The sequence below is a fragment of the Lonchura striata genome, chromosome 4, assembly GCF_046129695.1.
Source record: "Lonchura striata isolate bLonStr1 chromosome 4, bLonStr1.mat, whole genome shotgun sequence".
NCBI lineage: Eukaryota > Metazoa > Chordata > Aves > Passeriformes > Estrildidae > Lonchura > Lonchura striata.
In genome coordinates this window covers 34,494,569-34,638,747 of record NC_134606.1, presented here as the reverse complement: position 1 = coordinate 34,638,747, position 144,179 = coordinate 34,494,569, and the positions used below count along the sequence as shown (strand labels likewise).

Below are 144,179 nucleotides of genomic sequence, written 5' to 3'. Positions count from 1 at the left end.
AACCCCAGAGAGCTCCTGCACTGTGCTGAGAGCAAGGAAACACCATCGTTCAATTCTGGCTCCTGGAAACTGTCAGTATTGGCACCAGTCCTGGAGCTGGGGATGTCACCTCTCATAGACACTGCCACTACCACTGCTACTGCTACTGCCACACCACTTTGCACATAAAAATTACAGTTTTAATTCTCTGAGAATATTTCAGATTTCTGGAGGGTGTTTCTACAGGGAAACAGGATAAAGAAAGATGGGAGAACACTGATATCCCACCAGCATAGTACAGAAGCAAGGTTGAGGTTCTTCAGCTGCAGAATTCAATGCTTGGAATCAACAGGAATTGACATATCAGTCTGTTATCAATTCTTAAATTCTCATCTTGGTTACACTAGCTGTAAGGTGAAGCAACTCTAAAAGAATTCACAAAAGATAGTCTGGATTTATGTGAGTGCATCCAGGGACAGTGTTTTGCACTGTTTTTGCAGGCAAGCAAATTATTTGCCTCAGCTTGACAGAAAAAAAGTTTCACTTAATGACAATGCGTCACAATTGTTTGTGGATTTTGCTGAGGTTTTTTGTTTGTTTTGTTTCCATTGCACAGTATCCTTTAAGTATTCAGAAAACAATCTATGGCTATTTATAATCTTACAAACTGTTCTTTTTCTCAGTGCTGCATTTAATGTGAGAATGATGGAGAAGCCAACATTGTTAATTTTAATAACATTGACTTTGTAACATTATTTCAATGCTTTACAATAAGTTTCTATGATGCCCTGGGGCACCTCTGTTTGTACTGAAGTGTCTTGATCACAATTTTGTTAGAGTACAGTAGAATCACTTGACCTTATTCTCTCTCTCTCTCTCTTTTTTTTTTTTTTTTCTTTTTTAATAGCCTGAACTCAGGCTGTTTTGCAGCTGCCCTGTGATACAAATAGATGTACTATTGGGGAATTGATTAAAATTTGTGTGTTTTAGAAATATGTTCCTAGAATTATGTTGCCACAGGAGTAGCTCTGAACTATCAGTATCTGTGCTATTTTCACATCAAAGTGCAAACAGGAAATATTTGGAAGCACAGATAACTTATATCCTTCTTAAAATACTATTTATGCATACTAATTAGTTGTAACCATGGGAAGTGGTATTAACAGTATACTTTTCATTTTAAACCAGGCTCTCTTGTGCTCCACTTGATTAATTGTCACAGAGTGTAATTTCATCATAGTTAAAACCAATTCAAGCCAATTTCCCTATAGTAATATATATATTTTTTTTTTGGTTTGGAGAAATTAATATTCCTCAAAAATCTAATTAATGATCTCCAAAGAATTATTTGCATGGAGGATGTTAGAGTTTTACAGCAATTATGCATTGTATGTCGCTCATTAAAAGGTCCATTTTCATTACTGGATTTAGTGATGAGGTGACAGGCGTAACCATTCCAACTGGCCAGGCAAAATACAAAGTGAGACTGGGAAATTCTTCATTCTAACACCATCAGTGTAGCCAAAATATTTCTCCATCATTACATTTTTAGAAAGAAAATGGCTCTGAAATTAACAGTAAAGACTTTTGAAGGTCACCTGTTGTCTGACAAAAATTGTGGCATATTCCTTCCATTCAAAGGAGAATGCACCTGATGGTGTTCTGAAGGGCTGGATCCTGCTGCATTTCTGCTCGCTGAGTAATATGACCATCAATCATCACTTGATTTGAATCATCCTGAACCACAAGATATGATGCAGTGTGGGAGAGGGTGAGCAGCTTTCACTGCTGGCATGTAAAGCAATGAAATATCAAGCACCTGTTCTTCTCCAAACCTGTGTCAATTGCTCCTCTGATAATGGGAGAAATTAGAAGCACCTTCCTTTTATCTTTTTTTCAAGAGATATTTTGCATAAAATTTTGACTCAGAAACTGATCTTTAGCTCTTTTACACTGGAAGTGGCTGTGCGTAACAAACTTTAATATGTTTAATTTGTCTGAGGCATCATTAAAGCCCACCAGGCTAGCTGTGCACAAGGTAGCATAATTCATGGCAGACAGGAGAACCATTCATTATTTTTACCATAATTACAGCAAGAGCATTATTGATAAATCAAACAGAAGTAATAACTCTTTTTAAAAAATGAAGTTTCTGTGGCTTTATAATGAAACAGGAAGATACTGTACGTAAAATCAGTCTTCCCAGTTTCACATTTATTGGGACTTCTGAGATGCAGAACAAAACCTCCTCACCCTTTCTCTCTTTTTCTGTATTCACGTATATATTTCATCTCAGGCTGTGTTAATATATAAAGAGTCACATGCTACAGCTCAAAATTTGCAAACTATGCATTTTGTCTCTTTCATTCTCACCTGCACATTCCCCAATAAATCAGTGATGATAGTATCCGAGGTCCTAATACAGCGAAACACTTAAGAGCATACTTAACCTTAAACACACAAGTAGTCTCATTATAATCAGCAAGATTCCTCATGCTTTAAATTTAAGTTCATATTTAAGTGCTTTGTTGAACCATAGCCAAAATGAAATTGTATAAACCAAGGTGTTTTCTGCATTGAAATACAAGTACAAATACAAGGCATTAACACTGTGGCTTACCCTGATGAAAAAAAGAAAACACTCCTGGAAGTGTGAATTACAAGAACACTATTAATTCAACCTCATGGGGCTTTATGTATAGCAATGCATGCTCTATAGATGGGATTTTCAAGGCCAAATGTATTTAGAAGTGCTAAGCACAGGCAAATAGAAGAATAGTTATCCTGGCAATCACTGGTGATTACTGTGTTCACCACGACTGCTAACGTATCCATTTTTACCTGTCTATTGTTAGCATGTCCTCAGTATTTCCTATGTTTTAAAGCCCAAAGAGGGTGATTCCAACAGGCAAGGATATCACAGCACTATTTGGACAATCAGTCTGTGGCAGTGTTTTTGTTTATCATGACAACAGAAATACTAAATAATAGCAATCTTTTATCTCATACTGGAAGGAGATGATTTGGATTTCCTAATCAGGTCTTTGATTTTTTTATTTAATACACCTTTTCCTTCAGATTCACAGAGAGGTGTGCAAATTTGTTCCAAATGCTAAGAAATTAATGCAAACTTATTTTTTTTAAATCCTCAAATACAATAAGCAATTTTTTCATTTTATATTTAAAAAGAAGCATCCAAAGTACAATCTATTTCTGAATACAAGTTAGCCCACAGCAATCTCACTAGAGTTTTAATATTTTACAAGTGTGATCTAAGGCTAATTTGTATCTGCATATAAAATGAAGGCAATTAAAGAAGGAAAGAGGAAAGAGAATCTGATATATTCTCTCTCCTATTATTCTTGATTAATTTGGATAACTTTAAAGGATTAATTATTTTCCTACTAGGATGTTTGAGGTAGCATTTCATCCTTCTGGGTATACTCGGTTGTATTTTAATTCTACTTTAACCTGACTAGTAATTTCAGACTTAGTATACTTCTTATTCATCATCATGCAAAAGGTTTTTGCTCAGTATGGTGATCTTTGAGCTATGTTATGGTTATTTTTGAGACAAGTTAGCTAGTATTGAAACAGAAGTATCAGTACTAAACTAAATAGTCAGCAGTCAAAAGCCTATCGTATGCAAATGCTATTGCTAAAATTTTAATCTGATTCATTGTTATGTAGAAAATGAACTAAGGTGCTGAGTTAATGCAAGATACATGAAACCCTCATGGGATTATTCTAGTGCTGATGGTATCCCAAAGCTCAAGAGTTCTGCAGGTTTTTTTTGGGCTTTCTTTTTTTTCCCCAGACCAGAAATGAATGAAGTGCTCTGTGTCTAAACACATGCCATTGTAGAACATGATTTTTGTATCTGTAGTTTTTAGTTGGAATTGGAATTTCATTATCTAAGGTCAGAAGATGCTTAAACTTATACACATACACACACCCCTCTCCCCATCTCTAAGCTTCTTCTTGATTGGTTTAAAGCCACCTCAAGTTCATGCTGGCCTGAGGAACAAAGAAAATCAAGACTGTAAATAATATGTCCCATAATACAGCTGTGGAGAAAGCACAGAAGATACTTTTACAGCACTCATATGAAAACACCTTTTTCCTCTTCACTGGGAGGTATAATGACTACTCACCCTCTTTTTCCATACATATAATACTAAATTAAAGTTAGGATGCATGGACTACTTGGTGCTGATGATTTAGAAAAGACAACTTGGCAAAAGTCTGGTTGCAGAGATAGATTTGCAATAGTTTAAGATGATACTCAAGATTTTTAAGCAAAAACTTTCATCCATGTTCAGAGAACGTGTCTGAAAACAGATATAAAGGAATGATAGCATTACACTTACTATCTGTGAGATACAAGGAACATCTGTTTCAGAGAACAATAGGATAAACTGTTTGCTGGCAACATTTTTTTAAGTTTCCAATAGGGAGAAATCTTTGTATGAATGAAATACAAGAGTTTACTTCTATCTTGCATATTTTTAAGTAGTTTCTGTCTTATGATTTTTCTTTGCCTGCTCCTACATATTTCTAAATTCATGATTTCAAGTGTATTTTGTAGAAATGAATATAATAGGATATATTTTTCTTTTTCCTCTGAATTTTTTCTCTTATTGTTTACCACATTTTGTAATCATTAAAAATATTCCACTCCAACTTTTGTCCAGAATTTTCTGCATATTACCCTTATTTTCCTGTTTTTTTTTTTTTTTTTTCCTTCTCAGTGAATTAGCATGTCCTGGTCTTCCTGTTCCCCTTTCAGATAAAAGTTTTACCAAGACCATAATTATTTTTGTTGGGATCACTAAAGCATCTGCTGTGTTTCCAGCAGCATTAATGTAAATTACTGGATTTAAGCAGAACTTATGTAGTCTCAGAAATTGATCTAGAGAATGTCTAAAGTCACTGAAGATGTTCCAGTTGACAGCAGTTTGTATGAGACCCTTATAAGACAATGAATATAAGAACAAGTCAAAGAGAATATATTAAAAATAATAAAACATTACTCAAGGGATATTTTTGTTTGGTGTAGCATTTGGTGTCTAGTCACGTGTTCTGAAATTTGATTAGGCATTTATTAATTCTTGTCAAGAAGCACACGTTATTAATTTCCATTCTTCAATTGTTTTAAAAATATTCAGTGTTCATTTTATGTATTGTTCAGTCACACTTTGTTGTTGGATGCATATCACACTTTCTTCTCATGGAATGAACACCTAAAAATTAGTCATTGGAACATAAATGATGGACAGAGGACAAGGAATGGAGGTCCAGTACAAATAAGAGACTCTAGGGACGTCCAGATAGGTGTTTGCCTATGAATAGTAACACCTGTATTTCTGAGTGACTAATATAATGTCACAGAGACAAGACAACTGAAGACTGAATCATGAGGGAAAAATATTTTTTGATATTTGTCACTGAGATCTAGATAAATATACATATGTATTTTTTTTAATTACTTCTGGTATATAATAGAGTCATAGAATGGGTTTTGTTCAAAGGGGCCTTAAAGTTCATCTTGTTCCAACCACATTGCCATGGGCAGGGACACCTTACAATGGTCCAGATTGCTCAGAGTTCCACCCAACCCAGCCTTGAGCACTTCTGCATCCGCAGCTTCCCTGGGCATCCTGTTCAAGTGCCTCACAGTGGTGAAATGTTACACTTGTGTATGTGTCTCTGAGTGTTGGGGAAAGGTTTTAGAAGATATTAATTATATCAGGAATTTTAAGAGTATATTTATTAGTGACATATCTGACTAAGTGTGTGTATAGATTTAGCTGAAATCAAGGGACTTACTTATATCCATTCTAGGGCAGTACTTCACCTTTTAAAATGGAAACCTGATGTGGTGTTTCCTCTCTTGTATGGTCTGCTTCATTTATCTAATTTCCTCTAGGACTCTGGATTGTATGAAATAGGCTATCAGGGTGCTTTCAGTGGAAATGATCAAGCATTTCTGTTAACTTGCCACAATCTGCTAACTTGCCCATATTGAAAGGACCATATTGAAACTTACAAATACATTTAGACCTGAATCAAAATGACCACTCTGATGTACAAAAGAATATAAGTTTGAAAATGTCACAGTGTTCCAAGTCCAAATAACATTATATATTCCCAGATATGTTAAGCTGAGCTCTTATAAAAGGATGAAAGTTAGATTTTAGATCAAGCAGAAGGAAGGCTGGAAAAAAAAGTCTTCTAAGGTCATTGAAAGAGTACAAATATAGAAATTCAAGGAAATAATATTTGTAACAATTTGAGTCTAGAGCATGAATCTGTCGTCTTGTAGACAAGGCTGAAGAGCATAGTGTTTCAATTTTATGTCAAAATAGCAGCTGGGTTTTTAAACCTGTATCAGCAGGAATATGAAGGTTTGAAATCAATTATTTGAATAATAATAGTCTCTTTTCCCTAAGGAGTAAAGATTTTTTCCATATCACTTATGAAATAGTACATCTAACTGCATTTAGACATTAACATTAATTGCTAATGGTTTCCTTTTACAGATTCTAAATGATAGATTTATTGAATCATCCTAAATTTGGTCCTTCAGGGGGATGTAGGAATAAGCTTATCTATCCTTAGGAGCAAACTACAAATCAGCAATTGTGCTACCTCAGTGCTGCCAATCAGTGCTGCCTAAGATTGTCTGTTGTGATGATTTTTTTTTGGTTTCATTGGGTTTTTAATTTTTTTTTTAATTACTAACATATATCAAGTTTATGTTAATGATATGAGAAAATAACAGAGATACTCAGTAGCATTTAAGGAACTTAAAGCAATTAACCTAGTTCTAAGTTGCAAAATGCTAGAAGACTCAGCACATTAAAGTAGGTGTAAAAATATTATGGAACACTTGGTTTTAATGGTATTCAGCTTTTCTATGAAACTAAGTTAAACTTGTTTTCCTAAATACGTTAATGAACTTTCTTCAAATATCATCTTCTTTTTCTCTTCCTTATGTCTATAGATTTCTTTTCCAGCCTTGTGCAATCATCTAAAAAGCCACTTTTACTTCACTGGAAATGTCATTTGAATTTGTTTGTGTTTCATTAGATGTACAATACAAAGCATTTATTTTCAATCTAGATGACTTTGTAAATTTTTATCCAGAACAAAAAATGAGGAGCAAATATATTTTCTACAAGAGTCAAAATGACCAGGTGGCCAGTTATCCTGAAACAATCAGTGGAAAATGATTTAACATAGCATTTACCAACATAATCCCAGGAGCATTGACTGTGTATTAGTGATGATTGAGATAATATCTTATTTTGAAATATCTTTACTGTAATACAATGCCCTAAACTTACAGAAACCTTTAATGAAATTAATGTATTTTTTAATCAAATCCACTCTAGCTGTAGAAGGAAGTGAGCTTCTTTATTTCAGAAGATATTTCAAATTTATAACCAGGGATTTGCAGTGTGTATGGACTCAATAGATCTAATGAAAAGCTACACGGTTCCACAATTTGACAATGCTGAGATATTCTTATGTTGAGTTATGGAAGAAAAGGCAAATGAATCCACAAAATTATTCTAGGTATTGCAGAAATGCATGAATCAAATAGTATTTTTCTTTTTCCGAAAATGTATGTGTGCAGTGATTTTTAATGAAAGCATTCTAAAAGAAGATGCATAACTGCCAGCTTAGAAGTCTGGTTAAAAAAAAAAAAAAAGCATAGAAAGTTATAATGCAAGCATTTTCTTTTGCCTTTTAAGAAGAGATAGAGAATAAAAAAAGATTAACAAACTAGAAACCTACCAATGAATACTTTGAATAAGAAGTGTGTCTAACTTCTGCATTGCAAAACTGCTTGAATAAGAATGTAAAAGTCATGACATATCACTTTTCCCTAAAATGTAAAAGCATTATTTTCTCCTTAATTAGTTCCTTTGAAAAAAAATCTGTGGTCTTGCTGAAAAAGATATTTTTGTTTAGTTTTAATGAGTAGGTGTGTTTCTGGATGGCCCTACATTGACAGTTCTGAAGACCTTTTATCTACAGAACCATGCACCTGGGCAGTGACATTGCTTGTATCACCAAAGTGCCATACTTACACTTTCATCTCAAATAATGACAGGTTTGTTCTTTCTCCTTGATTCATCACTTTCTTCGTTCCCTGTCATGAGAGAGACGCAGAATATTCCAATTAGTATCAGATGTGGCAGCGGTGTTTCTGAGCCAGCAATATTTGGCCTTTGGGAAATGAGCTCAGTGCTCCGTACTCCTTACTGGAGACACAATGGCACCTGTCTGATAGCAAGATGAGTTGTTCACTCTTTCCTATTTGACCTGGGTGAAGTCTGAGCCAGAAATGCAGTATTCAAAGTCCTTGTATTCCACTACATGTCTATCAAGTCTATCGATCCTTTTGGAAAGACACTGCAAGATGAATTAAGGAAAAGGTGGCATATTTTTTGTTATCTTCATGTAAGAGCATGAGGTTGAATTTTGGCAAAAAATGAAACAGGTACAAAAAACTTTCTTTTTGACAGGTAACATTCCTTTCAACAGAAATATAAAATTTATTGGAAAAGGTATGCAGCACCTCCTTCCTGACTTAAGAAACATTTTGAAACATTATTTCTATCAGCTTATTACATAACTAAACCAAGCATGGTTGCTGTAGGAATTCCAGAAAGGACACTGTAGTAAGCTCTACTGAGGCATTTCATCAAAATACAAACCTTGCAGTTTTAGCTCTCAGAAGAATTTAAAATTTAATCTTAAACATTCAAGGCATAGTGTTTGCATCATCCTGGTCACTGTTAGATGGAATGAAAAATGGTGATTCTGCAAAAATCTTGTAATTTAATTTGCATATAAGGACCTCCAAATGCATTTTAATTAACATTATACTCCTACTTACTGACAAAGTGGTTTTAGTTTGTACGTATTTTAGGAATGCTATTTAAATCTAGAGTGTGCAGTAGAGTTTTGTACCACAGCTCATAAAATTCTTTTTTTTTCAGTGGCAGAAGAGTCTCTGGGAATACCTGTGTCATGTCTTAGAACTAACTGCAATTGAGGCATGGAGAATAAAGTCTAAGTTCCCTCTGGCTGCCCTGTGAACACTCAGAGAAGAAACAATTCAAAAAGCATTCCTGTGGGCAAAGTTCCCATCCTGCTCTCATCATGTACTCACACATAAAAAGCTTGGGAGGAGTAGCCACTGATTTTACCCCATCTCTGACAGCTACTAAATGAGTGTAAGAAGGGGCAGATGGAGAGTGTCAAGAATCCTCTTCCTCTGAGGAAGAAAGATAATTCTCAGAATGGCTCAACTCATTTTCCCCATTATCAATGCCTCCAAATCTGGTCTGTCCTTAAATAAAAATGGTCATAACCTTCAGTTTTCCTAAATATGGTAGTACTAAATATTTTCACTGCAAATTTTATGCTATGATCTCAAAGTCCCCGCTCTCTTATTCTCTGAGATTTTTGAACTGGTGAAAGGGAATAAAATACTACTTTTCCTGCTTGTCTCAGAAGACAAAGGGAAAAATAAATGTCAGAACAGATGAGTGGGAAATGGGTTTTAGGACTAAATGTTTGTTCCAGGTATAATTTTAAAATTATTTTCCCCAGTAACAATGGCAGCTCAAATAGAACCTTACTTTAGCTCTAGTATTTTTATCTTTTTCTTACTCTTTTCCCTCAGCTGTGTCAAAATTTGTTAATTGGATTGCATTGAGAACAGAATGCAATAAGTGATCTAGTTACAGACCCTCTTGCAGGAGAAACAACAGAAGGTGTCTAAAATCTGTCTCCAAAAAAGGGTTTACAGATTGCACAGTTAATGTCATAGTGGGAATCAATTTCCATGAATGAGCTGGGGAGTAAAACTTATGTAAGTGGCTCAGCTACAAAGGAAAAGGTTTATGTTATTATGAAGTCTGTGTGTGTGTGTCTTATTGAAGAGGCAAAGAATTTAGCATACGTTTTCAATTTTTTGAAGCCTAAGCATTTTGTCAATCTCCTAAATTTCAGTTTTAAATTTTCCTTCATGTATTTTCTTTCTTTTCTTTCTACTTCACCATAGATTATTCATTCAGGAAGATGAGTATGCAAAAAGGAAATGAAAAAAGGTTGAATCTTATGCAGTTGTTACAAGCTGAAATTACATGCCTGTGATGCTTAACATAAGGCTAGATACCTATCCAGAGGACATGGGTATGCAAGAAAGGGTTTATAGCTTTGTCTCTTGTTTAGCAAAGTGCCTTTGAAGTAGATTGACCGCAGACTATGTAGACAAAAGAAATTAGATCTTGTTTAACTTGTGCTGAATGAAGGAAAATCTCTCTGTAAACAGTAGCTGCTAATAGTAATGGAAAATGCTTCTAATCCAAATACTGACAAGGTAAGAAATAGGAATGAGTTCTTGTTTACATTATTTATAATACTTGTGAGCAAAGTTCTTTTCCTTAACTATTGTTGAAATGGCCACCTAAAGGTAACCATAGACCTAAAAGTCAAGCAAAATTGTCAGGGTTTCTGTCTATTTTCTGTAAAAGGTCAAATATGTAAAAATGATACATATATAGAAACTCTCAAACATGAGACTTTATTAAATGTATTCTAAGGTAGATGATGTTAAATGATAGGGGGAGTACTGGCCAATTATTTTTTTTCCTCCATTCCTCTTTGCTTGCTTACAGCCTTTGATGGTCTGGATAATAAGAGGGAATGGACTCAGAGACTGCAGCTCCCATAAGATATATTATGTACATATTATTTTACATTTATTTAATAAAAAATGCAAATATTTCAAGTCACACCACAAAATGCTTAATTTCCAGTTTTCAGAGGGAAACAGTTTATTTTGAATCATTTAAATATATATATATATATATGGAGATTGTCAGTATTCTTAGGAAGGGAGAAAGAAGAACTGAGGAGGAAAAAGAGCAGCAGTTTCATTGCTTCATAGGAAAGCTTTTTGATAAAAAATTCTCCATCAGAATGGAAGATTTTAAGGCACTTGTATTCAGTCCTGTGGGGACTCAACTTTTAGGGTTCTGCAGGAATTAATCTCTACCATTCCTTGTATTTCTTAATTGATGTCTTCACATGGATTTATGCTTTTGGTACTGTTTGGTTTGGTACTGCTTACACAGTGTTGTCCTGAGCTGGAATCCAAATAGACTGATACAGAGTACTGGGACATGGGCAAGACAGTTCTCCTTATTTAAGTTATATACAAATTTAACTTGAGAAGAGTGGGTTGCATATGCTATAGTCCTGACTCTATATTACAGGATTCAGTTCTTGTATTGTAAATGTCATAAATTTCATAGGTATCCCCAAATGATTAATGCCTTCTATTATGCTGAAAGGTGACATATATTAAGAAGCAGAGAACACTGCTGGGTTAGAGCCATCCGTGCAGATTCCAATACTAGGATGTGTGAGGGCAACTTCTGTATCATTGTTGGTTACCTACTGCCATTACTGAACACACCAGCATTTTTCAGCAGCAGAGACCATGGTGATGCACTGGCTGCACATTAAGATGTTGAACCTCATTGTAGGAGTCCAGTAGATAACTATTTTAATAAGAATAATCCCCTTCCAGGAATATTTCATAGACATGTGGCCTTAATAATGGGGGTTATCTGCCCTATATCTAATTCTGACACAAACTATTTCTGTAGATCACTAAAGTCATTTCTCTTTCCTAAAGAAAAGTTTCTGCATTGTTCATCCTATTCCATGCTGTCCATGCTATCCTGTCATAAATAATCTTAAGCTCCTCATGGTAGGTCTAATATGTTTAAAGGCTTCCAAAACCCACTGTGATTATCTAATCTAACCTCTTTCATAATGAAACTGTAGGACTTGGCAGTATTCATTCCTGTTGAAACCTAGACGTCTGCATTTGAACTAGAGGACACCTTTTGAAAAAAACGGCGACCCATGTTGAATAAAAGCCTTTCCACAATTCTTAGAAATCTAATCATTAATTACTTTCAGATGTTATCCTCTTTCTAGGTTGAAATTGTCTGGTTTCAGTTTCTAGCCATTGAAGTGTGTTAACCTACATCTGCTCAAGCGAGGTGCTCTATTCTCTGTGTATCCACATACAGGTTGTGATCAACTCACCTCTTTGCTTCTCTTTGAGATAAATACACTTAGCACTTGGAGACTTTTGGTCTGTAGATATTTTTCATCCTCCAGTGATTCTCTGCTCCTTTGGTAACTCCTTTTCAACATTTTTCTTGATCTGAGGATATAAGACTAGACATGACAGCAATCATACTTGTGTTAGGTAGGTGTGCTCTTATTTGGTATTCACCTACTTTTACATCTAAAGGGTTGTGCTATTCTATTGGATGGAGCATCATATTAAAAGCTCACATGCAGCCTATTAGTCACTGTAGCTCTTTAATCTTTTAGAGTCACTTTCTGACAGAACAGACTATAGTAGCATGGAGGATTTTTGCTGTTACCATGTCTCACTTTACATTTCGCCTTGTTGAAATGAACTAAAAGTTGAAATAAAATTTTCTTTCCTCCAGAATATCATCATATCCAGGTCCCTGCCTTCCAGGAGACTGATAATGATGTTAAGTAGCAGAGAACAAAGAATATACACCAAGAAAAGATCTCTAGAAACCCAACTGAAAGTAAAGCTACTTAGCAAAAAATTTCCTGCTCTTAGTGACATTTTGAGACACGAATTCCATGATTGTTTAATAGCATTTTAGTTGTCTAATTGAGACCACCAATAGAAGCCAGTCAATTGCCTCGCTGACCCCTATACATTGCAGTCCCATTGCAGTCTTTCACACAGTTGCTACAGCGGCATTTTGCAGACTGCGTGCCTAGAAGTTTGATGCTGTATCCAAAAGTATATAATTCACTTTAACTTTAGACTTCATTCCTGCTTGCTAGAAGCAGGGTTTATTTTGCATGGAAAGGGGTACCAAAAGAAGTCATAGGAGTGTTGAAACACAAAAATTGCAAATAGCAGAGTTGAGAGGCAGAAGAGATACCAGAGTGTTGTTCCAGAAGGTTCAGTTGCAGAACTAGACTTGCTCCAAGTAAAAAAATAAACATTTTCCTCTTGAACAGCCCAGTCTTTCTCTGATTTATCTTAATGGTGATCTACAATCACCTGTGTGCTTGAAAGCAGAGTACAGAATCTGTAGCTAGCATCTGCTAGGTCTGTCTGCTGCATTCATTTTTCAGATCAAGTGTTCAAAGTAATACCTTCATTTCATAATAGATTAGGTACAAGAGACAGCAATAATTTCCCCAGTAAACAGTGACTGATGTCAAAGAAGGATCCTACTTTTAGAATTGTCAGTGTATTTTGTCCTCATATTGTGTTCTCAGTTATTATACACTGAGAGGGGGAAAATGCAGTGTGAGCCATTATCAGAAAGATGCTCCAAGGATAATGTTCAGGTTGAGTGGTGATCATCTGACAAAGGAGATGACACTGACCATTTCGCTCCTCCTGTGACAATGGTGTCAGGAACATGGTGTAATTCTTGGGGATGGTGCTAAGCAGAGACAGGAGTTGGACTTGATGATGCTTGTGGGTCCCTTCTAACTCAAAATATTCTGTGATTCTGTGTTTGATGAGAAAGAAGGATAAGGAGTGATTAAGAGCAGAAAAAGCAAATGGAGGGAACTCAAAAGCAAAAAAAACCTGCCTGCTGCAGCCTTTAGTCTGTGCAAAACAATGATGGCTTAGCTAATGTTTCTCTGGATGTAGATACTTTTTTATCCAGTCATGCTGGTCATCATGGCTAGATGACTCTTTCTGCTGCTGACTACTGATGAATGACTATATGTGCTGATAGAATCCATTCCTAACATCAACATGGACTTTTATAAAGCCACATGAAAAATAAAAATGAAAGCAGAAAGAACAGAGACAAAGAAATCCAGAAGACATTGGACACTTACTGGAAAACATGCCATTTCTGATGCTCTTTAAGAACTAGTTTTGTAGAAATGGCAGCTAAAATAGCTGTTTATCATTGCACTGTATCCAGAGAGAAATTGGAGGTTTTTTTGAGCTTTAGAAACATAAAAACAGCAGTTCTGTCAGGTAAAGCCTGTAATTGACTATATTATCATGCATAAAAAATAGCTGAAAACTTGTGTTTTTCTTCACACTCTGTGTGGAGTGTTATGTCTGTATCGCAGAATCCACCAATCTGTATGAAACCTTTGTGCTTGCAAGAAGCCTACCTGCATGGGGTGCTCTGTCCCTTTTGCAGTTAACCTCTCACTTTTGTTTCTTTGGGTGCTGGTCTGTTGAGAAGTTTGAGACAAAACTTTCATGTATTGTGTGCCTCACTGACTGCTTAATTACAAAATATTTCATGTTTTCCAAACAAACTGATCATTCTCAGCAATATTGACTGTTGGTATCTGATTCAGGACAAGTGGTAAGCAGGATGTTCAGAAAACACAAAGGGAGATATTGGGGAGGATATTAAAGTAATGATTTCTGAAGGCAAAATAGGACATTAGGAAAAGGACTGGATATAGTAGACTGAGAGTGAAAATAAAGAGAAGTGTTTCATGGTGCTACTTACTGTGTGCATGGTATATGCTGTGTACATTTCAATGTTACATGTTTAATTCTAGCCTGACCAGGATGTTTTCTGTTGGAAACAGATCTGTGATGTGTGCTCATATCCTTTAGTTGTACAACATTCATGAAGGAGAGGATCCAAGTCTAAATGTAGACTGACATAGCTGTCAGTATGCTGGCTTTGAATTTTCTGGTGGAAGAAACTGGAGTTTTGGAGAGTGGTTGTAGCCTGGGGCCTTAGCCTCAAAGGTGTCACTGCCTATGTGACTACATGAGTGTGGGTACAGTAATGCTGTTAGACCATGACTCCACAGAATCTGCAAGAATTAGGTTTCTTTTCTCCAGTTATGGCATTAAAGCACAGAGGATTTTCTGTCCTTGAACAAGTCATCATGAGGTGTCCTTACCATCTCCATGGGTAGTCCTCAGTGTGCAACGGAAATAAGAGGCATTTTGTTTGGATGTTTTCTTGCTTTCCAGAAATGCCTGAGAGATTTCAATGCTGCTTGCAGTGACCTGCTTTGTTGTATAAATTCATTAGTTTACTATAGTTTCTTTAAAGACTAACTCTTATTATTGGTCTTTAGTTTTCTATCCCAGCTGTATATTTATTTTCCAGGAGGCCAAAAGGCTTCTTTCTGGCAGAAGACAGAGCAGAGCATTTGTTGCACTTTTAAAAAATTCATAGTATGATTTGCTAGATAGGATAAATGTTTCTTCTATTTATTGTATCATTATTTAATTTTTAAGTGTTGGCTTTTTCTGAGTTGCTGTTAGTGAGACTGCTGATCTGCATGTGCTTCAGAAGGAATTTCAGAAAATTTCTCCTGTAGAAAACAGTAGAGTTTCATCACTGGAGGAATGGAGAGAATATGCTAAAACCAGAGAACTGCCACTAGCATTAGTTTAGAGGGTAACATCAGGATCAAATCCTCTGGAATTAGCCTGCAGCAGAAAACGGGTCAGATTTTGTAACCTAGGGAGGAATGTTGCCTATCCATGGAGAGAGTCTCAGACTGATGGCTGAATATACAGCTTGCTGATGTAAAGTTTAGAGAAGTAAAGCTGTAGATTGAGATGGATAGAACTTGTTCTTATCGATTGCCTTGAGTTTCTCATTTCTCCAGCATATATTTCCCCTCTGTTTACCTTATGGAAAAAAATTAGTGGGATTGACTGCTTACCAAGCTGCAGTTTCAGTTTTTTGTTTTATTTTGCTATAGTTTTCTCTCTGAGCCTACTGTTTCCTCTTTAGACTATGGCTTTAAGGATACTTTCCCAGATGCCAGATTTTTTTCCATCAAAGTAGTCTCTTTTCACAGTTAAGTGCCTTTCTGCTACACAAAGTGGGTTTTTCCCCCTTTTATTTGTTGTTGTTTTTGTTTGTTTATTTGTTTGGGTTTTTGTTTTGTTATGTTTTGTAATGTTCTTTCTCATTTATGCTGTCTGTACCTTCTGGCTATTGTGGGAAACATCTAACTAACCCTTTGAGGACTCCTCCTATGCACAACAATGAGCTGTGAGTTGAAGTCTGGGGCTAGCACATATCTGAACTCCTTACCAAAAAGGGACAAAGATGAAACATGTCAGGGATTATCATTGCACAGGTATCCTGAGGTTTTCAAGCCACCATGAGGATGTACATTTGAACTTTGCCTCTGCCAGGTTTTCCAATACACTTTCATGCTGCTGCTGAAGAGTGTGTTTCCCACTGCTGAACTCACAGCATACCAGGGCTCTGATCCTTTGCAAGGTAACACTGAGGCACATCTTTATGTACGGTGAGGCAAGGACCATCCGAATTGTGCTGACTGAATGGAATTATTATCCAGTTGTCTATGAACCCACAGATGGCCTTCAGGGCGTTGGAGCTCAGAGAATAAGCACTACAAACAGAAAATAGAAACTCGGGCAATTGTAAAATGACACTGGAGAGGAAAATAAATTTAATGTTGAGGTCTCAGCTATACTTCCACTGTAAAAGAAATGGATTAAAAACTGCCTCAAAGAAAAACTTGGCATGCTTCATACAAACCCTTGAGACATCCTGGTCTCAAAAGCCAGGTAACAGGTTTGTAAAAGTTTTGTATGAGAGTGGTTGAGAGATTTTAGAATAGAAGTTTGGTAAGAGGCTAGCTGTCAGTGGCAAACCTGTTAGGATATAGACAGAAAGTATGCAATGCCTCCTGGATCTGAAAAGTCAAAGTTCTTTTGTTAGAATAATTAATATTTTAAGAAAAAATATTTTCACATTAAAGAAAATTCAAACCCTTCTTTTAAAAATGCTCTTTGAAAAAAACTAAAAATACAAGATAATTATATAAATTATATTCTTCTAAAGGAATGTGTTTGTTTTTTTTTGTTTCAGAGAGAGAGATCAGGGAGGCCCTGTGGATCAATATAATCAATGTGAATAATTAATCTGTTTAGCATACCAACCATAGGGTCTTTGAACACAAGCTGCTTGTAATTCAGCAGCTACAATGACTTGGCTTGTGTTGGAATGCGTTTAGACACAGCGGTGTAGATTCTGTAAATTCATTTTGCACAGGAGGCACTGGCACTGTAGACATGCATGACATAAGGGAGCAAGGCTGAACCCTTTTATTCCCCAAAACAGAATTTGAAACCTAATATATTTATTCTTCAAACAAGTATTTCACTGATCCAATTGACCACCCTCCCATTCCTTTCAGGTTTTCTTGGACATAATGCTTGATAGTGAAAACTGCACAAGATATATGGGGCGTGGGGGGCCCTGGAGGGGGATCATATGTTACTGCTTGAGAATTCAGTAATACTGGTGTGGCCATGGGATCCCCCTGCTCTCCTTTACCTGCTTAAGCAATAACCACCAGTGATGGTTGTGGTGAATACACCTGGCTTACAGATAACACCATAGTTAAGGGCCTTGAATCTTGCTTGATAGCTAACGGCCATAAATCTTCTTCAACATATAAAGGCTAGCTGAACATTCACCAAATGAAATTCCAAGACACAGCTGGTATGCAAACATGTCTCTTAGTTGATTATCTCACTCCATAGACACAGTATAAATCCAAGGGCCCACTGAGCACTCCAGCATGGCAGCAGGTGCACACCAGGATCTCCCCCTGAGCAGGGATGACTCTCGAGGTTGCTTCTTAAGTCTGAGAGGTTCCTTGCTAGAATAGATTCTAAGTAAGTGGCTGATTGTGTGCTTAACTTTAAAATCATAGCTAAGTGATATAAAGCATTTATTATACGCATACAATTCTTTAAACATAAACCATTGACCAAGCCTGGCGCTAAGTCTGAATCCAGCAGCACAGGACTCCCTTCTGAGAATTTTTGGACCACAAAGAACTCCATCTGAATCTCATGACTCAACAGGAGGGTCTTCCTGGCAGTTTTGCCTGAAGCTGCTCCCTATGCAGTAACCAAGTGTACCTTACCAGCGATTTTTGTTAAACCATTGTTACATTTACTATCAAATATTGTTAAATCACTGGTTTATGTCAATAAACATAATGCTATTTCTCTAGTACAAGTGAAATGCATCACCTTACCCATGAAAACTTTGTGGGCAACTAGTGCACAATATACATAATTTTGGTGAGACTTACTGTACTTTGCATGGCATGATGTGAATAGACATGTAAAAGGATTTTAAAATAAAGAATTACAATGTAAGTGTGGAGAAGAACACATTAAATTCCTTTAAATAGTAGTAAGACATGACAGAACAAGATTTAATAATAAGTGCTACTGCATTTGTGTCTGAATAGTCTCTGACACTGAGGACTCATGTCCTGCCCATAGGACTAATGCTTTATATCTAAACCACTTGAAGCTAAAATTAAGAATACTATGTATAAATCACCTGTTATTTGGATTAAAGCAACTCTTTCCCTAACTCTATGTCTTACATTTCTATTTGTGGACTAATTTATGTCTTCTTGAATGCCCTCTTTAATGAGTTATTTGTTTTCCTTTCCTCATCATTCCTTTCCTCTCTAAAATCTCCCTCCCTGCTTTGAAGTATTATATAATTCTTCTAAGAGCTCTGAGATGACAGAACACATAATCCTACAAAAATAGGGATTGCTATTGATACAGGTGATTGATTAATAAATATATTTTTAATTTTCTTATTTGCTTTATCATGTACCTATCTAAATTATCTGTTTTTCTGAGGATGTGTTTGTATAGCTCAAATTGATACTCATAAATAAAATCCATTGTTTATGTTTAAAACTATCAGCCCTTGTAATGTCAAATGGTTGTATACATTTTAAGTTTCACTTTTAGAACTCTTGTTACTGCACAAAAAGTTGAGAACTTCAAACTTTTACAACCATATTTATGTCTTTTGTGCTGCAAAGGAAAGCCTAAGGATGGCTTAGGGGCATCTCAAAAAAATACTTCACCACTCTTATAACTTTTTAAAACTTAAACCAATATTCTCTTGATATGTTAAACCAGTGTTGTGTGATTCAGTGAGGCAAGAAAGAATTCTTAAGCTGTGGGTCTGAACCTTTGGGGCCAGGCAGAGAGGGCTTTTCAGGAAGTCTTCTTCCTCTGTTCTCTGTATCTGTAATAATCTACTTAACATTCCTCTATGAGTTTAAAAGAGAAAGCTTTGTTCTCTCCCCTTTCTATTTTCAAGTAAGTCACAGAGCTTTCAGGAATAGCATCTCTCTGCCTTGTGTCAAAGTCTCTGTGGGATGAAAGTGAAGGCTTTATAAAGAATAGTTATTACTGAAGCATCTTATAAGCATGTCAGAACAAAAGGCAGCTTCTTCATTTCCTATTATTAGTTAGGCCTACATTAAAATCTTTTCTGCTTGCTTAGTACCAGGAGTTTAGACTCACAATCATGTGTCTTCAGTGAACGTCTCTCCATCCCACCACACTCAACAAACATACCATTATCTTTTCCTCCTCAATTAAAAAATGCAACCAAAGAAACCTAAAATTTGAACTATAAAATGAACATGGGACCTATTTTCTCCATCACTGTCTCATAAGTGAAAAAAAAACAAAACCAAAACAAAAGAATCATGCCCTATGACAAAATTTCTTTAAAGCAGGGCAGGCAGATCTGATATTTCTGCTGTTTTCATTTGCTTCTGTCACCTGTCTTCCTGGGGCTCCATCAGTCTTTTAAAAAGCAAACAGTTCTACCTGTCAGCTTTCATCAGAGAACACCACCACATCAGAAACTAAGCTTTAAAAAAAATGCTTGCCTGTGATTTGTTCATTTTCACACTAGACTTGAGATACACCTTATTACTTTCTCTACATGCTGTTTTTCCATTCAGCTTGGGATTAAAAAATACGTATTTGTTTTGGGTTTGAGTGTCACTACATACCCCACAGTGCTGTAAATGTGAAACTTAAGTAAGAGAAACTCAGGTTTCTGCACAAAAATAATGATAGCTGAGCCTCCAAAGTCCCAATTTCTGTGTTTAATATGAACCCCTGCCACCCTGGTCTCATGGAGGCAGTGAAGTAGTTTTAAAAGCATCAGTTTACATACTTCTAAGCATGGAATTGTTTGTTTACTTTGCTATAATTATGTCAGCACTTCCACTGCCCACTTTTTATTTTCATAGATATAACATTTGACTCTAGAAGCCATTCTGACTGAACCTTTTAATTTAATGCTGATCCATACACTGCTGTGCTGCGAGCTGAAGTTATTACACAGGAGCAAAGAAAGAAGGAAAAGAAGCAGTACTTAATACTGTATGCTATCAATTGAAGTTCCTATGATTAAAAGAAACAGAACCCCAAAATCCAGTTGCACAAAGGCAGCTCCTTCTCTGTAGCTGTAGAAGTGCTGGGTGGTGGCACACATGCTTAATCTTTGGGAAGCAGAGCCTAAACATGTCCCAGTGCAGGTGATTCACAGCATATGGTTTGTGCATCACAACTAAGTTTAATAATTCTTCATGCAAAGGAAGGTGCTTCAAGTTTTAACCCCAATAATTTGTATATTTCCTCTGGACCCTCTCTCTGCACTCTCTGACCCTCACTGCTCTGGGCAGCCTTCTTTGCCAGCCTGCCTTCCCCCAGATGAAAGCAGATGGAGGGGAAAGTTCAGTAAATAGTGGCAACAATTTCTCTGTGTGAGAAGCCTGAATCTGGCTCTGCACTTCTCCCTGAGACCTGAGAAGGAACACATTAGTTCAGGATACTGAGTATTTATTTGGCATTTCATGAACATGGGAGGATGCATCTCCTACTGAGATGGAAACACCATGTGTGTCTGGTGCAGTGTAGTAAATCACCTGTGCTGGTTGTAGTCCATTTAATGGGGAAGGAAAGAAGAGAAAAGAAGATAAATGAAGAGAAGAGAAGAGAAGAGAAGAGAAGAGAAGAGAAGAGAAGAGAAGAGAAGAGAAGAGAAGAGAAGAGAAGAGAAAAGAAAAGAAAAGAAAAGAAAAGAAAAGAAAAGAAAAGAAAAGAAAAGAAAAGAAAAGAAAAGAAAAGAAAAGAAAGAAAAGAAAGATTAAAAAAAGCAAGTAACTCCAACCCTTAACCTGTATTATCATTAGGATATGAACTTACTCCCGACACAGTTTTCACTCTGAATTCCAGCCAAGCCTTAGCTGCCAAAAAATACAATATTAAATAACAAATACAAATAGACTAATTAGTCCATGAAAAGGCGATCAAGAGAGATATTGAATGGGTGTCACAAAGTTTATGTGCCTCCTGTGTGGTGGAAATAAGTGGTTTCCAGCTACAGCGAGTATAATTTAGGGCAGGGAACTAAGTGATCACAGCTCACAGCTTCTCTCCGTGCCAAAGAACATCTCAGGTGTTTCATGCAAAGGCACATTGTGGGAAAGGTGAGCAGAATGGTTTGCTGGGATATGTTTTCCCAGGCTTACAAGTGAAAAAGCAGAATGTTTTGTAAAAAAAAAAAAACAAAAAAAACCCCAAACAAACAAAAAAACCCAAAAATAACAGGACTAATAGAGACAAACAGTACCTATCCTTGAGATAATTAACAAAATAGCTATTTAGATTGAAAGAAAAGGCAGAGAAGAAAGTGCTTTATATTCAAATTTATCCTTCTATTGATTAGACAGATCCCCCAGTAAGCTAGGGGTCAGGAAAACAGGCTTTAAAACCTGGGGATTTGTCTTAAGGTAAAAGATGAAGAAGACAAAGAGAATTTCTTGAAATGCTGAAAACTTCAGTAGAAGTGAAGTATTTGCTTGTTCATCCAGACAAAGTGCAAGGTGTATTTCTAAATTCACATGTTAAAAAAAACCCCCAAAGAACTCTTTCATCTGGCTTAACAATGACTCTTGTCAACTTTTTTACTCAAAATGCCCTTTTTATAAGACTGTAATTACACTGAATTCTGACACTTTGCTTACCAACAGCACCAAAGGAAGTGCTTTTTGTTATTCATCTTTATTTAAAAAGGATATTTAAGCAATTACTTCCCTTCCCCTGAAAATAAGGCAGGTAACTTTCTTACATACTAGAAATTTCTAATATAATATATTTATAATATAACACAAAATAAAACCATTATAACTTAATCTGAGTTTATAATATATATCACTAGGTCTTTACACTGATGAAATACAAACTAATCAGAAATTTACAAAGGAATTATCAATGCATTTATAAAGAAATATCATAATTTAACAATATGAGCCTGGAAATACAAACCAATCATAGTATCAATAATGTTAATCATGTTATATAGTTTAAATTAAAAGAAAATCTGTACATTTTGAATTTGTTTATAATTCTGAATGGATCCAGTGTTTATGTTAATGTAGGTGATAAAAAAAAGCAGGAATAAAATCAAACTGATACAGGCTTTCATACATAAATTAGAATTTTTAACTATCTTGCTCTCATAACCTCAATATTAAATTTCTATAAATATGTGCAATATCAATTCAGTGGCTGCATACATTAAATGACAAATTTAGTCACAATATTTACAATAAGACTGAACAGCAAACAGTTCAGGAACTCAGTGAATTTGAGTTGTTCTATGTTCCTTTTCCATATGTAAACAGAGTATTCCTCACTAAAATATTATTCAAGACCCACATATCCACTAGTATAGCATGCAGTATATAATGATTAGCAAAGGAAATTTGACAAGGGAAGCATTTCTTGTACTCTCTGTGAAAATGTGAGATAATTTCATTCCACTAGAGTTTTGACAGAAAAGATACAAAACATTTGCAAATCCTTTTTTATAAATACTGTAGGAGTCATATTTGCAAGAAATTGTCAAATATTTATTAAAGAATAGGTGGTTTTCTGTTCATGAAGGATACCTTATTATGACAGCCTGTCATAGAGCTAGTGTAACAACGATTGCAGTAAGATTGTGTAGGTTTTGGTTAACACTGGTATTGTCTCAAAAAAGGAGAGAAGAGATATCTGGTCACATAGTTTCAGATGGTAGGCTAATATCTGTACTAACTGAAAAAAAATATAAAATGTTGAGATGTGCTAATAGGCTGAAAATCTATGTTTTAGATATATTTTCATTTTAAACCCAATTAACTTTGTGCACTTCAACTGGGTATTGGTGTTCCATTGATTTAAGTCATGGACCAATACTTTTTCACTATATAAGAACTCAGGGATCTGAACTGGGTGCAATTTTTATATATTCTTATATATATGCTAAAATTGCTCACAGATTTCTGCTTTTCTGAATGTGTAGGAGAAAAAAAAGATTAATCGTAGCTGTTGTTTCGTTATTTTAAACTTCCACCTATGCAGAAGATGATATTTCTTGGGTGATTTTTTAGTCTTGCTGCAATTGCCTTTATCTGTTTTGTTTAAGCAGAAAACTTCGGTCTTATTCGGACCTATTTTTTTTTTCACCACCGCTTTAGGCAACTAAAGGTCATTATTTTTTTATCAAAAACCCAAAAGCATTTTAGATTTTTTTAGCTCCTTCTGAGAAAATTTTGGCATATCCCTTGGTTTTAATGAATTGACTGATTGGTCCCAAGCTTCAGTTACTACTTCTGCGTTTAACAATGCACTTTTATTGGAATGCAAAATGTTTTCTATGACATTTCATTTTCCTGTGCTGGTACCAATTATTTGTATTGCACCTATTGGCTGCTAAGAGAATACTCAGTGTGATTCTGGCTGTGATTCATTGACAAAGATCAGACAGGCATTTAGGGAAAATAACAGAAAGCTTTAGTTACTACCAGTTATTCCTCGGGGATGCCATTAAAATGATTGATGACAAAGCACAGCCAGACTTCAGCAAAGGTTTTGGGTAGATTCTACAAGAGGTCTGTGGTGTATTGAACACACATACACCAGAGCTACCTTCTAAAGTGTCCTGTGGACTGTACATGGCCATACTTGCTGCTCCACAAAGAGCCTCCACCTTCCACGGTGTGCAGCTGAATCTACTCCCAGCACAGGGCAGCTTGCTGGGATTTCTTGTCCTTCTTTTGCAAAAGTGTGGTGGGGCACAGGCAAGAAAATAGAAGAGATGGAGAATTAGAAAATTTCTGAGGTTTGGTTTAGAGATAGGTAGGTTGGCTGGATGTCTAGAGTCTGTGCACCCTAGTGTAGGGTGGCTGAAGATACTATATATCAGGAAAGCAGAATTAACTGCACTATAAAATAAAGAAGTAAAAGGGAATCATATATTTTGGAATCACTATGACAGAAGTGGAATTCATATGAATATGTGCTCAATCAAATAGCTAATTATGTATTTTTATTATACTAATAGCTGTTATATAAACAGCACTCAATCATCATGCATCTAATTCAAAGATATAAGCAGAAACAAAATCTCCTGATCACTACATTGAGGTGAAAAATCCTAACAACCACGAAAAATCCAGAGGCTGGATGATGAATTATGAAATGACAATGAATAAAAATATTTCCAGTATCAATTAAAAAAAAAAAAATAAAAAGAAAAAGTAAAAAACTTGCAATTGCTTTTGTTTATGTGTTTATGTGTTTATCTTTAATTAACAATTCATTTGTTGTTCAGGCTGACTATTGTCAACATTGTGTACTTGAGGATATAATGGGATATTTCTACACACAGCAGTTATTTCATTCTTTTTTATTTTGAAGTTGAGATAAAAGCAATGAATTAACAAAGGTGAAAGCAATGACTTATAAAATGCTTGAGTTTTTACAACAGTAAGTGAGATTGATTACATATAATTTTTTAAAAAGATGTACTTTGAAGGTGGTAGTGTCTTTCAAAATAACAGTTTGTAACTAAAAATCTGTGGAGAATCTAGTTGAGAAATTGGTGTCTTTTATTATTAGTTGTATGACATGGAGATTATAATAAAAATCTGCAGTAAAAAGGGAAGTAGGGTTCTTTTCTATGGATTTCAAATAAATTGTTCTGATTTTGCTTTGTGAGTGCAATGAATATAATATCTTCATTACTTAATAGAGTATGAGAAGGTAGACAGGATTCCAGATAGATCTTAGAAAAGAAAATAATTCCTATTATGTATTTCATATAACATCAGTGAACCTTACACATGGTTTATGACAGTAACGTTTTCACTCAGATTCATTTAAGGATTTGTAGCATAGTATTTATTTTCTGAATTTACTCTTCTCGGTCTTGGGTTCTTCATGTTTCATAAATAGTTATAAGGAGACAAAGTATTGTTCCATCATTTATTGTGCCTTTATCATAAGTCCCTTCTATTGAAATGCTTTAAAAGACCAGCAAGTACAGCATAGGACAGAGGAGCTTGTTAAAAGCAAATTAAAGATTATGATGCTGGCTCATGATTTCTAGGAGAAACATTATTTAGAGATTGAAAGACACATAATCTCTCAGTAGGACAGGACTCTCAGAAGTCCTGTTAATTTAGTTAGTTTAACATGAAGGTTCATTTCAGAAGATAGCCTTTGTAAAAATCACCATCTTTACTTCCCTGTGTATTATTCTATGCATCAGCATTCAGTATTAAGACCCTTGACACCAAAAATTTCCTAATGTTTTGATGTCAAGATTTCTCCAGGGCATATAAATATATGCTTCTGGGCATACCTGCAAGCACATACATTTTGTCAGCTTTGAGCTGAAGCCTAAACCCTGTTGGGAATCAGTGTAGAAATTTTTGTGTCCATTTTGTTTTTATGTTTCAGTTATGTAGGCACATGGAGCATGTTTACTGCAGTGGAAAATGAAAAAGTGCAGGTAAAGGAAGTGATTTTTTTTTTTATTCCTGTCTTTTGATAAAGCATCCTTCCCCATCCTGTGCTATCCCAATTAGCATTCTGGTCAAAGATGGGAGAGACTTGATTTTGCTTCCATTATGAGTCTAAAGAAATAACACTGTGAATTCACCAGAAAACAATATTTTAATATGGAGAAATGTTTCAATTTTTTTTTTTTCAGGACACATTCTGTGTAAAAATGGTTGAACATTCATTGGGCCAATACAGGAGACAGACATAGGAAACAAAAAAGCAAATGAAGTTATGGCTTAGCATTTCTAGCTTTGGCTCTAATTAATGCATGATGTAAGCTACACAAGCACTGTCTTGGTCTTTATCCCTAAGCTATACAGAGCAGTAAGCCTGGATTCTAGGCAGTTGAATAAAATAATTTCTGGTTGAATTCTTGGAGAAAGAGATTGGATGCATAGCTCCAGGAGGAGACCTTATGTATTCTTGTCCTTTTCCTTCTACAGCCTGGGACAGGCTGAAGTTTATCTTTGGCAATCCATCTTGGTTACTATGGGGTCTTCCCTTGTTCTTGAGCTTTCTCTTTTTTGATGAAGATTCCCCATACACAGGATGATTTCAAAGTCCTAGCTGATCCTGTCTTCATGTTAGCATTGCCATGAAGTGCTCTTTTGGATGGGCTTATTAATTGCTGCTTGCTTTTCCACCCTTTTTCTTTCTTCCCTTGTGCTAACACATCATATTCCTAATACCTTGTTACTAAGTAATACCTTCTCTGTTAGGTAACAGAGAAGCAATGTTGGTCATATGATCTAAGAGTTCAGCAGCATATGTCCCAGGTCAGTGATGAATTTACATCCAGTCTTGTTGGACACTTTCTTACCCTTGATTGTAAAGAGAGTATTTAGATGTGTTCAAATTGGAATGAATGTTTCTCTGTTGATCAGTTGTTCATGGGATTTTCCATGATGCAATAGATCTATGTCTGAACTCCTTGGAGAACAAGGACTGAAGTACTTTTTTCATGTTTGTGGGGGCATACACAAGCTTTGGAAGGCTATTAATTCCCAATTTTCTTCAAAATGCAGCTCTAATTGGTTAGCCATATCTCTGCTATTAAAAATAGCATGCCAGAGTCTCATCTGGTGAAAACCAGTAATACAGCTTTAATAAACTTGGCAAGCTGGATGAATAAGTAGTTGATAAAAGGGCAGATTTACACTGACTGCAACCAGATTATGTTTTTTTACTAGGAGATAATTTGTAAAAAAGATGAAAGATGACAAGGCAGATATGCAGTGTTTTTTGAGTAATCATTTGTCAGAATTGACCTTTCCTTGGAAATACCTACTATTATTAGTTGATTTAGGAAAGAATCACATCCGGAAAGAAAGATCGTTCCTGTCAGTGAGTGTGGTTTTGCTGTAGTGAAGACTTCAGACCTGTGAAGTTCCTTATATTGTCACATTGTAGTTGGAAATGCACACAGGACTAAGAACTCCAAGCAACTTATTCTGAGTCAGTGTTGTAGTGACATAAGTGGAAGATTTCTCTCATGTATGCTCCAAGTAAGACACTCAAATGTGCAATGTCTTGGACACAGTACTGGAAGGGATATGAAGCATTCACAGATGATACAAAACTGGGAGGAGCTGTTGACTCCCTCAAAGGCAGGGAGATCCTGCAGAGAGACCTCAACAAATTAGAGGCCTGGATAATCTCCAGTCACATGAAGTTTAACAAGGGAGAGTGCTGGATTCTGTACCTGGGATGGGGCAACCCTGAAGGTACATACAAACTGGGGAATGAGATGCTGGAAAGAAGTGTCAAGGAAAAGGATCTGGGGATCCTGGTTGTTGGCAATTTGATCATAAGTCAGCAGTGCCCTGGCAGCCAGGAGGGCCAGCTCTGTCCTGGGATGCATCAGGCACAGCATGGCCAGCCAGGCAAGGGAGGGGATTGTCCTGCTCTGCTCTGTACTGGGGTGACCTCACCAAATGCTGGGTGATAAATCAGGTTTTCCACTATAGCACAGGACCTGCATTTTGCAAATCTGTAGTCTGTGACTTTGATCATATGATTTTGGTTCACAGCCATCTCTATAAGAAATAATTGGCTATTCAGAGGAGATGAACTTGAAATGGTGGTAATCATATTTCAACAACACAAAGCGAGAGCAAATTTATTAATATGTATAAATAACTGAAAGGGCGTTTACATTAAATAAGATTCTCTCCAATTGCAAAGTTAACTAAATTCAATTATCAACAAGGATGTAGAAATAATTAAAAAAGGATCAAGAATGCAAATTATAAAGCTAAGTGAGCACTGACAAAACAGACAAAAAAAAGGAGGAATGATTTATCTAATGACAAAATATATAAACTGAGAGAAGGGAAAAAATACAGATGAAATTAAATCATCTAACGAGCAAATGTATATGTGCACATTTAAACCTTTATGCTTTATATATAATTGTTCTGAATTGATTCATTATTATGAACATTATTAAAAACTTTGATATGCAGAAGGTATTGTACTCAACATGAGATAATTCTGAAGGTAAATAAATCACCTGGATTTTAGTGATTGCCTAGAGACTATTTTTTATTACCTGATTTCTTACAGTGCAAATGAGCAAGGGAAAGTGCCAATCAGAGTACATATGTATATACATAAATATGTATATCTAAATAGCAAATTGATTCGACACCAGAAAAGCGTTACTGGCTATGACTAGCAAAAAAAAAAAAAAAAAAAGGAGATAGAGAGAACAGGAATTAAAAAGGGAAATTCTTTTAAAAAGTTTATGTATATGAACATCTATACAGCTACAGTGAAAAAGAGGACAGCTTTTGTTATATGTCTATGCTTGTTTCAGGGACCAATAGTTACAGCAATTAGAAATGAAGAAAACTCTACAGGTTTTTAACCTAAAATTAAATAAGACAACAACTTTTGTGAATGGAAAGATTCATAATAAAAAAAAGGCAACAAACAAACAAAAGATGTCAGAATAAAATTGATAGCTATTATTTCTGATATTAATATGAATCAAGTTTTATAGTGCATTAGATACCAAATGAATCTTAAGTTTGATGTGAGCAGTTTAATAGGTGAAGATGTTAAAATTGTTAGCTGTGATGTAGAAAATGCAGAAGTGAAGAATGAATATTCCTTTATTTACTTGGAAGAATAGGGATAATACATTCATATAAAATGCTTTCCGGTCCATTATTAACTGGAAAGAATAAAATGAACTACAGGTCATTTTTTTACAATCTCCAAAACCCAGTAGCACAAAGTCCAGGTACATCTGTGGCCTATTGGTGAAAATTAATAATATAAATTGAAAACTGGCTATAGTGTAGGATGCAAAAGTTTTAGAACTGTGCTGCTTTTCAAAGAAGGAAAGTGAAAAACTGGACTGCCTAATCTAACTGGCAACATGCAAAATGTTATAAAATATTTGATTTTTAAATGTGAGAATGAAAGAATGTTTATACGGTAATCAAGGAGGGACACGATTTTATGGAAATTAGTAACTATCAAACACATCTGAGTCTGAGTTGATATTGAGATTTCTGTTGCACAGAAAAAGCTGCAGGAGAAAGCAATGAAACACATAACACAAACAAGGCTGGAAGATGAGTAAAATATAGGTAAAATTAGAAAAAATATTTTTAGTGGTGATTACAATTTACCCCTTGAACAAGATCGATGGATTATTTATTTTGGTGTGCAGCAGAACCAGATGGTTTTATGTCTTTTCTGAAAAGATACCTCACCCAAGCAAGACTCAGTCTGAGTGGCAATTTAACTAGATGGATTGAATGGCCTCCAGCTCTAAGAAGTCAGAACACCAGACTATTGTAGTTGCCAACTGTTGAATGTGCCAATACATTACTTATTTTTTCATTTTCCAGCATTTCTCTTGTGGCAAAAATGAACCTCTAGCTTCAAAAACTGAATCTCAACCCCAAAAATTTTGTGAATTTTTTAAACAGCAGAAAGAGTACTGGAAAAGATAGTAGGAAGAGAATTCAAAGTAGTAATGGAATAAAAATCAAAGAAAATGCCCTAAAAAGTCAGTACCAGATCAGTTATTTGAAGTACCAAAAAAAAAAAAAAAAAGGATGTACTATAAGAATAAAATCATGCAGTGTGGTAGGCCTGGAACCTACTTTATTGCTAAGAACATCCCTGCAAAATCTAATGTGCTGTATAATGGCCATAACTGTATTAACAGCTACAAGGAGAGCTAAAAATATCTCCTATCTTTGAATTGCTTTGCAACATAGGAGATGTCACCTTGAGGATAGAAAGAAAACATTTATTTATTCCAGAAGAGCAGGAAATGTCTTGGCTGCAGCTCTGCCAAGTGGGCATTTCCCAATTAAGCACGGTACAGTTAAGGTAGAAGGGCTTTGAATAGTTTTGCTGCCAAGAACTCCTAATGGCCTTGTTCACTTCTATATTTAATGGTTTGCCAAACTGAATATCTGCTCTCAAGTGGTTGGTGCAGGTGACTAATGATGATTATAGGGTCAGGTTCAAGAGCAGCAGTGGATAACCAGTACATAACTATACAAAGCAATCCTTTCTTGCCCTGCATGAAGTGCCAACAGCTCTCAGAAGGATTTTTCTCCCTTCAAGCATATGTATTCATGTCTCTTAAAGAATCACTGCTGCTACCAGTTGTGCACTACTTGGATTCAAATGGAGATGACTGAGAGGGAACTGCCATTGCTGCTGAAAATGGCACTGGAAATGGTTAGAAAGAAATAACAGAGAATCCCTGTGCAAGCTTCCTCACCCCTGGAGCACAGAACTGTCTAAGTATTAGAGAAAATAGAAAAAAGTTTCCCTCATATATTGGCCAGTTCACTTTGATCTCTATTAGCTAATTTATTTTTCTTTACAGTCACAGTAGTTTGTCTTTGCCTATTTTCTGGTATTTTAGAATAACAGGACTGTCTCCTCATTGAAGTGACAGGTAATGAGTCAGACAATGGCACTGATACTAAAATACTTTTGCAGTACATATATATTTGGCTGTGCTTGAATTAAGTTTTAATAAAAAGTAAATTTAGAAATAGTTTTCCTTTGGATATTATCACCAATTGGAATGAGATAATTAAATTAAATTACCATGGACTCCCTTAAGGAAACTGCACTTTCCTTTCAATCAGTCTCTTAGATATCATGTCTTTACTTTATAACAAAGCAATTATTACAGCATCTAAAAATGGATTTATTTCTAGATAGCATTTTAAATAAAATATATCAAGTCACATTTAAATTAATAGCAAGAAAATATATCTGAAAAACTTGAATTTGAGAAAGCATATTTCTGCTGTGGCTGTATCTGCTTTGGCAATCTAAGGTTTTACTTAGAAAAATCTTTATGTAAGAAGAAATTTGCTCAAGGTGACATTTTCTTGGTCAGATACATAGGGACTTTACTCATTTTCTGAAGGCTTATATTACTTACTGCAATGGTCTAATAGGCTAATGACCTTGCCATAATCTTCCTCATTGAAAACTGACATTTATATTTGTATCGTTAAATAAAACATGTAATGAGGGAAAACTCAAAATAGGACTGATTATAAATCAAAGAAACATTTCATAGATTTTATCATTTTTACTGACAATGAGAACCCATGTGTAATGATCATGTCAACTATAATCTCAGTTAATTTGATCTCTTTTCATATTAGGCTTGATCATTCAGAACTATTGTAACAAAATGAAATAACAGTGCTACATATTTCAGAGTGGTAGATCAGAAATGTGGCTGCACTTTGTTATGTTATCAAACCATCATGCTGACTGTTATAATGATTAGGGAATTTCTCAGTAGTATATAAATTCCTGAAATAGAATTTAGGCAATAATAACATACATAATACTGAAATGATATGGCACCCTTAGGCATCAATGTAAGCATCTAGTCCTTTCAGCTAACTTGAGTTTTTAGCATCCTATATTTTGTAATGTTAAAATGCATTTTTTAAAAAAGCATTGATAGGTTTCCAAGCAAGTCTTATTAAAAGTACTGGATAAGTGTTGGAAAGGATGGATAAATATAATTATTCATAAATAATATAGCCAGGATGAGAACAGTCCTCCCAGCTAGCTGGACAATGCCCCTGCCTATGGATGGGTCCAGGGGTCAAATGGATGGTTCCATCTCAACCCCTAAAATGTATGGTTCATTCCGCATCTGTATCCCTCCCCTAAAACATCAAGTACCTGTAACCCCATTGGCCCAAGCCTTGTTCCAGCCCACCTTGAAGCCCCCTGATAAGGGGTCTCCGAGGGGCCAGACCCTCTCTTGGATCTTCCCCTTCATAAGACCTCCACCCCTTTCCTAGAGCATCCTCCTGTCTCTCCTCTCCCCCATCTCCTTAAGCCTCGCCACATGCTGTGTCTGGCAGCTCGAGGCAGGACCTTTCTTCATCCCTAATAAACCTTATACCCCAAGAGCAGCCTTCAGGGATCTTTCATCTCCATTCACCCAAACCGTCCTGGAGCGACAGTGCTCCCTACAGATAAGGTCCTTGAAGCCTGTTCCATTCAGCTGTTTGTTTTTAAGTGAGGTGTGCTGTGCTGGTGAGAGGGTACATGGCACAAAGAGGGAATTAGGTAAGCAGAGGGTACTGAACCTGAGAAACTGATCAATCTCTACAAAGAGACAGTGGATAACAAGAGAAAGTGTTTTGGCCTTGTCCCACACTTTGAATCATGCTCAACACATTTTGAAAGCTTGTGACAAGTTTTCAGGAAATTTTTGCTTTCTCTTAGGATTTTAGTGTGTAGGGTATGGTACCATGTAAGTATAATTTTGCTATTATTGGTAACAGGTCTTTGTAATGACTTTGCAAGCCTTTACAGATGGGTTTGTCAGATTTTGTCAAAAATTTCTGTGCCTTGCTTGGAGTTTTGGGGCTTGGTTGTTTTAACTGGAGCAGCAATTTTTCTAATGGTCTAGTGTCTAGGCTTGGTTTGTTTTATTTCAAGTTATTTTAAAAAATTATTTTGGTAGCAGTCTTGATTTTTTATATTCTGGAGACTGAATTATTTAGGGATTCAACCTAATGATAGAGTGTAGGGTAACAGGAGAATGGGATAACAGCAGAAGTTGTGAAAGTAAGGTGCCTTGCAGGGTGCAGTGTGCAGGAAGGAGATTGTAAGAGAGTAAGGTAGACACAAACACAGAATATTCTGTGTTGGAAGGGACCCACAATGAGCCATCAAGTCCAACTCTTAAGTAAATGGCCCATCAAACCCATAACCTTGGTTTTATTAGCACTCTAAATAACTGAGATAGTCTCAGACTTTATAATGCCAAGATTCTGTAAACATATCACCAGGTGATAAAGAATTGTGGGTCTGGAAATTGAGGAAAATTAGTTTTAGGGTAACAAAGATAAACCAAAAGTATCTAAGTGTGTGGAGTATTCTTCACTGAAATATTAAAGAACCGTCTCAACACAATCCTGTGCCACGTGCTCTAGGATGACTCTGATCAAGCAGGGAGGTTGGACCAGACCATGGTGGTCCCTTCCAACCAGGGCCCACTTTGTGACTGTGATTCTGTGACTGATATACAGTAACTGTGGAAGCAGTCAGAAGGCTAAGCTTCCATACTTACCATGGGTAGAGTAGCTATAGTTTCAGAGTGAAAGTATTATTGATTATTAAGACAACTTCTACAACAGCAATTTTTTTTGGTGCTTTGATTTGACTTAATTATTTTTATTAGTTAAGATGTCTACAATTTTTACCATTACACTTAAGGTGTATATCCTTTTTGCTCATTTCAAGAGTTTGAGAATAACCATATGTGTACATGGTATGGTGTAGAGATTTTTGAGTAGCAATGGGAATTTTTTATATATTTAAATAAATGTTCTGAAGTGTAATACCACATTACTTTCTAGTGGCCTTAGGTACAACACTGATGCTAGAATTAAGGTCTTGCACAGAAACATACATGTACTCTAGCACATGGGTCAGCTAAGTCTATTATTTTTTACCTTAGAGGAAAATGTTAAAGTAGTTTTAAAATTAGTCTATTTTTCTTTTTAAATCTCCTTGAACTCATACACTATTCATGACATATAATGTCAGGAACCATGGAAGTATAAATGAGTGATAAGTGGTGTAGAAAAGCTGGAAGAATCTTACCTGTCTGTAGGTGTTTTTGTGGAAAGAATCTATTAATAAACCAGATCCTCAGTAAGGCATACCACAGACTTTTTTCCACAAAAGGCACTTACTAAAAAAAAAAAATTAACAGATCTTGTTATATGTAAGTTAATGATCATATATTTCTCTCCTCTTCCTATGCTTGCCTGAAATCAGCCAGTGAAGTTACTGCGCTGCAACAAAAAGGCGTGTGCCCACACACACACAGTGTAAATGTGTAAGTAACATCTTCAAACAAGCCTTGTTTCTCTAAGAAACTCATTCTTCCTAAGGAGTAAAATTAGTCTACTTGCCATAAGAGACACTAGTATAAAAGTTTTAGTAAGTCTCTGATATTTGGTTTTTCAATAAAAAGGTTTTGGTCTTTTTTTTTGTGCAACCAAATATGGCATATATTTAGGGAAGAATAGTTGCACCCCAAGTGCATCAAGCGTTGAGAGCAATTTATATTTTCATGCAGTGATATTCTGTCTCTCCTTTGCAGTAGAACTCATTGAGCCAGTAGGTGATGTAGGACTCATATGATTAGTCATGCAGGAGCACTGTAGGAGTTCATGCACGTAACCACATCAAAAAGGTAACACAGAGAATACAACATGATTTTCTGTGTTTGGACACCCTTTTCCAAGTATCTCTTTTTATTGATAAATGGTTTACAACTCCTGCATCTTTACTAAGATTTTCTCTCAACGTTTCATATCTTGACCATTACAATTCCTACTTTATTTTTATTGGTATATATCATTCTGTCTAGTATCTGTACCCAGATTCTTTACTTCCAAGTTACAGGTCTTCTATTTGTATTGCTTCCCTCAGGGGAAGAATAACCTGATTCTCTTATTGCGGTTTCTGTAGCCATAATATTTTCCTTTTTCCACAAATTTGCTCAAACTCAGAAGCCTCCTACTAAGTTCAAGAATGTTCTGATACATGTCCACAGCTTAGATGTTCCTGTGTATATTGGAGCAATATGCAATTTTAAAATGTAATTTCTGTTTCAAAATTAAAATTTTCATTAACAAAAAAGATCTTTTGGTTACATGGACAACCTTTATGGGTGGACTGAACTAACTGTGGCTGTGCCTAAGCCTGAAAAGAGATTGTAAAAGAGACATATACATGTTTATAGGACTACTTCCAGTGCCCTTACTTTATGAGTATTGAGGGTCAGGGTAAAATGTGAGCACCAGAAATCTCCTAAATTCTGGTGACTCAAATGTCTTAAATCCTCATAGATTTAAAAATTTCCAAAAGGAGACTGAAGTCTGCCTGCTCTATTCAGCCTTTTCTAAGTGTGAAGTGAAAAAAAACCCTCTCATTATCCCAAAGAGAGAATTGAACCTGGTGTGTAGTAAGGCATGCAAACAAATGCACACCTCCTCAGGTGGAGGAGGAGCAGACAGCCACAGCTGCTTGCACAAAACACCACACAGAGAAAAAGCCTGAGATGCCACCTCAGGGGTTGTTAAAGGCTAGAAACTCCCGATGAAGCTTTCTGCACACTTAATCCAATAGAGACCTCTATTTTGCCTTCCCAAGGCAATATAATCTCTTCTGAAGAGCTAGAAGAGGAACGGTATTCTTAAAGAGCTTTTATAATTTTCTTTCTCCTGAAACTCAGGAGATATATTTTCTCTGGTGAAGCTGTGGAAGGAAAGCATGGCTTCTTTTTCTAACTATGTATCTGCATTCTTGATAATTGAACAGGCTTGTAAAAACTCATGTGATAAATATACTATGACAGTAGATGACTGTCACTGACAGCTCTACAATAAGTTCTTTTTAACTGGACTATAATCAGTTAACTCTTGAAAAAAATGCTATCAGCTGTAGTTAATTTTTAAAAGCTGCTTTTAAAAATTAAATTTGAAAAAGCTACACAGGTATATTTATTGCATAAATTGGTCTGTCCACCAGTAACTTGTAATTTATGCATAGCCATATGCTATATTATATAGCTATATAAATTTAAAAAAAGTGGTGTGTAATTCTAAATAGGCACTTTCAATCTTTTAAAGACTACCCATAATTACCTTAAAACTTTTTTGTTGGTGTATATTCTGTTTTGTGACTGCTTTCAGTTGCGTCTCTGTGATAATGTTCTGTTTCCAGTCTCATCTTTACCATATACTTTGTGTAATAAACTGAAACAATTTATCAGTCCATAAACTAAAACTATTAAAAATTAATTATTTTTTTCAGCTCCTTAGTATTTTTTTAATAGTATTTTCATTAATTTTACACAGCTTTTAAATCACACAAGAGCCCATGCTTAAATTTACAATGCATGTGAAAGCAATGAGTGAGTAGTGAGTGTCACATTTCTTCAATCTCTGTTATGTAGTTTAATCAGACTAGGAAGCAGGCTTGTTTCAGGGTCCTGTACCTTCTCCTTCAAACAAATTGTACTTTTTGGCAGCATCATTTGATTTCAGTGCCCTGATTCCTGTTTCCCCTGATAGTCAAGCTGATGATTTCCATTCAGTCTGTGGCTGTGCAATCTTATATGCATATCTGTAAAGTTTAAGAACTCCTGCTGACACTGTGGTAGAATCAACAGGCCCTGAGTTAGAGGAGGGGCCCATGACCCAGGTACACCCAATGGCTTTTTGTAGAAATCAGCAATCAAAAGCCAAGGGCTCAGCCCATGGCCTTACCCACTGCACTTATGCTTCAAACAAAAGCAGTAAGGAAAAAAAATGAATTACTATTTTGGTTTACGATGACAGAAATAAAAACAGAAAACTTCACTCTGTTTTAATAAAGTGCCAAGTTAGACAGACATTTAAATAATCACTTTATCTAATTCCTATTCAGTAAACTTATATAAGTGTATTCTTGGCATCTAAATGAAGTCATTCACAAGCTCTAAGGTTTTTAGAATTCTGCTCTTTTCCAGTAAATACTTCTATTTATAAATAAAGAAATATAAGTGGGCTTAGTGTATACTTACACTAAACCACTAAACTTGGCCTCAAATGGTTTATGATCCATACTTGAGACATGAAATGAATTCATTTTATGTGATTGCTAATCTAGATTTACCATTAAAAAAATCTAATGATGAATTTACATATGGGAAAGCTCATAATTTAGTGAAATTAATCTGTATAAATTCTGTTTTTTGTATTGAAAAGTAATATTGTGAGAAGAAAGGGTCCTGTAGAGACTGAAATCACAGAATAAAGTACGTCTGTAATTTAATCTCTTCTGAAGCACAGAAACATTTTTAAATTTAATATGGGGACATCATATTTACTATTTTATCTTTGTTTGTGAATCCAGCTATGATTTTTGGTATATAAAACTATTTTGGCTGCCATTGACTGACCTACACATTATTGGTTTTACAAGTACAACTCCTTTGGGTTTTCAGGTGCCCTCACATCTATGGTGCCCTCACATCTCTTCTATTGTTACATGTCCTCTTCATTCCATTCCTCAGCACTGGGGTGGCATTATGTGCCCTCCAGTACTCCTTGCCCTTAGTGTGCTATTGAATTTACTATACTTTTCCCCTGTTTCTGTCTACCTTCTGCAAAATTCTAAAAAACATAATTCCCCCGAGCCTGGATTTCTCAACTGCTTTGTATAGTTCTAATTGTCTAATTACCTGTTCAGTGCACAATGGGGAAGGATTTTAATATTTTCCTTTCTCCACTTGGTTTCTATCCCCTTTTCACCTATTTTTTTTTTTTTTCCTTTATACTTTTTTCCCCCTAGGCACATTAACCATCTCAGTTTCCAACTGTAGAATGTCCCACTAATTCTCCTTTTTTTTTTTTGTTTGCTTTCCATAACTGAGTAAGTAGAAAAACTTTTTATGATATGTATTTTACTTATATTGTTTTCTTTACATTATTAACTGATTTTTCACAACCATGCTTATTAATTTTCTGCAGTCTTTAATGCTTTCTTATACACTAATAATTATTTTCTTTCCCTGGGATTTTAAGTGTTCAATAAAACTATCTTTTTCTCTGAATACTCTTTGCTTTGTGTTATTTATGCCCACACTCTGCCTTTTACCTGATGTACTTTTACCAGTAGCACTATTATGTGTGGATCATTTTTCTTTACCAAATGTGTTTTGTAGATATCAGGTTGTCTCAAGGAGGTTTTATTTTTATTTTATTTTTATTTTGATTACAAGCACAGCAATATTGCCTCCTTTGGCAGATTATCTTTTACCTTTATGTCTTCAAACATATCCTCTGTGCCATATCAAAAGAACCACTGTGTTATTTATATGCAGAGTTGAATGTGAGCACTGGTTTTACATGTGTGCATCTACCTGTTCTTCCAATCTCATTATCACACTTAATGCACTCCAGGTCTTCCCTAGGAAATAAAACTCACCCTTTTCTTTCTTACTAGCATTTTGTCTTTTATATACTTTTATTTGCTCAGTCCTTTGTTGTAGTCCTTTCTTTTTAGATAAATTATAATTAGTTTCTGTAATTACAATACTTTGCAATTTGAAGCATCTACAATCCTAGTCCATAAAAAAGCTAAACTAATGTAGGTTTCATATGATACCAACTACCAATAGTGGTAAGTAGAACTAATAAAAATACATACAGTTAGCAAAATATATGGCTTCTACTGTTTTCATTACACATTTATGCCGGATAATATTTAGTGAGATAAGTGGTGTGGTAACTTTAGATTAAGCAGCTTCACAATCAGCTGAAACTTGACAACTCCCATATTGCAAAACACCCTGATGCCAAGGAGAAAGGTACTGACCCACCTTTTTTTGGGAAATGTCATTCTAATGTCTGCAACCTGTTCAAGGTGAACCTTAGCAGGGATGCTGGATTAGGTGATCTGTAGAGGACCCTTCCAACCCCAAACATTCCATGATTTTGTATGAATCTGTGAAAAGACAATTTATATTGTGTTTGATATGAAGACCCATCTAATAAGAAAAGAGAAAAGCTTTCTAAAAAAGCAGGAGTTCTGTGTTCAAAAGGTGGTGGTATTTCAAAGAGCATTAAATAGATATATAGATTAAGAGCATTAGATAGATATATAGATCTATCTATATGTAGATATCTACATATGTAGATATGTAGATACATAAAGACATATGTAGATATCATTCTTTGGTATTCTGTAGCTGAAGATCACTATATGAGCCTCTCATGTGAGCACTGTTATTAATTCCAGTACATGTACAGTATTGCTCCTTCATATTTCTGATGAATTTTTTTTTTATTTTATCTCTAGGATATTTATTCCATTGATTTTTTTGTGTTAACTTGCCTGCAGAAAATGTGCTGCTATGAGATATACTGATTTCTAGATTTTAAGATTTTCTGCAGTATTATTTCAAAATAACTTTTGCTGAAAATTCAGAATGCTATTTCAACAGTATTTTCTATTTTTTTTGCAGATGCAGTTGCACAAAATATGAAACAAATGCAATAAAAATATTTAATAAAAGCACACATAATTTTACATTTTCTGAAAAGAAAATAAAAAATATTAATATAAGGAATCACCAGGCCTATTTTTCTCAAAATGCAGGAGATACAGAGGGTTTTTCCTTCTCTCTGTAAGGATGTACCTTAGGCAATGGTTAATTGCTTATTTTCTCTCTTCATCATTACTTCTTAGACTAAGCGGTAGTGGCAATCATTACATGTTGTTCCCAAATGAGGCATAAATCTCTGTCACTTTAGAGACATAGATTCACCCTGAAACTGTATTGTTTCCATTTCACCCTTTGCAAAGCATAGATACCTTCATTGCTGATGCTGTCTTTGGTGTGCAACACTGTTCACACATCATTTTTTTATGTCCCTAATACATTCCTAGCAGTAATATTTTCCTCCCCTTCCCCTACCCCTGCCTCTCTCTCCCTTTTTCAAAAAAGGGATAATCTTAATATGCTGACAATCCTGGTTCTAACACCCTGTGTAAAATAAAATTTCTCTTAAGGATGTTAGTTTTGTGCCATATTTTGTCATCTCACTGTCTGATTAAAAGCTAGCTGAAGATTTTAATCCCTTTTCTGTAAGCCTTCCATGTTATTTATTTTATGAGGTTTTTTTCCCTTTTGGATATATTTGCTAGTCTTTAAACAATAGGATCACTAGTTCTATTACTTTTTAGGTTTTAGGTACCCCTAGTTGCAGTAAACTAAAAATAACTAAGGAACTTTTAAGATGTTAACTGCTATTTCAAAGATGTTCTTTTTGGTGTCTATTTGAACTGATAATAGTAGGACTCACCTTGCTTGCTGAAATGTTCCCTGATGTAGCAGTCCATGCACAATGCAGATGGTGGAATGAGGGGAACAGAAAGTAATCTCAAGAGACACTAGAGATGTCCATAAAGTGCAATGCACTGCTGTGAAAAAATCCCAAAGCTCTGAATTAGATGGTTTTGGATCTGGAAACATAATGTCATATGTAAGCTAATTGAGAACCCAGGCTTGGCAATATTGGATATCCTGTGGATATATTAGTTCTCTTGGCACTAATTCAGTCATCATTAGCACAGCACTACTATGAAACATCTGTTGTTAATTTCCTATCCCTTTCTAATCTGTGGGATTAATGCTGTATGCTTGAAGAACTGCTGTGCAGGCTGTATTCCATATTAATGGGAAGGGTAATCCAGATTTGTGCAAGTGGGTGAGTTTTTTAAAAGAGTTCAAAGGAAACTTATGGGAAACTCATTTTCCTGCATGAAAAACTTGCAGCTATAGCTGACATGCCACTGTCCCACTGCAGCACCTTCTTGAAGGTGCTGGATAAACCAAAAAGCCAAACCTTCACCTGCAGGAGTCATTCATTGAGTTGTTGGAACTTGGCACAGTGTCCAAGGCTGCGGTCCAAAATTTCCTTCTAGATGCCAGTCATTCTAACTCGACCACACTTGTTCAAACAAACAAACAAAAAAACAAACAAACAATTTTTTGTTTGCTTTTACACAGTCACCATTACTACAGTCCTGGTGCTGGAGAGGAGCTGGCAACACTGCTGTATAGCAGTCAATGGAGTAATTGCAAATGCATTGCCCAAGTAATTCTCTACTTCTTCTTTCCACAAACTGAGGAATCAATCACAGTGTCTCTGAGTGTAAATGATTATTAGTTAAACATTTGCCAGATGATTTGTGTAAGTAACTATGTGTTAGCCTGTGGCTCTGCAGAAAACACACTAAGCCCTTTTCTCATACAGTGTGTAATCAATTAAGTAAGCCAATAATGTGGATTTGTGTTCAAATATTTTCAAAACAATGGGATAATAATTTGTATGAGCATGTAATGACATTTTGATTATATTTGATAATATTTTTACTATAATTTATTTTCAGTGAACATGGACGAGTTACCAGAAATAAAGTGAAGTAAGCATTCTTTTCACTATACTTACAGTTAATGATTTCTGTATCTATATTTTCTGAAATAATTTTCAGTATTGAAAAGTGAAGTGTCTTCATTGTGTGCCAGAGAAGGGCCTATCCTATAAAGTGTCTTTGGTTGCTTTGTTTGAGATCATCCATCTGCTTCAGACAGAAGGCATCAGAAACAGTTACTATGCTGCAGCAAAATGTTTTCTTTACTGCTCCAGGTTTATATTTGTTACAGCTAATCATAAAAAGAAATGTGCAGGAGGTAAATCAAATAAAGAGGGATTCAGAGGAAATAAGTAGTTTAAATTGTGGGATAATATTGTGAAGATGACATTTAAGTCGTATGTGTTTGTGGGTGCCCAAGTACTGTAAACCATTACAATTTATAAACACACGAACTGGACGGATTATAAAACCATAACAGTATTTTTCTTTCATGGTTGTACTGACATGAGAAAAACACTTCATATTCACTATCAAAGTCTATAGTGTCATTCACCATTATTTTTATAAAACATGTTTCTGTGCAGAGTGAAGGAATGTAATTTAGTTTATGCTTTTACACTGGTGTTTTTTTCAGTATATGAAGAAATAGAGGTCCTTAAGTCATAGGAAAGCAAAAGAAATTACATGTCTTAAGAGATCTTTGGCTTCAGATTCAGTGGCACAAATGCTGCTATTTTTAGCAACTGAACTTGGGCTAAGTTACTGACTGAAGGGACAAAAACTGGCATTTTCTGGATGCTGTTATACCATAGATATAGAACAAACCAAAGGGAAATTTTGCTTTACATACTTTTATCCCCCTCATGTGTTTACATTTGAAAACACAAACCAGATGAAAATGTACTATGAATATTAGTCTCTGAAATTTTGGCTGTTTTTACTACTCAAAGTAGCAGATTATAATGATACTTTTAAAAATGAGTGTATCTAATTGTCTGCTTTGATTAAATAAGATATCTGTTGCTGACCAATAATTTAGTAACAAGGACCATGAAGCCTTCCATATTATTTATTTTATATTTTTGCTCTAGGTAACAATAACCTCCCATATTGCTTTAACTATATTTATTTATTTATTTATAATTTTAGCAGTTTGGCATTGCCTAAAATTATATTGAATACAGGAAACTGTAAAGTTGAGTTGGTTTATATGATTCATAGGAAAAATGATGCAGTTTTCTAACAATGTTCAGTTCTTCAAACTGGTTGGGTACAATTTTATATGTCATCAGAGTTCTGTTTCTCAGAATATTACTTTTCTGAGTGAGTTGTTTACTTGTCTGTCTTCCTCCTTCTCTTTCCATCCTTGTTGAGTGGATATCTAAAACTAATTTTAGTTCCTGATAGGATAAATTATAGAATTTTTAAAGGTAGTCCCTCTCTCAGGATGATTCCTTTAGAAGTAGTCATATTTTAAACTTTTTTTTTGTTCATGTAACCTCAAGCAAATCATCAAGGTCTAATAGAAGTAGATGACTAGCTGACAGGTGGAAAAGATCAATCTGATCAGCAGTCAGTGGTTCTCAAATATTATAAGTATGGCTTCTGCATCTGTTCAAGTTCCAGATCTGCTTCTGTAAATTCAGAAGTCAGCTGTATCCTTACTTATCTGTCTCAGAAATATTTTGGAGCTCTCTGCTGAAGTAGTACACACTGAACTTTAAGGTTGTTTATTTCTCAGTGTCTTTATTCACCTCTTCAATCATTTGGTCTTCCTAAGATGTCTAGAGATCTATTCTGAGTCTCCATTTTCAAGATGGATGTTGTTATCTGGGAAATACATCATTTGTACATTTAGGAGACAGCTAAATAGCATCCACAGTTCAGTCTATATGCACAAAAGTCCAGGGATTCCTAGCATCGTTGGAATTCAGGTGTAGTATCCTTTCTATTTCCCCTGATGCCTATATTAATTCCTGAACAACTTCTATCATGACAATGTGAGCATTTCAAGATGCTCTTAGGTTTCCATTATTGCCATCTCTAAGGAAAGTAAGGCACTCTTTGAGTCTATGTGGGTTTCACGAAAATGAGTAATTATAAAAGACTGCATCAAAATTGCCTTGTCAGATGTCAACACCAGCATTGTTGATACATTAAAAAGCCTTTTCTAAGTGGGATGCAATTATCCAGTAGTCAAGGAAGACATTTGTTTTTTTTTTTTTTCATATTAGGTAAATGATTTAGGACTTGAAGAGCTTGTCTTTGTGGTTACCAGGATATCTTGCCATTACTTCTCAGACAGATCTCTGATGCAAAATTCTGCATGAGTTTTTTTCGTTGTTGTTGTTGTTTTGTTTTGTTTTGTTTTGTTTTTTTTTGCAAAAGTTCATTATGGAATTTTTATATAATATTAAAGTAAAGGTGAAGGATAGGCATTCTGTCACCCTGTCAATAATATTTAGAAATACAATGGATGAATATATAGAAGGAACAGAACTTTACAACATGAGCATTTAATTTGATGAAACATGAAATAAAGACAATTTTGGAAGATGATTCAGAATTCTTCTGTCCTGTTTGGTACCTCCCATTTATCTCAAGAAAGAAAATCCCTTTTTTGTTTCCCAGTTAGAGATGCATTAACTTAAAATACTTTGAAGTTGAGCTTCATAGGACAAAGTATGAAAAATGGTGCATTCATCCTAATACATCCAGGCTGATTTAGTCCATAAATCATGATTAGAATTCTTACAGGCCTTGAGGTTTGCTTAGGTTTACAATATATCTTGATTCCCCTATGATGAGGTTATTTTATGACTTTTCACACCCTTGACTGGCACCCTACCTATGTAAAATATCAAAGCCAGAAATCTGATTTTTTTAAAACCTAAGCTTTAAGAACCAGAGCTCAAACTTTTTAAAATATGTGTATGATTTATTTAAATCATGCATGTAGTCTATTATTAACATTACCACAGGGGTATCATGTCAGACTTGTCTGACATTGTTCATTCTTCTTATAAACAGTACAGTCAGTGAGTGTAATCTGCTCTTAGCCTATTTTGGGTCACAGTAATGTAAGATGAGCACTGTAGCTGCATAATTTCAGCTACCAGAGGTATCTCTTGCACAGATCAGCACACAGTTTGTCACAGATCTAATGGTGCCAAGACAGGAACAGACATGTGTCATGAGCCAGGTGAATTGGCAAGCCCATGTGGAATCCCACTCAGCGTGTGTCTGCAGTACAGTAGCTTCCTCTCATGAACAGGAACATCAATTAATTAGATACACTATCAGAAATTCACCCCCCAAATGTTATTTCTGGATGTCTTAATATCCCAATGTCATCATGTCAGAAGTCATGGCAACAACATCACTAGACATATGGGAGGCTTATCAGTGGTGTTCAGTGGAATTTAGGAGCTTTTAAGGAGCTGACTAAAAATAATTGCTTGTAGTCTAAACACTTACTTAAAATGCTGTGCTTGATGTCTGCCACGATAAAGGGACAGACTGCATATGTTGTTTCTGGCCAGTATATGTATGAACGAGATATGGACTAGAGATAAGGGACAAGTACAACAACTGCTATTCTTTCATTTCAGAGGTGAGGGTTCTTTTTGAAAAGAGAATGCTGATAACTTTTCTGTGCTTGTCTTTCAAAGCATTTGTATCTTATGGACCAAAACATTTTTTTACACTCAAATTTGGCTGTTATGGTTATGTGGCTACATAATAGTTATGCTTAGAAAATAAAATGTGAATTACTTAGTGCTACTTTAGTCAGTAGTTTTCAAAAGACAATTTTAAGAATATAAAATGAAAAAATCACACAGATCAGATTAGACCGATCTTCTCATTTTAGATTCAATCAACTGCAGTCAGAGATAGAGGTGAACAAATGTCTTTGACATCTAAAGTAAGATTAAATTGATGTGCACACATTTTATTCAGCATTGAAAAGTCCCTGAAAAACTCAAAGAAAATTATCAGAATCAATTAAACAAAGTACAAAGTTAGTGGAACAAATTTACTAGACATGTATGTACAATCACATAGATCAATATAACCTACCCAAATGAGTCAATGTGAAGGAGAAATTTGCTTATTGCAGGTTTTGAAGGTGTTGACAAATGCCTATAAAAGTCTTGCTGATAAAGCATTCTGGACTTCTCCTATGCTTCTAGAAATATCCCTCACCAAAAACTTTTAAGGAACTTAGGCAGTGATTTTGGGAGTTTCCCCACTAGGTTATTCATCATTTAAACTGACCAGTCAAATAGTTTTAAAAATTGACCAGGTGATAAGAATATACATTTCTGGCAAGGAAGAAGATCACAGTAAAATTTTGCAAGGGGTCAGTACTGGAACCTATGCTGTTCAAAACAGTCACAGTGACCTGGAAAGGAAGAGGAGCAGTGATATGGGAATATTTGCTCATAATAAAAATTATGCATAGCAGTGATAGTGAGAGAACACAATAATTAAGGAGAGCACTATGAAGATGAGTGACTGGATAACAAAAAGGCATATAAAAATCCATTGCAGGTAAATAGAAAGTGATGTTCTAAGAAAAAAAGCCACCTAGATTTCACATACGTAATTATGAACTTTGAGGTGACTATTATCACTCAACATTGACATCTTGCGGTAATACTACAAAGTCTCATGGTAATATCAGTTCTATATTCATCAGGAGTTAAAAATGCATATCAAACTAATTACTGAAAAAGAAATATAAAAATAAATGAAAGATCCTTATTGTCCTCTTGCCCATACGATGAATATTGCAGTTTATAACAATCAAGCATCATGAAACACAGATTGTAAAAAATCATATATGTGGAGTAAAAATGCTGAGGTGCATTCCACCAGAGTCACAAGCAATGGGTCTTCTGCCTTATTCCATTGATCAAATTCCTCCCAACTCTTCTAATACTGTAAAGGATAATGTAGCATAAACTGTGACTTATTTCTACATGGCGGTATGCTAATTTTTCATATATTAATTCAATTTCTTCCTTGCAGTTATGAAGAGCTTTGCCATAGCTCCTGAATGAGAGAATTTGATTCTGCATTTAAATCAGATATTGAACATATTTGCTTCCTTTGGACAAGGCTCCATATTCTTCATAAAATTGCAACATTTATTTTTGGGGCAAAGAGAAGTTTTCATTAATTAACTTATATTAATTATAAACTGGCTCCTTTAGGAAATTTATCAATTGTGCTCATCCTTTCTGTGTCACTATAGATAAGAGTAAAGCAAAAGTGTCTTTCTCTGTGTCCATAGAGTTGAAATGCATTGAAACCTCATCAAAATTCTGCCTACATGGTAATCACATTAGCTTATTAAATATTATTGTGTTTGCAGTAATTGTACAGACAACAGATATTCTGCACAACATCTCAGCACACAGTTGAGCTCTCAGAAGCAGAAGCAGGGTGAAAATCACCTGAGAGCTTCACAGGAAGCAGAGCGGCCCCGAGGTGAGGGATGGGTGAAGCACACCTGCCCTGAGTGAAGCAAACCTGCCCTGTGTGAAGCACACCTGCCCTATGTGAAGCACACCTGCCCTATGTGAAGCACACCTACATTGAGTGAAGCACACCTACACTGAATGAAGCACACCTGCCCTGAGTGAAGCACACCTGGCCTGAGTGAAGCACACCTGCCCTGTGTGAAGCACACCTGCCCTGAGTGAAGCACACCTGTACTGAGTGAAGCACACCTGCCCTGTGTGAAGCACACCTGCCCTGTGTGAAGCACACCCGCCCTGTGTGAAGCACACCCCCCCTTGTGTGAAACACACCTGCCCTGAGTGAAGCACACCTGGCCTGAGTGAAGCACACCTGTACTGAGTGAAGCACACCTGCCCTGAGTGAAGCACACCCACCCTTGTGTGAAGCACACCTGCCCTGTGTGAAGCACACCTGTACTGAGTGAAGCACACCCGCCCTGTGTGAAGCACACCTGTACTGAGTGCAGCACACCTGTCCTGTGTGAAGCACACCCGCCCTGTGTGAAGCACACCCGCCCTGTGTGAAGCACACCTGCCCTGAGTGAAGCACACCTGTACTGAGTGAAGCACACCTGTACTGAGTGAAGCACACCTGCCCTGAGTGAAGCACACCTGCCCTGAGTGAAGCACACCTGTACTGAGTGAAGCACACCCACCCTTGTGTGAAGCACACCCGGCCTGAGTGAAGCACACCTGCCCTGAGTGAAGCACACCTGTACTGAGTGAAGCACACCCACCCTTGTGTGAAGCACACCCGGCCTGAGTGAAGCACACCTGCCCTGAGTGAAGCACACCTGTACTATGTGAAGCACACCCACCCTTGTGTGAAGCAAACCTGCCCTGAGTGAAGCACACCTGTCCTGTGTGAAGCACACCTGCCCTGTGTGAAGCACACCTGTACTGAGTGAAGCACACCTGTACTGAGTGAAGCACACCTGTGCTGTGTGAAGCACACCTGCCCTGAGTGCAGCACACCTGTACTGTGTGAAGCACACCCGCCCTGTGTGAAGCACACCCGCCCTGCGTGGGCTCCGTGTGGCTCCGATGCCCGTAGCCTCCCTGGTTACAGCACTGCGGGGACGGGTGTGTGGAAACGGAGCCCAGGGAAAGCAGGTCCAGGGCTTGAGCTGTTCATGCTTTCAGCTTTAGACAGGGAAACAGCCTGGCAGGTTAGGAATCACACTGTTCCTGCTCTGGTTCTGCAGCACAGCTCGTGGGTCAGAGCACCCTACTTGCTTTCCACTGGCCTCTGTAAATCTGCTCTTCAAGCAAACAGTAATAATAATAAAAATACTTATTTCTAATAACTTGCATTTTCACCCAGCTAGGGGTAGCATATACTAGAATGCATTCTTAACTAGCTTTTAATTCTGCAGAAAAAGAATAAAAGTCCTAAAGAAGGAAATATATCAATAATATATAGAAGAAAAATTTTATAGGAATTTTGCAATTACTTCTATTGTAAGGATCCAAGGCTTCCAAATGAAATTTAATTTACCCTTACAAGAATTCTAATAATTTTAAAATCAGAAGTGTGCTATTAAAGTCACAATACAGTCTTAATTTGGTCTAAAAGTAATGCTTAGTGAGAAAAAATTTATCTATATAATAAAAAAATATGCCATTAAAAACCAGCTAAATCTAATCCAGCGTTTCAAACTTTAAAATGTATTTTTCATAACCATATAGTTATTGCCTTGTGTCACTATGAAGCTGAGATAAGGTTATTGCATGTAGCATCTTAATATATATTTTATCTGGGAGATATATGCATAATTCATATTTATTAAAATAGTTTATTAATATTACCAAGGTGAGTCAGTTGACCCTGAAAATCACCATTTTAGGCTTTCTAACTGAAGCTAATAGAACAGTTCATCTAGTGCCCTTAATGCAGGCAGTGTTACATAGATCAGAGTTAGTACATCAAGTATGCATTGGGATTTTCTCTCTCTCTCTTCCTCTTACAGTCTGTCTTTCTCTAGAATTGCAGACCTGGTGCAGATACTAAGGCTGAGACAGGAAAATTAAGCTTTCCATGGCAAGACATAACTTACTGTTGAGGAATATAATTGGCTTCTGAAATTTTCAATATTTATGTTTTTTTACTTGGAAATAACTTTAGAAAACTGATTTTTCATTGAAAGTCTGTTGATGTGTATAAGCCACATTTTACATTATATTAAAATAACAAGATTACATATTACTTGGTGTATATCTGTGACCAGATTCTTTGTCCACTGTTAAAAGACAAGCTATGGAGCAAAACATTAAGCCAGGAAGTCACAAGATAGATACTTCTTTAATGACTATTGGGTGTTCCTCCCATATGAACCAGTTCAGTTTATTCAGTGTGAGAGCACATTTTGAGACAGAGGAAGCTGTGAAAAACCTATCATCATCCACCTTAGGCCTACTCACAGAGAAGATTCTCCTTTCCATTAAAACTTCTTGTTTCTTACTTGCTCTTTTTTGTTTCTGAACTTTGGAGGGCATCCTAGAGTTCAGAGTTGATATTAATCTAATCTTGGCATTATTATGAGGATAGAATATTTGACTGCTCTCATTCATAATTAATGACAAAGGTGTCCAAGAGGGCACTATGCTTAATTAATGATTCCTGTACTTTGAAGGCAAAGAAACTGCCTTAGAAAGGAAATGAGGCATCAAAACTTCTAAAACCTACTGTTGATAAGCCAGGAAGATTAGTTAGAAAATTGTTAAACACTGGATAGGGAGCCAAGAGGGGAATGCTATGGCTAGGTTCTGGCTTGTGGCATCCAGTGACTGACCAGATCTGATACTGGCAATACCCCTGACTCCATGCTGTAGATGGCTTTGTGAGGCTGCTCAGCTACCCTTTTCCCACTAAAATCCAGACTTGTAGACTCTGGAATCTCAATAATAAATACTATTAGAAGAGTGGAAAATTTAACTGACATTATGAAAAATAAGAAGGATGTTGACATGTTGGAGTCCAGAGGAGGGACATGAAGATAAGGACTGGAGCACATCTCCAGTGCAAACAGGCTAAGAAAGGTGGTCTTGTTTATCTTGGAGAAGAGAAAGTGCTGCAAAGACCTTACAGTGACCTCCAGTAGCTGAAGGAAGCCAACAAGAGAGTTGGAGTGGGACTTTAGACAAGGGTGGGCAGGGATAGGATGAGGGGGGATGGCTTTTAAAGTGGAAGAGAGTAGGTTTAGAATAGATATTAGACAGAAATTCTTTACTGTAGGCTTGTGATGCACTGGAACATATGGCCTGGAGGACTTGTAGATGCCCCGGTCTTGCAAGTGTTCAAGGCCAGGCTGGATGGGGCTTTGAGCAAGCTGGTCTAGTGGATGGCATTCCTAGGAATGTCTGATCTAGTTGGAAATTGCTGATATTTAAGGTCCCTTCTTACCTATAACCCATTATATGGTTCTACGATTCCATGAAAATGTGCAACAAGATCTCATTGTTTTCCCAACTGGTGAAGGATGCACCTGCCCATAAAAGATGAAAATCCAGAAAAGATAATGGAGAAGGTGATTAGGATTAGTTACTAGTAGCTGTATAAAGTAAAAAGAAGACATATTTGATCCACCCTAATAGCTTTTGCTTTATCATCTACTTTGGTTATTTTCCAGCTACTTTATGATGCAGTGAGGCCAATAAAGCCCTAGCAGAGTTGTACATATACCAAGTCTTGACATGTTAGCATATATTGCTCACTGAAATAAGAGATACTGGCAAAAGCACTTTTTTGCAAATATAGTAAAAATCTGTAAGAGAGTTTTAGTGGCAGAGCTCTGGCAGTAAAATTAAATCAACCAAACACTTTAATGTTGACAAGTTTAGGTGCAGACAATCCACCAGAAAAAACATGTAGACAAGAAGTTAGGGTTTGGGGAAGATGCAAGAGAATCAGGAAAGTAGTATAGATTGTTGCAAATGGTCTTTATTTTGGGTTTGTTGCTTTGTTTTGTTTTTTTCTTCATGGTGGCTTTTTCTTCTACTTAGAAGAGTATGTAGCATTGGAACTACAGATAAAAAACCTATATGTTTAAAAACTAGAACATAAAAAAGTGTCTACCATATGTGAAGTGATAAAGTAAACTTCACTTTAGAAGCTAAAAGACCTAGGGAATTATCTTTTGAGCAGAACAGGAAACTTTTGTGCTGTGAATATAATAAAGGCTGAGAGCAAGAGGTCGTGAGGTTATAGCTATAGCAGTCTTTTCTGTATGTTTGTTCTTTGTAGATCTACCTTCTGAGTTGACATGGTGTAGCCAATTCAAAATTCTTACCTGAAAAAGATGCTACTATTTAATGCTAAGCAGTCAATGACATTTGTGTCAAAATAAGCATTTTCACTTAAAAAAATCTTGAAAAGAAAACAAATGTAAATAGGGTGACCCTTAGTCATAAAATAATGTCCTCCCTAATTTCTCCCATGAATTAAATATGTCCTAATTTTTTAATGTGAAGTAATGTTGTCTGGGACCCGCTTAACAAGAATCTCATGAATTTGCATGAGCAGCCATCATGCTCACAAACCAGAAACAGGGAAACAAGGCTGGGGGGCTGTCAGAAAGGCAGCCATATGGCTCTGGAAAAAACCGAGTGATGAAAGAAGATTGTGAAACAAGTCTGAGATAGTATGTGAAGAGTATATGCATCCTGTACACTTCAGCTGTTCCAGGTCTAAAGAGTGATGAAAGGCATGTAAAGGGTCAGTGTTGCATCATTGTGTAAGGTGGGTATTAGCTGATGCAACTTGGCAACTCTTGACCTTTCTGCCCCACAGATTCCTTTTCAGTCCTTCTGTCCATGAGGGATACAGCTGTTGCTCACTGCTCTCTTTAATAAGGATAGGGTAGACAGGATTTGCAGGTTGAAAACTCATTTGTTTTTCTCTCAAAAAGATACTTTTATCTCTCCCAATCCAGAAAACCTCTACACAACATTCATTACAGTGGTTTTGTCTTTCATATCTCTCCAGGAAGAGCAAATAAGATAACATGAGCACTTGCCACTTGGAAAAAAATGAATCTTTGTAGGAGAAACCTAGCAAAAATTCTCTTTATAGAGCCACTCCATACAAAACATGTCATATGAATTGAACAAGAATTCCCTGCAGGTAAGATAGCTCTGGATAATTGAGATCTGACACATACTGCGTATCTCTAAAAATAATTTAATCACTGTCTGATCAAAGTTTCATAAATCAGATAGTGCTTAAGGCTTATGACAGTTAATTATAATTTTGATTATACCTCCATGCTTTAGGCTTCTTTATATGTCAGAAGGATTGCTCCTCTTATTAGATAGAAGTATACTGTAGTTTACTTTTATTTTGCTTTGATGAATTGCCCCTAGAAGACAGGTACCTGGTGCCTACTCATTTGGGGGCATATGTTCAGTAATGACATGCTGTGAGTATTTTTCTTTTTATTTTAACTTTGCCACATCATTTATAGACTGATTATATGTGCTTAGTTGAAATATACACAAATAAGACAGCTGTGCTCTACTTTTGTTTTAATAAACCTAGCAAGTATTTTATTTGCAATAAAGAAACTGAAGGGCCATCAAAGTTGTATACAACCATCTGCTTCTGGAATTAGTTTCATATAAGGGATTTAAGTCTTGGTGATGTTCTTCTGTGCAGGAAATTGAAAATATTCTCTGCCTTTTTAAGTATGCAGTTGAGTATTAAATGTATTGTTAACAAGACATAGCTTACTCCCTTTTGTCCTCATCTCAATTTGTGACACTGCTCTTCTATATGACAATGGCATACTAACAAGTTGAAAGTTTTGCATGAGAGATAAGTTGTTGTACTAGTGCTTAGAAAAGTCTTGACTTCCTGATTACATAATAAGCTCTCTGCTGAATGTGATATGTAACATGTGATAACAATAACACAAAACATGATGTTAGAGGCTGGTAGATGAGAGATCAGGTCTTAGTAAAAGCAAATGGAGCCAACTGTTTTCTGCTATATCGAAATATTAGTGCTATTATACCAGCTCCAACTTGTTAGACTATCAGGAAAACCCATTAAAGCCCCATATATTAAAAAATTTAAAACAGTCTTATGGGGAATAGTAAAATGGGAGTCACCACAGGGCTGTTGATTTTATTGTGAAAAACATGGTTTTAGGTGAAGGCTCACTACAGGGACTTAGATTCTTAAAGAGGCAATTAGGTTACTAACTCCAAATTAAGGATCACTGGCATGTAAGGAAAGGAAAGGAAATTCAGCTGCTGAATTTCCTTTGTGATGTCTAAAGTCCCTCAAGACTGAATTTTCTGCCAGGACATTTATAAAGCTGCCTAAATCTTTAATTACCTGGCTTTTGCTGTATCCTTAGTCTGCAGGGGATGTAAAAATAAACCATTTTCTCATTTTATCTCTTTTGGACTGCCTGAGTCAGGAGTGTGATAAGGGTACACTGTGTGTGCACTTGTGATTTCATGTCTTAGAAATCAATGACTAAGAAATAGAAAAAAAGCTGGGAAATTCTGTGAGGGAAAAGGAAGAACTGGATGAGGACAGATATGCTTCTCTTCAAAGGCCACAATTAGATGAATTGTCTGGACCACAGGAGAGCCAAATCCCTGCTTTGAAGAAAAGGTTTGAGCTTTATTGTACTACCTTCTAGAATACCCTAAAAATAGTCAAACGGGTATCCTGTCAAAAACATCTCTTTCAACATCTTTATCAATGTTGCTTTATATTGTATAAAGTGTGTACAAAAATTTTGGCTGGACTTTGAAAATCACTTATAATTCATTAGCCAGAGAAATGAGACAATGCTGCAAAACAAGCTAATCAGTTGTTAGCTGAGGTATTGAATGAGTTATTCTAAATTCAAGTCCTTTTTCCAGTGACTGCAGAAAATAAGCAGAAATTCCTTCAACAGAAAAGACTCAATAGGACACTGCTATTTTGGGATGACACACCCAGGGAAGATCAGGCCTTTGGAAGGGGAAAGAAAAGACTTTGTCCTGCCTCAGTGAATGATCCTCCTTTCTAAAATAGTATTTCACATAATTTTGGAAATATTCTTGTTGGTCAAGACATTTTCATTTTTTAGTATGGTTGCAGCCCTTTTTGACATCTCAGGTTTGGGATTGTTCTGGGTATTTCAACCCAACTGGATAGAAACATCTATTTGTCTCTCCAGCTGCTCTGCTTTAGCTCATTGGAACCTATTTGTGAATCTCACTGTTGCAGTGTTTGTGAAACTCCCAATTATTGGCTTAGATGACTTTTATTTTAATGAAATGACAGTTTATGCTGTATAGCATGTTTCTTTGTCAGTAAATCCAATTACAATAAGATTAATTGTCCCCGGGGCTTGGCCCATATCCTGCACTCTGGACTGACAACTTTCCTACCATCTGTAGCAATATGTTCTCTGAGAGTATCTTTTTTCTGCACTGTCATAAAACTTAGTTCCTCTTCTTATTTCTCTGCTGACAGTCCTCTTATAATTAGACACAATATCTTTGTAATTTTTTCCATAAGCCTATGCAGGTCTTTTATCAATTTATGTCTGTCTACATCTTCTTGCTATGTGTCTAATGAGTGCTTGCAGTAGTACTAAATTCCTCATTTAGTTTTGGAACCAGGTCCAAGATCTATCTCATATGCTTTTCTGCAATTATAGACTTCTGTTTCAGAGTACCCTTATTAGCTATCAGGCCTCTTTATTAGACAACACTGGCTCCTGGCCTGCTTTGTAACTTACTGTAAACAATGCAATTGGATGGGATAGTGGGAAACTGGGTTCAAACATACTTTGATTGACTGAAATCAGACTCTATAACTCCTCAAGCAGCCTTTCTGTAGTCTTTACTTTTTATGGTAATCTGGAAGCCTTTTCCTTCTCAGGAACTCCTACAAGCTTTCAGTTCCCAAATTGATGCTCTAATACACCTTTTTGTACTTCTTCTATATTAATTTTCTCTGACCATGACAAGATAAGCACATGGCCCAACCTGAATTCTACTCTTTTCTGTTTCAAAAAATGGTTAAAAGATTGATTATTTAATTGACATACATTTCATTTTGGCATCATAATTTCTGTCCATCTATGAAAAAAAAAAGTGGCATAATCTTCCCACTTAGAAGTCATTAGGGTAGCTTTCTTTTAGATGCCTCAAAACACCTGAGAGGAAAGAAAGAACTAGAATGACAGGAAACATCTTGTGAAATTCACATCTTTGTCTTCCTTTACCTAGCATTTTACAGTTATCCTTAAAACAAAACTGTATCTTAACTCATACATATAAATACCACAAACACTCCATAAATCTCCAGCTACTCTTAAAATTTAATCATGACACACTAATATATAGCTTCATATAATCTAGCCAACATACATGAAAGCTTTTCCATATTCTTCAATACATTCTTTGTCACCATAAATAGTTCTTCACTGTTTCCCACTCTGACAACCGTCAACCATTCTTCTCATAATTTCTAGCACTAAATAAACGCCATTATGTTAAATAAACCTGACTGATGAACATCAGAAGTTTCTGTCACATCATACATAAATAGTTTATGAGTTTTAAGCCGTTAGCTTTCATGTACTTTTTTGTGTCCCTTCAAATGTGCATTCCTTCTTTCTTGTTCACTTCCTGAAGAAGATAAAGCTGTGATTTTACTTCAGTACTACATATTAAAAAAAAAAAATATTCATCACATTTCCAGTCTTCTTTATCAAATGAGCAGAAAAATACCCAAAGATAATTTCCAAATATTGCTGATTCTCTGTCTTTAGTTTTGCTGATTATCTCAGTCTCTCAGTATCCTAACTATCACAGTAGGAAGTTTCAAGTCCTTTCTTGTTCAGATATATTATTACTGACTTATCACTTTCTCCTTAATTCTTTGTTTTTTTACTTCAGCCACTGGATCTTCCTGCTGATGTCTTTTTGATGGATGATTGATTTATTTCCCACAACATCCTCTAATACTGCTTTATAGTTATGACTACACCATAGGGTGAATCTTGCTAAATTATTACTTCTTAGCAGTCATCCTTTCAGGTAATAGATTAACAGTCTAACAGCCTAAGTACTTCACAACACAGAAAATATCCCTCTGTTATTTTGCTTAGCATAGAAATATTTAAAAAAATAAATTTGAAATATTTCTCTAACAGATTTCCTGTTATAGAAGCTTTTCATATTGTGCCTCTTCAAAACAACACCAGATAATTCTTAATGTGTTTGCTTTAGCACCATCATTTTTTTTCCTTCAGTTATAAAAACATTCCTCTTGCCTTTATTTCTTCTGTGAGTCATCATAGTCTATGTCTGACACTTTTAATGATAGGACTCATTGTAAAAGGATGAAGTTGTAACAACATAGAGCAGCTGTGGGTGCATTTGTTGAAAAAGGTGACATGCAGCCAGATATTTATAGAAATAAGACGGTTACAATGTGGTTTTATCTCAATATATCTGAAATGCCATTACTAATTCTTGTCAGTCGATACAGTCAAGAATGAGATAGCAAGATCAGATATTTTCAGAGCTAGATTTTATAACATTTATTGTTTCACCACAGTAGATTAAAATTGAAAATTTATAAACATTAGAAAATGCAATAGAAAAAAATGAATGTCCATTCCATTTCCCTAGGGTTATGAGAATAATGTTTATTTCAAAACTAGAATCTTATTCTGATGTTTTTTTTCTGTGAATAGTTGTTGGAAAGTGAGTTTTTAAAATGTATGTCATAATCCTCTTTTTGACCTGTATATTTTAAGAAGAAACGGTGTTATTTCTGGGACACATTGTGGCTCAGAATGGTCTGTGATCATGTTAAGGAAAAGAGGAATAGATTTTTTTAAATACAAGAACCTTTACTGTTAGAATCCTCTTATAAGATATTGTCTTCCTTATGCAGTCTTTCAGATATCAAAATATTGAAGCAATTCTTCCTCCTCCACTTGTTGAACACTAGCTATAATCCACATCCAGAAAAATATCCAAACCATAACCTTAGTTGAACAGTAATTAATTTTTATTTGAATTATTGTACTGTTGGTGAGTCTCTAAATGAGCTTTAGCACAAGGTTAATAGTTAATTAGGTGAATTGATTGTTCCACAAAAGAAACAGCATTTTCTTGAAGGAAAATTATGATAAACGAATAGGTAAATGTAGACAATTTGAACAAATTGTAATTATCTACTGCTATGTACCTCTGTGTATAAGGGATTGATTATTTTTAATGACTTTTCTACTTTTCAATGATTATTTAGATATTATTTAGTCCTATTTCCTCATTGCATACTGCAAATTATATCCTTCCACAATGATGGCATTATAATTAAGAAAATAAGTCACATTCATATTATCCTTTGTATATTTTGACAAAGCACAATTAAAAAACTTTCTGTGGGGAGCAATAAAATAAAGGAAAGAAAATGTCCTAGCAAATATTTCCCTTTTGGTATCCCCTGTTAATATTTTTATGAGTCTCTTAAGCTTATCTAAGAGATTTTTAATGCAGCAGGGTATGTTATTAGGTTTGTATTTTTTTCCACACTATCATACATTTCAGTCTTTATCACAGTGGGAACAATAAAATAACAGACCGCAATGCATTAGCATCATAAAGAAAATGTAATAAATGGCTTTATAACTGTAGTAAAAGTTGCATGAGCACCAGCAGCTGTAACAGGGATGTTGCTACAGCAGCATTTTATGACCTAATAGCACTCAGTGGGCTGATAATATTATGTGTGTGTGTGTGTAATGCCAGCAGTTTCCCAGGCCTAAATTTCAATTCAGATAAATAATTGAAAGCACTTTTAGACTTTTCCATAAAATGTTTAATAAGAGATCAAATCCTCCCTCCCTGTAGTGGAAAATTAAATAGTTTTTACAGGGATGTTTTATGATGAAACTCTATTATTAGGAAGACATGGTGCTTGTTTTATTATTTTTTTTAAATGTGGTTGTTAGAACTAAAATATGTTTGAAGGAGCTCTTGTTTGCTTTGTTTCATATTACTGGTAGTAGAGAATGGTGCTTGTTTTTACACTTGTTTACCATTTCCTGATATTTGGAGACAAGGACCATGATAATAACATTTACTAAATTAATTTGAATGATAATAATAATGACATGTGTCTGCATTTCTAGAATGTGAAAAAAACCCAGAAGTTCTGCAGAAGAGTCAGTTTTAGAAAATGAGACTGGTAATCATATGGTACAAACGTGGAATTCATTTAAGGTTCTCTAACAAAAAAAAAGTGATAATTTTTTCTCTATCTCCTCAGTAGAGATTAAATGCAAAATGTACTCTGCATGAATGAATGAAAAGATCATCAATGTACAGTCTGCAATATCAGGTTACCACTTAAAGCACACAAAACAATATTCTGTGAGGGTTTGTTTTTTGGTTTTTTTTTTGTTTTAAGAGAATTTTGGAGTTGCTTAATTTTCTCTGTTTCATATGGGAATTTCTTGTTTTATAAAAGGTGAAAGAAAGTGTGTGAAGTATGTATATTAAATTAACTACTGTCTTGAATACTTTTGTTTGGCACAACAACCTGCTCTTTCCATGTTACTGTTCTGAATATTTATGTAACAGATAATATAAGATTACTCGTTTGCTAAAGTTCTCCTTCTTGGGCTTACTTGCTTCATTTACATGATCTTAAATCATCTTTCAAAATTATGAAACTGGAGAAATTTGGAAATTTTGGATATTCTGAGGTCTCACTTTATCCTCTGTATTTTTCAAAAGTTAAAGCGGGTGGTAAAACATAAATCCTCCAAATATTATTGCTTTTCCTTGTGTTTCATCTTCCCCCAAAGGAAAAAAAATCTTATGGTTTATAACAATGAACTTTATCAGTATAAAATTAAATCACTTTAAAATAAATTTATATTTGGACTCTAGGAAGGCTGAAAATACTCAGATAGAGGATAATGCCTTATGAAGCGGAGAGAAAGAAGGACAAGAGGACATTTAGAGGTAAGAGAAGGGAGTTGAAACATACACATTGAATTATTTTTGAAAGTATTGCTCTAATGCGTTTCAGAATTTTTATATTATGAATGTTATAATAGATCATCTAGATCCTCTGAAAGGACTTCTTTATTATTTTAAATCTAAATGAATTAATGCAGTAATAAAAAAGAATGGAAATATAAGTCTTAAAAATTTATCTCTCTAATGAAAAATCCACAGAATTATTTTTGGAGGGGTCTAATACAGAGTTTGGGTGGACAAGGTAATTCCCTTGTCTTAATCAGATATAAATAGGTAGGAACTTATATCATCACAGACAAATCAGCTGAAATTTTTTAATGAGATATTTAACCTTTAAATTGAGACATAATTTAAGCTACATATTTACCTTTAACTGTTTTCTTTAATCTCATTTGGTGAGAAAAAATGGATGCTCTGGCAACTTGGTATTGTGTTTAATAGCAAATTAAATGAAAAGTCAAGCTGTGATTTAGTTGACTTACTTTTAATAGAAAAGCATCTTCTGTTGCTGACAGACTCTATGAAGCACACTTGAGAAGGAAGAGCCTTATCCCAGTGAAATTTTGTTTCTCTTGCAAAGAGCTTATTTCAGCTACATCTCTGCAACAGTTCAAGTTACAACTTTTTTAGGATTGCCTTAAGAGTGAGAGATATCTCTACACTTACAGGCCTTCCAGCACTTTGTCCAAGATCACTTGTTATTTACATAAAATGGAAACTAAGACAAATGACCAGCTTGTTCTGACCTTGTCACCCTCTCCCGAGACAGAAAAACCCCTTATGCAATTGTTGCTTTTAAAAATAATCTATATGCTAATTTATAGGTAAATTCAATAAAAAATATTCATTTTTTCTATCAAAAAGTGGGAGGTCCTGCTACATAACAGAGGTAATAAAATGTATAAAACTGGAACATGCAAAAGATTTCTAACGATAAGGTAACACAAACCTGCAATTTCTGTTGATTGAACTGTAAAAACTGAACACTAAATATTGCTATTTCTCCAGCTAATTAAATTGGATGAACATAGGTTTCACAATTGAAGCCAGGTATTTAAATTAAATTTTAGAATATTTCAAATATTATGGTTGAAAGGATTTACAAAGGACGTTGTAAGTGGTCTGTTATCCAGATTAGGGCTCTCAAGTTTTGTAATAAAGGCTATTTCCTCAAAAGAAGTTTATCTTATTTTAATGGCTACATATGTAAATATTACAAATTCAGTTTACTTACAGATCATTAAATAAATATTCTTGTGTCTTCTCAGAGAGCTAACAGATCTAATCTAGCTAAAGGCATAAACTGAAAAACATATAATGACCTTAGGAAAACCCCACATAGTTAGTAGCTTACTTGCACCCATTTTTTTTCCTCACTTCCTGGCTTATTTTCAATCTGACCCTAAACACAATATTTGAAGGCAATTCTGTCAGGCTTTTTCTTTTTTTGTTATAAAGTTGCTGTTAAGGTTAAATTTTCCTGGGCTGTGCACAGCATTTCATATTGTTAACCACTGCTAGCTTTATATAGGTAATTTTCTTGTAAGCATAATCTTAAAGAAGCAGAAATGAATGGTCTTATTTGAAATTCCTTTGTAAGCTATCAGACAAGCAATCTTTCTGTCCTTTGGGAGCTTCTGCACCATGAGCATTAAACTGATACTTGCCTTCACCAGTTTTCCTTCTGAAACTTGGTTCCCTTCTCCTTTTTCAGAGCTTGACTGTAAACCAAGGTGTTCCTGCAGCAGTTCGTACCTTGTGGGTTTGGAGACAGAGAAAGTGATTGGGAAGTCTCAGAAGAGATTCTTTTAAAGATGGTTGACTGTACAAGAGAGAATAAACAGATCCTGAGAAGAGAATGAAGTGTCCACAGAAAATATTTTACATCCCCAAAAAGTACTTAATATACCTGTCTCTTTCTCAGCCTTAGTCTCTACTAACAGAGACAAATCAAACTATGACTATCAACAAGATATGAAGGAATACATACACTCATTATCTCACTCAGTTATGCTCCAAACCCTAATTTTCATACCAGCTGCAGATTTTGATTTACAAAATCTCTTATGATTACTATCTTGGTTTCCTTAGAAACCACCTTAGACTCACACTCCATGTTTTGTGAGAAAAAGGCCAAATCACCTGAGGTTTTTTTGGATCCTGGATGTTGTCTCTGAAGGTACTGATGGCAGAGCTGTTTTGATGGACAGCCCTTACAGCAGGTAATTTTTTTTTCTGGATGGATTCATTTCAATGATGGTTTAAGCATGCTTTGCCATAAATCTATCTCTATAATTGTGTTTTACCTAACCAGGCTGTTCATAGAACTGATGAAGTTCAATTTGTTTGACAATGGCTGGTACTTTGTATATATTTATATTGGTCCATTTGCACCAGAGTAAGTAAACAATTTAGCAATGAAGATATTTTCATTTATATATTGATGAGTCTCTGTATTTTATTTCAGTGTTGTTGATTCTTTTTATTAAAAGAAAAGGATATTTGATATGGCAGGGTTCAAATGTCAAGGCCTACAATATTTGGTATATTTGGGGTATTTGGTATATTTAGCATATTTGGGGTAAATAATCTGGAAAAAAAGAAAAGTGACCAACTGTGTCAATGCTAATAAACTGCAGTATAAGACTCTGTGGAACTGCTGGTGTATTCATGATACTGAGACAATAAAATGACAGACAACATTCAGTGTCCAGACACAAAAATGAAATCAGTGGAAATGCTGTTTTAGGAAAGGTCTGTGCGCTTAGAAAAGACATTTTTTCGGTTTCATTTTTCTAGTCTGTAACAAGATCAATTTGTAGCTGGGTGATATTTAACAAAGCAAAAGGTAGCATTTGCAAGGAGTGGGATAGAAAATGTTATTATGGTCAAAATACTGTGCATCACTTTGCAATTACTGCCCATCTTGGACCTATAAGCATAATGTTCCTGGAATGATGGAACTGGAAAAGATATGGAGGGAGATGATGAAGGTGAATGAAAGATGCAGAGAGATTACATACTGTGGAGAAATATTCAGGGATCTTCAGTCTGGAAAATAAGTTACTAAATTAGATATGATAGAAATCTATACATCATGAGCAATATAGATATTAGAAACTATTGTAGTTTTTATTTTTTTTTTATTTGAGAAAGAGGGGTATAAATTGAAATTATCAGACAGCAGAATCAAAGCAACATAAGGAAGCACTCCACACTGTGCACAGATAATCTGCAGCAATAGTCAACTGCAAAGTGTTGCAACTCTGACATGAGACACTGCAGATGTCAAACAAATGTGTGTTCAAAACTCCAGTAAGGCCAAGTTGTTTAAGGAAGATCATCTAAGACTCCAAAAACACAACACAGACACATTCACATTCAAAGCTGGAAGGACATAGTGGGAAGTATCTCTGGATGTGTTTCTTGTTTGTATATTTTCTTTTGGTGTCTGTAGGATGTAGAATCTCCTGAACCTTTCATCTTAACACAGTGTCCAATCTGATTGTCATATGCTCATATTAATGTTACCCTCTGTTGTGTGTGACTTCAAGGCTATTTATTGTTCTTTCTTTCCCTCTTTAAAAAGCAAACAATCTGTGTGAAATTCCACAGCACATTTTTAAAGAAAATGGGGTAGCTTCAATTTGTTTTGTCTTGTGTGTTTTTCTTTCTTACAACAAAGCTTTTTATTTTTTAAATTACATTTCTCTCTATGATTACTATTCAGACTGATGCTCGTTTACTCTGGCAGGAAAAAAAAGGACACATTAATGTGTCATCTATTTTGTCTAAAACCTGCTAAATTAATTGAGAACTACCACCACTGAAGCAGAAAATAAGGTTGAATTTGAGTAATGAATGATGCCTGGCTAATGATACTAAACACCATTAGAGCAAGATACTTTTTTTCAACATAGGCTGGCTGGGGAGGGGGCTGGAGTTGGCAGGAGGATGTAAGACTAAGTGAGAAGAATGTGTTATTCACAGCAGAGAGCAAACACTGAAATTTGAGAAAGAAGTTAGAAAGCAAGAAAATCAAAGGAGGTCAGAGGTAGAAAATAAAGAAGAATAAAACTAGGTGAAAATTGGGAATTTTACATAAATATTTGGCATTGTAAAAAACTTCATTATGCCAGCTATATTTTCTCTCTCAATTTTCACATGTTTAAGATGTATATTGACCACAAGATCCTGGTCAAAATCCCACTCTACAGACTGGGACAACATCAGAAAGTCAATGCTAAGCATCATTTTTTTTTTTTCCTTATCATTCACAGGATGGTGGTAAAATCTTGCATATAGTTGTTGCTGAAATTTTTAGAATAAATGTAAAATAACAGGACTGACTTTTCAAGTGTCATGTTTACCTACAGTAGGTGTTTCAGTTGGACAAAATTATTCTTTGCTGGGATGAGATACAATGTTTTTCAGATGTTATGTGACTGACATGACAAAAATGAAGTATTCTAGTTTGCTTAACTTCTGCACATCACCTTTTCAACTTTTAAACTTTTAAGTCACTAATTTCAATGCTTTTCTGACTCCAAAAGGCTGATGAAGAGATGAATTGCATGTTTGACAAATTAACTCCCTTTATGACATTATTTTTCTTCTTATTTTCCCTGAAGAGTCTTATGTCTTTAAAAGCAGACTTATCCAGAATGAAGTGACCTAGAAGCTGATGTGAAATAAAAGAGTTTTCTTCCTAATTAGTGTTAGAAAAATGACTCAAACTTTAAAAAGTAGTCTCTGCTACTGTATTCCTCCTGACCTCTTCCCCCAAGGAGGCAGTGAAAACTCTGTGGGCTTTTATCATGTAGGACCAGTATTGTTTCCAGTACCTTGTGCATATAATGAGTTAGCACCACAGATGTCTTTCATTTCAAACCTGATGCAGTCACAGAACAGAAATATTTGAATATCTGCTCCCTCTTCGGATTAAAATTAGGTAGTTAATTTTCAGTCTCATTAGTTAGCTTAGCTCTACAGAGACTGACAAGACTGCAAAATGCTACTTGGGTGACTGTAACTGAGCTGACCTTACTCTCACTCGTGTGTAGCACTGCATGTTCTGCAGACAGAATGGTCTTTCGCACTGCAGCAGAGAGAGCCTCACAGGACTCTTTCCCTCTGATCTCTTGATTAACTTGTCTGTACACTTGGGTGCAAGATGGAGATTGTGAAACGGGATAGGTAGGCTGCAGATTTACTAAGACAACAGTCCATGACTTGTGTTGATTTGATTGAACTCCTGCTCACACTAATGGGCTAGGTAGCTGCAGCACTGTTACATTAAATTTATAACTCATATTATATTGTGCATAGGACTTGATTAAATGTTCTAATTCTTCTTAGCTTCTGATTGTTCTTGCTTTCAGTTAGCTAAATATTTTAAATATTGAAAACATCCAAAACCATAAATTATTGTTTTAATATTAGAGATGTTTCTTCTCCCTTCCATGGATTTTACTCTAGAGTTATTAATGAAACCACTATAGAAATTATTTCTATTTTATATCTGAGCAAGGAGATTAAGACAACTGCCACAACTTTGGCTTACATAAGGTCTAAGTGCTTGACCTGCACTTCACATAATTTTCCTCCCCCATCTATAGGACAAGAATAGACCACGTAAGTGCCTAATAACTAATATACTGCTTTATAAACCTCCTACAAAACAAATAAAAGGAATACACACTTGTCATTTTGTTGAAGCAAACAGCACCAATGTGAAAATTATGTAAACTTTGGGAACTATTTGGTTCATACATAAGGATTGATAGGAATTTAACTACCCAAAAAAAGTGAAACATAGGTTTCATATATAACCTACCTTGAGTTTCCAGGGTAACGAATCTAATTATTTTTTCCTGTGGATGTTTTCACTTTAGGACAACCTTGCAGCTTTTTTCCTTTCTCTAGCTAGACACTATCATAAAAATTTTAGGCATGCTTTTGTCTCATAATACCCTACTAATTTCATTCAGCACAAAAGAATGGAAAAAAGGAAAGCATCCTTTTGTGTATTTCTCACTTTAGTTGTTCATATTTTATTGTGAACAGGAAAGGAGGTGTTGAAAAACACTGTTATGACACTCAGTTATCGTTCAAAACAGGAGTGTATTATTGGCTTGGGAAAGCAGTCTTGGATGACAGGATGTCTGTTCTCTTTAAGTCCAAAATTAAGCTGTTGTCAAAAACTTAATAAAGCCCATGAGAATTTTTGAAGCAGAATTGTTTATGCTTTGTAAAGTCCTTTATATAACAAATGCTCATAAAGATAAAATGATAGCACCTGCAACTCACTGAACATAATTTACATTTTGACTTCATATATTTCTTGTTTAGTTTCAGTTTTATCCTAATTAAAATGTGGGTCAATATCCATGAGTATGGGGTAGAAGGGCAGTGATGCAGAGCAATGAGCCCAAGGCCACTGATGCATGGCATGGAGCTGGGGACACTAATGTGAGACATAAGTGAGACAGCCTTATGGAGCAGCCTAGAGAGGCTCCAGGGAGAAATGATGTACTAGAAAATGTTACTGAAGTCTTGTAGTCTGAAAATTACTAGAGGAAGACAGATGGATGGGATGACCTATAAAGGACAGAAATCTGTAAAATGGCTGATTTGAGAGAACTGGTAGGCTGAGTATATCAGGAAAAAAAAAATCAAAACATGGAAGCCCAGTGGAACAAAAGGCAAGTGCTAGGAATCACTGAAGTACAGAACAGGCAAGCTTTCCAAAAGCTTGATTAGCAGAGCACAGTTATTGCTTTGACTGTGAGGGTCAGCCAAAGCAAACTTTGAAACTTAAACATCACTCATGGTAGCCAAGAGGTTAAAATACGCATCCTGTGTCAGGTCAGAAATTATAGACCTGACCTGATAGATGGAGAAAGAATTGCACCCTTATTTCCATAAGCAGCTGTAATGTGCTCAGCCATGGTTCTCCTGGCAGATCTCACTCTGTTGCACACAAGTGGAGGTGAACCATGTGGCCTCAGAAAGCACTTGGTGGCTACAGAGGGAGGCTCACAGTCCAAGCAGGCCTGTGTGTGGTGCCCTACCCTTTTGGAGGTCGCTGTGCTGCAGAGCCCACTGTGCCAAGTGCCCTTTGCATTCAGCTCAGTGCCCGTGCCAAGAAGCTGAATCAATTAGCCTGTAAGGAGCTGCATGCTGCTGCAGCTATTCTGCAGTGAGAGCCTGAACTAGTTCATTTGCATATAGCTTCACTTCCACGTAGATCAGGTTACCTTGCACTGAAAGCTATTGCATATATTTACTTATAAAAGAATAATAATGGCATTTTGGTTACATCCTGTATCTTTTTTTTTTTTTTTCTTGTATCAGCCAAAACTGTATTCAGAATTCAGAAAACCAATAAGAAGTTAATATTCATTCCAGCATATTTATACAGGCAGATTCTTAACTGAGTAACTGCATGAGCTTTTTCTATTATCCTGCCAATTTTCCTGTGCTTGTCACGCTATTAGAGTTAATGCATGAAATTAGATTGTTGTGCCTGAGGAAAATAGTCCTCTATATATTTAAAGTATTTATCAGTTTTGAGGTTGTTTCCCTGATGCTAATTTTTTAAATCTTGTAATGTCATAAAATAATCATGGAAAAACCCCCACAAAACCCAGACTAAATAATGGTGAAAATAATTTGGAAAATATACCATAAATTAGTATTTGTCTCTCATTTCCTGATCTGTTCTCATAACCATATCAATTAAAATATTTTATAAAATTTACTTCATGCCAAATTTTCAATTTTGGCTTTGGATTATTGTATATATTAAAAATTTATAGTTAGGCACATAAAATTTCTAAAAGCCAAAGGTTCCTTGTCTGTAAAAGAATGAATCAAAATTAGTGAGGAGTTTATTATTTTATATTATATGCGATTTCTCTTTCCCTCTAATGTCGGTATACATGTTTTCTTTAATACTTGTATTTATGGTATGCTGGGAAATACACCACAGACCAGAGCTTTTCCTTGATTAACAGTGTTCTGGAAAGGGCTTTGAGAGACGCTGAAATTGAATTAGGATCCAAACTTATAATTCAATGCTATGATAATCTATAAAATAAGAAACACTATTAAATCAACAGGAAATGAAAAAGGCTGCAGTTAGTCAAGCAACCATCACTCAGAACAGGAGCTAAGTGATCCTTGAACCGGATGAATCAATCCAGACTGCCAAGGTCAATGGTTGCCATACTCGAGGAAATATGAACACATGTAGTAGGAGCCTTGCAATAGAATGAGCCATACTGCCATTTTTGTTAATAGCAGCTTTATCTGATTAAAGGGCTGAAGACAGCCCTTGTATCAGCAAATTTGCACTAGCATTTGGAGCAAATTGACTGACAAGAGATGATCCAAGGAAGAGTTATGAAGTAGCAACGCTGCAGTACAGTCATACACTATTAAGCTGAGCAGAGGTACTGCAGACAGTAGATTTTAGTATCTCCCTACAGCTGAAAGGGTTTTAAATAGCTGTGTTTAGTATAAAAGGGTTTTGTATGCTACTTTATTTTCTGATGAGTAAGGCACAAAGCTGAGAAACAAAAACATGAACTTGGACTTTTAAAGACTTTTCCAGCAGCACCTGAATGGAAATATTCTTCTTTTCACTCTAGTGCATTATCTCTCATAACTTATAGCCTCTTTTGCCTTTCAGCCTCAATCAGCTCTGTCACTCTCACATCTATTTCACAAAATAGGATTTGCATAATGAACAATTTTGCAGAGATTCAAAACATAAATTAGGTTTTTCTGACACTGCAGTGAAAGAAATTTGAAAAGATTTGATCTTTGTGACTGTCAGAGTCAGCAGGGGTGAAAGTTAAGCTGTGTAGAAAGCATAGCAATCATACTTTTCATTAGGACCTGCATATTTTCTCATTGATCATTCTCAGTACATCATGCAGATGGAAGACCTATCTCAAACATGACCCTTTATAATAATTCTCTTACATGAGCATAATAATTCACTGTCTTTTCAGTTACAGTATGAGATCTTAACGCTGACTTCACTCATTTCTATAATCAAAGAAACTTAGTTACTGAAACACCTAGAAGTGATAATAAGCACTGACAGGAATTACGTTAGTGCCTTTAGCCATTAAGAACTCTCCTTCTTGATTGAAATTTTGGATTCTGGCATGGTTATATGAAAGAGGATGGAAGAGAGACTGCTTTAAGGATAGTGATAAGAAATTACAAGGTTTGCTGTAATGCAGAGAAGCAGATGAAATGGAAATTGTTCCATCCTGAATGCCAGCCCCTACTGCTGGTAAAAAAAAAAAAGCACTTGCAGCACACTTCTGAGTGCTTTTTCAGAAGTGTACTCAGATGTGAATGTGTACATCTGTGAAGGCTAGGACAAGGAGACAAGACTTGCAAGAGGTTCCAGGGACTTAGTGAAGTTTGTGGTGTGGTTCTGAGAAGACAGACAACTTTTGATTTTAATGCTGGATAAAAGGGAGTTGAAGTTTCTGAAGAAAAATTCCTTTCCTATTAGATTCCTTTTACAATTAGGAAACTGTTTTAGGTTCTCTACAAGTAAATAAGAATGTGAAACAAATATATTGTATATTATTTTTTGCTTTGCAAAGATACAGCTTGCAAGACTTAGGACTTCAGATAACATGTGAAAAAGGTTCATTCTAATTGAGGAACTTTGCATCAATGAGCACTGTTGAGCAAGTTCTCCTAAGAAAACCAAGAGAATATGAAACAGTAATAAATTTTTTTAAGGATTTATAGTGATCCTGAACATCATGAGACCTGTGGTTCAGACAAGCTTGTACAACCTCTAAAATACTGCTTTATGCAGTAGGGTAATAGTGCTTGTAGGCAGGATAAACACCCCCATGGGACTCGGTTACCAGTAGTGGGTAGGTAGCAGGTTAGCCTTGCTGTAGTAAGCTAGGTGATTTCCCTGTCCAGCTAGTAGGCATATTGGGCAGCCTTTCAAATGGAAACTCTTGGCTGCATGTGCAAAAAATGGGCCAACTTGGTGGTTTTTTAAGTTTCTTTTGAGATTATTAAAAACATTCAAGTTTAGATGGCTTGAGAGATTAAACACTACCTGTTTAGCAATGACTGAGAGAATCTGGGAAACCACTTATTCCAGGAGAAAAGTTTGTCACAACCAGATTTTTTACCAGCCCTAAATAAGACAAGAAGCAAATCTGTACTTCAACCAAAGGTGAAACTATGTTATAATTAGAGCCAAGCATTAATCTACTTTGCATGAGCAGTAATATAAATGAAGACAGGATAAATGGAAAACTCTGCATTAGGCTGCTGCAGAATGAAAGTTTGTCAGCCTGTCAGGTTGGTGGTGACTGTCAATGCCAGGGTACAGATGCTATGTGTCACCTGAGTAAGCCAAGTGACTGCAGTGAAGGCATGCACAGAATGCATTTTCCAAGTGCTTTAGACTATGTTGAGATTAGGAGGCCTTGGTGAAAAAAGCTGTGTCTCCTCACCCCTTATGAAAACAGAAAAGTGGTTCCTAAGGTAACATTTTAGCTGCATTAGTAGCTTTGACAGAGGGTGTTGTTGGACTGAAATCTTTCTAGCTGTTCACTGATTTCTGGGCAAAATAAATTACTGTGTATCCTTTAACTACCCTGTCTCTTTTTGTTTTAAGATCTTTCTCTAACCTATGGTCTTCAGTGAAGCATTTTAAAATATTTCTTCAGACTAATAGTGGTGTAGCTGCTCAGGATCTACAGGACTTCTTAACAAGATGCAGATGGTTCTCAGAATAATTATCATATCTATGTTGCTTCTGTAGCCAAGTAGTAGGCAGCAACATTTGCTGAGAATATTTCCTCCAAAGATTGGTGGTGGCCTTTTTCTGGGACACTTTTCTTTGTAATGAGAATGCAAAAATGAACAAAATCAACCTCCTCTCTTTACATTTATCATTGAATACACATTTGATAGTGGTGGCTTTCATTATTATTGTCAAAGAATTGTCTTTATCTTTTATCTGAAAATGTTTAGCTAAACTACCATGATTCTACTTCAGTGAAAACCTTCACATTTAATCTATTTCACCACAAACATAAAGAGATCACCTTTCAAAGATATTGTGTAACAAGAAACTAACTCAGTCAGTTAGTTACCTTCATGTCTCTGATAGTCCTGGAGTGTCTGTCACCCCACCTGTCAAACTCCTGGTAGCCAACAAACAGCACAAGTTTTAGACACAGCTTTTCTACAATGAGTTACTTGAGAAAAAATAATCTTAATATGTTGCCTAAAAGAACTAAGAAACTCAGCAAAAGAGAGAAAGGTGTGTCATTAACCACAGCAAATCCCCAAAACAGGCTATGTACAACTTGCAAGGAATATTGTTTATGACAGTAGACACTAAACAAGATGTGGATAGGTAAACTGAAATATATTTATCAAGAAATTAATTCTATTGTGCACAGTTCATATTTTTCTCTTAACAATTTCAGAACTGAAATCTTCATTGTATGTGCAACAAAGTGGTATATTTGTGATGCTAGTCAAGCTCTTCTCCCATCTTTCTGTCAGTATCTTGAGTTTTTTGCACATCCTTAGTTCTTAAAACCAATGTGAAATAGAAAGAAAAAATATTTATATATTAAATGTATGAATTGTGCTTAAAATTGTAGTTTGTTTAAAATAGTCTTATCATAAAATTCTTTGAAAGTGATCAATCAGCATTGAGAGATTTTAGGGACAATGACTGAAAGTTTAATCAAAGGAGAAAATATAATGTTGGAAAAACAATTGTGGAGAGGACAGAAGTCACTATGACTTTGATTGAAAAGTGAAATTTGTAGATGTTTCCTGTGAAAGAAGACCCAGGTACCACTTTAAAATGTACAAGTCTTCACTATCCCTGGAAAGAATTGAGCCAGCCTACTGACTATTTTCTGTTATTTAAATAAATGTTAGATATATTATATACAAATATAAAGGTCTATCTGCAGGCAGAAGAAATTGCCTTTTCATCATGAAAAGATGAATATGTTTGATTATGGATGGATATAGTTAATTAATGTAGCCATAAAGTCAAAAGTAGTAGTATTTTAAGTACTTTATTAAGCTCTGAAATTTGAAATACTGCACAAAAGTGTTTGGAATGAAAATAGCTACATCATTTTTAACAGCTGATGTTTAGGATAAATTTATTAAAATGACATGTAAGTGCTAATTAATCATAACAGACCAACATAACACATTGGAATTCTTTATGCTCTCCTCCAAGATATATATGTTCATCATTGTTCTTTTTAATAATAGAAACAGGAACAAAAATAGGAAGTTACACCAACAATTTTTTTGAGCACAGGCCAAGAAAATTTAAAATTACCCTAGAGATAACAAGGCTGAAAACAAATAAAATAGTTAAGCATGCTCATTACTGATGTAGGGCCCATAATTACACTTATTTAGATCAGACTTAAGGCTTGTAGTTAAGCATACCCATAGCTGGCTTTTATGCCAGGGGAAATTGGATAAAGCTCTTAGAAAATATTAATAGCTCTGTCCCACCAGGGTGCTTAAGGGCTGACTCCTACTTTGAAATTGGCTGTTTTTTTAAGAGAGGTGGAGCCCTACTCACCTTCATGGCTGGGGCTGTGAGAAAGCTCCCTGTGCATGGCTGGGGACTGCTGGGCTGCGACAGACCAGGGGCAGGAGCTGCCACCCTGACTTCTCTCTGCATCCTTCCTCCCACCAGCCTCAGCTTTTTCATGCCCCTTTGGACAAAACCTGGGGAGCTGGAGTAAGTGACAGATTCAGGCATGAATCTGACCCTAAAAATAAACCACAAAGACCAAAACCTTCCAAAGAAACTGGCCAAGAGAGCTACACAAATGGCCTAATTCCTCAAAAGACTGAAACGTTCAATCTTCAGGTATTTGTCTAAATACCCAAACTGCTTGCAAATGGGCTATATACTATTTGAATTTCAGCATTACTGACTGTCATCTCAGTTTCATAAAGATTGTTTTTCAAATATCTGGCACTCAGATGCCCATAGCTATCACAGCAGTAGGTGTTCTGTAAGCATGGTTACAAAAAAAACCCTATCAATTGTATATCTGATTATACCTCCTGTGTTCTCAGTTCTTCTACTTTTCCTCTAGAGGATGATTTATAATTACATTTTTACATTAATTTTTATAGCTATTTTAATGAATATAGAAAAAAACCCTCCAATAACTGTCACTACTTTTGTCTTATACATAGAATAACAGTTATCCATCTAGTAAAAAAGCACTACCATATTTGAAAGAACCCTCCTGAGCATATTTGGGCCAAATATTCATTTCTTAAAAATGTAAATGTGTCATCCATGCTGTATGCTCTTGTAACTTTACAACTTGTTTCAATTTGTATATATCCCCCCACTGATCACTCCTACTACATCAGCTTTAGTGAGCTAATATAATAAAAAATATTATCCAAATTATTCATCTGGTTTTCTTTTCTTTGCTACTTCCCTCTTCAGCAGGACTGATAGCTTTAACCAGTACATTCAAATGTACATTTTATGGCTTATTGCTGTGAGAACAGGGATTCTATTGAAAATACTCCAAAGTGTTTCAAATGTATTTCGGAATTAAGATTGCAATCACTGAAGGAGTGTACAAGGAGAAAGGATTTATAAAATGTTAGAGGCCTAATTAGATGGAGCAGTATTGTGAAACTTCTCCTTTTCAGATGCATTAAATCATTAAGTGATTTTCCCTGATATTTGACAGAGTGACTTCTATATTGCATCTTTTGTGAAATGCCAAATCCCATTCTCCATGGCTATGAACAATAATTTCAAATATTCCTGGGGGTAAGACATTCCTTGGTGTGAGAAACAAGTGTAAATTCTGCAGTGCAAGTGTTAACAGCTAAGATCACCCAGGATTGCATTGGGGAAGGCCTTTTCATCACCACACACCAAACTTGACTTTCTGCTTTATATCCTCAGGGTAAATGTGAAATACTGCTTTTTTCCCCCTCCACCCTTTTCCAGGAGGATACTATTTTGAAATCTCTGTATGAACAGTAGAGCAAACTAGGCCTTCTCTTAGAGGGGAAATATATTTATTGACTTTGAAAATAGAGAGGAGCATAGTCCAGAGGAGCAAACAGCAGACTTGAGAAAATTGCAAATGCTTTCTCCCCTAATGCATATACAGATACAAAGCAATCAAACAAAAATGAGATTGTGCAGCTAATAAAATCAATCAGGCCAGGCTGGCTAGAGCCATTTCCAGATGGCCGTGGAGAGTTCCTTATCACTTCTGAATGGTTATTGACGAATATGTACCAACACTTGATGTCTCTTGGGAAGCTATTTAATTTATCTCCAAATCATGTCGAACTCCCGGGTGGCTGTTTAACTTGTATCAGTATGTTTTTCCAATCGTTAAAGGATTCCTTCCTTGTTTGCCTAGATTTTCCTATGTTTCCTCTTTGCAGATTGTTTATCTCCAGTTTTCTCACTCTAGGGGAGCATGTGCAAAATTTGTTTGTCAATAATAAATAATGAACACATTTTATTATGTGTTACTAATGTTTTGGTGTAGAACAGAAGTAAAAACCTTATAAAACTGCAAATCCACTGAATGTGTATAAATATCAGTGGGCACCTGGCATGTTTATTTCCATTTGCCTTTTTTTTTCATTTTGTACATCGGTAGTTATATTTTTCTCTTCCTTTAGTTATAAGTAAATAGCATAGATTGTGTGTGTGTATATATAAATTGATATATACATAGTTCAGTACATAAATTACACATTGGATATGTCTGAGCTTTTTCTGGGTAGAGACAAGACATATCTGGTTATTTCACAAAATCAACAAATGGCTAAAACTTTTGCCTTTAGCATCAGATGACAGTCATTTGATACACTCTAACATTTTACTGTGTCTCTGACAGTTCTCTATTCACAGGTGCACTGAATACCTTCTGATTTCTTCCTTTTAAAGTCTGTCTTCAGTGTTGGCTTGAACTTACCTATCTGTCTCTATTAAGTGTCTTATAGGATCAACCCCTTTTGTTCATTCACTTTTGTTCACTTATGATAGTGCCTTGCTTTCACCTATGATTTCCTTGAAGTGGTTGTATGGAGTATACTGTAATCCTGTGAGTAAGTTGCAGTTCTCTTTCTGCCCAGGTCCTGTGACACAAACAGATCAAACAAGAATATTTGGGGGCTTCTTCAGGTCAGACAGGGAATGGTACAGCAAAATTTCTAACAGAAACAAGACTGATCAATTGTCAAACACAAGCAAAGATATCTGAAACTGTCCCATTGGGTTTAGCGTGAAGGCTGGAATGGTGCGAAATACCAGCATCATCAATTATGTGATTCTGTATTAGGGACAGGAGAATCCTTCTGAAAACATGCCAAGCACTTTCTTTTGATGTCTTTCTCTTTGATCCCGCAGTTGCTTTGTAGGTTAAAAACTTTCTTCTGAGTTATGATATATGTATGCACAGGATTTTTATCTCCATTTGTCCTTGTTTCAGCACTGTCCTTGTCTTTAATGTTAGTGCTTGACGTTCTCTTCTTGATGCACAAAGAAAAATCAGCCTTCCCCCTTTTGTTGTACATTTTGGGCTGCTGGACAAACCCAGTCTCCTAGTGTGCCTTAGTAAGACAGGCAATACAGTCCCTTAATCATTCTTATGTGTCTGTACCAATTCCAATCCGAATCCCTCTTTTGTGGTAATGGCTCTGCACAGTGTTCACTGAACTCTTACTGGCTTTCTGCACAATAGGCTGAAGATTTCCTAAGCTTACTTGAAAACAGCTTGATGGCTGCATTTTAAACTTTCACTTTTCAGAGGCACTGCATTGATGAATTATACACATAATGAGATCAAAACAAGGACCAATTTATTTTATTCAGTCATCACAGTCCATTATCTCCAGCTCATTGCAGAAATCAACATTATTTTATTCTCCCAATGTGAGGCTTTGCATTCTGACTCTTTCTGTACTAGTCTATTCTCAAATTCTGTACCTTTCACCCCATTTTTATTTCAGCTTTAAGGTGATGCTTATGTTCTTTCTGTACAGTCTATCCTCTGTTCATAATACCTCTCTACTTCATTCTGTCAACAGATTTTGTTAGGACACATCTATATTTTGCAGGGAAAATGTCTCCCAACCCTGTAATTTCAGTAGGGTCTTCAAGATTACTTCCTTACATATTTTGCCTCACCTCTGAATAGAAATTAGTTTCTTGTCAATAACCTGTCTGGCAGAAAACGGTAGCTCTACTCAAAGGGATCACTGCATTGAAGGGCTGCCTTAATGACACACCACAGGCAATTATAACTCAAGTCTTCCATATCAGGTTTGGTTAGGAACCTCTCAGGACCAAGTTAGGTGGCAGGTGTTTGCTTCATCCAGCACCTACCTTCCAAGCCATTCTTTACATGAGTCAGTGCTAATATAGCAGCTTGGTCTGGCTGGTTTTTAAGCACCTCTCAAAGGGACAGCTCTATATGATATGCCAACAGCGATTCCTTCATGTGAGCTTAGCATTTAAACCAGCAGCAAGGGTTCATTTGTGTGGGTGGAGAACTAAGATCAGATTCAGCCATTTCCTTCTATCACATAGGAAGTTCTGGCTGGGACATTGTCTCTCCAGGTATCACATTTATCTGAGATCCTAGTTGCATTTCTCTGTAGCAGTGTTAGAGAGTGGAAAAAAGTTATTTCGGATCAACTCTTTTTATTTTGTATCACAACTCTTTGATGATCTTAGGCAGACTTTCAACTGAAGTAAAATTATTTTACTTTATGCATCAGAGACAGTGTAATAACCACACTCCTGTGCTTGTGTGGAAGTAGGAGAACACACTGTCACATATTCTGTAATTTTTAATATTCAGTCTGTGCAGTCATAGAGTGTAGAAGTGTATTTTTATTGATTGTTCCAAGTCCAAATTCTCTAAGGCTCCAAGAGTTCTGGGCTGGGCAGAAGCCTGGAATAGTTGTGTATGGATGTTGTCAGGACTCATAACCAAAGAATGACATAGAGAGGCTGCAGTAAAACATTTTTTAAAGTAGAAGAGTATGTCCAAATTCTGTTCTTCTGTTTTCTTTAGAGAAGGTCTATATTCAATGAAATATACCTTGGGCAGGTGCTGACACCTGCCTCCTCATGACATTTGATACAAAAAAGCGAATCTCATTAATTTCATTCCTTTGAAATCTTACTAAATCAGGGCTGCTTGTGGCTCTAAGAAGAATGTATAGTGGGGTTGTCTGCCTTTAATGGCATTGGTATTTGGAAAGCAAATTCTATTTCTGGAATTCTCTGTTTCTGTTTGCATCTTTATCATATTTTTTACTAACAACAACAAAAAGAAATTAATCCTCAAAATCAATCCACATATTGGCCCAAAAGCAGTAACAAAAGTCAAACTAAGAGCTTAAATATGGATACCAGAGAGCCTTAACAAGGTGCTTAACAAGGTGTGACAGCTAATAAGATTTGTAACAAGCAACAGATATGCAATGGAAGTAAAAGGAATTTGACAGTCTTTCACAAAATTAAAGTATGGCTCCTCCTCAGGTGTTTTTGAAGGCCTACATTAGATATTCCTGTTTTTTGGTACACTAAGTTAACCCAAGCTAATTTACAAGTATTAGTACCCAATCTATCAGATTGTTTTCACTGATTAGAGACCAGAAAAGAATTGCAATATCACTTGACATCATGCACCATAGCAGCTACATCACAGCCACAAACTTCTACATTTGTTAAACATTGCATATCCAGCTGCAGGACTGAAAATGCATCTTCAGGCATGAATTGTTCTTTGCTCAAAATCCAGCACATTACAGTTTCTCAGTGGTGGTTTGTTTTCCTGCTCTGACAGCACAAGCTCTATTAATAATCTGTGTTCATACGGCTACTGGCAAACCAGGAAAGTAAGTGATGTTGTGGCACAGTAGAAACAAGAGCTTTTAATCACACCAGCAGTGTTGTCTGGAGGGAAAAAGAGAAAGCCAGTGCTAGATGTGCAGAGGAAGTGGAGAGAGACTGAAACAAGCTCACAGAGAGTTTTATAATCAAGAAGTTCCTTTTGCACTGGGTTCTGAAATTAATGAGCAGCCACTGGAGTTGCCTGACAATGGGGGTGATATGACTTAGTGTCCAGGGATCACAGAAGTTATTCCGAGCCAGACACACTGAATTGTTCATTGTTTTCTCCCACTGAACAGTCTTATAATTCAAGTACTTAATCATAAAGAACAATCAAGTTCTTTCTCACTGGCTTTTCTACCTTTCTCAGCAGGCTGATCATGTCTTGGATAATCAGACCCATCTCATCTCAGACGTATGCACCTGATGGCTCCCCTTTCCCTCTGTGCCTGCCTTCTCCTTTGTACTACAGCTCTATCTTCTCCTTCAGATTCCATAGCTGTTATTTACTGATTTATTTCACAGTTTTCTTGCAGTGATGGCATTGCTTACAGAAATAAAAGCAGGAAAACCTTAATTTTGACCCCTCCCATGTTATTGCTGCCTTTCTTACACTATTCTGTCCTTGTTCCTTTTTTGCACCTTGGCATGCTTTTTCATTTGTGGCTCATTAGCTAGAGATGACCATTTGAAGCTCAAATATCAGGACATTACAGACTTCCCTAATCACATTTCTGTTCATGGTCTTGGGTGTTTTCAGATTGCATTTCCCAGCCACATTCCTCGTCATGGCAGCACCATTGATTTGACTGAAATTCTGCCTTATGCACTCAAATGAAATTTCCTTGAAGGATAATAATGAGAGTTTTGGTCTCAAATTAGTATGATTTGCAACATTAACTACTGAGTATGTAACAATTACATACATACTCGAATTGTACTTATCAGCTGGTAGTGCTGCCTGATTGCTAGACTCAGATATGTAGAATCATTTAAAACAGAGTGATGTAAAGCAAAGTGATAGTCATGATGGAGAACTAAAAGTATCTTGGAAAAAGAAACTTCAAATTTTACTTTTTCAGGGCTAATTATTTCTAACAGTAACCAATCAAATGCAAGACATTGTGATATTAAATTACTTTTTTGTTTTCTTAAAGATGAAAGAAAAATGAGATTTAAGAAATTCAGAAGGTTTAGTAACATAGAAGTCACCTCAACTTCTGTTTTGGTTGATAAGCAAAAACAGAAGAGCATCTCTTTAGGGTTAAGGGAAAAAAAACTGTTCTGGCCCCACTGGGCATTAAAAATGATAAATCTTTGGCACAAGGAAAGATTTTTTAAATTAAATTAAATTTTCTTTACAACTTAAGGCTTTTTTGATTTATACTATCTAGCCCCAAGCAAGGGTCTTAATTATTTTTGATTTATTTCCTTCATTCCTAAGAAAGGTCTTTCAGCTTTTCTTTATTATTTCAGTTCTTCTTCTGAAGGCATATCTATGTTTTCTAACTCTTATTTTTACTGCTAAGTTTTCATGTTTTATTTCGCTCTTAGGTGAAATGCTCCAGTGAAAGCCTTCAGGTCTTAAACAAAACTCAGCTTTCTTTCACAAACATAATGTAAGGTTGGAGCCTTTTGATTTTAATTTTAAAGTGTTGATTTGTTTCCCCATAATTTCTGTTATGTTATTATAACTCAGATATCCTGTCCCATCCTAAAAATCTATAAGTTTCTTGAGCATCAATATGGCCTCTTTTTCCTCTCAGATGATATTTTTAGGTAAAACATCCTATACAAGCTTATGGACTTTTTACCTTAGTGATAAAATGGAGTTTAGTCATATGTTTTCTCTTCTTTATGAGAAATAGTTTTGTTTTCCACTTACTATGTGTATAAATGGACTTAATATTTGTATAAATGGAAAAAAAGTGTCCTGGCACACTTTTAGGATAATGATAGGAAAATGTCCATGCCCAGCACAGCTCAGTAATTAGAGCATTCCCCAAGACTGCAAAATTGTCAGTCAGATAAAGCAGCTGAACCTTTCTCTATTCAGATTCATTAAGCTGTGGCTGTTGCTGTAGAACAGGGAAAACCTGCTTTTCTTGCAAGAAGGTCTGTAGGTGCTTTATGAGCCCTGCCAGGGTGCAGAGCCTCTGCCTGCAGGAGGATCCTCCTGGGCTGAGGTGTGAGCAGCACCTGGGGCTGTTCTAGCCAAGCCTGACCAGGCAGTCCTGCCAAAATGGAGAATTGTGATGCTGAGTGCCTTACTAGGAAAAAGAAATCACTTAACAGTACACATTTCATATTAAAAAAAAAACAAAACAACAAAAACAACAACAACAAAAAAAAAACCACCAAAAAAACATTCACTGTATTTACAGAAACCTGTGGCTATAGCCAGCTGAGTATTTTGTGTGCATCAAACACTATAAGTGATTTTCTTTCCATGTGGAATTTAATGGTGACATTTTTTGATTTAAATAAATGCAAAATGGGAAATAATGGTATTGCTATATGCCTTTGCAGGATCAAGAGGAGGTTTTTCTCTGATGCAACAGAATATTTGGTTTCTATTATAATTCCTTAAATGCTTTTAGATGTGTTTAAGATAAAATATCAATTTAATCTGGAAAATTTTTTCAGAAAGGAAAATACAGTTTCTTTAATATATTTCAACATTATAAAATGTTAACAGTAAAAACTATATCTTTTCCCTAAAGAAGTTTATCTTTGTTTGTTTTAAAGTCAAAATATAAATTTAACATCTAAAATTATTCAAATCTGTGTGATCACTGTATAGTTAATGATTAGGAGAAAAATTTTTGAAGCAGAATCTTGGTAAAGCATTGCTTTACATTTTGATTCCTATTGCATATCCAAGACCTCAATTAAGGTAAAACATCCATTGCCTTTACTGAAAACAGTTGTAATCTAGAAGGGTTATGCAGAAGATTAATCTACTTGCAGACCTAACATGGGAAAGTATCCAGTTACTGGTCTTCGCAGAAAATTAGACAGCATTTTGCAGCACTGTAAGTGCCTAGAAACAGCAAAAGAAGCAAAGTTAAATGCATGAGAACAGCCTTTTGCATGTTTTCAAAATTCCTGAAAATAGATTGCAACATTTCATAACCAAGCCCTGAAGTTAACTTCAAGTCTTACAAACTTGTTTGAGAATGTTTTGATGAAATGTTGTTTAAGACAAAAGTTCATAGATATATATTCTGTTATATTATCACAGCAACACTAGTGAGTAATAAAACAGCAAAAGTAAAATGTGAACACACATGAGACTGCTAGAAAAATTGAATCAATGTTGTAACGTGACAGATTTGCATCAAGGTGGAATTAGTAATTTCCGTTTTTGTACATTTTTTTTTGTTTGTGGTTTTTTGTTTGCTTGTTTAATTCTTTCTCAGAAAAAAAAGTTTAAAAAATTAGCTTTGTACTACAAGAATTACAGGGACAATACAGGGAAAATATAGATGTTCTACAAGCTAAGGCAAAGCCAGTGTGACGGTTCCTTTGTGTGAAGACAGGGGCAATTCAGGAAATAATTTTGACAGTTGTATAGAAACTTTTCTTTATTCTGAAAAATTATTTTTTAGTGACCCAGGGAGAAAGCAGAGAAATGCATTTGCCAGGATGATGCTTTCTTCCCTCCTGTTCACCCTTCTGCATTTTTCAGTGTAGCCCTTTCTTTAGGAAGGACTAAATTCAGAATGCAGGGCTTCCAGGCCAAGAACTCTCATGCCCCTGCCTGGAAATAAAAAAGGTGTGGATAGGCAAGGGTTGCAATATCTGTGCATGAAAATAAAGTTGCACAAAGCACTGAAGTTTAGCTGGGAAAGACTCTGCTTTTACAGAAGTAGAACCCTTTATGTTAATATGACACATATCTAGAGCCATTCTAAATTCCCTACCCATCCAACCACCAGCGCAGAGTTGGTTCAGTTTGCTCTTAGGATCCAGTTATAAAAAATATATAAAAATATATATTTGTATATATAAATATATACAAATATATAAAAATATAAAAATATTTTTATATATATAATATATAAAAAATATTGCAATTTGTCAAAACCAGACATATAAATGGAAGGTAATAAATCAGAGATTTATTTCTTGAGTGGTCAAAATGTTGTTGTCCCCGTTTCATCTCAGAACACCCTGGTGTAAACACAGCACCCAAAACTGTTTCATAAAAGGCAACAAATAACATAGTGAAATTGCTTTAATAATAATGAGATTGAAAGAGAAAGGGAATTATACACAGAAACTAAACCTTACATCCTTGCAGATGCTGGAACAAGACTTTTGTGCAGCACTGGGTGGAATCCAAGTGGACAGCTAGAACATGGCTGTGGAAAGGTTCACCCTCCTTCCCAGAGCTCTGTTCTTTAACGTAGCAAGCACAAACACAAATATATATCTTGTCTGGGGACTTTATCTCTTTATGCACACCAGAGCATATCTATCTATGTGCATCTAGCAACTGTATCCAGGAATGGCATGTATCCAGGGTATTCCAGCTCATTCCACCATATTTTTTATATTTATATACTTATGGGATTTTACTGTTGTCACTTATGCTAACATATGGGCTTATCAAGTGCTAAATACAGGGCCCAATAAAGCAGACTTGGCTTGCTCAAGCTCACAGAGTCCTTGAATGTATTGTCTTCTGCCATTACAGAGGATCATATCTATGAAATAGAAAAATTCATAGGCAAATCAAATACAGCTGACAGGTGGGTAAGCTCTTGTTATGACAGCTGGGTATTGATCAACATGGCATGGGAAAAGCTGGTCAGAAGTCAGAAAAATATCAGGGTAATCAAAAGGTAGATACTGAGAGGATTTTTAGCTCGTGCTTAGGTTATGCAGCCAAGAATACATAATTCATCCCATGTTCCTAAAGTAAGAATTTAGCTGAGTGAGACATTAAGGCTGGTGGCTAAAGAAGATAAAAACTAGCTACTTCTGAGCAAACTCGTGTTTTATAATCAAGTGCATAAAGAGAACCCTTTATACATCTCAGTATTTTTACTACAACCAAATACACAGTTCAATTGAACATGGTGAGCTGTGTTGAATTGCCTTTGGCCTCATTTGATTACAATTCAAAATGCCAAATCTTGCCTTAATATAACTGGCAGTTGGAATATGAAAATAATTTTTAATCAAACCAAAAGTGTAGTATTGGTTCCTGAGGATGATTTGTAAGTCTTGAACTTGGCAAGGTTGGCAAGGTGACACTTTCTTAATTCAGGAAAACTAAATGAATCCAGAAAGCTCAAAACAACACAACTTTTAACACAACTTTTTCACTATGTAACATTAAGCAATTAAACCTAGTTCAAGATTTTAGTCTGGGGCTTCTTTACTTACTTTTAAGGAAAACATAAGCAAAAGAAGCCCAAACCCAAAACTGAGAAAAGTAATGTGCAGCACAAAAAGAAATACAGGAATTATGCAAAGCAATGATAATTCAAACCTGTTTTCTGCAGAGAGGTTACATTATAAAGTTCTATCTTTCCTAAGCAACCCATATGAGCAAGAAAGAAGAGGTTAATTTTAACCCTAAAACAACCATGAGCACAGTTACTTTTCTAATTTTGACAAAACACACAGCCAGAAAGAGAAGTGCAGATAGTATAGTTTAGAAAAAATTATCTCTAAATATCAGATTTTTAGATGGATTATCAGTCACAGGTAGATACTTTGAACTGACAAGTTGCCTCTCATATCTATTCCCCTAGGACCTGGTGCACTTATTTTGTCTAAGGCATTTTTTGGCTGGTCTGGTTGGCCCTTCTTCAGCTTATCCTTCTCAGGCATTACAGAGGTAGACAGTTTAACTGCTCATATGCAGGAATAATTTTGAAGATAAGAGTAAAAAAATGGCAGAAGAAGGGAAATATATACAGAGTAAAGTCACAGAAAAGGGGATCAAGGTGGAGGGAATCCTTGCTAGTTTGGTAACAAAGGTAAAATGCATTATTTTGCTCTGTACATCCTAAAGATCACCAATATAGGGCAGTCTTTGCAAACAAAGAGTAAACTAACTTACTCCATGAGATTGTCCAGGAATGATTTCATTTGGTTTGGCCTCAAAAGGTTAGATGGGTAGAATGGACAGTTTTCTCACTCTCTGCTCACTAAGCTAACATTTTAAAACAGGGTTCTGATCTATCCCTTTCTACTGGACCTGAGATGATCTCAGTCAACATGGTAACAATAAGTCACTCAGTCTGAATCCTACTTTTTATATTTTTGGTGGCATTCATTTCTTTGCGAACAACAATGGCACTTAGAAAAGTTTCAGCTGCTTCCTACAGGCAAGTTCAGCATCTTCAGTAATTTTCTAAGAAAAGTACTTGAATAGGTATGTTTAACTGGACAGGCTGGGATCTGACTGTACCAAAGCTTAATGAATGAAATGAGGTCACACTTGCCCTGATGACTATCATTCAGAACTCTGAATGAAATGTCTTCAGGTAGAGAAAGAGAAAAAGGTAGAAAACAATTCTACTGATTGATTTTTTTGCCATCTAGTCATCTTTCCTTATAACCACATTGGAAATCAAGCTATGACTCCCTAGAGAGCCAAGAAAAATGTTATTCACCCTCTTGCTCAAGCACAGAAATTGCTTGACCTGGTGACTGACATATTATCCAAGTTAAAATTAGCATAATGTATAAATGAATAGATTTTTCTCCCTTAATTACTGCATTTTTCTGAACAGAAAAAAAAATATATATCTGCTTCAGGTGTTACAGTGTCTCTTTGCCCTTTCAGAAGCCTTTTTGGTGGCCTAGCAGAATTTTTTCCCCTGAAGACATAATTTTTTTTCCTAAATTAGAGTTTAGTGTGATCTTTGTGTGAAAAGTAATGTGAAATGTATTGAATACTTTATGTATTAAAGCAAGAGAATATATTTCATCTTATCAAAAGTATTAAAAAATAGTTCTAGAGTAATTACTTAATTTTAACTTTGGAGATGCTCATTCTGCCTCTATGAAACAAAGGAAGGAATGCAAATGTTTTATATTTTGTTCTTTCTTTTAACCTTTAAATATTGCATGGGTTTTTTTTCTGTCTTTCTGAGTCTTTTTTCTCATCCTCTAGCTGTGAGAATTACTCAGCTATCAAGTTGTGGTAGCACAATTTCTTCTATTAATGTTACAATTAGCTCTGTAATTATTAGCCTGATTTTTGACCTATTTATTCTGTTTGAAATCTGCAGGGCAAAACGCTTCTGGCCATGGCTCTTACCAAAAAAAATCCTCCAGGAGGCAAAAGTTAATTGGGCTAAACTTTTTAGATGAAGAAAAGAAAGGGAAAAGAAGAATAAAAAAGCAACAAGCTTATTCTGAAAAGTGTATTTTTTCATTGTATTGTATTCTTTGACATTTGTATGAAAGTGTCAGGGCAGACTTCAGAAAGTCTGAAAGTATGAGCACAGACTTCTGAAACTGCTGAAAAATCCCAGGACCTGAAATTCAAAGCAGGCATAGTTTTGGAGGCCATCTCCTCAAGTACCAGACAGGGAGCTATGAAGACATTTGGAACATGGTAGATTATAAAATAACAGAAATGTTTACCTGAGAATAAATATCTATATGTAAAAGGAGCAAAATATTTTCTCAGTAATAACAATAAATTTTAGCAATGTTAAAGGCAGAATAAACTCTGAGGTTGCAAACACTGGTAATTTTATGTATTACTTAAAAATCTTACAAGAATCCATCTGTGTTTTACAGAAAACAATAAACAATTCATTTGAAAAAAAAAAAAAAAAGATGGTTGAAAAACTGAGGATTCTTCATTCCCGAAATAACTTATTGCTAACCTCAGCTCAATATGTTTCTTTTAATTATTGATCAACTAGCCTTTTACACTTTCTACAAAATCCCAATTCTCCAAAAATCCATATATATTATCTGCTAGGCACTAATTTGATGTGCAATTGCAAGAGAAGATCTCTCTTAACAACTCCACATCAATCCACCAAATATTAATCACTAGAAAATGACTGACACTTCTTTTGATTTTCTTTCTTTCCCATTCCACGCCCAGCACTGTCTCTGTTCTACCATTTAGCCCATTTTTCATTAATTCTTCAGTGCAAACAATGTTTACAATGCCCAGCAATCCTAACTTGATTCCTCTGAACCATTTGACACAGCTCAGGCAGCTTACCAAAGAATTCAGCCTATGGCTGCGTGAACTCTTGAAGGAATCAGAAACTATACTACATAGATAAGCATTATACACAAGTACTTGTTGTCATGGTTACACAGATAGACTCACTTCTGATTTTTCCCTGTTCCTTCTGAATAGGAAATAGAGATCCAGGGAGACTCTCAAGCCCCACTCAGCAGACATTCGTGCAATTTTAAATGTGTACGTGTCTGAGAAAAAGAAAAAAATAGAGTGGGTGGGCTGTAATCCATCTACTTCGTCTTTTAAAATATTTATAGATAGCACAGTGTAAGTCAACAAAAATAAAAGGAGCCTGTACAGGTTTCACTGCATTTTTCAGAGCCAAAAGAGTGTATTGCTGTCAGGGAAATCAAAATAAAGTAGTTAAACAAAGTATTGTAAAGAGCAAATAGACCTGAGTACCTGTCAATGCATTATTTCAGTAGACATTTTAAGTAACCAGACCTTCTTTGAGAAATCCATGAGAAAAAAATTGCATATATGGCTCTAAGCAGAAAATAATGAAGGATAAACAAAATATATATGTTATTGTCTTTGACAAATATGTGCCCTGCACAAGTCCATAACTCAACATAACTACTAAGTACTTTAAGCCTTAAGCTTAAGGTGCGTGATAGCAGTTCCAAAACAGATAATGCGACTTCTGAGTAAGAAATTATACTCTATTGATTGAGATGTGAAACAGGTATTTAATGCATGGTTATTGCCTTATCAGACCATCAAGCTGTGATTAAATTGTTTGCTTGACTTTTTAGCTGCTGACATAAATATTTAAATGATTTCACTGTTTGCATACTTGCAAGTTATTGACATTTAACCTCCAACCACATCTAAGTGTCTGGGCCAAGAATCTTTATAAAATCTGGTATCTAGTCAGCAGATAACTATGACTCACTATTTATGGGATGGATTCAGGTATTCTCTTACAATAAGCAAGTTATTGTATCCCCTCTGTTGACCAGATGTTCTCACCAGGGACTCACTGGTTCACACATGCACTGCTTTTTTCTTAAGGATGAGTAGCTGAAGGTGAAGATAATAAATGAGAAACTGAGATCTGTTCCAGAAAAATACCTAAGAATGCAATGAAGTGTAAGAAAATAAGGAGTCCACTTTAATCATAAAGGTCTCTATTACACAGAAATATACAATCAAAATTTAAATTATATGGTGACTTGTTGCATTAATTGACATATATAACACTTTCATGTTTTATCAAGTGTTATGGTAATATGCGTTCCTATTGTTTAGTGAAATGATACATTTTTTAAAATGCTTTTCAATGAAACCAATATGTAAATTACTTTTTTGTATTAATATTAATATAATCTGAATTTGCTGATTTAATTTTGTTTCCAAGGAAACTGCCTGGGAATTTTTCCCATGGTTTTACATTTTTTAAAATTAATTTTCTTGTCCTTTATTTGGGGCAAAGTTTTATATATATTTTTCAACAGAATAGTTTTTTTCCCCAAATAATGTTTATATAAAGTTTCAGCTGCTTGGTTATCCCTCCACAACATTATTTCTTTGGGTTTGTTTCTCTACTGCTCATACTAGTTTGATATTTATTTTTTTACTTCTTTTTTTAACTTTCTTGCCTTGTGATAATTTAGCCAACTCTTTCTGGTCTCATTCTATTTAGCTGTGAGTAAGGTAGGTCTGCAAATACTGGGGTAACTTTTGTTGTTACAGAAAAGTCTGTTAAAAATATAAAGCCAAGGGAAAACACCAAGCATGTCAACTCCAAAAAAAACCCAGCCAAATAGATTTTTTGAGAATAAGGCAACGAGAAATCACTTAGCAATCCATGCCAGCACAGATCAAGTATTGGCATTAAGTAATTTGAACTCTACTCAGGTTCACTGTGTGGATGCTCTGGGTTAAAACATTAGTAGGAATGTGATGCTGTCTTGTGAACTGGAGTGGGAGTGTTTTGCTTTTACTCACATCCTCCAGCCTTTGGGCAGCAGATTATTATGGGGATGACAGCTGAGAAAAAGTTGAACATTGGATAATAGAAAGTCACAGTGGTACAGGGAACTCCAGAGCCTGTGCTTTCAAACTCAACTTCTTTTTGTGAAATATGCCTTTTAGTTTGTTTTGAATGCTTAAAGTGCCTTTTATGCACTGTCTGCAGGCTATTTTAAAATATATTATTGTGACCTTGGTGACCCTCTAGATGATTATTCTGCTTTGCTTTGCACATTTTTTCTGCTGTCTTTTTTAACTCTTCCCTTGTCTATTCTTTTATATTTTTTATCTATTTCCTGAAAGAATTCTCTCATTTTATAAATAAAAGGTTTCTATCTGATGCCTCCTGCTTCACCATGCACTCAAGCAACTCTTCAATTTTCATTTCTTGCCTATAGTCTGGAAGATGGGAGTAATTCTAAAATTTCTTAGATATTTGTAATAGATTTTTCTTCTTTTACTGAAGATATGCTTCCTTCATAATGAAAAATAAAATACAGACTAATTCCTCAGCTAAACACATTCCAAAATTATACTTACTTATGTAATTTGTGGGATTTATCTTATTTTATTGACTGGAGCTAGAATAACCAAAAAGGCTTGAAGAATCAGGAATCAGAGTTGGGTTGCTTTTTTCCTTCAAAATAAAAAAAAACAGGAGGAAAATATGAGAAAGTTCTCTTTGTTGCTCTTCAAGAATGATATCCTGTTGGTAAAGCAGTGTGGTAGGTTGACCATGGCTGGATGCCAGGTGCCCACCAAGCTGTTCTGTCTCTCCCTATCCCTGCTGGACAGGGGAGAGAAAATAAGATGGGAAAGAGACTTTTAGGTAGAGATAATGCTGTTAACTACAGCAGAAGCAAAAGTTTGGATGTAAACACAAAACCAAATAGGTTTATTCTCTGCTTCTAATCCGCAATAAATATTCAGTTTTTACCTGGGAAGCAGAGTTACAGCACACATAGACATTGCCCTGGAATGTCTTAGATTCTCATTCAATGTGTGGAATTGCCTTTCTGCTTCATTCAAGTCTGGCCTACCTGTTTATCTCCATACCTCTAGGACATGTCAGTTCTGTGCTCCACTCAGAGACCACTTCAAAGAACTGTGGTTTTTTAGCACTGTGCTTCTCACGCACTAATACAGACCACTTCTGAGCAAGATTAGGAAATAGAAAAGGGGTATTTATGAGAGGTCTTAGAGTCAGCTCCCATACCACTCTCTTGAAATGCAGTTGGTGTAGGCATATCACTATGTTATATCTACAACATTGAGTTCATTTGTGGATATCATTTTATGAGACAGATGTTGACAAATTAGGGGAAAGGACAAAATTAGAGGAAAGGACAGTTGCATTAATTGAGGTTGCTCGAATTGAAAGAAAGTGATTATTTATAGTAGTAAATGGTGTAATAATTATGAAAAATTGAACGAAATTAAGATAAAAAATATTTAAACAGAATATTAGAAAGTGTTCTCTGACAGCGAGATATATGAAGCTGCAGTTTCGAAGAGAGGTGGTGGGATTCTCATTGCCCGAAGCACTTGAAACTATACAGGAAGAGAAATGTTGAAAATCCTGGGAAGTGTCTGTGCCTGAACTGGCATGAGAACTGAGTGACCTTTTCCTTCTTTTATTCTGTGAATATTTAAAATGGGACTATTAAAAGACTTAAATAGCCATGTCAAAAATGATACCTACCTTTTCTGGTATTTTCAGATATTTTCTTTCTTTTTTGCCCTTAATTAGTATGGAAATGTCACTGAATACATTAAGTGACACACTCTTTATCTCACTAAATTCCTTCTTCTCCTTGTTAATATTACATCTAGCTTATAGTGACCATTAATTGATTTTTCTTTATCTTTCATAATTTTCCTTTCACATGCATTGCCAATAGCTCTTTCATCTCAGAATAATATCAGTTTAGATGGTTATTTAATTTTCCATCTAAGGAGAATTACTCTGAGAATTTCACTACTATGCATAACACTGTTGAGGTATCTGGTCTGGTAAATAAGTTATATCACAAGGATTTAATTGTTTAGCTCTAGACCTCCACCTGATTCTCTAAAATTTTTCAAAGTTTTTGTTCATTCCCTTGTTTTGGTTTGTTTCCCTAAGACCAAAATGTAGCCTATGTAGACCTTTGTATTCTGCAATATACATAATATGAAAACAATTTTTTTTATCAACTATATCTTTCATGCTGCTCAAAATTGAAATTGCCTGTAAAAACAGCATTTCCAATGCAGACTTAGAACAATACTTGCAGATGTGTTATTGCTTATTAGAGCCTTACCGAAAGATCCAGCACAACAAATTTATTGGACTTAAACCCTTTATTAGAAAGATATCCATGTTATAAATGCTCAGTTCAATGCCTTGGATCTGCAGGTACACTTTTCCTGTTCTAAATCACTCCATCTCAGTTCTGTGCTTTTAACTGAGCAGTAAGCATCCCTCCTCTTTCCTCTGATGATTCTGCCAAGGCACATGCACTTTCAGCTCCTCCTCAGCTGTCTCCAGGTTGGATTTTTTTTCTGGGAACTGTCTGAAGCAGTTTTCCTGTGCTTGTAAATTCAATGTCAGGTTTTCCATAATTTTTCATGGTTTCTGTCCTTCAACAAGTTCAGCGACTTTTTAACTAAAAAAAATGGATTTAATTTTTTTTTCCTTTCACTGCTACAAACTTTATCTTTTGCAAAACTAATTTTTTTCTACACCCTTGTATTTATATTTAACTGACATACTCAGTGAAATGGGCTAAACTCATCTCTGCAAAACATCAGTTTCACCTTAGTCACCCACCTGCTGCTGACTTACCTAGTAGTGACAACATCCTCAGGACTCTCCTGCCTTTAAAAGGTGTGTGAGATGTTAAAAAGAAAAGCCATCCCATTTGCAGCCTGATAGTCTTGTATTGCCAAATATTGCTTTTTGAATATTCTCCCTGTGCTTGCAGCACTGGACACTTTGTGCTTTCTAAACACCCTTCTTTGTCTCTTGCCATGGATGCAGTTCAGTGTAGTGCTTTCTGTCTCAGACTCCCTCCCAAATTCTGGCTTTTATCACAAAGTATACAGATTTTTTTTTAATAAATACTGAGGTCATTGTCTTTTTTAACACAAATGTCCTTTTTTGAATTAGTTTGGTTTCTTTTTTGTTGGCCATGGTGAGTATTTTTCATATTTTTCAGTCTTTGTGATAGTTAATGCAGGACTTCTAAGGATTTGTCCTGAGTCTTTCATGGCACGATTCCTCTAGGTTTTTTCTTTAAAAAAAAAAAAAAATCTGATTTCCTAATGAAGCATCTATAACTCCTTCATTCCTCCTTTGTGCCACTTCATCATTATCATTAATGTTCTTCTGTGGTCATCTTTTTCCAAAATAACACTGAAATAGAAATCAAATCACCTTTATATTTCATTTTCACAGGAAGCACAGCACTTTCCAGACCATTAACACAGAAGTCCATTGTTAATTTCCTCTGCCTGATTTAACTGAAAACTACTAAAAGATTAAGTTGCTTCAGAAGCAGCTTCTTTCAGAAATATATTGCTTATTTTTGTCACTCTATTCATTGCAATTCCAGGCTAAAGCAAAATTAAATGCTTTTTTCTAGTTGCACTCAACATTCCCCTGCTGCTCAGAGTAAAACACAAATGATCAGCCCTTTCTTCTGTATTGTCTCCTTAACTCCTCTGTGTGGTAGTTCTCCCTAATCTGCATTCCTTCTCCTTGGGCCCTGTATTATTTAATACAGTTTGGATTGACATGCTATGGATGAGAGGAGACAGTTTTTCTGACATTACTGCCACACTGATAATGATGCAATGAATTATTTTCACCTCCTTAGACAAGCAGTTCATAAAAATATTTATGTTGCTACTTCAGACTGCTATCTAGTGAGATAGAAGAGCAAAGAATCTGTTTGCAGGAAAAAATATGGTCATGAATTTGTCTGGAATTGCTTAAGTCAATGAGAGAAGGAAGGTTCTGAAATTAAGATATTTATTAGGCAGATCCAAGAGTAGGAAAGGAACAAGGTAGTGTTGTTTAAGGAATGTGACAGAACCCTACGGATGGGAAGACAAAGTGAAGCCCATCCCATCCTATCACTTAATGTCTACTGCTCCTAAAATGAATCACAGAATCATAGAATGACTTGGGATGGAAGGCACCTTTAAAGGTAAAGTCCAATCCCCAAGGACCAGCCTGACCTTGAACATTTCCAGGAACAGGTCATCAACAACCTCTGGATTCCTTGTTCCAGTGTTTCAACAACACTTACAGAGTAGCAGTTTTCCGATTGAACCTGATTATTTCTATTTCTTTTCATCATTTTGGAAATGAAATTTATACTAAAGCTTAAGCAGAAATAATTTGAGTTATAACATAATATTTCAGGTGTGATTTCTGCAAAATATTGAGTATTACCAGCAACAATTATATAGTCCCATTGATCTTGTAAGAAAATCCTTACAGACTTTCTGGGCAATGGGAGTTTTGTGTCTTGTGAAATTATATAAAATTTCAGTTGACTGCATTTTGTTGACAAATATATCTTTGCAGTATATGGAAATGCTTCTTAAATTCACCTAATTTTTAACTTACCTTTCCAGAACAAATGTTTAACCCAACCCCTGTTTAGTCAACCATATATAAATATATCTTGGCTGGGGACTTCTTATGTGCCTCATACACCCTTTGGTATATAAGGAAAATCTACATTATACTTTTGGTGGCAGTACTCATTACACCTTTTATCAGATACACAAGATTAAACAAAGAAAGGATGTCAGTGTTTTTCTAGCTGTTTTTCATATTAGCTGCAGTCACTTCCTAAGAAATTAAATGTATGTAGATTCTAAAATCCTTCTAGACAGCTACAGTCATAGTAGGTATTGTCAAGCTGCAATCCAGAAAAAATATTGTGGTACTTAAAGTCGTGACACTGTTCCAGCTGACCAGTTTAACCTGAAATTCATGCTATTGCACAGAGCAAAGTAAAATATCTGCACTGTCTCTGGAGTAAAATAATCTGACTTCATCAGTTTGGGTTCACACCTGATAAATCCACTACCTTAACCAAATATTTTTCAAGATTCTTTGAAACATTGAAATCTAATTTGACAAAAAGAGTTTTATCCTTCTGAGGAGCTAAATATGAACTATTTTTTTTCCTTTGCTCTGACTGCAATAAAAGAAACTTGCTATGTATGCTACAAGACATTTACCTTGTATGTAATCCAAACCCCATAGGAATCAGTACAGGAAAAAATTTTCCTCCTTTTCAGAAATTAATGATTTTGTTTTCCGGCTTTTGGATTCCCAGAAGAAGTTTTTTTCAGAGACACAATTCTGTAAGGCCCAGGAAAATAATCTGGGAACTCTCAGAGTATAGCAGGGATAAGGGGAGAGTTATTTTTCAGTGAAAAGTCGAGAAAAGCACAGGTTGAAAAAAAACAACCAGATCCGAAGCAGGCACCACTTGTCCAATTCTGTAGTGCAGTAAATACTACTCTGTCCCCTTTATCTTTCCTGCTCTTTGTTGTGACATTATACTTCCTAGAATAGCATTAGGTAATTTTTTAAAACATAGCAACATTTTCATCAGGCAGCTACATGATTCTTAGGTGACCTAAGATATAGTACTACTTTCAACCTGAAGAGGCAGAGCTATTTTCCTCTGTTGAGGGAAAAACTGGTACAAACTGGTACATAATGGGTGAGAAGTATGAGTAGGAATGGTCACTTATAAAAGGTACAGTAAGAAATCTGTATTAATAATGGTGCAAAAAATGAACAAGTATTGAAAAAAATACAGAATGAATACTGTTTCCCATAAATTTGCTGATTCTATATATTGACTATTCAGTATTGCTTTTTTAAATTAAGCAGAAATTTGTTGTTGCTATTGTTTGACATCTTCTGTATTTCATCCTGAACTAATTATTGCAAAAGTTTCATCAGAGCGAAAAAAAGTCCACCATCTCTCTCTTTGACACAGCATTACCAGAAGTCAGTCAGGTATACAAGAAACTAGGCTCAAATATATTGTTACCTAAGCTGCCTATGGAAAAAATGACAAGAAAATGACACTAGTACACAACCACATTATAAATGTTTTGATTTACAAGCATCTGCTATTCTTGTTTGTGAGTGCTTTACCATGCATCTGGATCTTGACATCTAGGAGCTTATTGAATAACCTGAATTTTCATCTCTTATAATCTTTATTGTGGAGAACTACATAGGGTAACTCTTCTAATTCTTAAAATGAAACCCTCCCAACAGAAGAAATGCCTGGTGTTTTGGAAGCCAGAAATCATCAGCCTAGAAAAGAGTCCTTTAAAATGTTCAGCATAGGAGAATGTTCTACTTAAAGTGTGCTGCTGATAAAAGAACTCTCTGTCTCTAGAGATACAAAGCAGAAAAAATGATGTTGTACATCAGAGAGATAAAAGACCACTGTGCTGAAAGTAATCATCAAACTATGACTTTTTAAAGCTTGAAACAGCATTTTTCTAAAGTTTCCACTGTTTCTTCATTCTTTCCACATTTTCACAAAATAATACTGTTTCTTTAGAAACTCTTGCAAATATCTGGTGAATATAAAAATATAAGTTTTTAAGAGACACTTAAGAAACTCCATTTGAATTGTTTGTTCACTTAAAGTGAAATTCTCTAAACAATCAGTCCATTAAACTAGCAATATTTTCCACTTTCCAGAGATAAAAAGAGATTGGTTTTAATATGCTGACTGTATGAAAAGACAAGCTTAAAGACGACAGAACAGTCTCCCAAGGCATACAATTAATTTGAATGGAAATTCTAGTTGGTATCTTCATATAAATAAAAGATACCGTTAATTTGTTGTTCAAATTACTGAAAATGTCCCTGCCAGGAGCAGTCTGAATAAATCCAGGTTTGACTGATAGGGCATTAATGGCAAGCATTCAGACATTTAAATCAAAGGCTTAATATTTTTTGTAATACTTTTCCTGTACCCAGCTTGCTTTCACATTCAAGTCCTGACCGAGATTTTCCTTTTATTAACCAACTTTATATTGATATAATATATTTAACATAATAATATCTTTTTGGCTTAAATGATTTATATAATAGTCTCTTTCAAAGCAGAACAGTAGACAAAGATGCTACTCCTAAAAAATGCTGATAACTGTGTCAGCATTTATTAAAATACTAGCACTCATTCTGTAAAGAGAATTAGCGGTCAGTGTGGCTCTGTTTTCACTGAAGAATCTGGTCACAAACATTTCAAGTTATTGGATAACTCTGATAGTTCTACTGTTCTAGCAGGATATGCTCAAAAAGACTTCACTGTGAAACATCCTCCTCCTCTTCCTATGGTGTGCATTGATTGCAAGGAAACACAACTTACACCTCTTTTCTGCTGAGTGGAACATTTCAGGGCCACACAGCCCCCTGCAAGATTTCACAAGGTAGGTGATTGCACTAGCAAGCCCCTAGATAAAACTTATCAGTATTGGTTGTGCTAAGTCCACATGCATAGAGGCTGGGTAGTCACATATTCTGTGCAAAAGTGTCTTGGTTTGTAATTAATTCATCAATGGAAAATCTTAGTCTTGGAATCTGAAACCCCTTAAAAAAAAGCCTTGAGTTATTTCCCCAGGTTTCACAACAAATCCTATTTTGTTTTCAATGGGGGTGAATAATACAAACAGTGAAATCAGACTGTAAGGTACTCAATATGAATTTACTGTATAGTACAGAAGTAATATTAAAAACCATTAGCTTGAGAAATACAGTAACTGCCTTCTGCAAATTGGGCTGCAGAATTAGAAATTTCTGCGCCGAGGACTGAAGTGTGAAGGCAGCAGTAGAATTCAGAAGGTATATGATTTATTTTTCAAGAGTTTATGATGGCATTATATTATACGTGTTATTTTTGGCACAGACAGCAATGTACTGCTGTTTGTCTGGGATTGAGTTGCATCCCTTTCTGTCTGTTTAGCTCAGCATCTTAGTAATATGAGTAATAAGTGCAAAAGATTTTCTGAAGAAACTGCATCTCTGTTTCCTATCTATACTTGGTAGAACACTTTGTTTCTCACAAACTCATTCCAAGCGCATCAGTGAAGCATAGCAGCAGCACTTTAGTTTACAAGAAACCATTTACCTGGTAGGAGGGAACAAAATTTACATCCAAGATTTACTGCTTATCCCAGAATACTGAACTGGTTCTTAATATAAAGTCAAACTAGGCATGTCCTTAGCATCGATGGTGCATTAACAAGAATTTCTTTATCCCTGCAACCAAGCCTGGAAAAAACAACTAAAAATAGTATGTAGGCATTGAATTTTCAGTACAATTAACACTTTGAAAAATGCTGAGACTGCTAAGGAGATAAAGAGGACTCTCAATGTTAGAACTATTTCAATAATATGTTGAGAAATGTTAAATTTCAGCTTTCTTCTTGTTTACAAATAATCAGTACATAGATGCAAATTTTAGAGAGTTTGTCTTGCTGAGTGTTTTAAGAGAACATTTTTTACCCTACAGCTTCTTTTGATCAAGAATTGAGATACTACATAGTTAGATGTATTATGGAATCATGGAGAAAGTAGGTATCTGCTTCCCTGACTATTTTTTATAGCCAGTAGTTTCTAGAATTCATTGTGTGTTTTGTGCAATTAGTCACACAATATTGGTTCTGCACCTAAACATTATGCAAATACATGTGAGGACTGCAGGAAAGAGTCTTTGATACCTGTACACCCTAATAGCTAGGAGCAGTTTAGTGTTTCAGAAAGAGAATTCCACTGTACACTTTCTAACCTTTATTTTATTTATTTTTGTTTGTTTGCTTGTTTATTTTTCTCCCTAAGGAAAATATCATATATGTTGATATATGATGACGTGGGATGTAAAAACTTAATTCCCTTTCCATTCTAGTAATAAAAATATATAAACTATCTTGTCTGAGCTGGCTGTTTACAAAATATACACTCCTTTTGCTCTTTTAACAATCACATCGAATAATTGTATTTATATGAACACAGTACTAATTGCCAAGGATTTGCTCACTGGTCTTTGCCTCTCTTATCAGATTAATTGCCTGAATGCTAGGGTTCCTGTTGGAGTGTTTAGAGTGCTGCTGTGTCTATATGCTGAACATTGTTTCATCTGCTTTCCTAACATACAAACTGGAGCTGTTGCTGTCTTTCATCTAATTCTGATTTTACCATTCATTCCCTTGATAGGCATGGTGGAGTGAATACTCTGATATATTGCAATACAGAATTCAGAATTATTTTTGCTCATGTGACATTTGCCTTATTGGATTTTTCAGTGTAAGTGGTAAGATAAGTATTTTTACAAACAGATAATCAACAGGTGATAAATGTGGGGAGAGCCTAAGTTCTTGATGAAGGATTTTGATATCTGATAAAAAAAAACACCTGAAGTTGTCTCTGAAGGAGATAGAATTCTAGAAAATAGGAGTCTGTAAACTCAAAAGAAGCTTTAACTAGAACTGCAAATCAATGAAGGTAGACAGGTATTCCTAGTGTGCTCTGTAGCTCCTCCTACTAGAACAAAACTCCAAATTCACATGGCTTCACTTTACATTCAATGAGCATTGCAAGAGCATTTTCTCAGCCTGTATTAGTAATGATTATTTCAAGTGTAGCTGAAACAGGAAATGCTGGACATGATTTTTCTTCTTTAAGTGACCATGATAGATCAGCACCAAGTTGTTCACGTAACAGAAATTTAGTCATGGATTCTTTGGCTTTGAAACTATATTTTAGATCAGAGCATTCCCCAAACTTGAGCAGTCTGGATGACTTGTATGTTTTCTGTGCTTCTCACATTGCAGAAATTGCCTGGAACTGAAGTCCATAGGTAGTTTCTGACAGGGGAAAACCTGATTATGAAATAGAATATGCCCAACATGATCTCTGGCTCAACCAGGATGGTTGCTGCCCAACATGATACATCCTGGTATTTAGAACACAGAAGACATTCAACAGCCTGGAATAGTTAACCTATATACAGTTCCAGACCTTGTCTTCCTCAGTGCTCCAGCCAAAACACTTTTCTTAAGTCTCTCTGTTAATACTGTTATTATATCAATACAGCTATTCTGTAAATTGATACATATGTCATTCTAAACTCAGGTATTTTTATATATCTTAGCGTGATTTAAAAAAAAAAAAGCCACTGGGTATCTATCTTCTCTTTATTTAATGACAATTTATGTCTGAAAACCTTGAAAAACTGGGCTTTTAAAACTTCACATAGGTGAAGACTTTCTAAAGTCGTTATCATGTCCCACTAAGTCAGTTCTTAGAAGTACTATCAATCATTTCTATGAATGCTGTTATGGACATTTATGATAAACATTCCTTTCCACTGACTGGGACTGAATCATACACTCACCAAAGATACTGTGGTCCTGACATCTGTCTCTGTATGATATGGAGTGCACTATTCTTTTTAATTTTATTACTTTGAACATTTTCCATTGGTCAACATTCTCTTAGAAGTACAAAATTACAAAGAAATGGTCATAGTGTTCCAGTGGTCACAACCCACTGAAGCAAGAGGAATTCTACTGAGGATTAATCCTAATGAAGATGCTCCTTTTTGATCTAAAATTTATGTAAAGCTGGCAGTTCAGTAGCATCCTTGAGTCTTTGGCAAAATCAGCTGTCTGAACATGGAAATCCCTTCTATTTTCAGTCTTTGTTCATTCATGAACAACTCTGTTGTTGGTCATATCAAAACGTAAATTATTTTTTTGGCTTTTGAGTAATAGGTATTTCATAATGATAATATGATATATAAGCATTTTATATACTATCTTTCCCAAATGCACAATAAGTATTTAAGGAAAATTTATTTTCTTCTCCGTTACCAATAAAATCAATAACATTTTTATCTAGCTGCTGGGCAATTTCATTCCTAGGATCCTTTTTGATCCATATTTTCCTTGAAGAAAAGCCTTTATTTTTGGTCTGATAATGATAGATTTTTTCACATGTAGTATTTTCCTTTCCACATTCCTTGTGAATTTTCCATTATTTCTAACATCATGTGTGTATTTATTGTTAATAGCTTAGTTATTGACTAAAAGCTTACCTTTTTTCTATCTTCTAGTTAATAGCTACTTTTTAAAAGCAGACGTCATCCTTCTTTATGATTTCAGTGCTACTTTTTATGAATATTCTTTGTTTTTTTTCTTAAAATTTGTCTTAGACAAGTTTTCAGTGTTGTATTTTTACAAATTTCACATTTTTGTGTTTAAAGTTTTCTCATCCCCGATGAATGTAGGTATTCGGGAGGATTGTATAGTATGCATGTAGTAGTTTATAGTAATGCATTCATTTAGTCCTGTTTATAGAATAGACACAATCAAATCATCATCATGTATCCCTGTAGGGGTCATAACCAGGTAGCATTTAGTTTAGTAAATGAAATATATTTATCTTTGCGTGATAATGTACCTGATATGTGTTAAATCTCATTTCTGCATTTTGGTGTTTTCCTCCCCTTCTACTTATGCTTCCTCTATAAGCACTAATATATACAGGCAGAAGCCAATCTTTTGGGTTTACAGGACTTACATCTTTGAGTCAGTAAATGATGCAAGTTATTGATCTAAGTAGAAGCAAAAGGTGGAGAAATAATCTATGCAGATTCAAAATCAATGGCACTAACCTATCAACGATTTAAAAATTCAAAAAAGGACAATTTTGGACAAGGAATGTCTCTTATGTCTTTCCTATACTATTTTTGTAGTGGCATATAACCACTGATTTTAATATTTCTGTCATTAATCCTCCAGGTTTCTCTAATTCTGATGGAGACAAATGTATACTGACAAATGGGCAATTCCAAATCTTCTTATTTACTATTTATTCTCAGCAGTGGCATATAAATAGTTAATAAGTATCATTCCCTTGTGATCCCTTAGTGCCTTTGCTAATTTTGTAATCAATATCTTGCTTTGGAGCTAATTGCTTGATTTGTATTCCTCTGTGCCCATCCAGCCTGTTAGTGCTCTGCAGACTGCTGCCCCACCACAATGCTCCTTTTTTTTTAATCACATAAAAGCAACTCAAACAATTGGTCTCTCACCTCAACAGAGATTCCACAAGTTTCCAAATTCCTACACCACTTATTAATTGGTTATTAATTTCCACATTTTTACCATGTTTCCTTATTTTTAGACAATCCTGCTTAATCGTTTTATGGAAACTATTGCACATCAAACTCAGAGTAATGGCATAAGTATAAAATATGATAAACATGTTCTTAATATATGCCACCCTTTGTAGAAACATGTCTTGAGCTCTGGTTAAAGAAAATTATTTGCAGTTGCAGAGGAAAGAATAGATACTCAATGTTTGTGTTAGTTAAGCTAGGGAAACGTAATTTTTAATTCTTTTCTCTTAAAGTTCTTTCATGGTCTAATATTTATTCTTGTTCTGTTCATAAATACGATGAAATCTGGGGCCAGGTTCTGTGCATCTGTCCTTCAGGGCTTCATATATATAAGAGTCACCTTTCTGAACCTTGGATGGTAGCCAAAATTCATGAAAAATGAAAAGAGAAAGAGCAAGGTGCAAGGAAAAAACTCAAAGCATTTAGAAGAATGCTTTTTCTTTTCTCTACAAGTGATGTCCCAGTCCAGCTTTCAGTACCTTGTGGTTGTATAATTTTAATGTATTGCTTTCAATATTTTATATAACATGATTGTTGTATTTTCTCTCATAAAGAACGGTGAACATGGCATTCAGGATAAAGCAATTCTGTTTACAAATAAATGTGGGTTTGTTTACAAAGATTTACTTAGACTTAGTCATAACCAGATAAAGAACTGGAGCTGCTAGATCATTTCTTATGAGCCATTACAATTAATCATTTCTGCTAAGCCGTGGAGTGAATGAAGAGATCTATAAAATTAATTGCATCTCATCAGGTACCAATGACTTTATTTCAGTGCAGTCTTCATGAAAACAGGAATATTCTCATTTCACAGGTGGCTTGATGCTTTACCTCATTCAGGAGGGAAGCCAGACTATCTTCATGGTTTATTAATTTACAGCCTAACAGGTAGCACCATCCAACAGTTCTGCAGTCCAACAGCAGAGCCAGGCTCTGCTGTACTCTCTTTGATGACAGCGTGCTAATCCTGCAGAGCCTCATATTTGACTGACACTTTGAATGGCTGCTGTGGCCTCCTGTCAAATTACGGTAGGTTATAGACCCAAAAATTGCCTTCCCATCAAGGGTTAAACTATATCATGTAATTGAGACTTATTCTAAAAAATCTGCTTGCCCTGAGGTCAGGCAGAGCACTGAGCTGCAATCATTAATAAGCCATTTTGTGTTTGCCTCTGTGATCAAAGAGTTCTTGTCCAGAGCGCAGTAGCTTGTTTCCTTTGCATTTCAGCTTCAAATTTAGTTTCCAGAGAGAAGAGAGAATAAATCCTGACAATAACAATGGTGAATCTTTAATGGCACTTATTAAAGTCAATGTTTGATTTTTCAACTGTGCTACCTGAAATTCAATTTTTAGACCAAAAATGCATTTAAAAGATTTGGGGCCTTTTGTAACAAACACCCTTTCACAAGTTATACTGATCTGCTATGTTCGATGGAAGACTATTTTATGTTATTTGTTCCATTAGTTCGTTTAATTTCCTTTATAACAGCTAACCTTTATAGCAGTTTAAAAAAATCTAATAGCAGCTTTGATCTTCAGATATCAGCTAGAGAGTACTTCACACTTAGATTTTAAATAATGTACTGTAGAAAGCTACCATCCAAGAAAAAATCCTCAATTACTTTAAAAGCTATCCTTCTCCATGCTTTTACATTTACAGACCTTTCTCCTTTTTTTTTAATTTCAACTTCCATATTACCGAGATGCTTTAAGAAATTATTTATGATAGCATTACCTCATACTAATTTGCTGCTCAGTGCATATCCTAGAGTTGCATCTGCTCTTTTAGAACAGGGAACATGATCTAGCTGATACATATTCTTCCTCTTCTCTGGCATAATCGATGGAAAACTCTCCCCAGAGACAGCAGTGCCTTTCTCTTCTTGGACAGAATGCAGTGTTGATTTAACTATTGCTTGGTAAATACATTAAAACAAATTTTAAAAAATCCCAAAGCAGAACCCTATGTTGCAATACATTTATTTTGCACCTCTAGGACCAAAAAATCTGACAGATAAAGCTCTGAGCTTCATATGCTGTATGAGTTAATGGACCTTGCTGTCTGTAACTAAACTGGCGCTATTCGATGTGCATGTGTTTGACTATGGATATGCGTGCCTGGCTTCATCTACATTTGCTGTGGGCATGACTGAACACAGACTGCTCTACATAATACACTGCATATAAGCAAAGATGCTTTTTCCCTCTAGAGGGGAACTGGTTGGGAAACATCCATGTTTCTAGAGTAAATTTCAGTTTTTCAGGAGAAAAAAAGTGATTTGCTTGCAGGCAAATCAGATGGAAGTCTCTCAAGCTGCAAAGTCTGCCAGTTTCACCTGATTACAGATTATTAAAGGTAGGAGGTCCTAAAATGGGCACCTACACATGATGCAAGTGCAGCCACCAGTTGTGCATAAAGTGCATGGGAAATTGGATTACATTCAGAATGAGAGCCTCAATTCTGCTTGGCACCAGTGAAATGCAAAGGAGAGGTCTCAATGATGACTAAATGAATGCTATTCCTTTCTATTATAAAATTCCTTCTGTTATTCAGTATCTACACTTACTTACAAACAGAGAAATAGCTTTTAGAATAAATATTTGCATTGAGGTCCTGGTATAGGAGGTACAGATTTAAATTTGTGTCCTGTGTGATGAAAAATGAGGCTTGCATATTGAAACCACCAAACTGCTGGGTGGTTTCTCACTCCTGCTGAAACCTTTCTGCCTTCTATTAATAATTGAATAGGCTTGAAACTGTCTTGCCACAGCCTTGCTATTAACAATGTCAACTAATCCAGTTCTTAATTTGTCCATCCCTCAAAATATTTGATTCCTGGCATATGATGCTACAGTCAGTCTCCCCCACCTGAGGTGACTGCTGAACCCCCTTGACTGCTGGATACATGCACGCGTAACTTGTGATGTCCTCAAAGTACCACCTCCCTGTACATTTCAACTCTGCTACCAGTGTGCTAGGGTGCTTCTTGTCTTGATTCCTGAGATCAGAGTGCTTCTGAACCTGCCAGTCCTGCTGATCTCTGTTAGGCAATTAAGTTAGAGGCATGTCATCGCTGAGAGATATATTAAAAGGCATTTGCTGACATTACTGATCACATTCTGAAGGCTGTTTCCAAGAAATGGGAGACAGATGATCTCAGCCAGATCTTAAGTTGCCCTTCCCCACTCAATTGCTTAGGTGGAATTCAGGTTCAGTTGAAAGGTGAGCCAGGTGAATGGTGACAGGACTGTCACTCTTGTTTTAATTCTGAATGACATTGTTTTTAACTTTCATGAAATAAAAGGATTTTTTTATATACTCGATATTAAAAAGCATAACAGAAATTAGGTAGTTAAAGCAGTTATAAGAAGAAAAATATTAACTCTACTTTTTCTGCTAGTTATAACAATGAGGGCAAAGTTTTTAAGTCTGCACTGCCAATCTTCAAAATATTTTAAGAAATTGTTTCTAAGAACTGGATAAATGCAACTAAAGCAAGAGACAGAGGTAACTTTAATCTTATAATTGTAATTTAGTGATCATAGATTTATCCTTTAAGATTGTCTGGAAGACAGAACTGGTGCAGACACAGCTGTTATCTGTCTTAAACTGAAATATCTGTAAAGAAATATCTTGGAACATTTAAATGTGAAATTGTGTGTACAACTTATATATCTTGAGCTGGGGAGGAGCAGAAATCAGATAAGTTACTCTTTCTTCATGGAAATATTACAAAACTCTTAAGGATCTCCTAACTCAAAAACTCAAACTCACAAGAAATCTAATGAAACATATAACAAATATAAAATGTACCCATAAAGTACTTCTCTCAGGTCATTAAAGTACTTTCTGCAAATTGTTCCTAAAATCCTCGGACTGAAGAAAACAGAGATTTGTACAATGAGACTTACAATGTGGTCATGTGAGATTTGCAATTCTTTCATCAAGCTTTGTAGAACAGATTTGTGCCTTTTTCCCCCCATTTCTTCAATTTCACCTAAACAGTAAACAAAATTACAAAAGTAGATTTATACAATAAGTTTCAATTTCTTCTCTAGAGAATCATCATGCTTTGTGTTTGGCAATTCCATCCAGAGACCCTCTGACACATAGTGAGTAATGGATGCCCAACACTGAAAAAAGGATGGGGAAAAAACGCATTTGCTCTTGGCACTGTAATTGTTTACAGTGATATTTTAGGCCACCTTTGGGATCAAGGTCCCTTTTACTAGTTTAAAATTATATAGTATGAAAAATTCCTCACTTCAGAACAGTTATAATCTTACTGGAAATGAATGACAAATGGAAGGTAGAGGGCAGATACATGACTTGTAGGTGCTACCTCTTGTAACTCAAGGTCATTTAGGTATGTCCTATATAAAAGGGTGTGAGTATTTTAGTATTGGTACTGTATGAAGATTAGCAGTTGAGAGAATAAACTTAAAAGACAGAAAACAAGTCCAAACTAGTAGTGGACAGGGAGAGATTTGCTTCCTTTCATAGTTAACCTGTGCACACGGAATATGTGAACAGGATTTTTCTCCCTGTTCACACATATGGTACCAACCCTTGGAGCCCTTCTCCAGGAAGTGAGTTGAGGAGGGGGGACTGAACATGAGTCTCAAGGAGCAGGAAGTAGGCTCAGACAGCTCTGCCCCCCCCTCCAGAGGACCTTACTTTCCAATCACATCTTTCCTGTCATAACAGTCAGAATATTTGAGACAAAAAATGCTTAGTCCTGGTCCTCCACCCTTGACCTATACATTTACAAGGTAGAACTCCTTAGGAAGTAAGAAGTGCATCATTTCAAAAGGTCACATTTCATCTATTTACCCTTTATTATTGGTGTCTCCTTCGAGTATTAGTATTACCATTTTGGATGTCTTGATAGCTGGTGTAGCAGCCTGACATTAATTAATGTTAATTCATGGGTTTTGTATCACACTCCTTGACTGACATGATATTTTAGCAGTGCTCACCAGTCCTGCTATGAAGAATTCCATTGGGCTGATGATGTTCCATTTTTATGCAATATGTGAATAATCTCTTGGTTTCAGCTGCACAATCCATTATAGTTCTCTCCCCATTTCTGCAAATTAGGCACAGTCTGAATTGCCTAGTTTGTCACAAGTCTCTAATTCACATTAACCAAGAAAGCAGCTGTGGTACTCAAGTCGCAAAATTTTCAATTTTCGTAGAAGATTTAAGAGAAATTATTGTGTTGCTGGATATTATGTGCTCATTTTTTAAGTCTGATTTATTATACAGGGGTTTGAAGAGTTTGGTTCTCTTTCTGACAGTAGCATCTACTTAATTCTATGCTTCATGGTTCGAGACTTCTGGCAAAGTATGAGATCAGCCTCTGCTCAGTAGTTCATCTGCTGGCTTTGAGACCTTTCACTGCCTGCAGCTTTTCTGTCCGCCAATTTTGGAGGAACTCTGCCTGCAGAAAGCTCACTACTCCTTTCTGTAGAGGACTTAAACACATGTCTCTCTGCTGGGGATATTTTGAGTTCTCCAGTATATCTCCAGGTATGAAACTAACCACTCTGTTCAGCTTCATCTAGTGACTTCTATGTTTGGCTAAAGGTATATATATAATAGCACTGTATGGAAAATCACGTAATGCAAAGCCAGTTTCCAAAAAGGAGTCCTGCAAATTTATTTGCATAAAGGACAGTCCACTGGTGCACACACCCATGGGGTTTTCTTGAGATTTCGGAGGGCGCAGCCTCCTTTGGTCCTAAACTCCTGGCCACACATTGCCCTCTTCCTTTCCCCACTTGCTGAGGTTCTGGGAAGGTTCAACCTTCCTGAACTACCTACCATGTATTTCCCCTTGAGCCTGCCGTTTTGCCTCAAAGTTCAGAAATTCAGGATTTTAAAGACCCACTGTTCTGTTTCAGAAGACAAGCTGCCTGTGCTCTGTAACAAACCTGCTGCTTGAAGTTAGTAGAGACATTAAGACCCATTCCAAAAATATTAATGTCCATACCTTCACCTATAGAATTGTTTGTAAAGACTTTAGCATTTTCCCTATCAGCACAATAATTATGGCAACAGTTTCATGCTCTTTTTAAATTGTTTTACTGAAGCTTAGATAGACTTGCAAATACACAAGTTCTTGTTTGCCCTTCAAAGCCTCTAATTAAAAAAAAAAAAAAAGAGGAAGAAGAGAAAGAAGACAAAGAAAGAAAGAAAGAAAGAAAGAAAGAAAGAAAGAAAGAAAGAGAGAAAGAAAGAAAGAAAGAAAGAAAGAAAAAGAAGAAAGAAAGATAGAAAGAAAGGAAAAATAAAAAGGAAAATTAAAAGAGAAAAAGAAAGAAAGAGAGAAAGAGGGAAAGAAAATAACTAAAGTTTACTTTTTATTTGGAATAGGACTCCTAAAATTTCAGTGATAGAATTTCATAGTTAACCTCCTCAGACCTGAATTAACTGAAAATTGTTGAAATATCAAAGCTTCAAAGCCAGACACCTATTGTTCTGAAAAGCTCCCTGTCTTCCTTTTCTCTAGCACCTATTGCTAAATTGCTTTCTTTTTATTACCTTTTCAGCTGTTGTGAGGCTTCTAATGGCTTCAATTTTTCAAGGTCTTTGCTTAATTTGCTGCAGTTCTGACTCAATTATAACTCAGAGCCAAGAGGTCTTCATCTCAGAGTACACAAATTTTGGCTGGCGGATCAGCAGCCTGGGTCTCTGCCCAACCACCAAATCCCACTGCTTCTGGAGTCAGATATGGATCAGAGGAATACTTCTTGATAAAGTCATTGTACTGCTAGGCAGATGTGGAGTTGCGTTATTTGTATGTTTTATTATCCCTGTATTATGTATTGGTTTATTCCTTTGTACCCCCATATACAACTTGGTTTATCCCCAGTTTTCCCGCCTTGTCCTCCCTTCCCGCCTTCCCAGTACCTATCCATCACCCTGGAAGGGGCACTTTACCCTCCCCCCCGGTGCCTTGTCTGTCACTCGGTGCCCCTTCCCATCCATCCAGAAGCTTCCACTCAGGGCACCGGGTGATTGGGCGAGGACCTGGGACTCCCCCCATATCCTTCCCCCATTGGACCCCACCATATCCCCCCATCCCGGAGCCACCCCCTATCCCTATCCCCATTGGTCGTTGGATACCCCTCCCTTACAGTTTATAAGCCAGTGCAAGCACCTTGTGCTTGTTCCTGTTGGCTGGCCCCGTTCTAGGATATTTGGCCCCGTTGGGCTACAATAAACTCGGACTTAGCCCGCAGCAGGATCCGCTCTTCATTTACCACCGCGAGGCTTGCTGGCGCTGCCCGGAACCCACAAAGGCACTCTCCAAACCCCAGCTGGGAGCGGCGGAGGGTGCCTCCATCGCCCGCCCTCGCCCCACAAGAGCTAGCCGGGGCTGAGAGAAAAGGGATTTGGGGCGGGAGCGCGGCAGGCAGCACATTTGCAAAGGGCAGATTACCAAGACCAAATGTTACCTTTGCTACTGGAAGGACATTTAAGTAAATGTTAATCCTTGGTGTCTCCAGAGATCCTTTTGTTCTTTGGGATGATGATCAAGCAACTAGTCACACATAACAGAAAACCACTATGCATTTTGATTACTCAGAAAACATTGTCAGAAGGCCAATTCTCTCCAATATCTATCTATATCTATATCTATCTATATCTATCTATATCTATATCTATATCTATCTATATCTATATCTATATCTATATCTATATCTATATCTATATCTATATCTATATCTATATCTATATCTATATCTATATCTATATCATCTATATCTATATCTATATCTATCTATATCTATATCTATATCTATATCATCTATATCTATATCTATATCTATATCTATCTATCTATCTATTTATCTATCTATATCTATATCTATATCTATATCTATATCTATATCTATATCTATATCTATATCTATATCTATCTATATCTATATATCTAATCTATATATCTATATATCTATATATCTATATATCTATATATCTATATATAGATATATATAGATATATATATATATATATGCATGAAAGAAATTGGTGACTAATTATAGTATGGGACCTGAGTGGAAGAGACAGACATATCAAGGAAGTACAGAGAAAAATCAGAAACCAGAATTTCAAGCTATTTGTGCCAGTCTGTTTTTTGGGAAGTTTTGCGAGTTTAAATTACAGATTTATCCTTTTCTCAAGATTGATTTGGATGACAGTTCTAATGTAAAATATATTTTCACCATTCCTACTGAAACCCCAATTTTAGACTCATTTACACTGAAATCTATTCAACTTAAGCTGGTGCTTTTGGAGTTCTTTATATTACTCATTTTGTTTGCAATCAACTCCACCATTCTAGCTCTGTTAAAGGAAAAGAAATTGTAGCAGCCACAGTATAGGCAAACATAGGGAAAAAAACTTGCAAACAAACTGAATATATATATATATAAGTGCTTTGAATTCCATACAGGGGAAATAAAAATGATTTGTATTAAAGGTTAAATATACCCTAAACTACAATGTTACAAGTTTCATAGTAATGATGTCTCTATATCCTTGTGCAATACATCATCAATCCACAGCCAAATACCACTGACACTGTACATATTTTATTTTTACAGAAAAATATTTGGATACCACATACCTCTGAGGCAGTTCTGGAAATTTTAAATATACTTCTTTCTTGGGAAAAAAGGGAAGGACATCAAGATGAATGATGAAATCTAAAAAATGAATTTTCAGCTATTTTATGTAACCTGGTAGAAAAGGTAAAAATTCTTGTTCTGTTTCACTCTACCCAGAATTCTGCTGATAGCAATCAGGAACGGTTACATTACCTAACTGTAAGAAATATCTAGTTGTTACTTAGTCTTTCTTCCTGGTGTGAGAAGGACCTATGATAATACAGCTGGACAGGTGAAACATAGCATTTTAAAAGTAACATTACTGAAGCAAGAGTTCCTATTTAGTTGCAAATTTGCAGTACTTCCTTTTTAGTCTGCACTAAAGGTATTTTATTCTTCCTCCTGGTGAACCAGACCAACACTGGCTAGAAAGCTGATAAAAGGTTATCACGAGCTTGCATGGCACCATTCTTTATGAATCTTTTGGCTTTAGTAAGGAAGATAATCATGATCAGAAGGACTCCCTATTAGATGTTGAAAAGACAATGTACAGAAATCAGTGGTACAAAATTACTGTATTTCTAAGGCTGAGTATAAAAAGATAAGCAATGTTTACTGCAATCAACTACAAACTAAATTCAGCTGGAGAGCAATGCTCTCTGCTCTATATTATACAACTATAACATCTCTTCAATCTTCTTGTGACCTAATTTTCTCAATTCTATTATGTGCATTATGCTTTCATGATACTAACAGAGTATTATGAGGGTAATGCTGTCCTTGTGGCTACGATCTGGTTGAAAGGGTAGGCCTAGACAATGGTCTTGTATGGCTAATTTGTAATACTTCCATCATTGTACTATTGTGTGTATACGATGACTGTCAGTTCATTAGACCTTAAATCCGCTTATAAATACTTGATGCTAAGTTCTTTGTTAAAGAAATTTTAAGCCTTGTCTAGTCTAGTGATGTGTTTATTGTTTAAATTAAATCTTAATATTTTACTTGCTCTAATGTTTTGTATAGCAATAGAATTTTACAAGGGCACAATAGGAATAGGCTAAGCTAGCTCTACTGTTGTGAAAAGGTTTTCTGTCTTGTGCACTTTCTGCACGTATCTCACTTATTCTGAGATTTAGTGGCTTATGTGTTCTCTTAGACATAGTCATCTATATACTATGCTGCTGTGACTATTTCATTATTCTGTTTCTTGACTTCATGCCCATGTCATCAATTCAGCAATTGGTTATTCAGTTTGTTAATGAGGGAAAAGTGCAATGACCATTCAGTCAAATTACAGAATATAGAAAAGGTCAAAGTACTAGAGTTCATTATTCAAATTCATAGAATCTTGTACATAAGAAGCTATATTTTGCATTCCCCAATACTTCATTTCATGGGAAAATTATTACAAGAACATAATACAGCGTAAAATTAATCCACACTAAGAACAAAGACTGCAATTAAAATGCTAAATGCCATAACTTGAATCCTTTATTTTGACAATCAGTGGAGTAAGAGTAAGGATTTCCTCTTGTACCACAAGAAATCATAATTTTATAGTTATCATTTGCCACAAGACACTAAGTACATTGTAAATCTACAGCAAGATACGGGTGCCAAAGTGTTCCTTACCTTCTTCTCCCCATACATAACTCAGTACGAATCAAAATTCTGCTGTGTTTCTAATCCTAGAGATATGTGAAAAAATGGCAAAGTTTTTCATCAAGGAAAAGACAGAGATAAAGAATACAGACAGGATTTTGTAGGCTCAAGGTTTCTAAAATCACCTGTGGTAGTCAAGATCATGATGACAATCTTTATTGGACAACTATGTAAATATTCACTGTAAAAACTGCTTTAAACCACAAACTTCTTTCTGGAGCAGAATTTATAATTTTATCTCCATTCTTATAGACAGCAGTCACAGGACAAGGGAATTCTGGTCATTTGCTCTGGTTTGGTCTGATAAATCTTGTACAAAATGGAAAAGCCTTGAAAAAAGTTTTAGAAATACCTTTCCTCTTAGCTCAACCCTGGATGACAGGGCACTTCCATGAGGTGCCAGATACAATCTTTCATGTAGAAGAGAAATTAATTCCACCTCTTATCTTTCAGTAACTATTTTAACTGCTACATTTACAGATAAAAATTAAAGGGAAGGGTAGATTTTAAATGAAATAATGTTTTCTTTTAGATGTCATTTTTCCTTTCCTGGGTTATTTTCTTTTTGTCAGAAAATGTTTAAATAGGTAATTCAAAAACTACACATCAATAAAGGCAAGAACATCAATCCAGAAGAGAATACATTTTCAATTTCCTAATGGATAGCATGTTGTTTTACTTATAATTGCAAAGCTGGTGAGACATTTTGTAACACCCAATGGTTAGTTTTGCTTGGTATAGCTTTCAAGTCACGTCTAAGTGTGGAGCTTTTAATTGGCAATTTTTTCCATAATTTTGCTCTATATGTTAATGCTGCATATCTACGTACTTGTTTCTTCCATTATCCAGAACAGTTATTATTTTTATTCATACAAATATTAGACTCTCATGATGGTCATCTGAATTCACATATTTCTGAAGCCTGTAATTTCCCTCTATTCTGCTTCACTAAATGGACTTACTGATATTGTGATGAATTGAGCTATTGTACTATGTCTCAGTTCTTTCTTGCTTTTAATTATATTCCATTCATTAATATGACAAATTGCAAAGTTTCCAGTTTTGTTATTCTTTTCTTCAGTATTCAGAAAAATAATTTCATTTTTAATCAAGGAAAATTAGAGCCTCATAGCAGATAAAAAGAGAGAAGTTATAGTGAAATGACAGGTTGGATCAAGCTGAAATCCGCACTTGACTTGTGTTCACAATAATCCAAATTATGAATCAAGCTGCTTTTAGTCAGCTAAAGGCTTGCTTTACACTGAGTTTTGTTTTACTTGTTATGTCATAAGTAGAATAGGATTGCTTATGTGACCCATTAGTCTCTCTAAAATTCCATTTTACAGGCAAACAACAATTGCTTTGAGACTTTTAGCAGCTTTCCACCTGTTTCAATTGGTATTTTTAGTAATTTATTTGGGGAAATAAGTATGGTTGGGTAAAAATTATATACAATGGCCATTTATTTCATATAGCTTTGAGAAAAATTTGGGAACACACTGTTAAAACTTTATTTAAAGTCATGCATTGAGAAGGAAAGAAGAACATGTACTTCAACATACAGTAAAATATTCATAATTTCTTCTGACACATATGCTGCTTAAACAATAGCTGTGCCTGAACACCATTGCATTTTATTGCCAAATCCACTATTACAGACTTGAAAATCTGAAGGACATAATTCAGATGTACTGTGGAATTTTTCAACGGATACATATTTTCATTGACACTTGTGGCTGCAGTTCATTCAGTAGGGGATTTAATAATGTTCAACAACAAAGGAGAAAAGGTTATGAAGATCTTTACAAAGAAAACAGATACAAATATAAGAAAATGCCATTATTTCATTCCTTGGAGACATTTGAATGAGGACTTTCAACATTTCTAAAGACCTTTCACTTCTGTCTTTTTGACTCCCTGGTATTTTTTCATTCTGTCTTTGTGGTGTTTTGTAGATTTTTTACATAATCCATTTTTTGTCCTTTTTTAAAAGGAAAATAATTATGAATTATAACATAGTCATATAAACAATTTGGAATGGAAGCTTGATATATATGAATAAAAGTTAAGTATTATCTAAATATATTAATCAAAGGGCTGAAGAGGTGTAGAGGACATGATCTCAAATAAACCAGCAACATTTTAAACCTGAAAATGTGACTTCTCTTACCTTTGCTGCTGTGAAGAAAAGGTTGATGATTCTCTGGAGATTCTGTGATAGCTCAAGACATGTCAATGACTCATCTGTAAATATCTATTTCCCTGAAGCTAGCAAGGAAAACTCCTCAGAATGTGCTTGATAATATAAATTTTATCATGAAGACATATACATCTTGTAATTGCCACTTCAGGGGTGAAGGCCAGATTTCCTGGCAGGTGTGAACTGGCATATGTCTGCTGAAATCATAGAACTGCTGTGTTACATCAGAACCTGGACCTATTTCCTGAGCTATTTTTGTCATGTCCCTAAAATCAATTCCTTGAAGGCTAAGATGGTGAAGAAAGGAAATAACTCTCTGTTCTTGGGACATTGCCTGCTTCATAGATTCTTGCCCTAAGACATTTGGGGTTTATTCTGTTATAAATGATAAAATGTAAAAATCTATGCAATGTGAAAATGGTAGAGCAAAGGAAAGAGAAAAATGCAAAAATAACACAAGATTTGAAATCACAGTTTAGTGAATTTTCCTCTTAATTTTGGCTATTTCAAATAATCTGCAGGTATATTAATGTAAAATAAAATCTATGAAGCAAATGTTTGCTTCTCACTTTTTCTATATTTTGCAGTAGAGTCGGAATTAGACTTATAGGATTCTATGCAAAGGAATACTTAAAGATTGCTGAATGACCAGACTTTTCTGAAAAATCATTTATTTTTGTTTTGATATTCTGTGGATATATGTTTATAGACTGCCTTTTAATATTGAATAGCACAAATGACACCATATTTTCTCCCATGTCTGAAAAAATCACAGCAACCCATTTAATTTTCTATGTTTCCTGCCAAAACACTTAGTCCATCTCTCATCTAGATATCCTTTCTCCTCATTGTCAGTGATATGAACTATTTACTACACCTTATATACTCTAATAGCAGTCAGCTCATCCAGTTGCAATCACATTACTTCAGGATAAGACTGTTGTGTCCCAGTCCTTTACATAAGACATATCCACGCTGGAAGTGGTCTGTTTTTAACCAGTGAAAAATTAAATTTACTGGTAAGAACTGCGTACGTTGAGAACAAATTACTTTGTGAGTCAGCTGGAGCAAAGGACTGGAAACCTGTGGGCATAAAATATGCATGGGACTTTCAGCCTCTAGAAGGGTGTATTTGCCCAGATATCTACAAAATTTTTGAAGCTGAAAACTTCAGCCTTAGCCAGAAAGTGGGTTCAGCCTGAAGTAGGTCCAGCTGCTTTAAGGAATACGTCTACCTGGCCCAAGACAGAAATCCTGATCTACATGCTTTGCTTCTGTACTGGCTTTAAATATCCAGAGGTTGGCAGCAGGAGCAGGAGCAGGAGCAGGAGCAAAGGCAAAGGCAAAGGCAAAGGCAAAGGCAAAGGAGGCACCTAGGTGCCACAGCAGGTATCTCTGCTGCAGCCTGGGGAGGATCCCATGCTGGAGCAGGAGGGTATTTCATTAAAGGACTGCAGCCCATGGAGAGCACATACTGGAGCAGGGAAAGGATCAGCAGAGAGAAACTATAACCCCCTCCACCCTCTATCTGCTCTGTGCCACTTGGAACAGTCAGGAATAAAAGTCAGGAATAAAAGTGTGAAGTTGGGCTTCAAGAAATGGAGAGGAAAGATGTTTTAAAGGGTGTCTTCATTTTTCACCACATAAATCTATTTTAATTGCCTATAAATTAACTTAATTTTTTCCCAAAATTAGTCTAAATTGCCAATTGCGCTAATTTGTAAGCAATTTCTATCTCTTTATCTGAATCAATATTCATATTCACCTCCACCCCCTGAAACATCCCATGAAGGAGGGATGTGAGAAGCTGGATGGCCATTTGGAACTTAGCAAGGGTAAATCCAGCAGGGGTTTCTTTTCAGAGAAAAGCTAGTTTTGTGTATAACATCCTTGATCTGTGCTATATTTACCTGTGTTGCTTTCTATGCTCTTTTCCTTTCAGTGTCTGTTGCAGGGATTTTTGGGGTATGTCTGCCAGGCATTGATTGCCACAGGCATAACTTCCAGTTTCCTCACAGGTTTGAGGAATATTTGAGTTCCATGGACTTATTCTTCATAAAATCCTTTGAGATCTACATATGAAACCCAGTGTATTTGAGCTGAGTTATTAATTGTTTTCTCTATGAGCATAGATCATATTAGAAGACGTCAGAAACTGACATGATGGTTGGGAATTTAATGGGGTATATTTTCTTCTTGATAGGCACATATATTTCCCATTAATGCTAATGGGAATTATATGTGTGCAGCAGGAGAACACACCACTTTGCATGTAAATTTCACATTTTATTTTACAGAGGGTATGTAACCCTATTATCACCAGTGCAGGCACAAAAATTTTTATCTCAGTTCAGTAGGTTATAATCAAACATTAAAATGATCTAGCTGAACCTAATTTTATTTTACCTTTCTAACTCATTTGTAATGAAAGTACTTTAATCCAAAGCATTTTCTGTGTCATGTGTGTGAATAAATAACCCTTTTCTTGTAGTTGTTTTTAAACTCAAGCTAATAAAACTACTTATTTCCATTTCCATCAGAATTACAAGTATAGTTAAAAGGCTTGCACAATTTATATTTGAAACATTCTTCAGGAAGAGACTGGTAAAAGATCATATCCTTAACTATTGAAGGTGTATTATAAAATGTACCTGATAGAAAATGCTAGCTTTTATAAATCCTATATTTAATCTAGAAAGTATGTAGGAATTTTACCATACAGTGATTTTTCAAGCAGAGAATATATAAGGCTGTACATTTTAAATAGCACAAAGTCTTGTGACTCACCTTAGGGTAGCACTGACCATGAGTTATAAGTTGTATTAGAATTAGAAATCTCTCCTGTTTATTCTTCCCTTATGATTTTCATCTTATATGTATGAATTTCTACTTTTTTCCCTTACTAACCTGTCCAGTCATACCACAAGTAACTGCCTTTTCCCTGGTACATTCAAAAGGCATCCCTCACATTCAGGCCTATTCGATTTCAGGACTCTTTTATGAAATGAATAGTAATTTAGAAGATGTCAGTGCACTTAGAAACAAAAATGTCTCTTTATTAAGTTTTTGGAAGAGAAAAATTCCTAGAAAGGAAAAATATTTTTTCCCAAATTATCCATAGATAAAACTGGAAAATATTAATTCAGCTGAAGTGTTTTGCCTTCCCAAAAACATAATAGTATAATAAAATGAGCTTTACATCTAGCATCATGAATTCCAGGATAACATATTAATGGCAAAGATCTATCTGGAGATCTCTGGCATGAACCAAGATTTTCATTGTTATCAGGCTCCATTTTCACAGCAGAAAGCCTCTGGGAGATTTTAAATCAAAACAAACTGAGGTTTTGCAATAAGACTTTGGTTCTTAAGCAAATTCCATCCTGCTGAAACCCAAATATAAATCACACTGGACTAAAAAGCAATTAAAATTATAATTTATTTCAACTGCTGGCAAGACTCAAGTTCTTTTATTTGCTAATCAAATAAGAGGCATTGTAAAGGTAAGATAGCAATTTGGGCAATATCTAGAGAAGATCAGAGATCCTTGCTGCTTTACAAAACTAAGAACTGATACTTTAGACTTCATGTACAGGTGAAAAGCATTTCATACCCAAATCAGAAACCTGAAGCCAAAGGGAGATTTATCATTGACTAGGAAAATAGCCTAGGAAAAAAAGTAGTTTTTATTTGACACAGGTAGATACTTTATAATTTTGTTTTTTGGTTATTTCTTCTGCAGTATGAACTCCTTTTTTTTGTGCAACTCCCTAACTCTGTTTTTCTTCCTCCTGCCTTATACTGATTCTACTTCTGAGACCTCAGTCAGATCCTTGGAAATCAATGTGGCTGGAGTTATTCCAGAAGAGGAGATTTCATTATACTATTAGTGCAAAATTAGCATTCCTTAAGAAAACCCCTAAACTTCTCCTCTCCTGTTTGTGTACTGTAGAATCTTGATACATAGAGTACAGCAAGACAGATTTCTACTAATACTGGCAAGATTTAAAAAAATGACTAATCATTATTATCCTCATCATCATTGGTACAATTTAATTTTAGCTAGATTTTCTTACAATTTACCTTAGATACTTTTAAAAATATATATTTCTTACTTCTGAATTATGAAAACAACATGTATAAAATTCACCAGAGAATTTTTCATCCTTAGGAAGCTACAGGAGTACTTCAGTTCTACAATTACCATCACTGTTCCTCCAAAGCAACCTGCACACCTTTTATATAAAATTATATAAAGTGTAAGGTTACAAAGCTGACTGGTAAGAAAAGTCAAGATTAGCCAGATTCTAAGCCCAGTCTTCTCAAAAAGACATAAATACATAGTGAGGAATGACAGCTTTTCTGCAAATATGTCAAACTGTAAAATATTGTAATGGGTATTCAGTATTAAAAAAATATTTCATCTTACTTTTAAAATAGAAAAGTATAAAATGTGAAATTCTCTGATAAATTCTATTGGTTTTTGCAGATATTCCTCTAGGCCTTTGTGCAAATGTTAGTCACATGAAAAAAACCTCATTACAAGCATAGACAAAACTCATGTTTCATGCAGCTAAACTTATGCACATATTTTGGAATAGTCTCGACTTTAGATTTAGTAAAGTAGCCTGACTTTCCATCCTAGAAAATCTTTTAGAAGCTTGACTCAAATTGCTGATCTCTGTATAGAAAATAAAGGCATTGGACTGATTTCCAAGGGATTCCTGTAAGCTGTATCTTCTGTCCTTTCTCAGAATCCTACTATATGCTAAATTTCATGAAATTTGTCATGTGGCATTTTTGATAGAGACTAGGATGTCTGATGTAGATCAGTGAAGCCTGGCAGAGGCAGCCAGCACTAGTACTAGGAAGTTATATTCAGGTAACAGGTTTAAAGGTACAGCCAGTAAGGACATTTGAAAAATGGTGTCACAAAGATCCTTATGACAAGACACACAGAATGTCCCCATAGGGTTCAGGAAATGTTAGGCCTGCAGAGGAAAATGTTAAATATATTTCAGTGGAAGAGGAAAAAATGCATTTATTTTCTACTTTTTCTGTCAGAAACATTAAATATTTGCTGTGTAAAACCATTCTTTCAGTTTTCACAGAAGTCAAAATGAATCCAAACTGTTATCAGCTTCATAGAAATTCTTACTTTCTAAGTGTATTTTAAAGATAGTCTGGAATTTTTTGGTTATACCACTCTGGTTTATGTCATGGCTGTTCACATGGTGGGGACAGAGATAGAACAGTAAAATAAATATCCTTATCAGAGCAGAAATTGGCCCAGACTCACTCAGTTTGTTAGAGCATGGTGCTGATAGCACCAAGGTTGTGTGTTCCACCCCTGTCTGAGCCATTCACTTAAGAGCTGGACTCAATTATCCCTCTGGGTTACCTCCAACTCAGATCATTCCATGATTCTGTGAATTTGTAGAATACTTCAAAAAGCAAATTAACATTCAAACCAAGATGATATGTGTGGTTTCACTCTTAAGCGTGGATTAGACTATTTGGACATTTAAGAAAACATTGAAGACCCTGAGAATCATGCCACATTCTTGAGCCTGGACTCACCCTGTGACCTGCTTCAACTGTCCTGATTTCTGTTGAAATGAAATTTTAAAACTCATCTTCTCATATTAGTGCCTTGAAAACCAGTCATGCTTAAGATACTTGAGCCAGATTTACCATCCTGGCAGCTGGGATACTCAAGCTCAGGAATACTGTAGAAGCATAATTTTTGACAGTTTCGACAACTAGGCCTACACATATTCAGAATTATTCAAATTCTAAATTGTACTCAACAAAATCTTAATCTCAAAATGTTTTTGTACCAATATCAGAGGTGGCAGCAAGGGATTTATGAAAGTGGCTGAGGATCTGCAAAGCTCAATTTCATCCTTGCAAAATGCAAGCTCCTACCAGTCAACCGTGTCAGAGTAACCGTGTTGCTGAAACAGAGCAATGAAAGCCAGAGTGAGGGAAAGGCTTTATCCAAATACTCAAAGAGCTATTAAGTAATATTTAGGGGACTATATAACCATTCAGCATGGCTAAAATTGCCAAATCCTCTGCCTGATTTGGCAGTAGAACCAAATCTGGACTTTCATGAGTAGCAAAGCAGCTCCACAAACTTACTTATTCCTACAGCTTTATCATCTTCTTGTTCTACCTAACCCATTTTTCAGCTGTGGTCTAGACCTACAGCTGGGATAAGAACTTCTAGATTGTATTTGATAAATGCAAAAACTCTGTGAGCATAATTTTCTAGCACTTATTCAATTTGATAGAATCTGACTATCTCCCTACTTGTTAAAAAAAAGCCTTTTCAGAACCTGAAAAATTGACAGCTTGATCCAAAAGGACTAAGTGCAAACAAAATCTTTAGCGTCTTTTCAAAATGAAGCCTTGAATATTTTTCTGTGTGTCTCCTTGGATTTATTGTGTAAACATATGTAATCTGATCCCTCAATGTCATGGATTCTGTGTGGGTACTTAAATGATCAAATAGCTGTTGCCCCAGGAAACAGGGAATTTCTATCCATATAAATTGCAATTATTATTATCTGAGGTCAAGCCATTTGTTTTTAAATATTTGTGTTTCCTTTGTTGGAGACTGTTTCTATTAGCTACTTGAGGAAAACTCATGTTAAATCCTTGGGACTCAAGGATTTGTGGTCTTTTTAATGTTAATTTTCTTGAAGTTACAGAGAGTTCTTAGGTCTAGCTCTTCTGTCAGATGAGCATTAGTAAAGAAAATATTTTAAAATGATAAGTAATGTGACAAGAGGCTCTGCTAAATCTCTCATGGTTTTAGTCTGTTTGTGTGTCAGAATGTTCCAGTCCTTCTCCACAATGAACTTTTAAGCTGTTTGATATTTATCCAAAATACCTTTTTTTTTTCTTTTTAATAATAACATCTAAAATAGTCCTAGCACATTTACTGTGACACTAATATACCTCAGGGCCACCTTCTTACTGCACAATTTACCTACAGTATTCATTAATGGCTGAGAAAAACACACCCTGTCACGGCTTACTGCAACCTAAAAGACTTAAATTGCATCCAGAAAGCTGACAGGCCAGTGCATTATTAACTGAGCCACTGAGACCCTTTAAACTGTATTGTATATAAGTTTATAGCACAGGGAGTACAGAATTTTAAGCTTGCACATTTTAATGTATTTAATTTGCCGCACTCGGCAGTTTGCTTTGTGAACTGTTAATCTTTTCAACCGATACAGCAAAATGTCACTGTATTCATTTGCAGAGTATAATAGGCTTATATCCTGAAACAATAAAGTTATAATAGCCTGCCTGCTGCCCGGAGAAGTTATACAAATTCAGCATGTACAAGGTGTTGTGTGTCCTACTTACCCTCTAGCTTTTAAAACTCATCTCATATCAGTGCCTTGAAAACCAGTCATGCACCTTTGGTGAGATAAAGACAAGTAAGTGTCATGGATCAAGCTCTGCTGAACTCTGTCTCCCTCTCTCTTTTTCTCTCTCTCTGTGAAGTTGCTTGCAGTATTTTGATACTAATTCATTCTTGCCATCTCCAGCCATTGCAACTGGAAGCTGATGTCACAGATATTCAGGTTTGTTCTGCACCCCCTGTACACACACCAGTATGGAACTGATGGGTAATTCCTTGACTTGTTCTACTGGCAGCCAGGCAATCACAGATCTTAGGAAACAAAGCCCTGCTGCTAAGCTATCTAACCTCAAGGAAAGACGTTCTGCATACTTGCTCAGACTTTACTGATGTTCTTTATATTTGCCCTCCATTTTTTCTTCAGACCATTTCTGTTTAAATTGCCATCTCTATTTTCTACAAGTGTTCTGAAAAGGATTATGTCATCATGGTGTTTCTACAGAAGTGAGACATCCTCTGCAACAGAGAATTGTAGATGTGAGGGCAATGATAACAGTAATAAAGGGAATTCTCATGCTATCAGTGCCAGCATAGTGAGATGTGGCTTTTATTTTTTTTTATGTTTTCTATATTTTTTGATTGAAACTTATTGGAGAAGGAATTCATTGGTTATTTCTATAATAGGATATCCATTATGAGGAGTGACAACTTCTCACAATGAATTTCTGTCAGATGACTAAATAACTAAATGACATTTATTCTTAGGCAACTTTAGGTTCACTTTGTGAAGTGCTTAGTTAACTTGCAGGACATATTAAATTCTTAAACTGAAATGCAATAGAGAAAAAATACTTGTAAAATGAAGTCTTTATTTTCTGAACTATTTTTACTCATAGTGATTAATTAAAAGGTAGCCTGAAGCAGAAGGTCATGCATCTTGGTTCACAACCAAACAAAATCTTTAGGGGAATATCGATAAAGTGATCCCAGGCTGATTGTAGTAAAAAATATAATGTAAAGAAATATAAGATTCTCTAAACCAAATTCAATACATTAAAAAAAAAAGTGCTGGTGGTAGAACAAAACTTTCTGGATGCCCTGGACTTTAGCAGTTCTAAAGGGGAGAGTGGATCTTAAAAGGCAAGATGACAGGAAGGCAGTAAGAAAGTTAAAAATCTATTTTTCATATTGAAGAAAACCTTTAAAATTAAACTGCATTTTTCAGTGGAATCCTATTTCTAGTGTTTGCATTGTCTGAAAGCATTAACAAAAGTAGGCAACATCTTAATGAAAACTATTTCTTTCAGCAAAAGAAAACATAGCTTTTAAAACTGTGCCCTGGCTGCCAGGTTAGTTTGTTATAGAGAATTTAAGGAAAGATTAAAATCAGAGTTATTGAATAAGGTTATGATGAGTTTGCCTGTCTCTTTTTAATGAGGAAATTACAGCAATGGTTTAAAAATTTTCCATTTGTAATAGCATTTATATTGGAGTGCTTTAGACTATTGCTCAAGGTTACACTCTGGTTTGGGTTTTTTTGGGTTTTTTTTTGGTTATTTTCTGGCTTTTTTGTTTGTTTGTTTTTGTTCTTTTTTTTAATAGGTAGGGATTCCCTCTGTTGCTGGAAATATAAAATACTGAATGAAAGCATGGGTCTGGTTCTTTTAACTGTGCTGTTTATAGTCTTTTAAGTTTTTTTTATTTGCATATAGAATGTGGAGATATCTATGACAGAGTGTGATGGATCGGAAGCAGACAATTAAGCATCTACTAACTGCCAGTGAATTAAATACTATCTGGCACAGGACTATACATGCTCCATTTTGACCTGCTTGACCATGGCACACTGGCTAACAAAACTTCTCAAGCTCTTGAGAAGTTCTCTTGATTCGTGGGGACATGATCATATATCTTTAAGGTCTCAGACAGTGTAATCTTGGAAGCACTCATTATTAGAAACTCATTGCTACATTTTGTATTTTTATGTCTGCTGTAACTTCTTGATTTATTCCTTTGATATTATTTCAAAGATTCATCAATCAATGCTGGTTTTGAGGTCCAGATCATCTGAATGAATTTAGCAAACTACAAGACATGAAATTACTGTAAGTAAAATCTTTTCAAATTTTTACTGTGGTTGGGGTCAGGGAGAGTTTTTAAATAAAATATTTAAGAAACATCTTAAAATAACCCAATGAGAATGTGAGAAAATTACATTATTTCTTAGACTATTTTAACATCAAAGGTAGCACTGGCGAGACAGATAATCATTAAAAGCTGAATTGCTGAAAGTGTCTCTATAGTGCACTTAAATATATTTCAGTTGAGTGAAATAATTTAAAACCTAAAGTGTGATCCAGAATTACATATGTCAATTATCATGTTGTCTGTGATATTAAAAATGTATGCAGCTGGAGGCTAAAATATCTGAGATTTCTAAGAGTTAGAAACACTTCATCCTGTCCTTTTTTTTTTTTTTTTTTTTTTTTTTTTTTTTTTTTTTTTTTTACTGGGGTAATTCTAGGTACTGAATGGAAATAAACCAGACAATGAAGGGAAAAATTCTTCTATTTTTTGACATTCTTGGAAGCCAGGATAATATGAGAGATTTGCAAAAACTAACTTTAATATATTTTTGTGCAGATTGAATTTGATTACCTGCTGCTGACGTTGCTTGACTGAATGCAATGGATTTTTCAAATGGAATAAAGTCTTTCATATGAAGAACAATTTAAAAATATGACATCTACTGTGTTTGCATGTCTGCATGACTATCAAAATTTTTATGAAACTGGCACACAAAATTTTGTGTCATCTTCATTATTCCATAAACATGATGCATTTCTTTTCTTTTATTATCCAAAGCCATGGAAAGACACCACTTGAACAAAATGTTACTAAAGTTAATTTGCTCTTCACTGCTCTATTGTCTCAGTTTTTTGGCCTCCATGTCAACATTAGTAAGGGTAGGACTGATCACCACAAAGTGCAACAAATTCATAATAACAAGGCACTTATTTTTTCCTTAAGTCATGACAAAAGCCAAGGTCAGAAGAGATGCTTTACCTACTTGGCTATAAGTTGGAATTACAGGAAAACTCTTTCTTGGTATTTTGAAGACCAAGGTGCAGTTCACAGAATCATAAAATATGATGAGTTTGAAGGAGCCCACAAGAAACACCAAAATCCAGCTCCTGGCCCTGCACAAGACCCTTCCAAGAATGACACCATGAGGATATTGTCCAAATGTTTATCAAACTCTGTCAGGCTTGGTGCTGTGACCGCTTCCCTGGAGCTTGTTCCAGTGCCCAACCACACTCTGGGTGAAATTTTTTTCTAATATCCAACTTTAAACCTCTACTGATGCATCTTCAGGACATTCTCTCAGGTCTTTTCACTGGTCACCACAGAGAAGAGATCAGTGCCTGTCCCTCCTCTCCCTCTCTCAAGGAAGTTGCAGACTGGAATGACATTTCCCCTCAGTCTCCTCCAGGCTGAACAAACCAAGTGACCTCAGATGCTCCTCATGCAGCTTACCCTCAAGGCCCTTCACCATCTTTATTGTCCTCCTTTGGGTGCTCTCCAACAGTTTAATATCTTTCTTAAGTTGTGGTGCCCAAAACTACATACAGTTGAGAGGATTCTTGCACAATGCACTTCAATCACAAAGCTTAGCTGTTTGGGAGGTAAATACACAAGTATGAAGAGGGAAATACTGTCTTCTAATAGTCCTCAAGAATATCTAAGACCTTTTTAAATTTATTTTTTTTTTAATTTTAATGGAAAATTACATACTGGGCTTTGGCCTTTAGTTATTTGCTGTAAGATTTTCCAAATGAGATATCAGGGACTGAGACAGAAGTACAGGACTTGTGGTTTGTCCAGTAAATTAGAAGAGATTTTCTTATCAGAGAATCATCACTTCTGCTGGCAAGCCACCTGCTCAAAGTTGTATCTGCAGATTTTGTTGTGAGGAAAGTTAAAGTTTCATGGAGATATTTACAAATATTAGTTAGAGATATTTCAGTATTCAATACTTGAAATTCACTTTTCAGGAGTCCATTATGATCAATCACACAAATGATCCAAGGATTTGGCTTAATCAGATATTTATTCAAGTACAATATGAAAAATGTAAAAGTACAGTAAAATAGGACTTCCCTAATTCCAAAATTAAAGGAAAAATACTTGTGAAACTGTGGCCTTTATTTCATTCAAAGTCCAAAATTGTTTATTCTATTCATTTATTTCAGTGTTTTGTTGACTAAGATTATTTCCTAAGAAAAAAATTGCAATGAAAAGAACTTTATTACCCATCCTGTCAATAGACTTAATCAGGAACATTGTTTTCCATTTGCTTTTGAAAGTAGACTTTTCAAAAGGTATCCACAGATGTCAAAGAGTGAGGCCTTTCAACTAAAAATATTATGTGATTCTCTGTTGTTTTTTTTTTAATTTAAAAGAAGCATTTGGACTGGCCAGTCATCCTGGACATTCATATTCCTGAGTCCTATTCTGTGACTTAAAGGATGACATTCCTTCAGAGGCTACTGGGAATCCATTGGTAATCAGAGGATTGAAAGTCATCTGAAAATGACATCTGCCTTTTGTGATCTGAATCGGAGCTTGTTTTATTTTAGCTTGCATGAAAAGTCCCTTGACTGACTAAAACTATAACAATTGATAACATTTTGCAATTTTCAAACTGAAATAGTTTGTTCATTTGCTTTAGTTCCTGTATTTTTAAGCAAAGTTCGGAAGGCCTGTCCTTTTGAAACTACATGGCACAATAATTCAAATGGAAATTGTAATTCATACATCAACATTAATTTGAATTTGCTTGTTAAAACACTTGTGATAGGTTACATGTACTGTAGTATTACTGTTGTGATTGTTTTTGCTTTTATTATTCTTCTGGAAAAGGATATGCTAGCAATGCTGAACAGTCAGACATATTTCTGGCTCATTTTATAATGCTGTGTGGGAAATTTGATCACATGGTCCTCCTTGCAAGTGTTGTGGAAACAGTTTATCCAGGATTAAGAAAAGTTTTTGTTCAAGACATTAAGTGCTTCTCCATCATTTTCAAAGTTTGAACTTCACCAACATCTCTCCTGGGTCATATATCTGTCTAAGGAGAGTTCATATGGAGAATATGTGCTGATTTTTACCTTATTACTGCAACTGTGAGTATGTTGTATTATTTATGTTTATCCCAGGTAAAGGTTAGCTGAGATAGGTGATGGTTATTTTATTTGAAACTGATATTCTAGGCGGACCAAAAGGCAAACTACTGTGTTAGGCACTTTACAAATAGAAAGCCAATGACAGCTCCTGTCCTAAATAATTTTAAATTTGCCTATGATTTGTGACAATTTAGAGAACTGCCTGTAAAATAGCAAAATAAAAGACCAATTAATAATGACAGCCCTTTTCCAACAGAATGCAAAAGCAATTCAACAAAATCCTTCAACAATTCTAACCATAAATATGGATTTTTGAGCTCCAGAGTGTCAGAATATGCATGACTGCAAAATGTGCATCTCTGACCATGTTATTCATTGTCCACTGAATTTCATGGCCCACAGCACTTGGTAAAATACCTCTGTGCTACTAATCTGAACTTATTTTGGACGAGACAAGAACTCTGACACTCTGCAGCTGAAGACAATTGCTGAATGCACAGAGAGATCTCTTAAAATACGTTCATCATTCTCTTAGAACCAGCAGTCACTGTTATGATGACAGGTGACCTAAGAAACTTGAACTTCTGCCAGCACATTCTTGAGTCCCATTATAGCACCATATAGGTATTTTTCACCTGATATAAGATCTTTGGTATGACCTTCTCTGAAATTTACTGACTTTATTGTAAGTGGTATCTTTCTAATACTGGCAACACCTTCATACATTTTAATGAGCTGCCCTGAAAATAATAGACTTTTGTCATCATGTTCAAAATATCTAAACTCTGAAAGAGTATTTCACATCAGCATCAATTCTTAGACTCCTATTACCAGCATCTATTCCTTTACATCCTCGAGGAAAAAGCTATCTTATTCTCATTTTAATGTGGCAAGGGGCATAGTTTCGCTGAAGGTCTGTTTATCCACATCTTGCAATTTCTTTGCCTATTAAAATAACTAATTCAATTTTTTTATTATTATTTATTGTGTGCTGCAGCTATAGTCTATATCACTATGCTTCTACCTTGGGCTCTGTAGCAAGTCAGTCTGTAAAACAAATGTAGGCCCATGATAGTCTGGTGAGGTGCAAGTGCTAGTACTTGCTTAGCAGTAGTTTTACAGATTTTAGTGGGTTATTTCAAAGAAGACATGCTTTAAAAAACCTAAAAAACCCACAAAAACCTTGTCCTTACCAGTGACTCCTGTATAATGATTGCTACCTCAACATTTGTATAAATGAAAATGAGACATTTGGTGCTCTAAAGTGTGGCAAGGAGCTGTATAAAAAAGCTTGATTATTTATTTAATACTGCCTTTTATTTTCTTTTTTGAAGTATATAGTTTGCAACTAACAGCAGGACATATTAAAGTATGGTAGGCACTAAACAATAAGTTATATGATATTTTTAGTTTTCTTAGCCAAGTTCTACTCAGTCAAGCAGGCCTAGAAAAGCTCATCTTACCCTTCTACTGATCCACAGTAACAAAATTAGATGGAAAACCTGAACTTAGCATGAACTACAACAACTACCCAAAGAAATCTTGAAAGACTGTTCTTTTTCAAGACAATATCATTGAATGCATCAACTGATTTCCTTAAACAGTGTTAATATAGCAACAGAGTTATATAATTATTACATAACATTATTTGTTTCTATTGTATTACTTTATATTTATATAATTTATAATATGTTATAAATATTATATGTTTTACTACATTAAGAGAATATATATGGAAAAATCTTATCTATATGTACAATGGCCCTAATGTAGCAAAACTCTTACCATTAACTTAGAGTTAACCACATAGTAAAGCACTCTCATTATCTTCAAGTAAATTACCAATATTCATGAAGTTAGGCATTTATTTAGAGTCTACTGAATTGAGAAATCATTTGTAGTTTTTGAGACCCCAGTGAAAAACTGAGTTTAGTGGAGAATAAGCTGCTACTGAAAGAAAACTGAAACAACCTCTAGAATACTGCAGTAGGAATATGTTTTCTATTAAACTGCCTGGGACCTATCCACAGATGAAAAGTTGAGTTTATATAATTCCATCTGGGGAAAAAATAATCCAATAAAGGAGCAAGCCCTCAGCTAGGGAATGCTAAAGTCAATAGCAATGGCATTTTTAGAAACTTTGCACATGCTGAAGACACACTTCTTTATAGGATTTTAATGCAACACTCAATATTACAGCATTAGACAAAGTGTCTGAGACAATATTATCAGCACTAGAAAACATTGCGTATGCACATATATTGACATGACTGAATTTTTGTGGGTTTTTTTTCTGTCTCCTCTTTTGAAAATATTTCTCGATGTTTTCAATTACTTTCTCTGTAATATATATTAGAAATATTATGCTTAGAAAAAAAATCCCACAAAAGAGCACCTGCCAAAAGCATTTGGAATTTGTATTTCAAACATTTTCATAAGTTTTGTTCAGGCAAGAAATACAGTGTCTGTTTTTTTAGTTATATAACTGTTTTTCAATGAGACACACAGGCTGTCTCACAGTACATAGCACTCAGACGTGCTAAAGAGGATCACAACAGCTGCTTTAGTCTTCAGGGCAGTCAGCTGAACCAAAAATTCATGGAAGGAGATAGAAATGAGAAGGTATCCTAAGGTGAAACTAAATGGCTGCTGCTTTTCCTGTTCTTCCTGCTGTGTTTTCATGCTGTGCAGTTGTGGTGCAGAAGAAAGACTTCATGACCCTTCCAGGAGACCCTGTCCACTGTACCCTGTGCTCAGGGTGCTCTCACAGCATAGTGACACAAACTTTTGGTTCCAAGCATCCAAAACAAATTAAAGATTTTAGTTGAAATTCTCTGCTGGTATAAACTAATGCAGCACTACCAGAGTCAGTAAAGCTTTGCCTGTTTACACCAGTGGAGAAATTATTCCTCTCTATAGAGAGATCTTGGAGTTCAGCTATCATGGAAGACTGATTTCCTGTCAATAATAAATGTCCTCAGTATCCTACACAAGTCTTCAGTTTATTGCCTCCAGACATTTTTTAATAGCTGCAAGTCTCAAGATGGAAGCAGATTTTTATGCTTTATTTTGAAGGGTAAGGATTGTTCAGAAAAGATACTTCCTGAGCTGCCCAGGGAAAAGACTATTATAACACTAGCGTGGTTCAACCTATCAGCCTAACTTGCGTAAGAAAAGAAACTTATTTCTTTATAACTTGTCTTTCATTCTCACATCCATTTGTTCAAAGACATCTGAAAGTCCCTGAGCACTGACCTGAATAAAATGAAGAAGGAGGCTAATAGAGTGTTCACCTACAGTATTGTTTCCTCTCTTGTTATTAGATGGATATGACCCTGTCTTTGATCTTCCTACAGATGGTACAGCCAAGGATGCCTAGAATAAAGAGTGTCACACTCCTCCTAGGAGGAAAGAAAGAAAGAGGAGTAGAGCGGGAATATGCACAAGCAAGGAAATGGCCACTCTGGTAATTACAACTGACAAAGATAAATGAGTAAGAATGTGTGAACATGGTCCTCAGTGGTCCTTAAATAGGTAGAAAATGTAAAAATGCAGCATGGGAGTTGATGAAAGCAAGGTGAAATGATACTGAAATAAAACCAGGAGTTTCTCTTTGATTCAGTAACACTGTAAGGGAAGTGATTAAAGAAATTAAATATTTTAAGGGTTTTTCTCTCTCTTGGTGGTTCTTTATGTACTAGCACATTGTTTATTTTTCAAGGGTATAGATCTTTATTTCTGACTGCTTGTCAAACACCAAGCTTATGTCTATTGTCAGATTACAGTAAAATGGTTCCTGTTTATAGAGATACATAACAAGGAATAAGGTAGTCAGCCCTGATGTGTAAGTAAGAGCTTCACCAGGAAGAACAAGCTACATATTTAATTGAAGAAATAGGTTATGTTCTTTTATGTGTTTATCCCAGAGTCTCTTTGGTCATTGCTCAGGCATTTAGCTTTTGGACTATGCAATCAGGAATTTGAATTATGGAAGCAATATTGTCTCCTCTCCTTGACATTAGACAGAAGAAATGTTACTATGGATCCTTTCCCCAAGACCCCCTCCCCCCTAAATATTTTTTAAATAAAATTACTAGCCAAATCTGTATTACTAAACATACATTTCTTCTCTGGGTCACAGATGGCTTCATACTATATTGGTACAACAGACTCAGCCCATCTATATCTGAGCATAGGTCTTTCTGAATCTGATTGGATAAACTCCAAAGAACAAAACAAAACAAAACAAAAAAACAACAAAACAAAATGAAACAAAACCAAAACCAACAAACAAACAAAAAAAAAACACCCCAAAACTGGAAAAAATATGCTTACCATTTTTTAGATGTGATTCAAGAGACAGTACAGAGAGGAAGGATTAATTTGCTCTTATTGACATTTTCTGTAGCTTCCACTGTTACTGTGTATAAATACTGAATAGGTACATCAGTGCTTTAGGCTGACAGCCACAGGACACTCTATCCCATGGCTCACACCACCCTAGGGGTATCTCTTCCCACGTACTTGTGATCCCAGGCTGTAAATGACACAGGAAGAAGAGAGTGCAAAAGGTTTCTTCAACTGTCTTCAGAATTTGTTTAAAATATGTTATTAAGAACCACAATTAAATACTGGATCCAGGTAGTGGCTTTAACTCTGCTACTTGGCTTAGTTTGTGACATTAGTTGCATCACTTAATCTCTATATATATGGTTCAAGTAGCCTTTTACTGTCTCTGTTTCAAGAACAAAATATTAGTATTTCTACACACACATACATATATACAGAAGCTCTGTGATGTTCAAAGGTTTTTAAGGTCTTCAGGTAAAAATCACTTGCCACAAGATTCAGGAAAGCATTTCTACACATCTTCAACTGAACATATTTAGAATGGCATTTGCTTTGGCATAATTTATAATTTACAGTATTTCTTTATTGTTTTTAAGGTAAATATATCAAAATCATAAGGACCCAAATAAGACCTCTGGTGGTGAGTGTGATTAAAAACTGAAATATGAGCCTATTCACTCATACCATCTGTTTTGTTAAAGCTCCAGAAGAGAGGAACAGTTCTACATAGCGATTAAAGTATATGACAGATAATCTTATCTGCATATTTTCTGATTGATTGAAAAGTAGGGAAATATATAATCAAGTAGTTAGGAACTATATTTGCTTCTAAAAATAAACTGTCAAGAATATGAGAATTATTTTGAAAAAGCAGACGTTTTTGAAACCTGAAATGTCTTGATTATCCCCCAGCATGTTGATTCTTCCACTTGGAGAACATAAAGGTGTATATTATAAACGTGCACCTCTCATAAGAGAATCTTAAAAGACTATCTTCCATATGGCAGGGAGTAAGGGGGAAAATGTCAATGCTTTTTCTTTAAGCAACAAATAATTATGGCACTAAATGAAACAAAGGTAACTTAGCAACAAGGTATTCCTTTTCTCATCTAGCATTTTCTAAAGAATTCCTACTGAGGCCAACCCATGAGTCTTGTGCTATTTATCTGCTTACTTGCACTGGAAGCATTCCACTTCTTTTTAGCAATAACGTCTGTGAAAAGCCAACCAAATATGAACAGTGATTATAAACTTGAAGCGCAAAGAGAAGACCTTGAAATAGTGTTAACTCCAATATTTCAGTGCTCTATAGATATAGCTTCTCTAAAGCTGGATTAATCACTTGTAACAAGTGGGCTTTTTCACTAAATATAGTCTTCTACACGTTTATGAAGTGTCACTGAACAGACTGCCTTTGAAATTAATGTGCAAATTTTAAAATGTTTGAGAAAGGCCTTATCCAAAGACTAAAGAATGGATGGAAACATTCCTACTGACTTCTCTTGACAGAGGCCAAATACAGTGTGCAAAGATATTTTATTTGATGGATTGTCCACTAGCTGTTTACTGCAAATATTGTTTAGGAATATAATTAGTGCCATTCAATGTGGGTTTATAGCAAGTAAGTCTTGTCAAACCAACCTTTTACAAATTTCCCTAGAAAATGTAACTATATATTTGAGTTATTACTAAGGCATTTAGCATGTATGAATGAGGCATTAATGTATGAATGCATAATTTTAATATATTTAATAACTAAAAATCTGACACAAAGATTAATGCTGTAAGAAATAAAAAATAAATATATAGCTAAATCAAAACTTAATTAACATGCTGATGAAAAAATAACCCATAATGGGAAATTGTTTTTAAAGAGGTTTTTCTTAGGGAGTTGCTGCAATGTTTGATATTGAATCTAAAGATATTCAATACATTTCTCAGCAATTTAATATTAAATTATAGATATAGATAGATAGATAGATAGATAGATAGATAGATAGATAGATAAGATAATTTTTGTATCATTATTTATGGAGGACATAAAGCATGGCAGTGAGTTTAAAAGATGCATCTTTTAAATCTTGGTCTCTCCTAAAATGACATGGCAGCTTAAACAGACATTTTAAATAAAATTTTGCACAAAGAATAAACCTCAAGGAAACACAGAATGAGAACTAGATGTACAGAATGGGAAATAAGTTTACTGAAAACAACTGTGGGAGCCAGTGGTCAGTGGACATGTAAGCGAAGACAAGTAGGGAAGGCAGGGAGTTTGCCTGTATATTCAGTGCTGCTGGAATCAAACCATATTTCTCCACACAGATGTGTAGTTCACTTGTAAAAGTGAAGATGGTACAAACCAGAGCCACAAATATTGTCTATATACTGCACAAGAATGGCTTGCTATGTGAGTAGCAATGGCACCTGTTTAGAATGGCAGAAATAAGACTGACAGGTGACCTGAATGAAGTGTTTTAGCAGTGCCATTGGATATAGGCTTATTTTCATTAGAGGTAAGTCATAAGAAGAACCAGTGACAGGAAACTGAAGGAAGATAAATTCAAACAAGAATTCGGTCCCCTTTTGTGATATGTTACTTTTATTTTCAAGAACAAAAATTAAGAGATATGTGAACAAAGCCACCAGTGGATACAATGAGTACACCAGGGTGGGTACTGGCCAAACCCATCTGTTGTCTGTGGCAGGACAGAAAAAAAGCAAAAGATATGGTTTAATTAGGCAGTGGCTTCATTAGCTTAACTCAACTGGGAACTATATCAGCAACAAATAACACAAAGAAGCTCATGAGCCTATTTTGAGTTCCTTCTGCCTGTCAAAGCCTCTGTTTGTGTTTGATCATCAGGGCAGTGCTGATGCCAGACTGAACTTCTGCCAGAATGAGAAGGAAGCTGGAAGAAGGAGTGCTGTTTTCTCTCTGCTCTGAGTAGTAAATCCTCCTGAATCTTGTTTCATAAGATACAGAAATAATTTCATGAAGTATCGGGGAACCTTCATGGGAGGTACTAGCAATTAGTTTGGTCAACTTACCCCTGCCTGCAGTCAGTAGCCAAAGAGATAACATTATAATTTTTTGTGAAAAGCTGAGGCATTTTCAATCTAGTCTATATAAGTGAGATATAATGACTCGTCATATTCTGGAGACCAGATTAGACCATCTGATGATTCCTTCTGGCCTCAGGTTTTATGAGTCCTTCACAATCCACTTTGTGTGCTGCCTCATTGGTCCTGTGAATCACATGCCACTGTTCCCATTCCCTGATTTTTATGACTGTGACCTTTATAAAGAGGAGTTCTTGAATAATTTAATGGAAAGGGGGAAAAGTGTGAAAGCAATCTAAAGAAAGGTAAATGAACAAGAGATAAGAAAGCCTCAGAAATGTTAGGACATTTTAAACCTATTTACAGAGCATAATAATCTGCCTGCTTATAGAGACACCAGATTTTAAACGTTTCTTTCCTGAAGGAAAGGTATCAGTGGGATGGAGTCATATCACTCATAATGCAGCATCTTTTTGGAAATTTTTACTCTTGCTCTAATATTCTCATTTCCCTAAATTCCAGGCCCATAGATATGATTTCACACAGCTCTTGGAATTCTCAAATTATGTTTAGTAGTAAATGCCTTTGAGTAACTAGTATCTTTTGGGCTTTTTCTGTTATATGAAATGATAGTGTGTCCTCAGAATACTTCCTAGATATCCCAGGTTGTTCTGAAAATAATTTGTCACAGATCTTTAAGGGGTGTGACACTTTTTTTCCAGGTACAATAAATTAAATCTGCTGATACCTGTGGTTGTAAGAGTTTCTGTTCTGTTTGCTGTTTCCAGGGAGTTTCCCCTGAAAGGGAATGCTACTGAAGAAATCCCTGTGCATGTCTATACTGCAACTAAGTTATTATGTATTGCTTATGTTACTGTGCAAATGGAGAGGCCTCCTCTTGTGCTTCATGTGGCTGTGGAAGTGCCATCCATGAGATAGCCTTCAACTTGACTGGTTTTATGCTTTTAAAAATGTATTTATTTATTTTTTTATTCACCAAGGAAGTCATAGATACCTTTTTTTTACTTTCTAGAGTTATCAGAGCTCTCTCATCTTTTTACTGCTTTTTCAGAACATTTTGAATTAATGCTATCTCTGAGTAGCTACACTATCTGATGAGTTTTTAATTTTTTTTCTGAAAGTGGAGACGGCTAATTTCTATAGAGAAACCTTTTGTATCTTAATGAATCTCAAAATAATTTTCTTTCCCAGATGAATATGCTAATTACATTGTTTTACTTTCTACATTTTGGTCAATTATAGTCATACCTTTTTTTTTTTTTTTTTTTTTTTGTGAATACAGCAACTTAAGGACTGTGAAAAAAAAAGAAATGGCAGCTTCTCTAAAGAATTGTGTCATAGTGCAAATGCCTGTATGGTCGTAAGTCAAAAGGTTTGTAAATACAAATCTTTAGAAAAAGATATGTGCTTAAGTCTGATTTCAGTGACACATACATGCCTTAACGATTTTGAAAGTCTGTGATATTACTACTTCGATTTTTGCCATTAAACAGAACAACAGACCAAGAATGATTTCTCCTTGTCTGAATAAAGGAATACATAAAAAATAATCCTTGATAGATAGTCATTGGTTTTCTGATGTAAAGACAGCAAGGGTGATTAAGTCTTTACAGTATGTCTTATTAGTTTTTGTTATAATGTAATAATAATACAACATGGCAGTTATTTAGATAAAAAGTGAACTTCTGAGGAGGCTATAATTGTTTCCTTTTTCTATATCTGCAGTGTAAATATGTGAAATATGTAAATATAGTTAAACATCTTTAATGCAAACATGACATTGGAGCTACACTATGGAAGGGAATAGGCATGTTTTTAATGTAGTTTGGCTTCACAATATTGCAAATATCTTTAAGAAATATTTATAAGAAGCTTGAATACATTTTCATATCTCTTGGGATTTACATTGACTCAAAATTTAAATTTAGCAAGATATACTACAACCATTTTGTCACCCATTGTTAGGTATATTAGCAAATGCTTAGCTTTCGATGAAGGTGAAGTGGGTTAGATGATGAATCAATATTTGAACTTCTGCTGTTCTTACAAACCTTCTGGTAATTATTTAATTTCTAAATACATTCAATTTCTGTCATGCCAAGATCAGATACCAAATAAAATAGAGGGCTGCTGAAGCAATCATATTAAAAAACCTGAAAACTTTTAATGAGATGTTAAAAAGTAATGAGATTAAAATTCAATATATAAAACTTGACCAAAATGACAGGTTTTCTTAATCAATGTGAGACAGATAATTGGCTCTGTCCAAGTTATTCTATCATATAACAAAGAATGTCTTAATCCAAAAATAATAATCAAAATAAATTGAGTTGAACATTCAACTTCTCCCCTATTACACATGAAAAGAAAATAAGAGGCTAGATAAGAAACTTTGAAAATAAAGAGTGAAAATGAGCAAGGGGTAACAAAAAGTTAAAAAGTAAATCAGTTATACATGACTGATTAACAAAATTCTATTTTTTTTTTTTATAATTTGGTAACAAATTAACTAAGAACAAAATTAAATTAACTTCTTTGAACCACAGAGATGTAAGGTTTATTTTCAAAGTAAGCTGTTATTCACTCTTTTAGAAAAGATAGTAGAATTAAGTCTAAGGACTACCTTTGAAGAGTAGAGAATATCTATAGGAAAATCATTGCATTAAGGAGTAGACCTGCCATTGTGACAATGTTCTCTAACACACTTATTAAGCATCCCGTCAAACCCCATTCTGCTCATCTTTCCATCTGGTAAGAAAATGATATCACTCCCCCTTTCACTTCCACTTTAGCATTACAGTAAACTGCTGTGTGGCTTCAGACACTAAGATGTCAAACTGCTGGGCTGTGAATGAAGATGAATGCATGTCTCAGCAGAAGGGTCAGGCATAAGAGACAAATAAGAGATTGTTTTTCCTTTTCCTGGCAGCAGAATCTGCCCTCTGTTTTCACAAGGAATCTTAGAGATGGAATTTAGTGACAAAAATCTAGAGAAATTTGGTAAATCAAGCCCATGGAGTACCATCTCACTTTTCCTCACATTGAGGGTCACTTGTATAAGGTAACTTTAATGCACTCAGTAAGGAAGACACATTCTGGTCTTCAATATATATGAATACTTACTGTCGGTTCAGGAACCCATATAGGACGTGGACTGGACATGCTATGAAGGAAATCAGAATAACAGACAAATAGAACTCTTGTGAATTTATAACTTAATATGCTTGAACAAATTGCTATGATAAAATAATTTGTAGCCTCAGGGGGTGGGGAAGTAGGGGTGGGAAGAAAACTGAGTATAGATTTTCCTAATTAGTGAAGCATCACTTTTTTTCACAAAACAATTTGGAAACTTCAGCATAGATTTTGACACCTATCATCTTATTTTGCAGTGAAGGTGGTGAATGGAGAAGACAGTAATTATTTATGTAGAAAAAAACATGGGGTTTGTCACTAATGCACCATTGTTAGAGACAACATTGTAGATGTTTTGAACTGCTTTTGCTATAGAAAAAAAAAAAAAATTACTTAATGTTTGAAGAAAAAGGAAATAAAAAGGCTTACAAGAGGAGAATTTTGCCTTGCTTTTGTTAAGATGAGAGATAATTTTCATTTGACTTTAGTCGCAAAATTTTACTTTACTCAATTTAAAGAGTGATTGAAGAATACACATCTTTGTAAATCATCCCTGCAGTTCCCTCATCCAATGCTGTTTCATCCCTTGGAAACCTTTGAGAATAATTCCAGTTGTAATTTGAAGTTGTGCCATCTATTTTACATAACAATTTTTTTTTTTTTTATTCATTACTAGTGATGACGTTTAGGTTTTAGAATCAATTCAGAGCAAATATTTAGGAGAACTTTAGAAGCAGGACATAAATGCCTGTCAACAAATATTTAACTAGTTTTCATGAACTCTCTGTATTTCTTTCCTTAATTTATGTGTATTTCTTTCCCTTAGACACTTCTGCCTTACTGATGCATTTGTATAACCTAATCAATTTCTAAACTCTTGTTAAATTTTGTCCATTTAGTACATAGTCTAACCTTTATGTCATTACATGTAATATACACTGAACTGATGATGATGAATTAATCAGATTTCCATATTGTCTTAATTATTTATAAATTTAATCTGTATATGGAAAATGGAAAGATACATTGTTGTAACCAAGGGAACAAACTCTTTTTTGGTGTACCCTGACAGCACCAGGAAGGTCAAAGAGAACAATATTTCTGTCAACAAAAAGTATTCATGCTGATCAGTATAACTTCCATGTGCTGTCCAGTATTTCAGCATTTGCCTGTTGTTTTTTGGATCAAGTTATAACAACTGTTTTTTAGAGTATTTTTTACATGGAAAGAAAATAAATTATTTCTTGGATGTATTAGAAGTACATTGTTACATGATATTCTAGTTTTGAATAAATAACTATTTGTATATATCAAAGGTATAACACTTGGTATTTCACTGGCTGTTGGCTAGATATTAAACCACCAAATTTTGACATTTGATATTTATTACAAAAGATTCTGGTTGCATAAGATCTCCATGTATTGAGGTACATGGACTTTGATAACTAAATGTATGGATGAGGTAGCAATACTTAGTAGGATTTGAAGATTATTTTGTGTCATAACCCAAACTTCTATATTTTTATGCTACTGAGTACTGGCTTATTTTATAAAAATGTTAGTGATAATTATCTAGAGAACAAGATAGTGAATTATTTATAGTACCAAAATATGTGTGGGGTTTTTTATTCAGAAGACAACGACATGGTTTTAATTCACCAGTTACATGAGCTGGAAAATTTTCTGGAGTATACATTGCAATGTACAACTCACATTTTTTCTAGGAGTATACATTGCAATGTACCTTTTCAGTGGTGACCAGGCAGAATATTGGCTATACAGAACAGTTCCTTAGACTGATCCTGTAACAGGCTTATAAATCTCTGTGAACAGATGGGACACAAAGGACAGTCAGAGACCTGCACCTTAGTCATATAGCTCATAAATATATACAGTAGAGATGGAAAGAATGAGCTAGCATGAATAGCTAGAATAAAGACTTAAAGTTTTAGTGGAGATTGAGAAGTTATCAGGGTCAACACACACATGGTTATAACTCAAAGGACTCAAGGGACAACCTCAAGGGACTATGTAGGGACTATGTGGGAATAATATGCAGATATAAGAAGTCAACCCAATCTATGTAGAGTGAATCTGAAACAGAAATGGGGAAATATAAAAAAGGGATTTCAAAATAGCTGGTTTTCATTTAAAACAGAACAAAACAAGAAATGGGTGATATTGTGCTAGAAAATTGCTTTGATCACTTAAGGTCTAAACCTGGAATATGCCTCATTGATTATGAAGAGAAGAAGAGATTTAAGGCAAAGAGTGAACTAAATATCATGAAGTACCAAAATAAAAATCATTCATGGTTTGTTTCAGGGCTGGTGTTCCAGCTCACCATCTAATTTATACAAAGAAATTTGTGGTCATAGAAAGATGTCTAAGTTTTTTTTTATTCTTCTTTCCTTTTCCTCTCATGTGATTCTCCTTTTTGCTTATTATAAGTTCTTGGCATAAGTGATATCTCCTGGGGAATTCCATTTTTTATTTGTGGTGACAGAATGGATGAGATATGCTTGGAAGAACTGGGTTCCACAGAAGAAAAATATGCAGCTAAGTATAATAATATTGAAAAATAAATCAATAATTTTCACAGCATGTGAGATCTGTCAGGGCAAGGAACATAGTCAGCTAATTAACGTCCTCTTCAGTTCGTATCATTCCACTACAGTGGGACTCTAGATTGGCATAGCACACCTGCGATCACCTTGAATAGCCACTGGATGTCACTGATGATCCACTGAAAATCAGCTTAACCCTTTAAGCATTATCTTGTTATGCATGGAAGAGTCAGCAGAGAGGTCACTTACTCCCATGACCTTGGGGATGTGAATTGTCTATCACCAACATCTGCAACGACACATAAATAAGAAATTCTCAAAAGAAACAGAGATATGGTCAACTGCAAGGCACACCATGAGTTAGGATACGTCAAAATAGTATTTGGATGTGAGATGATGGCTACTTATAGCTCTTGAAAACGTGCTATCAAGCCTTCCTGTATGTTCCAATACATAACAACCCAGGTGGGAGGACATATTTTTTTAGTATTGGACAGTGTCCTTTTCACAGTACACACAAACTGACTGAAAATTTGGTTTTCTTATTTAAATGTTTCAACAACTCTGGGATCTTTCTGGAAAGACTGCAGCAATTCTTTCCCTTATCTGGGGAACCTAAATTGCCTTAGTTTGATGAGAAATAAATCATTTTCCAGCATGTTTCTTCTCTCTCAAAGATAAAATTCCCAATGGCAATTCAAAGGAGAGACATAGATAGTTTCCTGCCATGGCAAGAAAAGTAGAGGAATGAGAACAACATCAAAACCAAAGCATTTATATCCACCATCATGTTATTATAACTGGCAAATTCACTGTAGTGATGAACCAGTTCTTTCTGTACTTTACTACTGAGTATATTAAGTGAAGAGTAGTGAGAAGTGTACTTGTCTATTGTAGAAACCAGGTACAAAAGAAGAGTTTTCAATGTTTTGGGGCCATTGCATTCTATTTGGATTTAAATGTTTTTATTTTTTATCCTATGAAGATTTCTTTTCCTTCAAGCAGAAGCTGTCATCTTGAGAAACCCATGTATCAATTAATTAGCTGTTTTCCTCTAACATTTCAACTTAATTCTTTGCTTGCTGCTTGATGCCAATGTATCCTCTTGTTCAGGATAGTATGGAGATAGTGATCAGAACTTTTAAAGACTCATTTACAGATCAGATAAGACACAGCACAATGAGCTCTTTTCACTGATACATTTTTAGCTAGCTCATTTACTATATACTGTGAAGCCAACTGAATCTTTAAATAAAACAATAGTATATTCTCCAGTTAAAAGTCTATTTAGTTGCCCAGTTGAAACTGAACATTTATGTAAAATGTTGCAAGATGATAGTAACTGTCTGTAGAAGCAACTCAGAAGCAACCATATAATAGTCTATGAATGAGTATCTTGGCTGGGATGTGAATAAAAAATATTTTGTCTTAAATCTTCTTTCACATTGTGTTTTACAGACTTCATCATCCTATGTCTGACTTTAGACGACATCTATGGAATAAGAAAAGCCAGCTTCCAACCTTGCTCCAGTATTGAGTGTAACAAGGAGCCCAAAATGCATGTTTCCATCCACAATGAAGTATTCTGGCCTCCATGGAGAAAACTTACTCTTCAAAATATACGATTCCACAATATTAACATTGTTTAACTTATAAAATAAATTACTGCTACTGATTATAATTAGCTTACCTTAAAATAAAAGTCATCAGAATTTTTTCCAGCAGGTGCTTTCTCTGCAATGCATTCCGCCAGATAAGTACATACAGTGTAACAAGAAGTGAAACCTCCATTTATCTTGAGATGAATAATTTAATTATTTGTTCATGAGTGTAGATTCATCTGTTTTGAGAGGATTTCTTTTGTCAGGTCTTGTATCTAAACACCACTTTCCAATCTATTGCTGTAAAACTTGATGTAGTATGAGTGGGACTTGACAATGATTGGACATACTTTTGCTTCAACAAGTCTCCTGTATTTGAGTTAGTTGCTTTAGCTGGGTCATTAATTTTTCTTCAGAGGAGAAAGAAGGGCTCTTATGGAGGAGATTCAGAGATTCATAATGCCATGTCCCTCTATAAAGCACTGCAGCACAGTAAGGGTGTTAAAACAGAGTGGGGTAATTCTGATGTTCACAATGGAAGGTGAGCACTGGATTTTGTTTAGGCAAGGTTTTGCTTCACACCTGCTCTAGTCTTTGGTCCTGCTGACTGGGTGTCCATTAACAACTGAAACACACAAAGCTTATTTTCTTTGGTACATCGGATCACTTGGCTTCCTTTAACAGGAATTGAGTTCATGTGCTCAGAAGTAGCTCCATGAAGGCTACAGACTTGATGATGTGCTCATAAACTGAACTAAAAAGTTAATGGGGACCCGCTGTAAGGGTACAATAAACCTTTAAAGAGATTTAAAGAGATTGTCCACTTAGGGTAGCTAATGTACATGCCTTATTACGTCTATTTTAATTTATCAAAGAGAAATGTTGCTACATAGATTTAGATTACACAAAAAAGGTATATTGTGTTATATATGCTTTCTTTTTTATTCGTTGTTTATGTTTGTTTTTTAGATACAGTACCTAGATTTAAATTCTCATTTACATCCTGAGAGTGATTTAATTTAATTTTTTAATGATGGCAGGTCGGAAATTTAGAAGAGCAGACAGTGGATATGAGAATTTTGTTTTCTCTTCTGGGAAGCACTCCAAGAAGGCAAATCCTTTTCCCCTGTAACCTGCTTTGTAGGCTTTGATGTTGCAAGATACAATCAAACCCATGACATTATATTGAAAAGCAAATAGGATTTTGAAAAACTGTGAAAGAGATCCCTGTGAAGAGATACCTAAGGAAAAAAAAAAAAACAAGAAAAACCCTTCTGAAAGGAAAGATAAATTCTTCATAATTTTTCCCAGAGAAAATATTTGTAGATTAACTGCCAGTGTGGGTTTGCCAAGAGATTACTATATATATGTGAAAAAGAGCAGGAATAGAGAGAATGAAACTACAGGAATAGAATGAGCACTTATAAATTGTGGTGACAGATTTACTAAACTGTGAGCAGAGAAAGAAAAATGAGTACATTTAAAAAAAATCTGTGTAATTGGTGAATCTTTTCAGATGCTGTTTAGTGCAGAATGGGCAATATACAAAACCAGAAAATGTAAAAGCAGCAGGAAGTATAACTTGTGACTTTGCTTCTTAGAGAAGCCTTTATACAGACAGTGGCACTTGCTTTGTGCTCATACACCACTAGCCTCTTTCAAACTACCAGAGAATATTCATGTATTCTTCAAGACTGAACCAAAATTATCTGAAAGTGCCTCCTTCACATCAGGTTAGCCTGTGCAGTGGTGAGGTGAGGTCTTAGACTTCTCAGAGAGTAGAAGGGGCTAAATCCAGTGGCTTCCACAAGAAGATGAAAGGCTCTATAGCAAGGGCTTGTAATAAAGGAAGGAAGCTCCAGAGATGAGCTGGATTTAAGATGTGCCCTTTCATCTAAGTTCCCTTCTTTTTTAGATTAGATGTCTCTACACATCTGTGCCAATGATTGTAGACATAATTTTGAGGGACCTAGCTCCCTCAATGCAATGTTTGGGGAACAGAGTTCTCTAAACCAGTGAAGTGAGCTGCACTACTGGTGGTCAGCTGTCTTACCTGATGTAAAGGTTCACTCTATTACATTAAATGTAGAAAATAAGGACTAAATTGCAGTTTATTTGGAAAAGTTAATGTATTTTTCTGTCAGTTCAGCTTTTTGATTACATTCATCCCTGTTGCTTATTGTTCAAAATGCAGCTTTTTATAGAATACTTAATTTTGCAGGGGGGTTGAATCCAACATACTAAGAGGCAAGAGATCAGAATTTGTAAAAGTTATTTGGTGCAATTTTAGTAGTAAAATTTCTAGTGACTTCACCTGTTGAAGAATTAGCAGAACACTGAGGCCTTTTTTAAAATCTCACCCTGAGACTGAAGCAAGGCTCTGCAGTCCTTAATACTGTACAGTGGATTGTGTTGGATTTACTAGAATGACTGTCCAGCATCAGAAATTTGAACCAACTCAGAGGTGAACTTAGAATTGTTTTGACAGATTACTCAAAGAACATGAAATTCAGTGTTTGCCAATTTTATGCTTTGATATCAGGTTTATTGTTGCTGTGCGAAGGCAGAAGTCTTGTGATCCAGCAAAAAAGCCTGCCAGTATGTACCCAAGTGTTTTGAACTACGAGATGACAAAGTGAGTTTATGCTCTCACAGCTGCCAGAGTGAGAGAGTATTTTCTGTCATGTGACTGCAGCATTTTTTATCTTGTATTAGCTACCTGAGAGATGAATTGGCTACATCATTCAATTGCCATCTGAGTCTCACAGGCTCTGCCAACATGATGTTTGTGAGGCAGATACAGGCTTTGACTGTGTGAGCTCTGTGTGGATCAAATGGGTGCCAGCTGTAACCTTGCAATTGTACAGATTCTTCTGGCCTGGTGTTGCCTGTGAACTCTCAGATCCTGTTAGGAATTTATGTTGGTTTAGGCTCAGGCCCATGTGAACAGGCTGTGTGTTGTCTGGCCAGATTGTAATATTGCAGAATGAGCTTATATTTGCTTGGAGGCAGGAAAAAAAAAAAAAAAAAAAAAAGGGCAAGCTTGCATGTCACTGTAAAATACTTCCCAGACACACATTTAGACAAAATCCAAAATGTACTCAAAAATATTTTTGTGAGTCATCTGTCTGAGCAAAAGGCAAAACCCCAGAGACCCAAAGCTCTGCCCTATGTAAGTTTTGAGCATTGTCATCTGCTTGCACTGGTGATGAAATATATATGTGTGCCAAAGCCTACTCGAGTGATCAAGAACTACTTTATCTATCTATTTGCATGTGACATTTTGCACTTGCACACAAAGGAAAACAGGACTGAGTTCTATTTGAAAGAGTAACTCTTTGTGGTTGCAAACCAGGGCTAAAATGAGTGCTAAAGTGAGTGTAAATCAATAGCCCTAGAATGTTAACTTATGAATGCAACAGAGGTGGCTTTTCTTGGTTTACAGTCAGAACTCCAGGGCTCTCTGTTGTAGGCTACTGTATTCCTTGCTTATTCTGACTCTGTTCACAGCTCCACTATGTACCCCTGACAGAGATCAACCTCCTAGTGACAGTGGTTTCCTTCTGCACAGTCCAAAAACGAGTGCTTTATGGATGGGAAGCTAAGAGTGGAATATTGGAAAGAATAGTAGAATCAGAATAGCTCCTTCAGATGATGCTTTGACACTAATTTGTTTAATCTTGACTTTTTAAAGGTGTTTGAGGATGTTGGCCTATCCTGGACTTATTGAAAGTCATGTGCCTTAGGCAGTTTTTGGAAGTCCTAGCTGTAGCAAATATGTCACTCTGTATTTCAGTACAATAAAACAGTGCATGTAACTAGACAGTGAGATATTTTAAGTCTCTCTTTCTCCTGTGTTATTTACTGCATTCACTTTTTGTCTCACTTTCTTGAATTTAGAACAATGCTTTCCAATAAGTTGTTCTAGTAAAGACACAATTTTCATGCACAAAAATAATCTCATCAGGGAAAGATACATGGATCTTCTGAGCAAAGCATATCACTACTGCTAGATATCTTTCATCAGGTATTGCTAGCTATAAACAGAACTAAAACTTACTGCTAGCTGGCATGCAATGGTAAGCATTACACTTTCCTTAAATGGTAATTAATACATGCCTCTGAACCCATGTGCAGTCTCACTGACTTTACTGTGAGGCTCTTCAGTTTGGAGAATTGACATGTAGAACCCATTGACTGTATAAGTGGGGTCTGCTGAGTGTTCTGTTGTCTTCTGAAAGAGCAAACAAGTGTAGATTTTCTAGGCTGTGATTCCTAATTTATCCATATAATTAAACTTGTTAAGCTGAACTCTGTGAATTTCCTCCATATCTCTCATGTTTTTAACATGTTTTCAACTGTGCCTAATGCTATTATATTGAATCATAATTCAGGATTCTGAAATTCTAAAAGTAAAAAAAAAGAATCAATAACATCTCTGTTTATCAGTTATAACATAACTACTTTTACAAAACAAGTTTGTTGCTATCATAGAAAGCAGCATCTTAGAGGTGGAAACATTCCCTGCAATCCAGTAGCTCTCTCTCCATATTCTTTTATCTCACTTCAAGCTATCATTTTATCAATAACAGCTTAGAAAACAAAGGTATCTCTGCAACACAGGTTTTGGTATTACTCTTTGGAAGTTTTCTGCATCCATCTGTGTGTGGTGCACAGGCACAAGGAACTTTTAATGAGGACATACAGGTGAAAGACCAACAACATTACAGGGTGCATTTAAATTTCACAACAGCAAGGGGAGCAGCGTTCAAAAGCCCAGGCATTTTAGGATGCAGTTACAGATACCATAGGATCAAACTGGATGAAAGACAACAGAGAGATCCTCTAAAGTCTCCCATGGTGAGAGAATATAACTATAAGAACTGTTAAGCTTGAGATAGTTGTTCTTCAAGATTTGAGGTCCTTCTTTTGCTAATGAAAGTTTCTAATAGTTTTTACAAGATTTAGAAAAATTTCCAAGAATGTTTGAATTCTAGTATTTTAAAATAACATATTCTGGGGGCAATTCCATAAAATATTAATGAAGAAAAAGGAGGTGAAATATTGAGGAGACACAAAACTATTTTGTTCTACATTTATTTTTCTTGTTAGGCAAATAAAAATGTCTTCCTTTTTTTTCTGAAAAATCTTAATGTTTCTTTACAGAAATAAT

General features: G+C 35.4%; 1 long non-coding RNA gene across 1 annotated transcript; it reads left to right on the top strand.

The window, feature by feature from the left end:
• Positions 1–60,995: 60,995 nt before the first annotated feature.
• On the top strand, positions 60,996–139,129 carry LOC116183617 (uncharacterized). Its single transcript, XR_004148279.2, has 2 exons — positions 60,996–61,049; positions 138,864–139,129. It is a non-coding gene; the product is annotated as an uncharacterized LOC116183617 (long non-coding RNA).
• Positions 139,130–144,179: the final 5,050 nt, after the last annotated feature.